Below are 144,179 nucleotides of genomic sequence, written 5' to 3' on the forward strand. Positions count from 1 at the left end.
CTTTAAGTTGGTACTCACTATTTTCAGTGAAAATTTAGTCATGAGTGCATTCACAGGGGGCCGACAAAAAATTAAGAAAAAATTGTTCTGATCAACCCTGTTGAGAAAATAACCAACTATTGAGCATCATTGACTATAAAAAACTGAAAATGAGTTAGGTTGAAAAGGTGTTTGGTTGGCCGAGTTGTTCGGAAAATTGATGTTTGGATAAATAAGGTTCTACTGTATACGTATACTTGTGTAACTTTAAAAAATGCTGTACTAACTTTGTGAATTATTTTGTGATAATAGCATGTATATTCACGAAAATATAAGTAATATAAATATAAAAAATACCAATTCTTATTGACATGTGACATACTGCATAGAAATGTGAAAACAAATTATTTCTCAATGAGGTATAAATTTTTTAATAAATGGTTAATAATTGCACATACGTAAAAAATATAATTTTAATTTTTCATAATTTGAGATTGCCAGATATGTAATTTAACTTAAATGAAAATTCCAGCTGAATCATAAAAATTCAGAAAGATATTGTGAAACGTTGAGCAGTAATTTTGAAATTTGCTAAAAGTAACTGAATGATAAAGGATTTTCCACAAATTTGTATTGCAATTATTTTCTGTTAAAATATTCCATTGGTGACTTCAGTTTGTTCATTTTGCGATCATACACGTGTGTTATACTAAAAACACATCTTTTACATAGCATATCAGAGACATGTCTTCGCTCATTTGCATATTGCTGTGGACTTATTCTTGAAGTAAATGACAGAAAATAATCATACATCAATTTGTGTAAAAATCCCTTATCATTCAGTTACTTTCAGCAAGTTTCGAAATTACTGCTTATTGTATTACCAATATTTTTCGGAATTTCCATGATATTCAGCTGGAATTCTCATTTAAGTTGCATTATATATCTGGCAATCAAATTATGAAAAAATAAATTTTATATATCTTACGCATGTGCAATTAATAACCATTTACTAAAAATATTTATATCTCATTGAATAATGATTTGTCTCATTTTTAAATTTCTACGCAGTATGTCTCATGTATAACGTCATATTACCTGGGAATTTCTTAAAAATTGATAGAAAACTCTGCATGTTGTAAGCAAAAAACATACAATGAAAATTGGAATTTTTATAGAAAACACTTAAATCTTCATGAATATACATTCTATCTCATGCACAGATGTATTGCATGAAAGTTAGTACAATATATATTTTTTAGTTACAAGTCATTTGCAGCTCTTTCTGAAATGGTTGAGCGAAAAATTTGTTTCTTACTTAATATTTTTTGGTTCCCTAAATGCACTCGTGACTAAATTTTCACTGCAAATAGTGAGTTCCAACATAGGTTATACGTGACCAAAATTTCAGAGCAATTCATTGTTTTTTTAGAAATTCAAGAAAATTCCTAAACTCCTAGGTGGACACAGACTTTTGGCTATATAGTATATCACAATCAGCTACATCAGGGATGGCCAACTTTTCTCTGTCCAAGGGCCAACATAATGGTCAGACACAGTGTCGCACCAGGAACAAAACTAGTATATAAGCTGCACCCAGTTTTTTTTAGTTGCTATGACATAGCGGGCCACAAACATTTTGAAGTTGTTTATTCACTAATTAACTTAAATAATTATTAACTGAACTCTTCATTGTTTGGAAAATAGTATTCATATGTTCTCTCATAGACAGTGAAATCAGTTCAGAAGGAAACTGCATAAAAAAGCTGTAGCTAGGACTCGGAGTTTAAGCTATGGTCACATTTTTTGCAAAATGTGAAAGAAAATCTTAGAATAGGAAAGAAGTAGTAGCCACTTTTGCAAAAATGCATACAGGAGGTACGAAACAAGAAGATATCCAACGATAAATCATTAGCATTGTAGCATTTTGCTAAAGCTTTTCCCCCATTTTTGCTTTTTTGCTAAAGAAATTTTTTATCTAGCTTGAACCCTGCTGGGACTACAACTTCCCAGCAGTAGATCCTTTATGTGCGGTCTTAGAACAATTTCTATTCATGACTGGATTTTGGACTTAGCTTTCTTCATGGTTGCGAAAAGTTTCTCAAGCACTTTGTGATAGAAATGTGGTGTTGGTGTGTGTTTTCTCAGAGTTTTCAAATATGGTGAACTTAATCTTCTCGAGATTTTTCTGGAATTTTAGCCCTCAAGTTAATGTCAGTTGCTTGCATCTCGGCCAAATATTTTTTTTTTTGTGCCTTGCATATTTTTTTTTTACTTACTTAAAAGGAACATTTTTGAGGGAAATATTGTTCATTGAGATTACCATCACTGACCTCTGATGATTGCGCAAGAAAATCTACTACTTTTACTTCCATAACTCTTGCAGTAGATGTTTGAAATCTATTTTGTACCCTGCATGTTTAAACAGGTTTTGTGTTCCTGTGTTGAAAATACAAATTGTTTTTGTCAAATCGGAAATAATTTTTTTTCTACATTAACTGCAATTTTGTCAATTGAGACTAATTCAAAAATATAATAGTTTTCCATCTTGTCATGGGCCAGCAGTTGGCCATTCCTGAGCTACATCAACTAGCTCATTTTCATCATCAGGGTCACTATCATTGGAAAATTGTGAGTAATTGAGTAGTTTATTAATATCTATAATACTATACATGTATAAGAACCCCCAACTATACTTTTAAGACCTAATTTTTGGCAAAAAAAAGATTCTTTATGCGTGTTAAAATACTAAAAATTAAATTTAGTTGACTACACTAAATTACTTAACCAATGTAAACGAGTCCTTAGAGACATTTTTTATTGACAGCCTACTATGAACTTTTTGTGTGACAATATGATAGATGCCTGGGAAAAATTGCTTGTTCAAACCTTTTTTCCTTTTTGACAAATAAGACTTCAAATCATCTTTTTTTTAATAGATTGTATCATGTGTATTAAGCATCTGCTATTGTGGCTGAATCACCATAAATCAAGTATAGAAATTTAGCAATCACACATTGAAAATTTTTGGTGCTAGTTCTAATTTTTTCATCGTCAGTGCAGTTTAAGGTTTGTCAAGCCGTTTTATAAATTTGGAAAAAAGTAAAAAAATACATAAAATATAATCATCTTGCCTGAGGCTGCCATTCAATGAATTATGCACGGTTTTTGGGTTGTTTGCCTATGGTCTAAGAAGTTCAATTTCTGACGTTTCGTCCACATCTGTGGTAGACATCTTCAGAGGTTAAACACGTGTGTGTCTCTGTGACAAGCTTCAGATGTCTTTATAAAGAACAATTTGACAGGAGTAGATGTATGACATCTTTCTCGCTTGTCATACAGACCCATGTGTGTTTAACTTCTGAAGATATCTGCTGCATATGTGAGCAAATCGTCAAAAAAGTAAAAATCTTAGACCATGGTATAACAACCCAGAAACAATGTGTAATTCGTAATTGAGGTCATTCTCTTCCTGGTAATTTTATTTTCCTATGCTAATAATTTCGTTCAGAGAGAGTCATAGTCGAGTTTAAATTTTTATTATAAATGTATTTTTCACATATTGCCATGAATGTTTGAAATATAATTAAAAGAAATGGTTTTCAATCTTTATCATACTTACAATTAACAAATTAAAAACTTAGCGATATTTGTGTTTGAATAACATTTTAGTCTATGGGGTTATTTTCTAATACAACATCAAGATAAAAGTCAATTGTTGTAATGATTGCAAGTCTGTTGCACATATTTTACATTGAGTCAAATTTTTTCACAATTTTTGCCCATGTTTTTACAAGTTTATGCTGCTGTTCTGGCAAAATGATCATCCCTGATTAGATGTTATCTTATTATCTATTAAAAAATAAGTTGGCTTTGTAACAAAGCAAAATACAGGAAAAGAAATGGCAATTACAATCACAGGGCATGACAAAACCCAGGCGCCAGGTCGCCACGGTAACTAAAAAATTGATATTGCCACGTAAAGTTTTCCTCTGGCTCCGTTTACATAGGAAACAAAATATCCTGGGAAGTTAACGGTAAGACATTTAGTTTCTGCAGGTATTACTCCCCCCCCCCCTGGAAATTGTCACTTATCATGTGGGTTGAATGAAAGGGGTGAACTCAAGATGGCTGGCGAAGAAGCTAATGATAGTTTTTACGCCATTAACGATTATGAAAGAGCAGGTCAGAGTCGCCCACCATTCCTCCCCCAAAAAAGATGGGCTTCTTTTGAGGGATCTTCATCCCTCTTTTTTCTCCCTAAGAGGTATGTCTTGCAGGTAATAATCACCAAAGCCACCAATCTTGCATATGCAAACAGGGCTTATGTGTGATTACTAGCTCGGGCAAAAGAAATACGCTTGGCTTTTAAAATGATTGGTGCCTAAATTTTTTTGAGTTTATCAAGTCCTACAAAATCATAGAAAATTTTATGGAATCAACATGAGGAACAAATGCAGCATAACTTATCACAAATATGGCTTTTTTACATGTACATTTCCATTAAAAACACTTTTTCTACTTATTTTGTACCAAGAGCTGAGCAAGAAAAATGATAGAAAAATGCACTTTCCACTTACAGGGTAAGGGTCGAAAGGTGTCATTCTCAAAAATTTATGAAAAAATTCATTATTTTTTATAGTAAAAGTACATTCATTTCACCCAGAAACGCATAAAAATAAAAATAAAATTAGTTTCTGAGTTCAGTTATTAAAGTCACAAAAGATTATAAAAATTTACAACAGTTTTCTGTTTACCACCACTCGAGCTTCTTGGCAATATCTATAAAATTTTCTTTTCACTCTGTAATTCCCCTTTTTGTTTTCTGTTGAATACTAAGCGAGGAGAAGAAAAAACAAAAAAGAAGGGAGAAATAACAAAGCAATGCGAGGAAAAATGATAATTTTCTTAAACTTAGTGCTTTTGTACACGTGTTTCCTTCTTCCCCTTCCAGCTTCTCTTCTACAAGTAGAAACCAGTTACAGTCTGTATTCGCGGGGGTTACGTTCCAGGGGTGACCGCGAATACGGGAAATCCGCGAATAACCGAAACCATAGTTTTTTCTTGTATATCTCGTTTATTGAACAGCATGAGAAGAGCAGGGTAACGCAGAGGTATAAGGGAATGTAAAAGAGGGTGCAGAAATTGTTGGCGATGTTTTCTGAAAGAACATAGTGATTTCTATAGGTCGTTTCTTCTTCATATCATCAAGTATATGATATGATGACAAGGCTTCCTCTGCCAATTTTTCTACATGTGAAGAGCGTACTATACAGGGATCTATGCCATGAAAACAATCTATTGCTGATTTGAGCGTGCGAAGCCCTTCCGCTATGTTACTCATGGTGAACTTATCTTCCACTTTTTCAACTTGATCTTCTTCATCTGGTACCATTTCAGGAGCAGTCAACTGCATTAATTGCTCTTCGATCAATACCTCTAAACTGCTATTAATTAGCTTTTCGACTTCTATATCTATATCATTGAACCATTCTCCACCCACTTTTTTCGCTAACGTGACAATGTCTCTTCAGTTGTCTCTGTAGAATTGGTTGTCCTTTAGCGCACATTGTGGCCAAAGGAGTTAATCCAACCTGAGGTGACCGTTTCTCTCTTGGGAGTTGCCACGGCTCTAGTGATGACAATAATGCCATTAGCGAGCCATTCTAAACATGCACAACTCAAGTTTTGCAAACAAAACACATCAATGATGATTTCTGAGTGTTGCAAAAAAAATTTCCATGAAGGAGAAAAAACCGTGAATATGGAAACCGTGAATACGGGGGCCGACTGTATTTCTCTTTTTTTGTGTATGCTGTGCCTGATCGTGTGTTGTTTGAATGACGTCACTAACACTCTAGGGTTGCAAAATTTTTTATCATCCTTTGCCTCTAATGGCGTTCAAAATATTAATACCTACAACTTTTTTTTTGAGTGACCCATAATAATTCAGCTGGATATTTTTATATTTTCGTGTATATTTTAACGAGTAGAATTAGTAAAAAAATTTTCGAAGCTTTGTGAGGATGAAAAAAAAAAAACCCCTTTTCGACCCTTTCCTTGTTAGTTATTTACATTGTAGCCTATTTGAAAATTCTAGGCTGAAAATAAGTATTTACTTGATATTTTCCACACATTAAAACAGCATCCACACATCTGGTTTTTCTTTTATTAACCATTTTGTGTACAAGTTTTTGGCAAGAAATTTGGATTATTTCTATTTGATGAATCAGCAATAAATCTGGTAACCTTTCCTAACCTAACTGCATGCTAGAAAAAAGGAAGGGGGAAATGAAAAAGTGTGATAGATAAGAGTGTTTTTAGAGTCCTCGTTTCACTTTCACCCTACGTGTTCTTTTTAGCTGTTACATGTATAGACAGCTACATTATATGTGTGGGAAAAAATCCTTAACAGGAGTATGGAAAGAAAGAAGGGAAAGAAAAAGCAACTTGCCAATCAACTTCAACTAGATAGGGTTACTATAAAGCTTGGCGGTGGTGAAGAGAGCGAAAAAAGAAAACACAGATAACTTGTTTGAATTCATTCCACTGGTGTTTATTACGCCCATGATAGTAAAGAGATTAGACCTTTTTTGATTGGTGTGAGCCAGGCTTCCACTGTACAATATTACTCAACAAACCCCCTACGTCAAATAACTCTGTCGATTGCACGAGCAGTAGTGCGTTTAAGCCATGATTGGAGTAAGAGTATAGGAGTGTGACAGAACCTTATGTGTGCCTAGCACCATTTGATGGTGACAAAGAAACTAGTATGGTTGTATGGTTTGGGAAAAATCAGTGTTTTTTGGGCTAGCCTACAGAGCGCTTAATAGACCAAATATTAAAATATTTTTTGATTCAAGTGATATATTTCCACCTATTAATTATAACAATGTTACAAATTTATTTAATTATTTGGATTTTAACATCCGAAGTCATTCCCACCTGTCCCTACTACTGGGAACCAAAAAGAAAGCATAAAATATGTTCATCTATTCACACACACACACACAAAGAGGGGTCTTATCAAGACCAGCAGCTAGTATTAAATCTTACAGATTAATAAAGTGGGAAGGAAAGGCTGGAGATTTTTTTTTTATCCTTATCTTGTGTCAATTTACAGATCTGATTGTATTTTATTTTTGGTATATTTGGACATATTATATTTGGTATTATTGGACAGGACAGGTAGGAAAAACTGTCTAAAAGTGTCTGAAACTGTCCAAAACCTCCAAGTTTCAAAATGTTATGTGGAAACCTTTGGTTTTTTTTCCATGATACTAACATATTAAAAAATAATACTAGCAGAAAATAAAACTAAATCAAAAATATTTCAAAAAGGTGTCATTTGGTTTTTTTTCTAAGTTAATTGTTTCACCAAATTTATGATTTTAGGCTGGAAATCTGATAGTAAATTAATATCACTCATATAACTGTTTAAATAAACTGTTTTAAATTTTTTTAGTTTGTTGTAAATGTTATTTCTACTTCACATCTTATTTTTCATGTATGATTATGAAGCAGGTACTGTATTTAGGACAGTGCTTGTCCAAAACCCTGCCAAATCTGTCCAAACATTTATCTTTAAAAAATACATTATATTGAAGGTACCAAATACGCATAGCCACAGTTAAATAATCATTGCATTATTGTGAAACTAAACATAAATATTATATTTTATTACATACCAATATAATGACGTGAATAAATATCAATGGTGTAGTGTTTATTTAATGCAAATTGTTCTATTTTGACTTTTCAAACTTTTTTCTTTAAATTTTCAAGTGAACTTTTTATTTGACATTCTAAATTTTCAAAAAGTAATTATAAATACAGGAAAATATCCGAATAAAATGAGGTCACTATGTAGCACCTACACATGACTAACAGAACACAATTTCACAAACACTGATTACACCTACACGATGATAAAAGACTTCAAGACCCAAAATTCTTGTTAAATTTCTATAGTGTTTCTATAAATCTAATATTTAACTTCAAAACAGTTCAGTTTTCAATTGTTTGATAACCTGATATCAGTCATATAACCCTTTGCACATACTGTTTTGAATTTCGAAATTTTATTATATTTAATGTAATTTTAATAATATAATATAATTTATATAATATAAAGTTTATTATTAGATTATAGAAGTTACCTCTTCATCAAATTGCAAAGTTTTTCACTTATAGTTATAAATAGGAGGTTTTGGACCCTGGTTTGTAAGAACTACTAGCAATTACTAGAGCCCGGAAGTTCAGGAAAAATGACATGCATTTTTTTGCATGTTTTCAAGCTTTTCTGCAAAAATGCCTTTTTTGATTTTTTTTTTAAACGCCTATTTTAACGTAGTTTTAAGTTTATTGGTGCACTTTAGAGGCCATAATATGCAAAGCTTGGATGTATTGAGAACGAAAGAAATGCTTTTTCAAAAAATTTTCAAACTCTGTATAGTTTATCAAAAATTTCCTCCTTCCGGCCCCATTTAAACACTCGAATAAGTGATCTGAGAAAATAGAGGGAACTTGGTGTTAAAATGCGTTAACTTTGCTTTGACCCCGGATGGTGTTAGACGTTTTGTTTGAGACAAATGCAGAAGCAGAGGGAAATTAGAAATTTATTTCTCCACATGCTTGCCATTATATTTCTTGCTCAGGCATTGGACTATTGCATATGTATAGCTGACTGATGACTGTCTCAAGAGGGTCATCAGTTGATGTCATGGCTCACACAAGGTGGGGTGGGAGAAGACTGGATTCTGGGGTCTCTGTTGTTTTTTGTTTTTTTACACAATAAATGTACTGCAAAAAACTATGGCTATTTACACAGGGTGATTATAATTAAAGTTTATAAGGGGACGTCGCGTTGAAGGTGCGTCTCTTTTCCGTGAGGTGGCGGAATATCCCCAAGCTCTTGATATTGGAGGGGGTGTCCAATTTATACACGAAACTACGGAACTTAACGAAGAAGCCTTTATTTTGAAGCACACTCAAAACAGACAACCGTACAGAAAGGAAGCCACATTCCAACTCACGTTCTCTTCTCTTGGAAGATAGATTTTCTCTTCCCACCTTCTTTTAGCAACGCATAAACAAACAAAGCATATTATGTGCTGTAAGGCCACAGAGTTAGTAAAAATATCCATACTGGGAAAATAGATTCGTTACAAGTTTGTTTTTGATAAAGCTGTAAAAAAAGAACCATCGGTCAGCATGACCTAATATTTTACCTGAATATACATGCAGCAATGGGATTTTGTCTGGCAAAAGAAAAACGAATAGTTCAAAAATTGACAGATAGATGGCGCTATACTCGTCATAAGATGCAAATTAAAAGACATGACCATAAGATAAACCATAGAAAAGCAAACAGTGATGAAACCATCAGGAAAAGGATATGGTAAATTAGCTGTTACTTAAGAAATGTTCAATATGCTGTCCACCGTTTTCTCCTATGAGCCAAAAGCAGCTAAGTTCACAGTCAGACCACTGTACACAACATTTTTTAGATGACCTACAGCCAGAAGTCAAAGGGGTCAGGTGATCTTGGTGACTAAACTGTTCAAAAATGGCAACTGATAACTCTGTCATTTCCAAAATGGAGATTCAACAGTTGCTTCACTGGTGTTGCAATGTGTGGAGGAGTGCCATCGTGCATGAATATTGTGCCATCCACACATCCGTGCTGTTGCAGTGCTGGAATGAGCTGGTTGCGCAAAAGAGATTCATACCGTATCTCATTAATGGTACAAGTTACAGGACCTGAAGGACCTATCTCCTCGGAAAAGAAAGACCCAATGATAAACGCTGCCATAAATCCGCACCACACAGTGACCTTTGGAGAATGAAGAGGCAATGGTTGCATTTGGAACGGATTCTCTCTTGCCCATATCCTGCAATTTTGTGTATTGACAGAACCTTGGAGATGAAAATGGGTTTTGTCTGTCCACAAAAATGTTCCTTGGCCATGCATGGTCCACTTCCATCCAAGCAAAAAATTGCAGGGCGAAATGTTTTCATATTGGCAGGTCCGCGGGAAACAACTCTTGAACATGCATAATTTCGTATGGATAGCATTGCAGGATGTTTCGTAAAATTTGACGAACCATGCTGACAGGCATATCTAAAGTTCGGTCAATTCCTTTCCTACAATGCTGTAGCCACTTGCTCCACTAACGTCGAAGCAATGGCTTTCCTTCCTCTGCCACATTACACATCAAACAAACCCATCTCTTTGAATTTAGCAATCATCTTCTTTAGACCATTTGCAGACATCTGACCAGAGCCGCTTCTAATACCCTTTAATGTCCGGAATTCTTTTAATGCAGATTCCACACAGTCCGATCCTTCAGTAACAGCATCATGACAACCTTCTCGAATGCAGAGAATAACAGTTACTGCATCTTCCCCACCTTTTATCACAATTACAATGTGCGGTGTGCATGTCATGTCTTTTAATTCGCATCTTATGATGAGTACAACGGCATCTATCGGTCAATTTTTGAACTATTTTTTATTTCGCCGGACAAAATCCCATTGCTTCATGTATATTCAGGTGAAATATCGGGTAATTCTGACCAGCGGCTCTTTTTTTACTGCATTTTCAAAAACGAACTTTAATTATAATCACCCTGTATTTTACATACATATTTTTTGGTATTTGATTAAGTTGACCAGTGTTGCCCTCAGGTGTGTGCGACAGATGCTGCCACACAGGGCCAGTGCTTGGAGGAGTACAGTATATGTGGGAATATAAAAAAATTAATTTTTTTTTTACAACAATAGAACAAAGTAGCTATTTTTCAACTATAGAAATTATAATTATTCCAAACAATACATCAAATAAACAAGAATTATTGGCAACTCGAAGGAGCCCACAGATCATTTTCTCTTCGAGCTCCGCGTGTGATAAGGCTGCGGTCCCTCAGGTCTATTCCCTGGAATGGACCTGTGACCTGAGGGACCTCAAATACTTTATTTTGGACTTGAAATCAATTGCTTGACTTGGATAATAATGCAGTTATAAAAAACTCCAATTGAAACAGTAGCATGGGCGGAGATACAGGGGCGTGGGGTCAAAGGTAGAGTTGACAGATCTAATGTATATGCGTATACATGAATTGACATCATCATCAACGTGCCCCCCCAACAATAATGACAGTGCCCCTAGACTTCCAAGTCTATCTCTGCCTATGAACAGTAGACGGATTAAGTGCAATTTTTTCATCTAGTTTTTGGACCCTTAGTACCTTTGTTTTTAGTTATATCTCCTTCCATAAATTATAAATGCCTTTTTTAGTGTCTATTTTAGGTATTTTACCTGCCTTTTTCGAACATTTTTGGTGCCTAAACGTCCGGGCTCTAGTAATATTTGTACTTAATACCATCTGTTTTGTCTATGAATCAAAACTGCATAATGTTTTTTGTTTCATTTACAATCAGTCAATCTGTCATAAAATTTTGAAGGTCAAATCAATTATTTTTAAAATGTTTAGCTTCTGTGTTTATCCGATTTTGCTCTGTTTTTGGCTTTTTCACTTTCAGGTTCTTCTGTTGGTTCTGCATAGTTATTACAACCCTTTTCCACAGTCATAGCTACCATCCAATCAAAGCAGAATATGCATATGGTAAGTATTTCAAGGTAAAAAAAAAGATATGGTGCTGGTGTAATGGAACTTCCATATCTGAAGCAAATACTGGGACCCAAGAAGTGTTTTCGTCCTGTGGGATGTTCAGCCTGTGGGTGTTATGCTGGGCTGGAAGAGATCTCGGCAATAGGATAAGTCGGGCGACAGAGTTCTCTCTCTCTCTGTCTGGTGTTCATTCATTCATCGTGGGCTTTTGGATTGAACTTTATGTAGGCAATTTAAATTTCTGAATAATTTCTGGGGATGTTGACCACCTACTACAAAGTACCGTAGGTATTCAAGCACTTTTATTTCCTACAACACTTATTGTAAAATTTGTTTAGAGCTGATAAGGGCTTTGCATCTATGCTTGCACAAAACCCCTTACATTAGGAAATGGGAACTTGACAATTATTTCAACATCTGTCCATTTTTGTGCAATAGGTCGATGCATCTAAAAATATAAAGCTGCCACTTTTCTTAGAAATGTTTTTTTATTTAAAAAAAATTCCACTTCTGGCAAATTTATAGTAACCATTATGTACAGGGTGGTCATAAAATAAGGTTGCCAATATATAAGCATTTAGCAGCTGCATTTTTGCAGCTGCTAAAGGTGAATGTAATTGGAGTCACAGGTTTTTCAGAGTAAGGGTCTTTTTTTCTCTACATTCTTGAGCACAATCTATACAAAGTATAATTGACTGGACACCAAGCAAAGATAATTCTGGAAAGAAAAGTGACCTTTCTCTGTGGGGAATCTCAAACCACTAACACCTCACTATTGGGGTAGTTTTTCTTTCTACAATTATGTTCGCTTGTATCTGGTTAGTTGTACGTCGTATAACTAGTGGGGAGGATCATTGTTTTGTTGTAAGATCCTAGCTCTCTCATAATTACGGTCACAGTAACAAAATTTCAAAAAATTCAAATTGCAACATTCATTTTTAAGCACTTCTAAGTGATCAGCGCAGTGAAAAACCATAAATGGTATTAGAATGGTACCTGTAACACCATAAACGCAGGACACTCGTAAAGAAAGATCTCGCCAAGGGATTGGTTTGCTAACCCCTCAGTGTGGGGGCTTCCTGTCGCAGTAATGTGATCTACATTTGTTGTTTCCATCTGTTTCTTTGTCTTCTAGCATTTCCAATGCTATATGTACTGTTTCAATGCCATTTATGTTTTTCTATTACAGAAATTATTTTGCAATGCATAAAAGGGAGTGTTGCCATTTGAATTGTTTGAAATTTTGTTGTTGTAACTGTGAGAGCTAGGTTTTTGTTTCTGTCTGTTTTGTTCTGTTTCAGAGCGCATACTCTGAAACACCTAAAATTTCATTTGTATTTGTTTATTTTCGCCGCCACTAAGGGCTTGTATATGGGCAAGGTTATTTCATGCTCACCATGTATTTCTCATGAAATCTCCAAATCCTATTTTTATTCTCGTAGCACACCGAAAGGGCGTTAGCCTGACTGGTACTGCCTTTTCAAACTAATCTTTGAATAAAATGCGAATACAAAAAACTATTTTGATTGTTCTAGATATGGAAGGTTTCATTGTATTTTCTACACCCATTTAATAAGATGATGAGTTATTTTCATTCATGTGTCTGTTATTGCTACATTATTGAATATGTAAATAAAAATGTCTAGTTGAATGATTCTTAGTGGATTTTTTTCAGCAGTGTATTGTAATTAATGATATTGTGTTAGAACTTTATTTACGTGCATTTGGAATGCCTATTATTAATTTGCATATGTGCCAGCTATAGTGTGATCATGCCCCCCACAAGGGTAAGAAGAGGGTTACACGAACACTAGCCGATGGCCTTATTAATCTTATATCAATTAATTTTATTGCATTACAGATTTGTGAAGGAGATTTAAATAAGGGGCCCCTTCAAAACTATTGGCCAGATGGACCATTCAAGAATGAAGGGTGCCCATGAGTTGTGATAGTTTCTGAAAACCAAGTGCTTGCTATGAAATTAATTTTATTCAAATTATTTTTGATTTTTCACTCTTGATGTGAAATAAAAAAAAATGCTAATCACAAACTTTGAAAATGAACCTTTAAAGCACTTGAATGCTCTTAAATTTCAATTTTTTCCCATTTAAATACATTCCATCATATTCACAATGGTAAGACAAGTAATTTTTTTTAAACTTGTGGCCTTTTGAACAGTGAACTTGAGTGATCATGTGTAAATGTCGATAGAGCTGGAATATAAGTGTTTTGGTGTTTTGTGTAGGATGGTAGAATTTTCTCATTGCAGAAACATACCGGTTGCAGGAACTTTAAATTTTAGTATTATAAACTTTTTCCTCTGCAAAAAATTTTTAATGATGTATGTGTATTTTAATGGGGGGGGGGGGGAGAGTGAGAAAAGTGTGTTTTTTTTTTTATGTATGCATATGTGGTCACAACAGTACTGACGGGGAATTACCCACCTCTGACTTGGATGGCTTCTCGATTGACAACAAACCACCGGGCAAATTAAAATGTGTGTTAATAAATGCCAGGAGCTTGGGTAACAAGAAAGATTTTTTAGAAACTATGATAGTTGTGGAGGACTTGGATCTTATAGCCATTACAGAATCTTGGGCAAACGATGGGGATGAATCTTTCTTACACATCTCCGGATACGATACTTTTTTGAGAAATAGATCTGATAGGAAAGGGGGTGGAGTGTTGATATACGTGAAATCATGTTTGAAGGCTAGAGAGTGTAACGTGCAGAGAAGTGATATTGAAACCATATGGGTTGAACTTGAGAACAAAAGACGTCATAAGCTTATTGTTGGGGTTTGTTACAATCCACCGAATAGGGATCAAAACTATATCGCCAAAATGCATGATGAAATTTCCTACATGTGTAAGCGAAAGAGGGTTCTCATACTAGGGGATTTCAATTACCCGGGTATTGATTGGGAGAACCTTTCATCTGGAAATCAGTATGAAAGAGACTTTCTTAAGTTGGTGCTCGAAAATTTTTTGTATCAGCATGTATCAGAAGCCACTAGGGGTACTGCTATTTTGGATTTAGTTCTTACTAGTTCTGAGGATCTAGTTGAACATGTTTCGGTGGGGGAAGAGTTTTCTTCCAGTGATCATCGTATCGTCAGATTTCACTGTAACTTTTCCTCGGGTAAGGTTGATAACAAAAGACTGGTTCCTTGTTTTCGGAGAACTAACTTTGATGTTTTGCGAAGAAGGTTAGCGGAAGTTTTCAAAGACCGGTTGGAATCAGTAGGGGTGGTAAGTCAATGGGAAGAATTTAGTACGAAGCTGTCCTCTGTTTTGCACGACGTCATACCCTTTGTTCGAAAAAAGCGTGTTTGTACATCACACCCTCTATGGTTCACGGATAGCGTGCGGAACCTTTATCTTGAAAAGAAAAGAGCATTCAGAGAGTATAAAAGTGGACGAGGTGACCTATCATTGTTTACTGATAAAAGAAGACTGTTGAAGAAAGCGATAAGGGATAGTAAAAAGCAAGTTGAATCTAGGTTGGCAGATAACATTGGCTCTGACCCAAAATCATTTTTTCGATACGTCAATAATGGATGTAAGGGGACAGTTGGCCCCCTCTCGATAGGAGGCTCAAAAGTAGAGAGCAATGTAGGCATGTGTAGTGCTTTCAATGACTTTTTCGCGTCGGTTTTTAATGGAGATAATGATATTCGATATACGAGTGTTGCATGGGGTAATAAAACGCTCAACGATATTCAAGTGGAAGACGTGGAGGTCCTAAATCTTCTAAGAAATGTATGTGCAAGCAAAGCACCAGGAGCAGATGATATCTATCCCAGGGTTCTCAGGGAAGGTGCTAATGAATTGTTGGGGCCAGTCGCACAGATATACAGGAGTAGTGTTGCTGAGGGTATCGTCCCGAGAGATTGGAAACTGGCTAACGTTGTTCCGATATTTAAGAAGGGTAGTAGAGAAGTGGTGTCTAATTATCGTCCAGTGAGTTTGACGAGCTCCCTCTCGAAAATTTTGGAAATTATCATCAAAAGGCAGTTTGTGAAGTGGATAGACGAGAATAATGTATTGTCGGATAATCAGCATGGGTTCAGGAAGGGGAAGTCATGTGTAACTAACCTCCTTTGCTTCTATGATTACGTGACTAAGGCTTTGGGTAAGAGCAAATATGTCGACGTTGTTTACCTTGATTTCCAGAAGGCATTCGATCGGGTCCAACATGGCAAACTCTTGAAGCGTTTACACGAGATTGGAATAGGGGGCAACTTGCTGAATTGGATAGAATCGTGGTTAAGAGATAGGTCGCAACGAGTTATGGTGAACGGGGAATTCTCTGGTTGGACAGACGTCACAAGTGGAGTTCCTCAGGGAAGTGTCCTTGGCCCCATACTTTTTTCACTTTTTATCGACAAACTCGATCAGGGTATCGATGGAATTACTAGCAAATTCGCAGATGATGTGAAGCTAATGGGGGTAATCGGAAATGAAAGCGATAGGGAGTTGCTCCAGACCAACTTAAACAAGATTGCAGCATGGGCAAATGAATGGAGCTTGACGTTTAGCGTAGATAAGTGCATGGTCGCTCATTTTGGTTCGAACAACCCACGGTTCTCTTACGAGTTGAATGGTGTCACTATCCCGGATGCAACTAGAGTCACCGATTTGGGAATTCTCATTGACGAGCGACTTAAGTTTTCTGAACATTGTTCAGCGGTTGTCAAAAAAGCGAATAGAATGCTTGGTCTCATTTTCAAAAAGGTCTCTTCGCGTTCTCCTAAAGTCATTCTTCCGCTTTTTCGAGGCTTAGTTCGTCCTGGACTGGAGTATGCTGTAAGGTTTTGGAGACCATACCTACAGAGGGACATAGACTTGGTTGAAGGGGTGCAGAGAAGAGCTACGCGTGTCCTTATTGGCACACAGGGCTTGAGTTATGAAGAAAGACTTCATTTTTTGAATATGTTTACATTGGATAAACGCAGGTGTCGAGGAGATATGATCGAAGTGTTCAAAATTTTCAATGGGATGGATAGGATGGACCATGAACTTTTAGTACACCGCCAATCGACTGCTTTTACAAGGGGACACCAGTATCGATTGGTGAGGGACAATGCAAGGTTATGGTGTCGCAGGGAATTTTTCTCCAATAGGGTTGTTAATAAATGGAATAGCTTACCCCCGGAGGTAGTAAATTGTAACACAATTGACACGTTTAAAAAGAAATACGATAAACATGTTGGGGTAAATCGAGAAGCTATCCATTCTTAGAATAAGACAACCATAAGTATTCTTTATGGGCATTGTATAATATTTTATCATGTGTATATATTGTTTGTAATTTGTGTTAATTGCATTTTTAATTGGGTTGCTGTATTTTTGAAACATATGACAACCATATTTTTATGGGCATCTTTTTATCAGCCACCTCGTTGGGCATTTTGCCTGTTGTGGCGTTGTATTTGTATTTGTATATAGAAGAGCCGTTTTCCAGGTTAATTACGACCAAATTTTGTGGCCACATCAGTTATAGGAATAAATAAGCTTTGCATGGTGTTCAGAGAGGACTGACACCAGAGTTGTGCTTGTTCACTGTCCAACGACATGATACTTGTAAAACACCAAAAATGAGGTATATGTCACTTTTACTTCTGATTAAGGAACATAGATGGCAGCACTTCATGAACACATGGTGGCCTCTCCTCCCCCCCCCCCTTAACATCATAAATGTCTTCAAGGATTCTCCATCATCTATGAAAGCTGAAATCCCAATGGTTCCCTCTCTTTTGCTGATGATGTAAAAAAAATGTTTGGTTGTTTGGTTGTGATTAACCTGGGCCATACGCGCACACACATGGCTTTCTGGTCCCAAATTCTCTAACCTTGTCACCGGTCGTGAAAGCTTATAAAATTCTTCTATGGATGCATATCGTCCAGAAATTGATATTTGAGTAATATGTATGCTTTATAAACTGAGTAAGATTATCGTTCAACTATTCAAATCTTCAGAAGACAATTTGAAGTATAATATATATAGGTTTAAATTTTTTAGACGAACCTCATAATTAATTTATTTGAACTGTTGTGGAGAAAGAGGACAAGGAAAAAGTTCCAGTTTCGTATCTAATTTTTTTTTTCTCCAGGGATTCCCAAACATTTTATATTCCAGATATTCTCGCCCATCCCGATGTATTTCGGTGACCATGGTCACCAAGTGGAGACCACGTGGCTCAAGCCACGTGGGACGGTGTCAGCAGTAAGCTAAAATGCATTTGAGAACTCTGAATAGAGACTCACACGCACACCTTTTAGAATTCACTGTTTTATCTCATTAATTTATTAGAATTGAATATTGTGAAAATCCTGATCTTGGGGCTACACCATGTCTCAATAATATTATAGTATGGTGTTACTCGTGAGGCAAAGCAGTACACGGGGGGGGGGGGGGGGGAAACGCAAGATGACAAAAAAAAAAGTATTTCTAAATGTCTGCTTTGTAAAACGATTGAAACATCCAAGGGAAATTTATTTTTTTGCTGTTGAATCAACTTCTGTTAACACAATTATTTTTGCAGGTTGGTAACTCAGAGAATTCACTGGAAGAAATTTATTGTGTGTCCCCCTCTCGTCCAAACCTTGTGTCCCCTCCGAAGAGCAATCCTGTGTATGCCGCTGTCGGCAAAGGATCCCTTAAGAAGGCCATGGTCCAAGGGGAACTGTTTCTTGCACAGGCAAATGAGGCATGTGCCTAGTGCCCCGCAAATTTTCAGGGCACCAAAATTGGCTGCCTTTTCTATGTTCGCCCAGCCCCTCATCCGGGCAATGGCTAAAATTAACAATGGTCGATAGAGCCTGGGCGGTGCACGGAATAAAATGAAATGCCCTTTCTATGTAATTTAGGGTCAGTCATTATGCCCACTTCCCCCTGCGTGCATCTTTGCCTCAAAGACGGCATATAGCAGGCCCCCAAAAATCATATTTGTCCAAATTAATACAAGGGTGGGATTGGCCAAGATGGCAACTAGGAGGAAGCATTCGGATCTGGTTTCGTGGGCACTGGACCAGAGGGGGCGCCGAATTTGTCCTTTATAAGTGCTATTTACTCGCCGCAAGGACTAGTACCATTTTAGCATCGCCTTTCCAGAAATTTTGAATGGAAAAAAGAGCATATCCAGCGCCCTGTCTTTCCCTAGTTGTAGCCCGGGGGTCCGAGACGATTCTGATCATCACTTGTCTTTTCACATTAAACTTACGAGGTGAGTGTCCATGAAGATCCTAGCCTACGGGCCCTGCTGAATAGGCTGACCATATTTCCTTTAGAAAAATACGGGCCATAGAGATACGGCCATTGTCAATTGTGCCGAAATTGCAAAAACTTTCCAACTATTGCTGAAATCACTGAAAAGTCACTGATGTTTGAAAATTAAGTACTGCTGCAAATTGCAGTGAATTAAAATGGATTCTACGAAATGAAGCGTTAAAAAAAACATGACATGTGAGATGAATATTCTTATTTATATTCGTAATTATCGTAACGTAATTTAAGAGTTCGTAAAATATATTTTAATTCTTGATTTCAATGAGGAATAAAAATTCAAGTTGGCTTTGTTGAAGAAATGGGACATTTTTGCAAAAAAAAATTGGGATGACCCCCACATCCTGGAACAGGGTCGCCAGACAGATTTTTCAATGGCCCTTCTATAGTCGATTTATAGCACAAGAAGAAAAAAAAATAATTGTCCTGGGCCTCCACCAGTGCCATCTTACCGCATAGCACGGGTCTCACGATAGTCGAATCCCGTTATAACGAACTCCCAAGAAACTGGAGAAATCACTTCGAAATAACGAGATTTCGTTACAAAGGAATTCCAGATTTTTACATTGTTTTTACCTAAACGTATCTGGGAGATTAAAAAGTTTTCGTTAAAACGAGATTTTCGCCATAACAGTATTCGTTAAAACTTGAATCGACTATAAGTTCTGGTTAAAAGCATGTAAATTGCTAAGCAAGGGCACTTTAGTCAGCTAAAGAGGGGGCTTCAGAAAAAATATATTTGCCCTTGGCCCTATAAAGCTCTTAATACGGTCCTCAGCCAGGGCCGTCTTAAGAGCATCATGGGCCCCCGGGCCAAGTCATCTTTCTGAGGCCCTACCAGGCAAATTCTCGTAAATTTCAACCGGATCCCATTTTTGTGAGGCCCCTTTTCTCTTGAAGCCCCCGGGCCGTGCCTTAAGACGGCACTGTCCTCAGCTTCAGGGGGGGGGGGAGAAAGAGGGTTGCCATGTGCCCAAAATTGTGCCAATGCCTCCCAAAAAACGAGACGTATAGCCACAATGAGAGAAGCATGTATTTTAGGCAGCCCTGGTTTATTTTTATTTGGCGATGAAGCCAGACTTTACTTGCCGGGTTTTCCTAGGAGCAGGTTTCCTGTGCCGCGCGCAACATAATTCGCCCAGCGCGACACGCCGCCCACTCATAAATAAGAAAAGCAGCATGACTGTTTTCCTACAGAGCGCAATAAGGCTCACGACAGCGCTATACGTCGGGCGTGATTGGCCGACTGCTTTTGGAGGAGTCAAATGCGTCGTGCACCGCCTGTTTTGCCGATGTTCTCTTCGCTCGTGTTTTCTTTCCCTTCAAACCGGAGCATGCAGACGACCACAAGCGTTCCTTATAGCTCAGTGCAGACGACAGAGTAGCTGATGCCAAGGCCATATATAGCCACCCTGATCTGATGCGCCACAATCCCGTCATTTAGCGGGGGGGGGGCATGCTCCCCCTAAATGACGGGATTGGGGCAACGCCCCTCCCCCCTGGCTTTTGAAAATACAGTAAAAATGGTGCCGCGCGCAACATAATTCGCCCAGCGCGACACGCCGCCCACTCATAAATAAGAAAAGCAGCATGACTGTTTTCCTACAGAGCGCAATAAGGCTCACGACAGCGCTATACGCTATATATACATACATTGAGCACATGTGCCTTGCACCCCCCCTGGAAAAAGTTGTAATGACGGTCCTGAGATGCGCCACGCTAGGGAAACACAAACACGTAGCGTGATTATGTAACACGTTTCTGCCGGCGTGAAATGGTCTGATTCGGTTCACGCGGCGCAAAAAACGTATTCCTAGGAAAACCCGGCATAGCACAGTTTTTTTTTTGCGCCGCGTAAAACCGAATAGGACTATTTCGCTTCGGTAGAAACGTGTAAGTTAATCACGCTATATAGCGTGTTATATATTGTAATATAGTTAATCACGCTATATAGCGTGATATATGCGTTTGTTTTCCTAGCGTGGCCCCCTGGTATCCGCCGTCGTCTGCGTGCTCCAGCAAGGGAAAGAAAACAAAAATGAGAACGGCGAAACGCACTGTGCAAGACGCATTTGACTCCTCCAGAACATGGAGGTATTATCTAGATCAGTGTTTCCGAAAGTGGGCGATGGGACTATTCAAGGGGGCGATACCAGCTACAGACGCGATTGGGGGGCTACGAATGGGCATAAGGGGGCGATGGGAGGACGAGAGGAAAAAATAAGTTTTCGAAGACTGGGACCCTTTTCCGAAGAAAGCCTTCGTAAATATCCGTGCCTATGGGCGGAAAAAAAAAAACTAAGAATATTTGCACACAGTAGTTTTACTCATTTTATCTGTTAAGGAAGCAGAGCTAAAGTGTTCCCCCCCCCCCCCCCCGCGAATATGCGCTGTACATTCCAGTTGTATTGTAACTGTAATTGATCGATAAAGCCTTCTGTCGCAGATTTCAACACCATCTGGGAATGACTGGTTTTGCTAATGACTATTCATTATTGGAGCTATCGTCCCCCAAAAAAGTGCAGCTGGTTTCAGGGCCCCGAGACTATTCTCGTCATTTCTTTTTTCACCTCATACATTCAATACAGATTGTGGCACGAAAAGAGCCTAGCCTCGGGACCCTGAGGCAGGATGCGGGTGGGGGCATAATTTTAGCATTACTGTTCATTCACCTACAGCTATGGCCTTTTTGCATGCTGGGTTTTTTTAATAAACGAACCGCTTGGGAACAGACACGAACATCAATGGTCAACAGCTCGTCACGACACCACTAGGAACCCCGACGCTCACTTTGAGGAACTTTGTAATAGAAAATTTTTGTAATGTATTCGTTCAAATTCGTGAATTACTTAAACCCAAAGATAACGTGTGTGGAAGTACCAAAATATGAATTACAGACGAGCAGTCTTGAACTTTCGTGTAAAAAAGTCACATATCTTAAGTGTTTGTTACACAACGGATGGACCCATTTCATGGTCCAAACATGCATATCAGCTTCAGCCACCTCGTTGGGCGATTTGCCTCTTGAGGCCTTTGTGTTTGTATTTGTAATTTCGATGGTGTCCGAAAAGAAATTAATGTAATGCGGAAGAAGAGTTTGTTGAATCCACGCCGTAAGTACGATAATGTTTTTTTTTTCATCAAAATTTTGATATTACTAAATCCTCTTATATTGACCGATTTTCGTGACTTAAGTCAGCCCCACTTGGGCAGTACTATCTATCAGAGGCGCCGACATGAAAAAAATATTGTGGGGGGGGGGGGGAAAGGAAGGCATAAAGTTGCTTGTCGTCCCGCATACACGAGACTCAAGCGTGTACGCAGGACAAAGAAAACGTGAATTTAATTTTTAGAAATTAATTGGGTGGGGGCTAAGTATTCCCTTAAAAATTGTATTGGGGAGAGGGGCTCAAAGGGCCTCAGCTTTCTAGGTTTCCGTGCCTATGCTATCTATTAATGCTTATCAAGAGCGCTATCCGTAACCGAGCTGATTATGACAATAAGGATAAAAGGGAAATTTTGGTACTATCTCCGAAAACAAGCATCGTTTCTCCTTCGAATATTGCGAAGAATATACGGGGGGGGGGGGGGAATACACGCTCCTTCCTTCAGCATCGGATGATAGAAATTTCTTCTCGCGATGGTGTCGGTTTAGTAGAAAAAATTTATTAGACTTTATTTTTTTAACTTGAATTTTTTTTTTTTTACGGTGACTTATGTAGTGTTTTTCCTTGAAAGAAAACGATGCATTTTCATACGACCTTTGAAGAGTGATTCTACTCAATTCGAAATTCATTCTTAATCGACTCATTCTTAAGTATAGTATTATATTAATATTATGATGGAATTACCTTTTTAGCAATGTAGAACGCAAAAAACCAACGATATTCGTTAAAAATACACGGAAATAAACGCCAATGAATTTCCGGGTATTTTTAGTGAACATCGTTGGTTTTTTGCATTCTATATTAATGGTATTACTCAATTATATAATCAATCATCTCTCTGAATGGATTTTTTTATTGTATTTTTACGTTTAATTAGCGTGGTTTCATCCGAATTTTTTTCATTTTAATATGTTTGAGCTAAAAGGGTTGAATTTCATTACAATCGTTAACGAGATTTCAGATATGTTCATAAAACAATGGTAAATATTTAGAATGATTATGTCATTCGGAATTATATGTAGAAGAAAACAAAGAGAGAGAGTCAATTGCAATCCCACCGATGCTTGCCAGTTTTAATCAAGAAAGAAGTGAGAGACCTGCACTTGAAATAATGTAAAATTACATTTTCTTAAAATATGGACCTATATAATATCGCAGTAACTCTGGTGATTTGAAAAATAAATGGCAGCTAACCGGAGCCCGACTTAGACACGAACAGGTCCTGGGCAAGGCAGGAATTGGGGCTTCTGTGACTTGAGTCCAAATATTTTGTTTACCCAGTGATCGAGTTCGTTTCAGAATTTACTTGGTTAACCAAACCAAAAACACCAATGAATGTCTCACGAGCTCCCAAGTTCGATAATTTCAAAAATGAATTTATTTTAACGATTAAATTTTGAATTTTTTTTACAAACTTTATTGTTTATTTTTATTAGTTATTGCTCATCGAAATGAATAATTATGTATCACATTTTATTAAGTGACCAATTTTGCTTATATGAGCAAAGTAGGCCGTGGGCAGAATGACCACGCGATGGACTCACTTGATTCTGACCATAGTTTCTGACTTGAATTGATGTATTTTTCCCGATGTGCTTATAATTTGGTAATCAACCCAAGTGGGATACCCGGTCTGCGTTGATAGTGGTTGTATTCATCCTTTGACGACGGCACCCGTAGTGTAACGAAATGCTTTGAGAATTCATAGCGTTTTCCTCCCTATTTGCCTTTATCGTAGGTTCTTTCTTTAATTTATGAGGGAAAGGATTATTACAATTCTAAATTGTAAATGTATTTAATTGCAAATGTACAAGATTAGTAAATATCCAATCTACAATTCAAAGACAAAACTAGAATAATAGTTAATAATAATAAGTTAAATGTAGTTTAAATTGTTTAAAGAATGTGTAAGGTGCATTTGACAATAGCGAGAGGGGGCGTGTGGAGAGAGATTAAAATAATATTTATTTTTTATGTAACGTGATCACGTATTCCCAAGAGATCCTTACAATCTGCAATGAAATAAATAATCTGTACTGAATGAAATAACAATTTTCGATACTTTTCTTTTCGATCTCCAAGAATAACACAATTATCACATTTACAAGAAAAATTTACAGAAATAGCATTAAAAGACGGTCTGACGTTCAAATTTGAATATGGCTATTAATTTTTCTGGCTGAAAAAACAAATACTGTACCTGGAATTTATGGGGATATACAGTGGAATCTTCCATAACGGACACTCCCCGTTTTTAGTGAGCACCTCCAGTTACCAAACAAACGGGACTCCGGACTCCCGTTGAGACTGATTATTTTACTATCCATTAACGGACACTCCTCGTTAGCGGCGAAAATTCTCGGTCCCGTGAGTCAGTGCCGTCTTAACGCATGGGCTCCTGAAGAAAAGAGGGGGGGGGCCCAGAAAAAAAGAGTAGTAGTTTAATCATTTGAGAAGTTTCCATGTAGGGCCTCAGAAAAATCACTTGGCGGGGGGTCCATGATGCTCTTAAGACGGCCCTATCGTGAGTGTCCGTTATTGAGAGGTACTAATGTAGCTGAACATTTTTCATGTGCGAGACGTTTCAATGCAGTCACAAATCTTTCGACAAAAATCGAAATCACCTACAGATATTCAATTGTGAGGGTTTGAGAACTCTGCTTAGTAAAACCAAGCAACAATCATCACACTTGGAAAACATCTATTAATAATGAAATTATTTTTATTAAAACTAAGTAACAATTGTAGTTTTGCGTCTGTATTTTTTAATAATTTTAACATTTATGAATATTTTTTGTGTGATGCGAATATCACTTTGACCACAATAAATGCAACTAAATGCATGTTTTGTGTTATATGCATGTTATAATTTTATGATTCACAAATTTAATTTTTTTTGTTTTGCAATGAAGTTTACTGTAATTTTCTAAATTGTAATTATTTTAGAACTTTTAACCCTTTTTATATTATGTTTGCATAGTATATGCAAAAAAATCGAAAATTCGTCGCTGCCTCGTTCAACTTTTTAATGTGGGTTTTTAACATCTCTTCCAGGGGGGCGATGAGAAATTTTGTTTTTGAAAAGGGGGCGATGGGCTGAATAAGTTTGGGAAACACTGATCTAGACTTATATATCTAAACAAATCTCTCTCTCTTGACAATAACTTGAGCAGTTTAGCTAATACGCCTCGTATATACACCATATAGCCAAAAGTTAGCAGATGTTTTTGGTTTTAAACTTTGTCTAATTTCTTGAAAAGAACTTTACAAATAATATATATTACCATAATACCTCCATGCTCCAGAAGCAGTCGGCTAATCACGCCCTACGTGAAGCGCTGTCGTGAGGCGTATTGCGCTCTATAGGGAAACAGTCGTACTGCTTTTCTGAATGGACAGCCTGTCACTCTAGGAGATTCACGTTTCACGCGGCATAGAAAACCTCCTCCTAGGAAAACCCGGCTTCATATAATATTTTACAAACACGATTAAATTTCAAAAATGAGAACTAGGGGTCATTCAAGTATTACGGCAGCATAGAGGGGGGGGGGAGGGGGGTTTCGGATTTGCTGACTTTTGATGACAAGGTGGGGGGGGGGGGTTGAAGGTTGCTTATATACGTCATCAACCACCCCTTTTTGAAGATATGAAATATTCTAAGCTGCTGCGGAAATTTTGCTGGGGGGGGGGGGTCAAAAATGACTGAAAATCTGCTTACGTAATACTTGAATGGCCCCTTCTTTCAATTCATTTTTTCGAAAATGTAATACGCAATTCTTGGTCTGAATAACTAGCGACATCTATCATTTTAATTGTGAAACAAGGACTGCACTGCGGAAGGCGTTCAGCCGCTTCAAAGGCGTTTTGTTTACATCTTTCCCATCGGAAAACGATGGTGGACTTATTGTGATGGAGTTTATTTATTAGTAAATACTTGCTGCCATGAATAGGACTCGCCATTAATAAGCCATGTTGTCATCGGGTTTCCGTTTTACACGTTCCTCTCGCTGCTTGTGGCACATCAATCGCTGGTAAGTTGGTGTAATAATTCCCCCGTGGATTCGACTCAAAATTAACGCGTTTTTCCATTTCTTGCCGGGTCAATTCCCAATACACGGTATACCGCGGTATGGTGACTTTTTTTTTTATCGCCAAACTTTGGCCCGAGGGTTATTGCCCCGATACCAAAAAACGATTGTTAATAATTGTTATTTTTGATCAATACACACCTGCAGGCCATACTTCGTACGGCACGCTCCTGAGGCACAAATGGCTTCGCCACCCGCGTTCGCGCTCGGACGCTCCTCGCGTTGATTGGGAGGGCCTGCCGCCCAGACCCGAAAATATCGACTTCGGACCACTACAAACGCTATTGTGCTAGGGTTACTGCCCGAACACAGGCCCTACCTTCATACAAAAGTCGGTAACGCTTCTCAGTCCTTCGAATTGTAGCCGATGCAGATACATTAAATCTACACTATCAACCATAATGCCAAAAAAAACAGGAAACAGCGTGAAAAAATGGCACGGAAAAAGCAAAACGAAATGGCAACAATAAGCTTTGCGCAGTGGAGTCATCTATGTTTTAGGACTTGGAAGAATTATGTTGGTGACATATCACTGTTTTAGCACATACGGAAATTTGGCGACAAAACGGTATACTGTATATTGGGAATTGGCTTCTTGCCAAGCTAATCTACGCAAATTTCACCAGAGTTTTGTGTGGAATTACCATAGTATAATTCGCAGTTTGAGACTATCCATCACATCCACGATTAGGGGCCCCCTATATTAGCGAATGCGAGCCAGTCTCCCCATTAAACACTATGATATGCCGCTAAGACTATTTTTTGGTTACTCATATGCTTACACTCATTCTAGGTCATTCTTCCGCTTGGTCACACTTTCTGTGCCACCCTTATGCTCACACTTTATAGGTCACTTGTTCATTCATGTGCTTGCACCTGTTCAGGATCACTCTCTTTGGTCTCCCATTGGCCTGGTCCCTTGCTCTCTAGGCAGGGTTGGGGTTTTGGATGTTCAAAACCTTTGGACAGGACACATGGGGAAAACTGTCTAAAACTGTCCAAAATGTCAAGTTTCAAAATGTTATGTGGAAAAATTAATATGACTCATATAACTGTTTAAATAAACAGTTTTCAATTTTTTAGTTTGTTGTAAATGTTATTTTCTACTTCATCTTATTTTTCATGAATGATTATGAAGCCGGTACTGTATTTAGGACAGTGCTTGTCCAAAACCCTGCCGAATCTGTCCAAACATTTATCTTTAAAAAATACATTATATTGAAGGTACCAAATACGCATAGCCACAGTTAAATAATCATTGCATTATTGTGAAACTAAACATAAATATTATTTTTTATTACATACCAATATAATGACGTGAATAAATATCAATGGTGTAGTGTTTATTTAATGCAAATTGTTCTATTTTGACTTTTCAAACTTTTTTCTTTAAATTTTCAAGTGAACTTTTTATTTGACATTCTAAATTTTCAAAAAGTAATTATAAATACAGGAAAATATCCGAATAAAATGAGGTCACTATGTAGCACCTACACATGACTAACAGAACACAATTTCACAAACACTGATTACACCTACACGATGATAAAAGACTTCAAGACCCAAAATTTTTGTTAAATTTAAATTGTTGCTCTTATGAAGCTAGAAGCTAATATTTCTCCGAATAAATTCAAGCTATATTCACTATTACCACTCATCAATCAATTTAACTAACTCAGGGGTTCTCAGACTTTTGTGGTCCATGGCTCCCCTCTCTCAATTCATGATTCATTCGTGGCTTGCCAGAATAGCTTAGTAGACATTTTCACTAATAAGAGAACCTCTTCGAAGCATTAATAGCGACATAAATCATCCCCAGTTAGCAGCAATGCATACTTTGAGAAACAACTAACCACTATCACCTGTGAAGGAGTATGGCTTTTTAATACTGGCAAGCCCCACTGAACAAGGTGATGAATCCCATGATTTGCACATAAATCAAAAACCTTTAAAGAGAACCGACTCTGATTGATCTCAGTCGTAAATAATGATGTAGTTCTAGGAAAGAAAGGGAATAAGGTCTGACACAAATATAACAAATGCTGTTACACATATTTAGTGGCTTCATTAATCTTTTTAGATTCTAAAAAAACCAGAAGAATTGAAACTCTGGATCATAATTGAGAGGTACCTGGCAAAACGAGTTGCATACATGAAAAAGTCAGAAGAAAAATACTATTACTTTCATTTCTATACCTCTGTGGCCGGGAACAGAGAAAATCGTCTTATAACTACAGTCGCCCCCCCCCCCCCCGTATTCGCGGATTTTTTTTCCTTTATAGAAATTTTTTTTGCAACTCTCAGAAATCGTCATTGATGTGTTTTGTTTGCAAAACTTGAGTTGTGCATGTTCAGAATGGCTCACTAATGGCATTACTATCATCACTAGAGCCGTGGCAACTCCGACGAGAGAAACGGTCACCTCGGGGTGGATTAACCCCTTTGGCCCCAATGTGCGCTAAAGGACACAACCAATTCTACAGAGACAACTGAAGAGACATTGTCATGTTAGTGAAACAAGTGGGTGGAGAATGGTCAATGATATAGGGCCGTATTCGCCGACGTAGTTTAAACTGTAGTCACAATTTTTGGATGATAGATCAACATAGATAGAGAGAGATCAACTGCTCCTGAAACTGAAGCGGTACCAGATAAAGAAGATCAAGTTGAAAAAGTAGAAGACAAGTTCACCATGAGTAACATAGCGGAAGGACTTCGCACGCTCAAGTCAGCAATATATTGTTTTCATGGCATAGATGCGTACCCTCTATGGTACGCTCTTCACATGTAGAAAAATTGGTAGAGGAAGCCTTGTCATCATATGCCAACATACTTGATGATATGAAGAAGAAATGGCCTATAGAAATCACAATGTTCTTTCAGAAAACATCACCAACAATTTATGCACTCTCTTTTACATTCCCTTATACCACTGCGTTACCCTGCTCTTTTCATGCTGTTCAATAAACGAGATATACAAGAAAAAACTATGGTTTCAGTTATTCGCGGTCACCCCTGGAACGTAACCCTCGCGAATACGGGGGGGGGGGGGCGACTGTACTACTACTTAACCTTAAATGCACCTCATACACATTCCTCAACATAATTTCTAATGAATCAGCACATGTTGGAGGGAATGCGTGTTCTGAGTGTATGTGCGGCTCTAACGTATTTATGTTATGGAGCTGTGTTTATTTTGTGTTTATGCTGCCATCTGTCTTCCATTTTCTAAAGTAAAGATGGAAATGTATATTATGACTGAGGGAAACTTCTTTCAAGTTCCAAGAAATGTTAAAAAAACAATTTTTTTAGTGTTTGAATTAATTTTTTTAAAAAAGAAAAGAAAAAATTTCCTAATTAACATGCCATAAATCAGAGGCCGTCTTTTTTCCTGTCGCAAGCACTGTCTGTACCCGTCATCAAAAGAAGAGCATCCTTATGGCAAGTTTAATATAAAATGCATGAAATCAGGATGATTTCAATCCCTAAATGTAATTTTTACAATGTGTTTTAATTGGAATGTTGACCAAGTGCTCGTGCGAGCACAAAATCGAATATGACCATCGAGCACTACAGGAAGCACAGCAATGCTCGCAAGCAGTGGGTTGAAGATGCCTGCTGCCATAAAGGGTATTAGATTTTTTGTAAAAGAACTTACAAAAATTGATTAATGTGGAATTAATAATTAATATAATAAATTACAAATTTTTTTATACAAATAGAAGATGCATTAATTGGGGGGGGGGTGGAAAGGAATAAGTCATGCACACTGAGGATGAGGGATTGAAAAATAAGGTTATAAGAACCACTGTTCTAACATTATATGGGTTCCCCTCATGGGTGGCATGTAGTTTTTGAATGAGTTGAGTGTCTATTCCATGAAATACAAAAGCTTCATGTTGCTCATGTTACTTTATTCAACAGCTTCTCGAAAAAGTCAAGCGAGAATGACTCACTGCAAGATGATAAGAAGCAGCTACTGAAAAAAAAGTTATTGTCCATGTTATCAGATGTTAAGGTAAGAAAAACAACATGGATCTTTCACGTTTCTTTCATTCCCGGTTTCATAAATTTGGATGTATAAAAAGTTATTGAGTTATTGATTATAAAAAGTTATTGAGTTATTGATTATAAAAAGTTATTGAGTTATTGATTATAAAAAGTTATTGAGTTATTGATTATAAAAAGTTATTGAGTTATTGATTATAAAAAGTTATTGAGTTATTGATTATAAAAGTTAATCATTTTCTATCAAACAAATCTTTGTGCTTATTTTAAGCAGTCGAAGGCAGGGTTGTCAAATTTGCTCCCCAGGTAGATACTCATTTTCACCCCAGGCTGGATTTTTTGAAGAAAATGCATTGCTTTCAGGTTAAAATTTTATTTTAAGGTTAATTTATGTATTCCAAAAATTGCTGCATAATGCAGTGGTTAGAATATATATATTTTTGAAGTATTTTTAAAAGTTTTTGTGGGAGCAAAAATGTGATAAATAATTTCTTGGAATCGCAGACAGACGTTTCTATAATTCTTCTATCTTTTTTATGTAAGCATTTATGTACGAGGTTAACATATTAAAATGTTACAACAAACTGAAAACAGAAAATATAGGCTAACCATGAACTTAGATGTGTGATATATGTATTATACCTGATATATAATATCTGATAAACATATCTAAAGAAATTATTGCTTATTTATAATACACAATAATTTTTCTCACACACACAAAAATCCTTGTATAAATAAATTGAAGCCTCTGTGAAGAAGTGAATTAATGTATGTAAACTGAATTTTCATTCAAAAAATATTTACATGTTTGCATTACATTTTTATGTTTTATAGGAGTACATCAGACTTTCATAACTGAAATATCAAGAGACAAAAATAAAATTAGCTAATAATGAAAAGAAAATAACTGTGGGATTCTTGAATTGGACATTGGTAACGAACACCTTCAAGTGAAACAGAACAAAAAGTACAGTTTTTTTCTGAAAATAAGACCTAACCAGTAAATAAGCCTTAGCTTGATTTTTCAAGATGCTCATAATATAAGCCTGATCCCTAAAATTGACCTGTTAAAATCTTCAGCTAGATGAAGGCATTCTGTAGGTTTGTTGCTATACACGACAGGTTGTCTTATATTAAGTGATATTGATATACAATAATGTTATTGACATTTGTATTTCATGATACAAGTTATTCTGTAGTTTTAAGTTCCTAAAAATTTCTAATTAGGATGCGTGGAAAGCTCCTCCAGAGTAATGCATCTTCAGAATGACTTATATCTCCTCTTAATCAGATCATTTTTTAATTATTACTGCTCTTTTAAAAATATTTCAGAATTTAATTTAATGAAGTAGGGATATTCTTCAACACTGAGGAATTCAAGAAAAAGAGAAGCACGTGCCTTTAGCTCCTGAAAGTTTGGGTTCGATTTTAAAAAAAAAACACTTTATGGTTCTGGTCACATAGCTAAAGGTTTTATTTTTGATACATTTTCTGCAGGGTTTGAAAAATTTGGAGAAAAAAATTCAGGCACCATTCTGATTTGTCAGAATTTTCATTATCCAAATTCATTTATTTTACCACAAACAATTTTCTTGCTGCAGTTCTGCATACAACTCAAGGTTCAGATATAATTATACAGAAGTGGGTGTGTTTGTGTATGAAAAATTATTCCCGTATTGTATGGTCAGTTTTATTGATCAAATACATAGTTTAACATGCACCAAAAATGTATATTTAGACATTGACAACATGATGTAGGCTTACACACATGTTTGAGTTACATATTTTGAGGTTGTGGAAAAAAGATTCAATTTCCCTCTCATTTTGCCCAGAAAACCCTTCCAGGCTGTAAGTGAACAATTATTCCCTTATTTTGGTCAATTTTGTTAATCAAATACATAGTTTAATGTGCACCAAAAATATATATATTTAGACATAAGACATCTTTTTATTCAGCCACATTTCCTGATTCCTTAAAGAGAGCAACCACCACTCCGATCTACAAATCTGGAAAGAAAAATTCCCTTTTTAACTACAGATCTATATCGATTCTCCCCATTTTTTCTAGAGTTATAGAAAAAATTTTATCATCTAGAATTTTTAAATTCTTTAACCTAACAAATTTCTTTGCTGTAAATCAATATGGTTACATAAAAGGACGTGGTACTGAAAACACTCTATTAAACTTCTCTAAATTTGTTTATAACAGTATTGACAGCTGCAAATTTACCCTGGCCATATTTTTGGATATCTCAAAAGCTTATGACAATGTAAATCACTCAATTCTCATTGAGAAACTCAGTTCTGCTTGAATCAGAGGTAATACATTGAACTGGTTCACTTCATACCTAACCAATCGTAAACAAAGAGTTAAAATTAAAGTGACTATATCACTATACAGAGAGAAGTCCCCCAAGGATCAAATTTAGCCCCCTTACTTTTTATAATATTCATAAACGACTTATGTAAACTAAATATTCATGGTACTATGATTACTTACGCAGATGATTTAGTTCTGTTATATTCTTCCAAAGATCTTAATACCCTAACCCTAAATCTTTCAAAGACTAAAGCCATTCATTTCAACTTAATTTACTCTGAAATTAATTTTAATCTAAAACTCCATAGCCCAATATGTCTGATGAACCTCGACTGCTCCTGCCAAAAAATTCAGCAGGTACAAAATATCAAATATCTTGGACTTAATATTAGTAGCAATCTAAAATGGAAACTTCATGCACTGGAAATAGCGAAAAAAACTATGTTTTATTGTATATAAATTGTATTATCTGAAACAAAAGGTAACAGCAGAATTTCTGAGAGAAATTTTCTATGCCTGGTTTTATTCAATTGTCAATTATGGTATCATCATCTGGGTGGCGATTACAAGACAAATCTACAGCCTATTTGTTCTATTCAAAACAGATGTTTCAAAACTGTTTACAGTGCTCATTCTCAAATCTCAATTTATAGAAATTTAAATCCACTCCCCATAAGACATAACGCCATCTACAGAATCATACTCTACATATATCGTAATAAATCAATATACACTCAAAGAGAGTCCATATCACTGAGAAGACCAAATGAAATTTATTGCATACCCTCATTTAGAAAATAAATATTTCGCAAACATTTTTACTACCTTGCTCCTAAACTATTTAATGCTTTACCGTTAGTAGAATATATCTATGTTTGCATTATTTAAAAAATCACTTTTTGAATTCCTAATAGCAATAGACAATATTGATGTATATTTTCAATTATAGAAGCCAATTGTATTATCAATACGCCTGTAGTTGCCTCATATCAATTGTTATTATATCTAACGTTATGTGAACATGTATTTCAGTATAATTGTTACAAAAATTTATCCAAATTCATTTTATTATTTAACTTTATTTTTTATTATACGTTTTGTGTTATTTTTGTTTCTTTCATCTTTGCCTTTAATTAGTTGCTCTGTACAGGCTCAGGCCTCTAGACGACAAACATTGCGATTTGACTGTTTTATGTATTATTTAACTTTGGAAACAAATAAATAAATAATATAAGATGTACATATATGTTTAAATTACATATTTTGAGGTTGTGGAAATAGAAAATTCAATTTTCCCCAAAAAACCTGGGTTTTGTAGAAAAATCCGCCCAGGCTGGGTTTTTTTAAATAATTTTTTTCACAACCCTGGTTGAAGGTCCAATTTCGCTTTTTCCCCCCTTTTTTAAAAGTTTGAAGCTAATAAAATTTATTTTCCAGATTAAAATTTTTTATGAAAACATTGAAACTGACTTCACATCATGTTCTTAACTTCCTTTTGTAAAAAAACAAACCCAATAATTGAAATAATTACTAATTTATTAAAAAATTGAAATAATTAGACCAAAAATTGGCACAATGTTTCTATGTCATCGTTGCCAGATGACTGGTTAAAGGCATGGAAAAAAAGTGTAATGAAATATACTTTTGGGGGCTTGTCTTTAATAAAGATAGGGTGTGATTATTGTGGTAATTTCTATGTTTAACTCTAAAATCTTGATTGTTTTATCAATGATATATTCACAGGGAGGAACTTGGCAGGCTGTAGCCCAAAGTGATAAGTTTGGAGGGGGAAGGGGAGTTTGACAAATGAGTGGTCAGGAAAATTAGTAGAGTGGAGAAGAGCAGCGAGACAAAATTTGTACAGCCATGAATCCACTTCTGCCCAGAGAGCAAGAGACTATGTCAGTCAGTGACCAAAAGAGTGACCTAGAGAGTGTGAGCATGGGAGTGACCTAGACAGTGTGAGCATGGGAGTGACCTAGACAGAGTGAGCATGGGAGTGACCTAAACAGTGTGAGCATGGGAGTGGGTCAAAAGAATGATCTAGACTATGGTCCCCCAACATCATGTAGCTGAGTCCCTAGGCTGTGATCTTTAGCAGGCCCCAGTGTGGATTTTTCATGGTATAGTGTGAAAAAGAAAAGAATTGTCCTGGCCCTCAGGTTGGAGCCCTTTCAGTCCCACCCTTTGGGTACCATGATACATTTGTGAGCATGGGAGTGATTGAAAGAGTGACCTATAGATTAAGGGACAAGGATGGTTAGTGATCAACATTGTGTACAAGCATGTGAGTGATTTACAGTGTGTATACACACACACACACACACACAAAGCATGTGAATAACCAAAGACGTGACTCGGAGAGTGAGAAACTAGGTCAGCGAGTGACCTAGAAAGTCTGATCATGTGAGTGATCGAAAGAATAATTTAGAAACAGGCAGGAGCAAAGTGACCTATAGCCAAAAGGCAAGAAATTTGAGGAATGAGTGGTCATGAAAAGCAGACAAGAAATGAGGAAAGGTGGCAAAATATGTGTACCCCTTAGGTGGCAAAACATAAATCTGCCTCAGTGCTTAACATAAAAAGATTTTTTTTAGACCTTAGGAAAATAATGGGATGTTTTACGTGCTTAACAGACCATGTGATTTCAAACCTATGGCCTGTGATACGCATGCTATTAAGCTGCATGAAATAGTACAATAGATCTCTCTGGTCGCAGTGCTAGGTTCTGTGGAACCACCCACCCATAAGTCTAAGCTGCATGGCAGCATGTTACTTTCTAGCATATACAACCGATGAGATTATTGATAACATTTGCATAAGTGTTATTAATAATCTCATTAGTAGCATATGCTTAAAAGTGGCCTGTTTTTGTGCTACTTAGTAGCATGTGTGTATATACACTGGCGGAAAATGAAATTCCAATATTTATCTAGCACAACTCCTTCTTGGTATTGGGATTTTATTTCCCACCAGTGTATATACACCCACATTTTGATATTTCTCCGAGATGGAAAGTGGGGTGTGCCCAGTTTTCAAAGGTCAAAGCATGTGTATCACAGCTCTCTTTGCTTGAATAGAGTATATGAGCAAAGGTAAATTTGTGGTTTTGCTGCTTGCTGACTATGCAAATTTTGTCCTAGTCTAATTTTATTCACCACCATTTATTACAAATACAAGGCCACAACAGGCAGAATGCCCAACGAGGTGGCTGAGAAAGATGCCCATAACAAATATGGATGTCACAGGGTTCACTTTGCCTCTTGCCATTGCACCAAACCCGACAAAATATTTCATTTCGCAAATAAATAAGAGATTGAATTTGCCAAATCGTGAGTGTCCATTCGGCTTCTTGATTTTCAAATCTGCCATTTGACGTGTGTGCAAGACTCTGAAAGTGAGATTTTCGTCGGCTAATGGCGAACAATGTTCAGCTACTTTCCAGAGTTTGCTACTTTCAGCTGCGGTTCCAGAAGTAGGTAAAGGTTGATCAACCACAACTGGTTGACTGCACCCCCAAGAGCCTACATGCAAAAAACAACCTATTGTTTGAAACCTTTACACGACGATAGTTCTTCCCTCAGTATCATGAACCTCATTAAAACACCATTGTGGAACAGAATAAATGTGAAAAATATAAATAACAGTATTTCTTTTTTAATTAATGGTCCAGGGTGGCAAAAATTCAATTTCAAAAATGCTTTTGGGTTGTGGGCAGAAAAACAATCTTTGCGTATTCTTGGGAATTAAAATATTTTTGTACTTTAATTTACATTTATATTATAAATACAAATCCACAACAGGCAAAATGCCCAACAAGGTGGCTGGAAAAGATGCCAATAACAAATATAGATGGCATATATTTCAAAAATACAACCAATTAAAAGTGTAATATTAAACAGTTTTTATTTATACATGATTTGCATTTTGATTTACTTTTCTATCTTGAACTTGATATAAGTTGTTTTGGAATCTTCATTTCATATGACATGCCAATTTGGCTAAGGTTCTCTCTCTCATTTGGTTACAACTCTTTCCGTCTAATTAGCCAAATTGCTAAAATTGCTAGAAAATCCGGGGGGGGGGGGACACATCCTGAGATGTCATATTTCTAAAATACAGCAACCCAATTAAAATTAATTTGCCAAGTATCTCAATTTTAGGGGCCATAGCCTGTGCTCAGACTACAATACATATAGGACGACTCTTCTCCCCCCCCCCTCATCTCCCACTGTAAATAAATGGCAGCTAACCGGAGCCCGACTTAGACACGAACAGGTCCTGGGCAAGGCAGGAATTGGGGCTTCTGTGACTTGAGTCCAAATATTTTGTTTACCCAGTGATCGAGTTCGTTTCAGAATTTACTTGGTTAACCAAACCAAAAACACCAATGAATGTCTCACGAGCTCCCAAGTTCGATAATTTCAAAAATGAATTTATTTTAACGATTAAATTTTGAATTTTTTTTACAAACTTTATTGTTTATTTTTATTAGTTATTGCTCATCGAAATGAATAATTATGTATCACATTTTATTAAGTGACCAATTTTGCTTATATGAGCAAAGTAGGCCGTGGGCAGAATGACCACGCGATGGACTCACTTGATTCTGACCATAGTTTCTGACTTGAATTGATGTATTTTTCCCGATGTGCTTATAATTTGGTAATCAACCCAAGTGGGATACCCGGTCTGCGTTGATAGTGGTTGTATTCATCCTTTGACGACGGCACCCGTAGTGTAACGAAATGCTTTGAGAATTCATAGCGTTTTCCTCCCTATTTGCCTTTATCGTAGGTTCTTTCTTTAATTTATGAGGGAAAGGATTATTACAATTCTAAATTGTAAATGTATTTAATTGCAAATGTACAAGATTAGTAAATATCCAATCTACAATTCAAAGACAAAACTAGAATAATAGTTAATAATAATAAGTTAAATGTAGTTTAAATTGTTTAAAGAATGTGTAAGGTGCATTTGACAATAGCGAGAGGGGGCGTGTGGAGAGAGATTAAAATAATATTTATTTTTTATGTAACGTGATCACGTATTCCCAAGAGATCCTTACAATCTGCAATGAAATAAATAATCTGTACTGAATGAAATAACAATTTTCGATACTTTTCTTTTCGATCTCCAAGAATAACACAATTATCACATTTACAAGAAAAATTTACAGAAATAGCATTAAAAGACGGTCTGACGTTCAAATTTGAATATGGCTATTAATTTTTCTGGCTGAAAAAACAAATACTGTACCTGGAATTTATGGGGATATACAGTGGAATCTTCCATAACGGACACTCCCCGTTTTTAGTGAGCACCTCCAGTTACCAAACAAACGGGACTCCGGACTCCCGTTGAGACTGATTATTTTACTATCCATTAACGGACACTCCTCGTTAGCGGCGAAAATTCTCGGTCCCGTGAGTCAGTGCCGTCTTAACGCATGGGCTCCTGAAGAAAAGAGGGGGGGGGCCCAGAAAAAAAGAGTAGTAGTTTAATCATTTGAGAAGTTTCCATGTAGGGCCTCAGAAAAATCACTTGGCGGGGGGTCCATGATGCTCTTAAGACGGCCCTATCGTGAGTGTCCGTTATTGAGAGGTACTAATGTAGCTGAACATTTTTCATGTGCGAGACGTTTCAATGCAGTCACAAATCTTTCGACAAAAATCGAAATCACCTACAGATATTCAATTGTGAGGGTTTGAGAACTCTGCTTAGTAAAACCAAGCAACAATCATCACACTTGGAAAACATCTATTAATAATGAAATTATTTTTATTAAAACTAAGTAACAATTGTAGTTTTGCGTCTGTATTTTTTAATAATTTTAACATTTATGAATATTTTTTGTGTGATGCGAATATCACTTTGACCACAATAAATGCAACTAAATGCATGTTTTGTGTTATATGCATGTTATAATTTTATGATTCACAAATTTAATTTTTTTTGTTTTGCAATGAAGTTTACTGTAATTTTCTAAATTGTAATTATTTTAGAACTTTTAACCCTTTTTATATTATGTTTGCATAGTATATGCAAAAAAATCGAAAATTCGTCGCTGCCTCGTTCAACTTTTTAATGTGGGTTTTTAACATCTCTTCCAGGGGGGCGATGAGAAATTTTGTTTTTGAAAAGGGGGCGATGGGCTGAATAAGTTTGGGAAACACTGATCTAGACTTATATATCTAAACAAATCTCTCTCTCTTGACAATAACTTGAGCAGTTTAGCTAATACGCCTCGTATATACACCATATAGCCAAAAGTTAGCAGATGTTTTTGGTTTTAAACTTTGTCTAATTTCTTGAAAAGAACTTTACAAATAATATATATTACCATAATACCTCCATGCTCCAGAAGCAGTCGGCTAATCACGCCCTACGTGAAGCGCTGTCGTGAGGCGTATTGCGCTCTATAGGGAAACAGTCGTACTGCTTTTCTGAATGGACAGCCTGTCACTCTAGGAGATTCACGTTTCACGCGGCATAGAAAACCTCCTCCTAGGAAAACCCGGCTTCATATAATATTTTACAAACACGATTAAATTTCAAAAATGAGAACTAGGGGTCATTCAAGTATTACGGCAGCATAGAGGGGGGGGGGAGGGGGGTTTCGGATTTGCTGACTTTTGATGACAAGGTGGGGGGGGGGGGGTTGAAGGTTGCTTATATACGTCATCAACCACCCCTTTTTGAAGATATGAAATATTCTAAGCTGCTGCGGAAATTTTGCTGGGGGGGGGGGGTCAAAAATGACTGAAAATCTGCTTACGTAATACTTGAATGGCCCCTTCTTTCAATTCATTTTTTCGAAAATGTAATACGCAATTCTTGGTCTGAATAACTAGCGACATCTATCATTTTAATTGTGAAACAAGGACTGCACTGCGGAAGGCGTTCAGCCGCTTCAAAGGCGTTTTGTTTACATCTTTCCCATCGGAAAACGATGGTGGACTTATTGTGATGGAGTTTATTTATTAGTAAATACTTGCTGCCATGAATAGGACTCGCCATTAATAAGCCATGTTGTCATCGGGTTTCCGTTTTACACGTTCCTCTCGCTGCTTGTGGCACATCAATCGCTGGTAAGTTGGTGTAATAATTCCCCCGTGGATTCGACTCAAAATTAACGCGTTTTTCCATTTCTTGCCGGGTCAATTCCCAATACACGGTATACCGCGGTATGGTGACTTTTTTTTTTATCGCCAAACTTTGGCCCGAGGGTTATTGCCCCGATACCAAAAAACGATTGTTAATAATTGTTATTTTTGATCAATACACACCTGCAGGCCATACTTCGTACGGCACGCTCCTGAGGCACAAATGGCTTCGCCACCCGCGTTCGCGCTCGGACGCTCCTCGCGTTGATTGGGAGGGCCTGCCGCCCAGACCCGAAAATATCGACTTCGGACCACTACAAACGCTATTGTGCTAGGGTTACTGCCCGAACACAGGCCCTACCTTCATACAAAAGTCGGTAACGCTTCTCAGTCCTTCGAATTGTAGCCGATGCAGATACATTAAATCTACACTATCAACCATAATGCCAAAAAAAACAGGAAACAGCGTGAAAAAATGGCACGGAAAAAGCAAAACGAAATGGCAACAATAAGCTTTGCGCAGTGGAGTCATCTATGTTTTAGGACTTGGAAGAATTATGTTGGTGACATATCACTGTTTTAGCACATACGGAAATTTGGCGACAAAACGGTATACTGTATATTGGGAATTGGCTTCTTGCCAAGCTAATCTACGCAAATTTCACCAGAGTTTTGTGTGGAATTACCATAGTATAATTCGCAGTTTGAGACTATCCATCACATCCACGATTAGGGGCCCCCTATATTAGCGAATGCGAGCCAGTCTCCCCATTAAACACTATGATATGCCGCTAAGACTATTTTTTGGTTACTCATATGCTTACACTCATTCTAGGTCATTCTTCCGCTTGGTCACACTTTCTGTGCCACCCTTATGCTCACACTTTATAGGTCACTTGTTCATTCATGTGCTTGCACCTGTTCAGGATCACTCTCTTTGGTCTCCCATTGGCCTGGTCCCTTGCTCTCTAGGCAGGGTTGGGGTTTTGGATGTTCAAAACCTTTGGACAGGACACATGGGGAAAACTGTCTAAAACTGTCCAAAATGTCAAGTTTCAAAATGTTATGTGGAAAAATTAATATGACTCATATAACTGTTTAAATAAACAGTTTTCAATTTTTTAGTTTGTTGTAAATGTTATTTTCTACTTCATCTTATTTTTCATGAATGATTATGAAGCCGGTACTGTATTTAGGACAGTGCTTGTCCAAAACCCTGCCGAATCTGTCCAAACATTTATCTTTAAAAAATACATTATATTGAAGGTACCAAATACGCATAGCCACAGTTAAATAATCATTGCATTATTGTGAAACTAAACATAAATATTATTTTTTATTACATACCAATATAATGACGTGAATAAATATCAATGGTGTAGTGTTTATTTAATGCAAATTGTTCTATTTTGACTTTTCAAACTTTTTTCTTTAAATTTTCAAGTGAACTTTTTATTTGACATTCTAAATTTTCAAAAAGTAATTATAAATACAGGAAAATATCCGAATAAAATGAGGTCACTATGTAGCACCTACACATGACTAACAGAACACAATTTCACAAACACTGATTACACCTACACGATGATAAAAGACTTCAAGACCCAAAATTTTTGTTAAATTTAAATTGTTGCTCTTATGAAGCTAGAAGCTAATATTTCTCCGAATAAATTCAAGCTATATTCACTATTACCACTCATCAATCAATTTAACTAACTCAGGGGTTCTCAGACTTTTGTGGTCCATGGCTCCCCTCTCTCAATTCATGATTCATTCGTGGCTTGCCAGAATAGCTTAGTAGACATTTTCACTAATAAGAGAACCTCTTCGAAGCATTAATAGCGACATAAATCATCCCCAGTTAGCAGCAATGCATACTTTGAGAAACAACTAACCACTATCACCTGTGAAGGAGTATGGCTTTTTAATACTGGCAAGCCCCACTGAACAAGGTGATGAATCCCATGATTTGCACATAAATCAAAAACCTTTAAAGAGAACCGACTCTGATTGATCTCAGTCGTAAATAATGATGTAGTTCTAGGAAAGAAAGGGAATAAGGTCTGACACAAATATAACAAATGCTGTTACACATATTTAGTGGCTTCATTAATCTTTTTAGATTCTAAAAAAACCAGAAGAATTGAAACTCTGGATCATAATTGAGAGGTACCTGGCAAAACGAGTTGCATACATGAAAAAGTCAGAAGAAAAATACTATTACTTTCATTTCTATACCTCTGTGGCCGGGAACAGAGAAAATCGTCTTATAACTACAGTCGCCCCCCCCCCCCGTATTCGCGGATTTTTTTTCCTTTATAGAAATTTTTTTTGCAACTCTCAGAAATCGTCATTGATGTGTTTTGTTTGCAAAACTTGAGTTGTGCATGTTCAGAATGGCTCACTAATGGCATTACTATCATCACTAGAGCCGTGGCAACTCCGACGAGAGAAACGGTCACCTCGGGGTGGATTAACCCCTTTGGCCCCAATGTGCGCTAAAGGACACAACCAATTCTACAGAGACAACTGAAGAGACATTGTCATGTTAGTGAAACAAGTGGGTGGAGAATGGTCAATGATATAGGGCCGTATTCGCCGACGTAGTTTAAACTGTAGTCACAATTTTTGGATGATAGATCAACATAGATAGAGAGAGATCAACTGCTCCTGAAACTGAAGCGGTACCAGATAAAGAAGATCAAGTTGAAAAAGTAGAAGACAAGTTCACCATGAGTAACATAGCGGAAGGACTTCGCACGCTCAAGTCAGCAATATATTGTTTTCATGGCATAGATGCGTACCCTCTATGGTACGCTCTTCACATGTAGAAAAATTGGTAGAGGAAGCCTTGTCATCATATGCCAACATACTTGATGATATGAAGAAGAAATGGCCTATAGAAATCACAATGTTCTTTCAGAAAACATCACCAACAATTTATGCACTCTCTTTTACATTCCCTTATACCACTGCGTTACCCTGCTCTTTTCATGCTGTTCAATAAACGAGATATACAAGAAAAAACTATGGTTTCAGTTATTCGCGGTCACCCCTGGAACGTAACCCTCGCGAATACGGGGGGGGGGGGGCGACTGTACTACTACTTAACCTTAAATGCACCTCATACACATTCCTCAACATAATTTCTAATGAATCAGCACATGTTGGAGGGAATGCGTGTTCTGAGTGTATGTGCGGCTCTAACGTATTTATGTTATGGAGCTGTGTTTATTTTGTGTTTATGCTGCCATCTGTCTTCCATTTTCTAAAGTAAAGATGGAAATGTATATTATGACTGAGGGAAACTTCTTTCAAGTTCCAAGAAATGTTAAAAAAACAATTTTTTTAGTGTTTGAATTAATTTTTTTAAAAAAGAAAAGAAAAAATTTCCTAATTAACATGCCATAAATCAGAGGCCGTCTTTTTTCCTGTCGCAAGCACTGTCTGTACCCGTCATCAAAAGAAGAGCATCCTTATGGCAAGTTTAATATAAAATGCATGAAATCAGGATGATTTCAATCCCTAAATGTAATTTTTACAATGTGTTTTAATTGGAATGTTGACCAAGTGCTCGTGCGAGCACAAAATCGAATATGACCATCGAGCACTACAGGAAGCACAGCAATGCTCGCAAGCAGTGGGTTGAAGATGCCTGCTGCCATAAAGGGTATTAGATTTTTTGTAAAAGAACTTACAAAAATTGATTAATGTGGAATTAATAATTAATATAATAAATTACAAATTTTTTTATACAAATAGAAGATGCATTAATTGGGGGGGGGGTGGAAAGGAATAAGTCATGCACACTGAGGATGAGGGATTGAAAAATAAGGTTATAAGAACCACTGTTCTAACATTATATGGGTTCCCCTCATGGGTGGCATGTAGTTTTTGAATGAGTTGAGTGTCTATTCCATGAAATACAAAAGCTTCATGTTGCTCATGTTACTTTATTCAACAGCTTCTCGAAAAAGTCAAGCGAGAATGACTCACTGCAAGATGATAAGAAGCAGCTACTGAAAAAAAAGTTATTGTCCATGTTATCAGATGTTAAGGTAAGAAAAACAACATGGATCTTTCACGTTTCTTTCATTCCCGGTTTCATAAATTTGGATGTATAAAAAGTTATTGAGTTATTGATTATAAAAAGTTATTGAGTTATTGATTATAAAAAGTTATTGAGTTATTGATTATAAAAAGTTATTGAGTTATTGATTATAAAAAGTTATTGAGTTATTGATTATAAAAAGTTATTGAGTTATTGATTATAAAAGTTAATCATTTTCTATCAAACAAATCTTTGTGCTTATTTTAAGCAGTCGAAGGCAGGGTTGTCAAATTTGCTCCCCAGGTAGATACTCATTTTCACCCCAGGCTGGATTTTTTGAAGAAAATGCATTGCTTTCAGGTTAAAATTTTATTTTAAGGTTAATTTATGTATTCCAAAAATTGCTGCATAATGCAGTGGTTAGAATATATATATTTTTGAAGTATTTTTAAAAGTTTTTGTGGGAGCAAAAATGTGATAAATAATTTCTTGGAATCGCAGACAGACGTTTCTATAATTCTTCTATCTTTTTTATGTAAGCATTTATGTACGAGGTTAACATATTAAAATGTTACAACAAACTGAAAACAGAAAATATAGGCTAACCATGAACTTAGATGTGTGATATATGTATTATACCTGATATATAATATCTGATAAACATATCTAAAGAAATTATTGCTTATTTATAATACACAATAATTTTTCTCACACACACAAAAATCCTTGTATAAATAAATTGAAGCCTCTGTGAAGAAGTGAATTAATGTATGTAAACTGAATTTTCATTCAAAAAATATTTACATGTTTGCATTACATTTTTATGTTTTATAGGAGTACATCAGACTTTCATAACTGAAATATCAAGAGACAAAAATAAAATTAGCTAATAATGAAAAGAAAATAACTGTGGGATTCTTGAATTGGACATTGGTAACGAACACCTTCAAGTGAAACAGAACAAAAAGTACAGTTTTTTTCTGAAAATAAGACCTAACCAGTAAATAAGCCTTAGCTTGATTTTTCAAGATGCTCATAATATAAGCCTGATCCCTAAAATTGACCTGTTAAAATCTTCAGCTAGATGAAGGCATTCTGTAGGTTTGTTGCTATACACGACAGGTTGTCTTATATTAAGTGATATTGATATACAATAATGTTATTGACATTTGTATTTCATGATACAAGTTATTCTGTAGTTTTAAGTTCCTAAAAATTTCTAATTAGGATGCGTGGAAAGCTCCTCCAGAGTAATGCATCTTCAGAATGACTTATATCTCCTCTTAATCAGATCATTTTTTAATTATTACTGCTCTTTTAAAAATATTTCAGAATTTAATTTAATGAAGTAGGGATATTCTTCAACACTGAGGAATTCAAGAAAAAGAGAAGCACGTGCCTTTAGCTCCTGAAAGTTTGGGTTCGATTTTAAAAAAAAAACACTTTATGGTTCTGGTCACATAGCTAAAGGTTTTATTTTTGATACATTTTCTGCAGGGTTTGAAAAATTTGGAGAAAAAAATTCAGGCACCATTCTGATTTGTCAGAATTTTCATTATCCAAATTCATTTATTTTACCACAAACAATTTTCTTGCTGCAGTTCTGCATACAACTCAAGGTTCAGATATAATTATACAGAAGTGGGTGTGTTTGTGTATGAAAAATTATTCCCGTATTGTATGGTCAGTTTTATTGATCAAATACATAGTTTAACATGCACCAAAAATGTATATTTAGACATTGACAACATGATGTAGGCTTACACACATGTTTGAGTTACATATTTTGAGGTTGTGGAAAAAAGATTCAATTTCCCTCTCATTTTGCCCAGAAAACCCTTCCAGGCTGTAAGTGAACAATTATTCCCTTATTTTGGTCAATTTTGTTAATCAAATACATAGTTTAATGTGCACCAAAAATATATATATTTAGACATAAGACATCTTTTTATTCAGCCACATTTCCTGATTCCTTAAAGAGAGCAACCACCACTCCGATCTACAAATCTGGAAAGAAAAATTCCCTTTTTAACTACAGATCTATATCGATTCTCCCCATTTTTTCTAGAGTTATAGAAAAAATTTTATCATCTAGAATTTTTAAATTCTTTAACCTAACAAATTTCTTTGCTGTAAATCAATATGGTTACATAAAAGGACGTGGTACTGAAAACACTCTATTAAACTTCTCTAAATTTGTTTATAACAGTATTGACAGCTGCAAATTTACCCTGGCCATATTTTTGGATATCTCAAAAGCTTATGACAATGTAAATCACTCAATTCTCATTGAGAAACTCAGTTCTGCTTGAATCAGAGGTAATACATTGAACTGGTTCACTTCATACCTAACCAATCGTAAACAAAGAGTTAAAATTAAAGTGACTATATCACTATACAGAGAGAAGTCCCCCAAGGATCAAATTTAGCCCCCTTACTTTTTATAATATTCATAAACGACTTATGTAAACTAAATATTCATGGTACTATGATTACTTACGCAGATGATTTAGTTCTGTTATATTCTTCCAAAGATCTTAATACCCTAACCCTAAATCTTTCAAAGACTAAAGCCATTCATTTCAACTTAATTTACTCTGAAATTAATTTTAATCTAAAACTCCATAGCCCAATATGTCTGATGAACCTCGACTGCTCCTGCCAAAAAATTCAGCAGGTACAAAATATCAAATATCTTGGACTTAATATTAGTAGCAATCTAAAATGGAAACTTCATGCACTGGAAATAGCGAAAAAAACTATGTTTTATTGTATATAAATTGTATTATCTGAAACAAAAGGTAACAGCAGAATTTCTGAGAGAAATTTTCTATGCCTGGTTTTATTCAATTGTCAATTATGGTATCATCATCTGGGTGGCGATTACAAGACAAATCTACAGCCTATTTGTTCTATTCAAAACAGATGTTTCAAAACTGTTTACAGTGCTCATTCTCAAATCTCAATTTATAGAAATTTAAATCCACTCCCCATAAGACATAACGCCATCTACAGAATCATACTCTACATATATCGTAATAAATCAATATACACTCAAAGAGAGTCCATATCACTGAGAAGACCAAATGAAATTTATTGCATACCCTCATTTAGAAAATAAATATTTCGCAAACATTTTTACTACCTTGCTCCTAAACTATTTAATGCTTTACCGTTAGTAGAATATATCTATGTTTGCATTATTTAAAAAATCACTTTTTGAATTCCTAATAGCAATAGACAATATTGATGTATATTTTCAATTATAGAAGCCAATTGTATTATCAATACGCCTGTAGTTGCCTCATATCAATTGTTATTATATCTAACGTTATGTGAACATGTATTTCAGTATAATTGTTACAAAAATTTATCCAAATTCATTTTATTATTTAACTTTATTTTTTATTATACGTTTTGTGTTATTTTTGTTTCTTTCATCTTTGCCTTTAATTAGTTGCTCTGTACAGGCTCAGGCCTCTAGACGACAAACATTGCGATTTGACTGTTTTATGTATTATTTAACTTTGGAAACAAATAAATAAATAATATAAGATGTACATATATGTTTAAATTACATATTTTGAGGTTGTGGAAATAGAAAATTCAATTTTCCCCAAAAAACCTGGGTTTTGTAGAAAAATCCGCCCAGGCTGGGTTTTTTTAAATAATTTTTTTCACAACCCTGGTTGAAGGTCCAATTTCGCTTTTTCCCCCCTTTTTTAAAAGTTTGAAGCTAATAAAATTTATTTTCCAGATTAAAATTTTTTATGAAAACATTGAAACTGACTTCACATCATGTTCTTAACTTCCTTTTGTAAAAAAACAAACCCAATAATTGAAATAATTACTAATTTATTAAAAAATTGAAATAATTAGACCAAAAATTGGCACAATGTTTCTATGTCATCGTTGCCAGATGACTGGTTAAAGGCATGGAAAAAAAGTGTAATGAAATATACTTTTGGGGGCTTGTCTTTAATAAAGATAGGGTGTGATTATTGTGGTAATTTCTATGTTTAACTCTAAAATCTTGATTGTTTTATCAATGATATATTCACAGGGAGGAACTTGGCAGGCTGTAGCCCAAAGTGATAAGTTTGGAGGGGGAAGGGGAGTTTGACAAATGAGTGGTCAGGAAAATTAGTAGAGTGGAGAAGAGCAGCGAGACAAAATTTGTACAGCCATGAATCCACTTCTGCCCAGAGAGCAAGAGACTATGTCAGTCAGTGACCAAAAGAGTGACCTAGAGAGTGTGAGCATGGGAGTGACCTAGACAGTGTGAGCATGGGAGTGACCTAGACAGAGTGAGCATGGGAGTGACCTAAACAGTGTGAGCATGGGAGTGGGTCAAAAGAATGATCTAGACTATGGTCCCCCAACATCATGTAGCTGAGTCCCTAGGCTGTGATCTTTAGCAGGCCCCAGTGTGGATTTTTCATGGTATAGTGTGAAAAAGAAAAGAATTGTCCTGGCCCTCAGGTTGGAGCCCTTTCAGTCCCACCCTTTGGGTACCATGATACATTTGTGAGCATGGGAGTGATTGAAAGAGTGACCTATAGATTAAGGGACAAGGATGGTTAGTGATCAACATTGTGTACAAGCATGTGAGTGATTTACAGTGTGTATACACACACACACACACACACAAAGCATGTGAATAACCAAAGACGTGACTCGGAGAGTGAGAAACTAGGTCAGCGAGTGACCTAGAAAGTCTGATCATGTGAGTGATCGAAAGAATAATTTAGAAACAGGCAGGAGCAAAGTGACCTATAGCCAAAAGGCAAGAAATTTGAGGAATGAGTGGTCATGAAAAGCAGACAAGAAATGAGGAAAGGTGGCAAAATATGTGTACCCCTTAGGTGGCAAAACATAAATCTGCCTCAGTGCTTAACATAAAAAGATTTTTTTTAGACCTTAGGAAAATAATGGGATGTTTTACGTGCTTAACAGACCATGTGATTTCAAACCTATGGCCTGTGATACGCATGCTATTAAGCTGCATGAAATAGTACAATAGATCTCTCTGGTCGCAGTGCTAGGTTCTGTGGAACCACCCACCCATAAGTCTAAGCTGCATGGCAGCATGTTACTTTCTAGCATATACAACCGATGAGATTATTGATAACATTTGCATAAGTGTTATTAATAATCTCATTAGTAGCATATGCTTAAAAGTGGCCTGTTTTTGTGCTACTTAGTAGCATGTGTGTATATACACTGGCGGAAAATGAAATTCCAATATTTATCTAGCACAACTCCTTCTTGGTATTGGGATTTTATTTCCCACCAGTGTATATACACCCACATTTTGATATTTCTCCGAGATGGAAAGTGGGGTGTGCCCAGTTTTCAAAGGTCAAAGCATGTGTATCACAGCTCTCTTTGCTTGAATAGAGTATATGAGCAAAGGTAAATTTGTGGTTTTGCTGCTTGCTGACTATGCAAATTTTGTCCTAGTCTAATTTTATTCACCACCATTTATTACAAATACAAGGCCACAACAGGCAGAATGCCCAACGAGGTGGCTGAGAAAGATGCCCATAACAAATATGGATGTCACAGGGTTCACTTTGCCTCTTGCCATTGCACCAAACCCGACAAAATATTTCATTTCGCAAATAAATAAGAGATTGAATTTGCCAAATCGTGAGTGTCCATTCGGCTTCTTGATTTTCAAATCTGCCATTTGACGTGTGTGCAAGACTCTGAAAGTGAGATTTTCGTCGGCTAATGGCGAACAATGTTCAGCTACTTTCCAGAGTTTGCTACTTTCAGCTGCGGTTCCAGAAGTAGGTAAAGGTTGATCAACCACAACTGGTTGACTGCACCCCCAAGAGCCTACATGCAAAAAACAACCTATTGTTTGAAACCTTTACACGACGATAGTTCTTCCCTCAGTATCATGAACCTCATTAAAACACCATTGTGGAACAGAATAAATGTGAAAAATATAAATAACAGTATTTCTTTTTTAATTAATGGTCCAGGGTGGCAAAAATTCAATTTCAAAAATGCTTTTGGGTTGTGGGCAGAAAAACAATCTTTGCGTATTCTTGGGAATTAAAATATTTTTGTACTTTAATTTACATTTATATTATAAATACAAATCCACAACAGGCAAAATGCCCAACAAGGTGGCTGGAAAAGATGCCAATAACAAATATAGATGGCATATATTTCAAAAATACAACCAATTAAAAGTGTAATATTAAACAGTTTTTATTTATACATGATTTGCATTTTGATTTACTTTTCTATCTTGAACTTGATATAAGTTGTTTTGGAATCTTCATTTCATATGACATGCCAATTTGGCTAAGGTTCTCTCTCTCATTTGGTTACAACTCTTTCCGTCTAATTAGCCAAATTGCTAAAATTGCTAGAAAATCCGGGGGGGGGGGGACACATCCTGAGATGTCATATTTCTAAAATACAGCAACCCAATTAAAATTAATTTGCCAAGTATCTCAATTTTAGGGGCCATAGCCTGTGCTCAGACTACAATACATATAGGACGACTCTTCTCCCCCCCCCCTCATCTCCCACTGTAGATATGCTTCAGTGTATGAGTGAATATCATTCATTACTCCTGTTCTAACATCTTAGGACAATTTACTGTACTTCACTGGAGGATGTTTGATTGTAGCTTAGTTCAAAGTATGTTTCATTCTTAATAGGAAGTAGAGCAGTCAAGTGGAAAAAAACTTGATTTTGAACCATCCGCCAGTCCATCAGAAATCAAAAGCTCAGAGGTCAAAGAGTCTGTTTCAGCTGCAAATATTGAACCAAGGTATTCATGCTCTTTGTGTATTATGATTTGTTTCAATGATATTTTTTGTAAAAGAAAGGATATAGAGTCGAGCCCAGATATAATGAAGTCTCACAGGAACATGGAAAATATTTGCAATACCTGATATTTCTTATAACTGATACAAGATAAATACTCAAGTCTAATGAGAGGAATCCCCATGGAGATATTTTAACCTGTGGTTTGTGGAATAGAGTTGGCCAATGTAGTTATACTAATACTAAACCACACTACCAACTTCTAATGAATTGGTACATGTTGGAATGTGTGTGTATGTGTGGTGAACCTCACGTGAAGTTTGTTTCTATGTAATGCTTGTTATGTGTAGTGCTGTCATCTGCCACCAATTTTTCTCACTATGAATGAATAATTTTATCGTTGTAGGCCTGTTGCACTCTGCGGCAAGACTGTGTAAATAGTATAGGAGGTCCTCAGACACACACACACTTGAAAATTTAATTATAATTAAAATTATTTTCACATTAGAGGTGTACACAGAAAGGTGCTAAGGACAGGGGCCCATGTCCCCCCCCCCCCCCAAGCCAACCAAAAATTAGAGAAAAAGAAATTGATATTTAAGTGGAAAAATTAAAATTTCAAAAGGAAATACCCTTTATTTCATATATCAGCTATATCAACGGTTCTCAACCTTTTCTGACTTGTGGAGCTTTTTTCAGTGTATAATTTGTATGGCGAAGCCCTGTTTAAATCGAGGAGCTCTTTTTAGTATATTATTTATATACAAATATAAATACAAGGCAGCAACAGGCAAAATGTACCAACAAGTGAGGTAGCTGAGAAAAAGATGCCCATAACAAGTATGGATGTCATATTATGGTACCATATAGTACGGTATTTATATGGCGGTACACCTTTAGGCCTCTTTTTTTTGTTTGTTTATCAAATTTATTGATATATTTTATTATAATCCAGTGGCTGCGGAGCCTCTGGGAAGTGCACATGGAGCACCGGTTGAGAACTGCTGTGCTACATTAATAAATTTATGTTAATTTAAATGTTTTTTAAAGGGTCATAACTCAAAATTTCTCAGGAAGAAAATTTTTGTGTCTCCTCTGAAGCTCAATCCTGCATACACTCCTGATTCGCAAACGTCAATGATATTTACATAGACTTAGAAATGTAAAATTCTCGAGAATAATCTTTAGGAGAACATTCTTGAGATATTTGCATAGACTTAGAGATGTAAAATTCTTGAGAATAATCTTTAGGAGGATATTTTCGAGATATTCACAAAGAGATGTAAAATTCTCGAGAATATTCTCTGGAAGGACTATTATAAATAACTTGAGGATATTCTTATTATTCTTGATGAGAATATTCTCTTGTTATTTATACTATAAATATATATATGATATCCTCTCAAAAATATTCTCTGGAGAGACTACTTTTACAAATTACTGGGGAATAGTCTTATCAAAAATAATAAGAATTATTCTCGTTATTTATAATAGTCCTTCCACAGAATATTCTCCTCGATGAGAATAGTCTTCAGTTATTTATAATAGTTAGTAGTCCTTCCAGAGGATATTCTCAAAAATATTTGTAACTAGCTATAATACCCGGCACTGCCCGGGTTTTCTTTAATTTGCGGGAGAATTGAAAAAGTGACAAACCATTATAACGGCATAAAATATTGTACATAATACTGACAGCATTGAAGATGTGACAAACCATTGTAAAGGCATATACATGCCCTAAACTCATTTTTAAGGAAACCACGGTAACCAAAATAAACATTCCGAAAGTGATTGTTGAGGCCCAGAAACCATTGTTCCGAGGCAGTTTACAGTTTTTTACCCATTTTGGGCATTTGCCCAGCTCTGACAAACTTTTGAAGTAGCCTATCAATCAAGTCGGGTCCCGTTTGGTATATATGCAAAATTTGGATACAATAGATCTAAATTGCTTGTTCGGGTTCGAAGACCGTCGTCCATTTGAGTTAGTTCTCAACGTTTCCCCAACACTAGTTCTTGGTATCATCAGGAGAATTGATAAAACTGGATCAAAAGTTTTCTGGAATCTCAGGTTGTATTTACATGCATGAGTGGCTTGACATACACTATTGTTTTGCGATTGGTCAGTTGATCCTATGGCTGGAAAAATTTCTGTGACTCCGTGCTGTAAGGATGTGCGAGGCAAGTGCTCCTGAGCTGTGGTAAATAAACTACGATCGTGTCATCGAGTGAGAAAAATACTATTTCTTGTTCCCAGCAGCTTAGAGCGTTGTTAGTATGTAAGTCTTTTCTAGTGGTAATCTACTATCTTTCGGCGGCCTCTGCGATATGCAGCTTTTAGCTGTTGTTGCGTGACAGCGTTTTTCGAAGCTGAGGGTGGATCGACTCGACCGGGCTGTCTTCACGAGACAATGTCGTCGACTCTTGGATACACAGGGTGTCTAGCGACGAACGCATACTTGATGGGGTACAGGGGTAAGTCATATTCTCTTGGCCGTTTCTCTGTTATTTCCGTCGGTTGTGTTCAGTGGTGAATATGGGTGGTGAAAATAAACAAAAAATATTGCTATTTTCATAGTCAGTATAATGATAGTGACAGCAGCTTTGCTGAAGATCTCGCAAAAATTAGTGATATCATTGTTAGCATAGACCTTAATAATAGGATAGAAATATGTAATGTTATCAGTGACATACTACCGAGAATTCCTTCTGCTCCTTATGAGGCAGAAATTCAGGAATGGTTATTTATGGGGCTGCATTGTTGATAATATATTTAGACGTGTTCATCAAATCATTGTTGATAGTATTGAAGGTGGTACATCTGTTGAACAGGTCACAGATGGCTATGTGAATATCTTTCAAGAGCTTAAAAACCTTATAGGTATGGAATATGACATATGCACATACTTCAAAGAAAAAGAGTCTGGAAAATATAGTATTAAGATGAGAAGTAGGAAAAGTAAGAAAAAGAAAGGTATTTCCATTACTAGTGAAAATATCAGTGTTGAAAAATATGTCAAGATAACACATGAATCTTCTGTAGGGGTTCCCCACTCAGATAATAGTCAGAGTCAATCAAGTGACTATAATGAAGGGAGTGACCCGAAATCAGAAATTATATTGCAAAATAAATTTTCTTGCTTGGATAATTCTCATTTAATTGAGAATAGGACGGATGAAATATTGTCAATTGATCAAAATTTTGATAATTCTATAACATCTAAGAATCAAACGAATATTGTAATAGAAAATATCAGTGTATTTGTTTATATATATTTGTATATATATAAAAATAAAGTCTGTGGTGACCCAAAACAAGGCCAACATTTTTGAAAAATGCCATGCTGAGCCAGGGGTGACCCGAATTGTTGCTGAAAAAACTGTGTTGACTCAAAATATTGACAAACTAAATGATGCATGCAATTGTAAGGCAGGGGTGACCCACAATTGTGTAAACAAAAGTGTGGTGACACAAAACAAAGACAAACATGCGAAAAATTGTAATAACAAGACAGGAGTGACCCTGAATGAAGGCAGTAATAAGGTGTTGACTCAATATAAAGATAAATCTGTGAATAATGACTCATGTAAAGCAGGAGTGACCCAAAATGTTGGCAAAAAATCTATGATAAACCATACTATGGATAATGCATCAAATATTGAGATACAAAATGCTGAAAATAAGGATAATAATGAAAATATAGACATAGATAACCCTGAGCCATCAGGTTCTAATGAATGGCAGCAGGTGAGTAGAAAGAGGAAGGTTAGAATTCCTCCGTTGACAATTACTAAATACAGCAATTGGAAATCCTTGGACTCTAAGCTTAGTACTACCAATTATGATGCCAAAAAATTGGGGAATAATTTAGTTCATGTTTCCTCTGAAGATGACCATAGAGCGGTCACAAAAATGTTTGAACAAGAGTTCATTCAAACTTATTTCTATTGTAAAAATAAGACTTCCAGAATGCCTGCAATTCATGGACCTAATGGATTGGTCTATACAGATAAAGATAAAGCTGAAGTGTTCGCTAATACCTCTGAGCTGCAATTTTCGCCTAATAATAATACATCTAATCTTAGGGTTGAACACGTTCTGCGCACAATAAATAGGTATTTCAGCAATCCACCTTTAGATAATACTGAATCACTCTACCCCACAGATTCTGATGAATTAAAAACAATCATCAAGCATGTAAAAACTAAAAAGGCAGCAGGGCATGATCTAATTACCAACAAAGCACTCAAGCATCTTCCTGAGAACTTTTTAGAATATCTTGTCAAGATTTTTAACAAACTCATGGAATTAAAATATTTTCCAATTAATTGGAAACATGCAATTGTTAAATTCATACCAAAGCTCAGACAAGATCTACATTTTCCCAATAATTGGAGGCCAATATCTCTTTTAAGTACTCTGGGGAAACTGTTTAAAAGAATAATTGCGGCAAGAATTAATAAATTTGTTACTGAAAATTCCATTCTGGGTCCTGAACAGCATGGATTCAGAGAAGAACACTCGACTTCTACTCAACTACTAAGAGTTATTAAAACCCTCCAACAGGCTAGAATCTATAAAGATACTGCAGCTGTTGCCTTCCTGGATTTAAAGAAAAGCTTTGATAAGGTGTGGCATAAGGGACTTATCTACAAATTAATTCGGAAAAATTTTCCTTATGGCGTCATAAAATTTGTGCTTCACTATCTTCATTCTAGAACATTTTCTGTTAAAATCAACAATTGTGTATCCTCTACAAAAATAATCAGATCTTCAATCACCCAATGAAGTGTACTTGGGCCCCATTTACACATGATGGACTTTCTTGTGGGTATCACAGCATTATATGCGGATGATGCCATGATTATTTCTACCAATAAAAAAACCTGCTAAAGCACTCAGCAATTTACAAGAGCTTTTTCATTTAGTGGAAGAATTGTGTGAAAACAGTAGAGTTGAACTAAATGCTAATAAAACAGTATTTATGTGGATAACTTCCAAAAGAATTCTTCCCACGCTGGCTTACATCGAAGTTGATGGGAATTTGATAGCACCTAGAACTCACAATCATTATCTTGGTGTTACTATTGACAAAATGCTTCTTCTTCTTCTAGCCGAGCACAACTCAGGTCTATCGCCATGGGCAATTTACTACCTAGTGAGTTGTGCTGGAAGTGTAAGTATGCGTACCTAACAGTCTGAGAGCATATCTAGTGTTGTGTATGATTTTTAGTGCTGCCATCTATATCTCGTGAGTGAAGTGTAATGACTGAATATTTGTAAAATTATTTGTGACAAAACGCTATGCTTCAAAAAACATTGCAAAGAAGTCATAGTTAAAGCAGATATCGCCAAGCAGATGATAAGGAAGTTGTGTACAAGAAGATCGGCTTTAACTGTTAAGAACAGACCTGTACAAAAGGGCTATAAGATCTATCTTCAAATATGCTGCACCAATGTGGCTATATGCTAATACTGAAAATTTAGTGCGTCTTGAAAGATATCAGAACAAAACTTTGCGACACTTACTTAATGCAAGTTGATTTGTACGAAATAAGCACATAAGAATGGATGTAAAAATTCCTACCGTACATAAATTCATTCAGAAGATATCAAGGAAATTCTTTGAACAATTAGACAACTCGGAATTTGAGCATCTAAGAAACATTTCAAATTATCCGGAGGATCAGTTCTTACGACTCAAAAGGCCGAAGAACTTCCTAAGAATGGATAGACCTCAACTGGACAGTTCCATTCAAATTCCTCACAATTTCTGAATTTAAAGATTTTAGATAAAAGGGAACAAAAATCCTGTTTTGAAACAATTAAAAAAATGCACCATTTATATTTTGAAACCTGTTATGTGGGAGAGAAACAGTCGTCTCCTTATACCAAATGGGTCATTGTGCTTTCAACTGGGATTTTTCGGATATACAGGGTTTTTGGTTTAAACCAAGTAGTTTTTTTAAAAAAACAATTTTTTTTTCAAAAAATCAAAAACGTTGTCTAAATACCATTTTTTCCTTGAAAAATATCATATTGGTTCATTATTCGCCAAAGTTTTTCATTTTTACCACATTTTGTATTCTTGGGGTACATTTTGATGGTATATCTTTAAATGGCATAAGATGGTATAAGTGTTTTTTTTTCTCAAAGTCTCATAAAAGTGGCCTGAATATATATATTTTTTTTTCATATGAGGTATCTTAGTTACCGTATATACTCGTGTATAAGCCGACTCCCCCACTTCAGGACCACCAAAACCGCAATAAATTGAAAACCCGTGTATAAGCCGATCCTCCAAAAAATCCGTTCATTTCAGAGAAACAAAATTCTTATATTTTTATGCAAAATCAACAGCTTACGGAAATTTACAATAGAAAATGATTCAAACTTTTTCATCTGTTTCTGCCGTCTCCAAGCTCATCGTAATCCATCAGATAGATCATCATAGGGTGCGGCATCTTCGTTTTTATCCTCATCTGGCCTGTCATCGCCACTTTCAAAGAGGATAGATATCATCTTGAGTTCCGTCCATCGCATTGCTGATGCAACACTTTTTGAAGGATCGGCGGAAACAGAATTCCACGCTTCATGTACCCATCAGCACACTAGGCCAATGCCAGGTGTCTTCAAGGCACCACTTTTTGTAGTTTGTTTATCATTTGAACTCATCCATTTGATCCACAAATTCCTCAAATAGTCTTTGAGAGGCGTGTCGATGCTCACATCTAAAGGCTGTACGATCAACATTAGGCCACCACCAGCCAATGATGTTTTCGATTTCTTTGCCTCGACTTTGACATTATCAGTTCTGTGGGGTTTGAACATATCCCATACGAATAATGCTGGTTTCTCGAACACTGCTGCAAAAATGACTACTGATTGTGGGGGTCGATGTTTTCTCATCAAAAACTGACCCGAGTATAAGTCGACCCCCCCCCACCCACTTGAGGAACAAATTTTTCCACAAAAAAACTCGGCTTATATACGGTATTTAAAGTTATATACAGAAGCCAAAATTCCTCATTCTTACCACATTTTTTAACCTTTGGCTACATTCTAATGCTCTATTGCTCTATTCTAAAGCAAATTCATGAATAAGGATTGCATCACATATCTAAATGTAGTGGTGGTCTCCTTTTTCCCCATCTCTCAGGGTTTCTTTTTCCCTTCACAAAGAAGCAGCAACAGTAGTGATACCATCATGCTAGGAGCACACAGGTCGTCTTATAAATAATAAAGACACCAGCTGTCCCTAAAGGACAAAGACTAGTGTACTAGTTGTTACATTTTCAAGCAGACATTTTCATTTTCTCTCCCATAAGAAGTAGCACATCTCCTACTGTATATCTCATCTCCCACTCTTAATACAGACGAATCCCGTTATAATGAACTCCAAGAGACCGGAGAAATCACTTTGTTATAACGTAATTTTGTTACAAAGGAATTCCAGGTTTTTGCATTGTTCCTATGCAGGGGCGAAGCCAGAAATTTTGTTTGGGGGCGGGGGACCAAAGAGAAAGAACAATAGATTTGGCTATCTTTTTCCCCTTTTTCGATCATTTTCTCACATTTCAGGGGGGGGGGGGGGGCAAACCCCCAAGTTCCTCCCTCGCTATTCCCTTGTTCCTATGTAAACTTATCTGAGGGGATTAGAAAAAGTGTTCATTAAAACAAGATTTTCGCTATAACGGTATTCGTTAAAACAGGATTCGACTGTATTCAATAGTTGTTTTTTTTATACTTTCACTGTTAGGCCCAGTTAATCAAGGGTTCTGCATAGTAGTAGTAACAGTAACAGGTTTATGAAAAATAATCAGCTATATACAGGGTGATTATAATTTAAGTTTTGATTCCAAAATTATACAATACGTACTGGTCAGAATGACTTGAAAATTTGCATGGATATTCCTGAAGCAATGGAAATTTCTTTCACAAAATAAAAAAAGTGCAAGTAGATGATGCTGTACTTGGCCTGCAGTATAATCTATTTTGTGTAACCACATCATTTCGCACTTCCACAGCATTAGTGTGTGGATAGAACAACTTCTATCAAGATGCACATTGCAACGCCAGCAAAGCAGCTGCTGAAGACCCATTTTGACAATAACAGGATGGCACGACACCTGGCCAGCCGTCAGTTCACTTGACCTTAACTCTTGCACCTTCTGGGGATGGGGGGGGGGAGCGACCACCTCAAAATGTTACGAATAGTGGTCGGATTGCAAACTGGTGAATTGCAAGTTTCAGCACATCTCCTATATGTTAGCAGTTCCTCAGGAATATTAATTGGGGGGGGGGGTGGAGTTGCTTCAATAAAGGTGAATTGCAAGCGCATCTACATCATAACCATGGCATACTCTGATCTGTTGCTGAACAAGAACTTTTGTGCTTTCACCTCATAGCCAGAATACGGTGGACAACATATTTAAAAATGTTTGAGTAAGTTATAGTTATTTGTTCCATTACTTCACTTTTTTGAGATGTTTCCATGAATTATGAAATCATGTAATGCTATAATCGAGTTATTTTTCCATGACTGGCTATTGTTTCCATTCTGTGAGCAAATTTCCCATGTGTTGGATGATGTCATTAATTTTGTATTTTTTTTCCCCTTAATAAAATTCCAGTTCCTCAGGAATATTTGTCAATTTTCAAGTCATTCTGACAATTGTTCTTCTTTTTACAGTGTTTTAAAATCAGAACCTTGGTTATAATCACCATGTACATCGTAAATCATCGCTAATTAATCTGCATTATTTATGCGTCATTAAATACATTATATTCACCTAATTTTATTATAGTTTTTGCAAAATAGCTTCCTAATTAAGCATACTGAAAGTAACTGGAGAAAAACCTTTATATATTATATGATTAATAATAACATTAAAAGAATTTCCAAACACACAGTAATCCATTGAGTTAAGCAAAAAATAATTAAATTGCAAAAGTTGGTTTTTGTTAAAATTTAAGAAATATTTATTGATTAATTAATATGGGAATAGTATTAATAACATTAATAAACATTTTATTTTAATTAATTATTAAAAGTTTGAATGGTTTTTCAGAAATTTTATTGTTTTTAATTTTAATACTATTTAAAACAAAAAAACCGGTTTAAACCAAAAAAACATTTTTTTACCAACCCTGGTTATCAATCAGTTATTGTTATCAGAAACCCTGAATCCAGATGAGATCACATTTAAACAGTGTGCACTGCATTTGTATTTTCTTTCATGCAACTTCTGAATGTCATATTAGCTCAAAAATATTCAAGAGTTTCATTTTTTTAATTTCAAGTCAAAGTGTTCCATTGAACCTGGAAAAAGCACCGGTTGATGCAGCTGAAACTGTCTCTAATGATGCAGAGGTTGTTCATTCAGAGTTGACTAAAAAGTTACACAGTATTGCTGACCAAGTGAGACCTTTGGACAGAACTATTCAAGAAAGTATGAGGTAAGTTTATTCACATTTATCTTGAATTTATTTATTTTACATTTTCTTAGCAACAATACAGCTTAAAACTTCTAACCAATGTAATGAAGGATTGCAGAAAGCGATATAGCATTGTTTTCTGCGTGATTGGTGGTGAATCAGGTTGTGTTATAAAAGATGGTGTTATTGGGTGGGGCGTTGAAGAAACAATGCATTAGTGATAGATTTTATCATTTCAGGTACAAATGGCATTATAATATGAATTAATGCAATTCTTCTGCTCTCTGTAACAATCTTTTACGCCATTTCAGTATCCACTGTGTTTGGTATGGACAAAAAGCAGTGTTCAATACAGGTCTAAAGGAACAAGTGCTAAACCTACAGAGTTCTTTGCCCCCAAGTTAGGAAGGCAGGTGGCAATACTTCTTAAACTACCAGGGCAGGCACTCCTCCCTCACAAAAACAAACTTCATCTTAGCTACATTTGTGGCACATTCCAACATTCACCAATGTGCTAGAAGTTCCTTAGAGGAATATTTATAAGGTGGATGCACAGTTTAGTAGTAGAGTAAAACTTTTATTAACCGTCACTGTCTGGACCATGGCTGTGATGGATGACCGAATAGATGGATAACAGAAATCTCTTAATACATATGTACAGTAACATGATTTCACTGTAGCCTTGGGATGAAAATAAAATATTTTAAAAGTGAATAATGCATACATATTCTATTTAATTATACAAAACAATCAATATAAACTTCAATATCAGGTCAGCCTAGGCAGTGGCGACATTGAAAATACAGTCCTTTATGTTGTATCTCTCTTCCAAAATTCTCTGACAGTCATGGCGTCATCATATAAAACAAGCCCTCAATAAAAGCTTTTCTGTAACATCGTTTCATATTTCCAATTATGCCCTGGTCCATAGCTTGGATAAGTGGAGTTGTATTTGCTGGGAGAAAGAGGCATGTTATATATATTTTGCCATCATCACTTTTGAGTTCACAAGAGGGGTTTGTTGGAGCACTGTCCATTAACAGCAGTGCTTCCTTGCAGCAACTGTTTTTTGGCCATATGAACTCTAACTTGAGGTGCGAAAGTGTTGTGGAACAATTCTGGAAAAAATTGTTTGGTCCATTCAAATACTTTTTTTGGGCATAATGGTTCACAGGTGATGCATTCGTTCATACTTGTTTTGAAAGTACTTGGTTTTTTGGATTTACCAATTACAAGTAGGGGTAATCTGATTGCCAGTGGCATTTGCACAGACCATAGCAGTGATCCGATCTTTTTGGACCTTAAAACCTGGGGCTGTTTTTTCCGTATATTCTTTTTTTATATTATGGTGGATAACAGAAGCTGAAGGTTAAACAAGTGACGGTTAATTGAAGTTTTACTGTAGTAGTAACAAGTGCTCGTTGAATTCTATAGCTGAAACACTTTGATTTTTTAGTTCACTTTAAGAAAAACATTAAATATTCATAGTATCAAATTTTCTATTATTTTTACCCAGGAATCTTCTCACTGGAGCTGTTATTGAAAGAAAAGAGAGTTTCAAGGAGGATTTTTTCACATCTTTTGATAGGAAAAAAATGCCAGAAAAGGAGAGGTATGCATGGAAATGTGGTCTTTTTAGTTTTGCACAGCGGGAAACTAATTTTGACTTACAATATATTCAGCCAAAGTAAATGTGATAAATCAGTAATTATGTATAATAATCTCAGTAAGTTTGATAAATTTTCCTACATTTATCAATTTTACCAGTGATTATACGAAATTCCCGTTCGAAGTTGGTAATTATGATGAATATGGAAGAAATTGTGTGGAAATATGACTTAAATTCAACCACTTATCAGTCTCTCCCATATGTGATGGGTGCACTACACATATTTTGCCATAAGAATTAAATTAAAAATGAGTGTTATAAGGGTAAAAAATGTATAAAATGTATTATCAGTCTTGTAATGTGTGTTTCCTTCACATTTATCAACATTTTTAAACATAATCAACATCGCCAATCAAATCCCATAATTCTAGACTGAAGTTTGAGCAAAATGTCTGGTAAATTTAAGAAATTCATTGACAACTTATTATATTCATCAATATGAGTTGGGGATGACGGACTCGCATCGCAGGGATCCGGGTTCGAACCCCACCGTCACCACAGTGGTGGTCGGCTGAAGTTGGTTTCCTGTGGTTCCCAACTTCGAGGTGCAAATGCGAGCCGATTTCCCCATCAAAAAGTCTCGCCACAGAGAGCAACAGACCAACAAACAGCACAAATATAATTCAATCATTACACATCACTCACTTCCCTTCTGAAATATAGATGGCAGCACTGAAAAATCAAACACAACACTACATATGCATTCAGATTGTTAGGTACACACACAGTTATACCTCCGGCACAACTCACTAGGTAGTAAAATCACCCATAAATGGTGGTAGACCTGAGTTGTGTTCGCTTTGAAAGAAAAAAAAGTATGAGTTGGGGGATCATACATAATCACTGGGTAAATGTGATAAATTCACAAAATTTCATCAAACTTGTGCCCAAAAAATTTGATAAATTAGGTGGATCATTGTTATCCCCTGGTACCTATCATCCCTCTTATAGGGGTTCTATAGGATTCTAAAAGTATTCTCACTTTTCCTTTCCACCCCAAATTACTTAAATACTTTGCATCTATGTTGTTTTCCACAGGATCTCTGTGGCTCCCCCTTTACTTGATTTTCATCCAACGTCTATTTAAAATATCCCACAGTCCCCCTCCCCCGGGAGGAGCATATCTAATTGATGTCACTGGTAAATCTGAAATATGAGATTCATTAGTGCTTGTAATCGAGTGTATACATTGAACATTGAAGAGCCGGACACACCCCACTTCCCATCTCAGAGAGATATCGAAGCGTTCCTGGAGGATGGGTGTATTCGGAAATTTATTAATTTATGTGAAAATTACAAACAATGATATTTCATATATACATATCTGCAATAAGGAATCTGAAATAAGTATTGTAATCATAACATCTCTTCCACAGTTGATCAGTCAGTACTTGTAAAATGTCTATAAGATGGGTCTTCTGAGCATGAATGCCATTCAGTTTTTTTACAGCTGACGTCTTATTGTAGAGTAGATATAAGTTACAATCCAGGAAATGAATCAACTTCTGTGCAAACGTTGAAAGTTCAGAAGGCTATTTAAAATTCTTATCTTCCAAGCCAGTATTCTGGACTCAAGCAGTTGGCCAAAGTGGAAGTCTTTCGTCTGGGGCACGTGGTAATGTAAGGAACCAGTTGAACCGCAGATGCTTACATTGCTACTAGAGCATTTAAAATGCAGAAGATACACCAGTAAAGTGCTATACTCATTGATAGCGATTGTTTTCTTTCTAGGCCATTTGTTTAAATGCCAATGAACTTGGCATTGTATCATCCTTTGCTGCACTTGTATTTCAGTTGGTCCGCCCCACCTGCAACACATTCTCTCCAATCACTTGATGGGCCAAGTTCCTTGGCCAAAGGTGGTCGTCTTGAGTCGGGAGTTTTGTGGCCTCCCTGGCAAGTTTTCCGGTCATTTCATTGCCAAATATGCCTATATGGACTTTAACCCAGGCCAATATGACTCTTGCATTGGCGCATAAAATTTTGAGAATATCCCATACATTATGATGCATAGAACATGGGTTTTTGATTGGTCAATGACCTGAAGTGCTGTCTGTGAGAATAAACACTGGTTTTGATAAGGCATGGACCCTTGTAACAACATTCAGAATTGCATATGCTTCAGCTTGAAAAACACTGCTGCCTGCTCCGTCCTTCCTTGATGGATCCTCCTTTTATAGCTACATAAGCGCATCTAGTACCGTCGGAAGACTTTGAGCCATCGATAGAGTATATACAGGGTGTTTGTAAATTATAGCCAGGGTTTCATTGCTCCATGACTTTTGAGAAAAAATGATTAATGAATCAAAGTATATGACTCAAAAAGTTGTATCTGGCATTACTGCAATCGTGTTGTGGCTTCTTTCTTTCAAACCGAGCACAACTCAGGTCTCTCACCATTTATGGGCGATTTACTACCTAATGAGTTGTGCCGGAGGTGTAACTGTGCGTGTGTGTACCTAACAGTCTGAGTGCATATATAGTGTTGTGTTCAATTTTTCAGTGCTGCCATCTATATATCAGAAGTGAAGTGAGTGATGTGTTATGATTGAATTATTTATTATTTTTTTTGCTGTTTGTAGGTCTGTTGCTCTCTGTGGCGAGACTTTTTAACGGGGAGATCAGGCTCGCATTCACGCCTCGAAGTTGGGAACCACAGAAAACCAACTTCAGCTGACCACCACTATGGCGACAGTGGGGTTCGAACCCGGGTCCTCGCGATGCGAGTCCGTCACTATGACCACTCGACCACCATAGCGGCCGTGTTGTGGCTGCATTGGGGGAGAGTATGACATTAAAAGTAAGAGCAGTGATTTCCTCAGGAGAATACGGAACTTATATTAGAAGTCGATTCCATGGCCTTCAAGATCAGCAGATATTATACCCCTTGACTTATTATCATGTAAGAGTACGTCCATGGCATTGTCTAAAAGACCGCTGTGCCCTCACTTGAGGAACTGAACCTCAGAATTGTGATTCAAACTGTTGGAAAACACCTGAAAGGAAATTCAATTTGGTTTTGATGAGTTATTTGCCACAAAAAGCAGCCATGTAGAAACTGTTTAACTTTATTTATCTGATTATTGCAATTTTTTGAGTTGTTCTTCACAATTCTGTGATATTTTCTTTCATCATGTTATTTATTTGAAAGTTATGGGACAATGAAACCCAATAATAATTTATACAGGCCTGCATTTCAAATTTACTCTTAGTTTTGCATCAGAGAAGTTGAATTTGTAATTATTCTTTCAACGAGAATGCTAGATTTTCCAAATGTTTACCACTTTGAAATGCAATGAAATTGAGTTCCATTAATGGAACTGAATTTCTCACATAACTCAAATCCAATAAAATCAAAATGTCAACTCAAATTCCTCACATTTAGCATTAATTATGGCAACGGAAAATGGTTGTGTAATAGTGTAAAGTATGGGGGCAATTTGTTCCTCCCCACCTCCATGATGGTGGCCCCTATTGAAACACCAAAAAATGAACTTGCCATACATCATAGAGTGAAGGGTCTGTCCAAATTTTTCACATTAGTATCTAAAATTATGGTACTCTAAAATTACCTAGTTTGAGCTTAAGATTTTAAAGATTTTCCAATTCGAGCATAAAAATGTGTCTTGACAAGCTTACCAAGGCAACCCAAAATACTATACCGGCACCCCAAAGACTATTATGGTGGACATTCTTGTAATTTCACTGTTGAACCTGAATTTCGATTGAACCTAATGCATAACTGCCTCTGGCTCTTTTGTTGTTCTTCGGCTTTTGCTGCCAAAGAATGCTGAAAAATTCTTTGGGATTTGTGTGTGTCTATGTTTTAGTATATAATTTGAGTGTTTTATTTTTTATCACGTTAGACAGAGTTCATCTTCTTAATACATCATTTTTGGTTTTTGTTGAATACTTAGTTATTAAATTAAACTATTCGTCTCTTCATAAATAGGCCAAAGGCTTTTACAGAACTAGACCTGTTTGCATCAGATCCTTTGAACATATTTACAGAAGTCGCAGATATGACAGTGGATGGTAAGTTATACATTCAATGTTTTTCCTTAATTTTTTGTAGAGACTCATTGGACTCAACATTTTGTTCTACCTAGAAGAACTGATATCGGTCAAAATGGGATGTTGATTTTCGTGAGTTTTTTTAATGTAGCTATGAGCATAGGTTAGCAATAGAATATAAAAACAAAGTTTTTCAAACAAATTCTATTAAATTTTATTTTTAATCTCTTCACTCCAGAGGCACAAATATATGTACCTATTTTTTAAATGGTTTTGATTACTTTTTTCAAGTTAAGACACTTTTTAAGTTGAGTATGGGTGGATAAGGGTACCCAATTAATTATTTTCCTCCATTTCTTTTCCTTTTTAACCTTAGAATAAAAACTGCATGTTAACTGCCTATATGGGTATGTTTCTAGGACGTAAAGTTAGTATTCTAAGATTAGCTGCTATTTTTTGACATACAACAAACAAATCAATCAAAAAAAAAAATTAATGGTCATAATGGTCAATTTTGGCTCATGTTTGAAGAGGACAATACCTACCTAAAACTTCCTTGTTGCGTAACTGATAAAAAGAGTATATTCTAAACATTATAATTGCAATTGTATTCACAAATTTCACTTTTTACAATTTGCAATACTTTCGTTGCAACACATTTTCTGCACACAGATTTTTTATGCATTGAAAATTTATCACTTGTTTTGTTATTGAATAGTGAGACCTGACATTGTTGTCTTTTTCCTGTCTTGATACAGTAGTCGTTGTTGTGAGCAAAATTCTGATTCATGAACAAATAAGGGTCTTTAAGCTTTTTAACTAATTTCAAAAAGTGCAAAATTACCTTTCCCAGGTTTTTCTTCTACAAATCAACCAAGCATTTCTTGAGGCTACGTCAGATCTTCTGGAAAACACACACTGGCAAATGAACGATATGCGCACGAATGCTTCCAAGCTATCTGATCAACACTAATCTACATTTCATTGTAAAACTTGACAGCTTCAGAATTTTTTTCTTACTCTGAGAGTATGTATGTCAATACATTGAAAATGGAAGAGTATTTTCTTTTTCTTACCCAGAAAACACAATGTAATGGCGTCAACACATAAACGTGTTTCATATAAAGGGTGTCCCTCATGAATGTCGCATGAAATTTCTTTCAAAATCTTTTATTGTTATACCTAAAAAGGTAGTAGTATTCTTCAGTATTTCAGCAAGAATTGAAGAAAAACAATCACATGCTCAAATTTCTACTAGCTTTCAGAAAAGATTCAGTGATTTGCATCACAACATTTTTGGCCATATAAGTATTTTTATTTTTTAATTCATCAATCATTAAAGATGCTTTCAACTATTTGCTGCGCTGGATATGAAAGTCCTATAATGTTACCGGTCAAAATGACTGGTGATGGTCCTTCTAAGTATAACTAAAAATATCTTGCCTGATTTTTAAAAAAAATTGAATTATAGTCGGACAGTATAATATTTAAACAGTTTTAGAAAAATTCATAAAATTTCAGTGTTCTAAACAATCTGATTCACCATGAAAATTGAACAAGATGATTGAGATTGGTTAAAATGAGTTCTTCTAGTGTTAAATAAACTGCTATACACACATGCATACATACAGCAGAATGCTTTCGAAGAACAGCATTTTTAACTTAACTTGTCTATTTTAAGGAATGAAAGAACCTCAATCAAGTATCTGGAAACGGCTGGAAGACAAAGAATTGAAAGAGACTCTATATTTCGCTCCAAGTAATCCTTTTGAAGAGATGATTATGTGGACAGAACAGGGCTGTCACTGGAAGTTTCCAATTAACAATGAAATAGGTACTTTTTCCCCTTTCAAAAAAATTTATCTATTGAAATGTATGATACACAAAATATGATCAGAATGAAATTTCTATAACTTTTTGTAAAACTGTAATGCCTTTTGCTGCAATGTCACAATTAGAAAGTTTTTCCAGCTGGTATTATATGATTCATGAATTTTTATTTAATATCACTTACTCAATGTCTTAATTTTTATATTTTTTTTATGTATATGACACCTTAGGAAATTTAACTTTTTATAGAGTCCCTGCGTGCTGAAACTTCCAATTAGTGAAATGAAAATGCTGAGAAGTCATTCACAAGAAATTACATATTTTGAAAAGCAATATTAATAGAGATATTTGACTGAAGTTTTCAGTGCTTATTGCCAATAATTGTGGGCGTGTTCACAAATTGCAGAAGAAATAAACTAATGCAAAACAGTTGTAAAAATTCTGTGATTGCCAAGAATGTAATTATTGTGAACAGAAAAATATTTGCTTAGTCTGCAAAAATTCCAACTTTTGAGCCAATAAAAACCTATTGAACAAGCGTAAAAACAGTGATTTTGTATATTTAACATTTTGATAGATATTGCATGTAAAAATATGAAATATTTGCAAATGACTTTTCACAGCATGCTCTACATTTCACTAATTGCAAGTTTCAGCATACTGAGACGGTATAAAATTGAATTTATTTTTTTATGTATACACCCCTCAAATTTTGAGATTTTAAGTGAACGCACGTCATTTGATAACTTTTTGTGCTTTTAAAGTGTGCAGTTAGAGATATATATCTGCTAAATAAACAATTTGTAACAGCCTATATCAGTGTTTCCCAAAGTGGGCAATGGAATGGTTCGGGGGGGGGGGTAGAACCTAAGTGTATAGCATAAGATTCTATGGGTTGGTTTGAGTCGGGTAATGAGAGAGAAAAATTTCTGATAAATGGGGTGATGGAACAAAAAGTTTGGGAAACTATGGCACTTATGGATGACAATTCTCAAAACTCACACTTCATTCTTTAGGCACAACTCAGTCAATAGTGAATTACTTATGGCGATAGACCAGAGTTTTTCTAAGTTTGAAAAAAACCATAAATGGTTTGAACTAAGAAATTTTCAAATGATGAAATAATTTTCAGCGAGCAAAGCACTGACACAGAGCCAGTGAAGAGTTACACTTATGAAGAGAGTCATAGAACAGTTCAAATAACGAAAATTCTGGATAAGTTTGTGCATTTTGAATTAAAAAAAAATAGTGTGCCTAAATAATATAGCTGAAATGAAAATTGGAGCCTTATTCAAGACCACATACATTTTTTCAGAGTCTAAATTTTAAAAAGTGCACAACTGGGTTGAACATAAATTTCCCAGATGGTATAAAAACATAGTTTCTTTGAATCAGCTTTAAACTGAAGGCTCAAAGTTAAGTTAATCCCTATATGCACAGGCCTGCCAACTCTCCAGATTTTTCATCCTTCCTTTTGCTCTCCGGATTTGTTAAAATTTCTCTTGATTTTGGCAGAAAATTAGATTTTACACTAGCTTTCACGTTGTCGTGAAGTCAATGACTGCCGTCGTCATTAGGGAAAACACCCACAGAGGGCAGTTGTGGTCATTTCCATCAAGCAGCCGTAAAAAAGTCTTGGTGACCGCATTTAAGCAACTGGCAAAGACATGACTTTGCTTACATAGTGTTCATTGGCAATCATTTATCAGGGGCATGACCTTGGTTGCCAAAATTCCTGTATAATTGTTATTGTATTCCATGAACAGCCGTGCGGTAAACACAAGTTTTTTCGTCAGCAGCTTTGTATTTTGTTTTCTCAGATAATGTCTTCAGAAAGAAAATATAAAACTTTAAGTATCAAGCTTTTAAAGAATTCATATACCCAAGATTATCAATCACTGATAGTGTCCACAAAAAGACACACTTATGAACAGTATGTAGAAGTGATTTCTCTATTCTGCATGTAATTATATGGACTGATATGGAATTATATTCTGCTCAGGGACAATGCAGAACTGGCCTTGGGGGGGAAGGGAAAGGAATGGAACTTTGTCTTGATTTAAAAAAAAAAATTGTGAATTTTTTTTTTGACCGAGTCTATGAGTGCTGGGGGTACCCCCCTCAGGAGAATCTCCAGATTCCAAAAGTTGGCACGTCTGTATGCATAAAATAGTCATAGTACACAGAATTCAATTTTATTTTTTGCAGAATGTTTATATTGTATTTCATTATATGACAATATTTTAACTCTATTTCCAGATATGCCATCTGAAGATAATGAAAGCTTTCACAGACATGTGTTTTTGGAAGAACACCTGCAAGGCTTTCCAGAGAAGGGTCCTATTCGTCATTTCATGGAACTGGTTGTTGTTGGTTTATCAAAGAACCCATATATCACTGTTGATAGAAAGATAGAGAACATTGAATGGTTTCGAAACTATTTTCAGGAGAAACGAGATGTTTTGGAAGAATGTGGAGTTTTGAACGAGAAGTAAATAAGAGATTTCCTGATTTGTGTGTAAAATAAATTATACGTGGTTGCCTACACTCATGAACTTTGTTGTTCATTATAATTTACTATTGTTATTACAAGTTTTATAAAATCAAACATGAAGACAGCATTTAAAGATGCACAAGTGCAAAAATAAATATTTTATACTGCATATTATAATAGCTATTTTTAATGGATGTTGACTAGTGAGGCTTTTTCAAAAGGCCATGTATATTGATTGGGAGGAAATGATAAATGTATTTTTATCTGTATTTGACCACTCGTAACTCTCTTGTTATAATTATATCAGTTAGCAAATATCTATACATCATATAAACCAGCACCAATTCCATGAAGTGCCCACAATAACACATATATGTAGTCTGATCAATATGGCATGAAGATTTTCTTACAATGAAATGGCAAACTCCTTATCAGAAGATACAAAAAGGCACGTTTGAGGTGATCTGTGACTCTGTAGAGGAGCACGATGCTGAACCATGTCAAACAAGACCTTACCGGAATTGCAGCAAAGAAAGGAAACTGCAAACACGGCCGATCCATGCCGTTTTGTTTTTTGTTGTCGTGTACCATTACAGTGCTGCTGTATTTTTTGGTGGATAGAAAGTGGTTACATTTTTATTGATTCTATTATCAGCCTCTTAATTTTTTTTTAAGAGAGAGTCTTTATTTGATTAATCTCCTCGTAGAAGTGGAGGGCATTACCTTTGGTATAATATACCAGTGGAGCAGGATTACATCAATTGATATGTGTCCTCAGTCTTGGAATGAATTAGTACTTAACTGTACATGCACCTTGTACACATTCCTCTACAGAATTTCTAAAGAATGCTGGAATGTGTGTTCTGAAGGCATGTGTGACCATAACATATTTATGTTTAGTTCAGCTTGTTTTGTGTTCCCATATGTCTTCCATTTTTTGAAATAAAGATTGAATTTTCACATTATGTGAATATTGTGTTGTAGGTCTGCCTGCTCTGTGCAGAGAGACTTTTTAAAATGGGAGACTGGCTAGCAATCCCAACTCGAAGCTAGAAAACATAACTTCAGTCGACCACCACTATGCTGTCAATGGGGTTTGAACCTGGATCCTCAGGGAACAAATTACCAAAATAAGTCAGAACAATATGTATATAGAACACAACCAGGTTCTGTTGCTACAGTGATGTAAGCTCATTTCTCAAACGGGATGTGGTCATGTCGGATCTCACCAGAGAACGAGATAATCTCATTGGAGGCACATTTCAAAGCAGCATGTACTTTTTGTAATGCACATCAGGTGTGGGAGGGGGGGGGGGAACTGCACAGAATATCAGAATATATATACAATATAATTATCGTTGTAAACAGTAGAACCCTGTTAATATTCCATAAAATCAGACATATTGCAGGCACAATCATGACCCGTCATTTTACTGCATCATGAAAGCCCACAAAAATTGCAAAACAATGTATAGGGCGATTATAATTAAAGTTCCTACACTCCGAGTAGTTTTTTTGAAAAAAATGTTTATCCAAATACACCCAAATTTTCAGGATATCTTAATGAGACCATGGGAAAAAAAGTTCTATTTTCGACACCCCAGGTAGGAAAAGACACTTTTTTATTGAATTTTTTTTTCCCTTGCCAGACCCATGTAGCATATATACCAAGTTTCAATCGAGTAAGTTTTCCAGAATGGGTATTACATAGGTCGGAGCAGTGTCAGTATACTGAAACTACTCAGACCTATGTAACGCTGGTTCAGGTAGCATATTCCGTTGAAACTTAGTATATACGTTATATGGATCATAGGAAAATGTAAAATACAATAAAAAGCACCACTTTTTCACCTGGTGGTCGAAAATTAATTTATTTTTTCTTATTTCACAAATCTTTCTCCCATGTTCTCTAATACATCCTAAAAATTTGGCTGTATTCAGATAAGAAGTTTTTGAAAAAACTACTCAGAGTATGGGAACTTTAATTATAATCACCCTGTAGGATGATGCAATAAATAATAAATTGCTTCTGAAGAATCTTCCTAAACAAATGAGCATCCACTTATTGTAGGCTATTTCCAGAAGTCATCGTCCATTTTGGAAAAGTTTTAACTGACTGTTAGAGAGCAAGAATAGACGTTGAAATATATTTTAATAAAACATTTGAATGGGGGAACCCATAAAAACAATTCACACAACATACTTTTTAATTGTTTTGTCTTCACTCACACAATATTCATTATAAATCAGTTTTGCTAGAAACAGGTGAAATATTGTAATCAAAAAGGCAACCGAAACCCAAAATATCGCAGGAAGACCTCCAAGTTGATGTCCGTGACGATGCAATGCAATAATATGATGTCCATGAGCAGGTGCTGAAATTAAATAAACAGAAACATTAAAGTTGTTAACACTACTATGAAGATAGGGGAAAAATATATATTTAGCGAGAATGGAAAAGTTCAAGTGGGCAATGCTAACAGTGAAGTAAGTTTGATATGCAAGAAATTGCCGAAGCAAAGCAAGAAATCACTACTCTGGCTAAGAATAATATATACACATTTCTTCACCTCATAATATATGGTGTATATGTACATAAAGAGCCCTCTGATTTTTTGGGTTTAAAATTTAGAAAGTTTTCATTAAAGTTTTTTTTTTAAATACATAGAAACCATCAAATTCCTCATCAGTCATGTGTATGTCTACATTCAATGTCATTTTTTTAAGGTAACTCTAAATTTCACTGGAAGAGATTCCCCCTCTCTCCAATCCACAAATGTCCCCTAGAAATCGTGTTCAACTACATACAAACCTGACTGTTGCCATAATTATTTGTTATCTATCAAGCAAATAGTGTCAAAAGCTTACCTTCAACAACCCCCTTTACATGAATGGTATGCTTTAGTTCTTGAATATGGCTTTTATCTGGTGTTATGTACAATAGTGATGTCAGAGGATCCGTCATTTTCACTGGAAAGCGAACTGGCTCTGATCTGATGAGGGTGGGAAAAAAAGTTATAAAATAGTGAATTTAAATGGAAAGAAAATAAGCTTTATCCCTCACACATCCACATGAACAAAAATCAAAAGTGCCAGCTGAACATAAAACAAAATAATTCTAAGTTTTCGTGCAAACATTTTATTAATATGGTCAAAAAATGTTTGTACTGTCTATAATTAGTAAAACGATATATTTTCCAAGTTTAGGAGCTGAAAAAAATTCTCAATTAGCTTTGCTTGAAGAATATTTGCGTACTCACCCAAGTATCACTGGCGGATCGAGGCAACCACCATCGCATCCATAAAATTCACTTTCACTTTTGTCCAATGAAGCATACATTATTGCTCTGTTGTCCGCTTGAATTGTGACACTAATATTAATGAACGTTGTATTGCCATACATTATCCTACGGAAATAATAATCTCTGTGCAAGTCCTTTGGATCACAGTCAAACTCTAGATGATGATTGCTGAATTTGAATCCACCAAAACTGAGCATCATGGCTTGCATAACTCCCCTGGCACCTAAAAAATAACATCACATTGCTTAAAAATATAGTCTGAATATTGTGTACAAGAAATTTGTTCTAAAAATCTCTTTATATGTTAGTGCCTCATAATTCGATAATTGAACTTTTCTGAACTGCACATGAACGAAATCGCCAGACAGACATTCAGTCGAATCCCATTATAATGAACTCTAAGAGACCTGAGAAATCACTTCGTAATAACAAAATTTCGTTATTAAGGAATTCCAGATTTTTACATCTGGGGAAAGTCCTAGACACATTTTAAAAAAGTAAATCGACATAAAAAAATGCATTTTGCTCTGAAATACTTATCATAAAAATAGACATTTTTTCGATAAATTAAAAAATAGTCCAAAATTTCACTCACAGATGACGCTGCATCACCAGAAACTCTACATAACACATGGTAATGTAACACAAGCAGTGCATAATTGATGTTTATGAGAGTTTGCAATACATGAAACAACATTTCAACATGAGCACTCTTTGTAGCTCAGGCTATATCTAAACGGGTGTAAGGGTGCTCATGTTGAAATACCATAGCTTTAAGTAACACCAATTGCCATAAATATTAATTATGCACTTATTGCTGCATTCTATGTTTTATTTCAAGTTTTTGTGACACACCACCATCTGTGAACAAAACTTTGAACTATTTTTAAATGTATAAGAAAAACTCTAGGCCATGATAAGTACTTTTTTTTCAGTTTCAAGTCCCCAATTTGAGTTTTAAATATTTCTTTCAGTTTACATGACTTAAAAGCACACGATAACAATTGCATTAGATTAAACAGCAAATTTTGAAAAAAATTAAATTTCTTACCAGCTTTGATCAAATTCTGACATCCTTGCTTGCTCAATGTCAGCAACCATAATGAAACAACGTTGTTCACCTCATCGACTGATGCAAGATCTGACCATAGTGTTGATGCTTGCCTGAAAGTACAATAATTGAATATAATTGATTGAAAAGCACTATGTATGACAATTTTTTTTTATTTAAATGAAATTTATGATTACTTTCAAGGTGAAATTAACTATGTTAACTATTTTTTTGATAAACATAAGAGTACTGTATTTACTTGCATATAGGATAAGATGAATTTAAAGTTCAAAATAAGGAAAACCACATAAATTTATTAACGCAATTCTTTATTTTGTTTATTCACAGATAATAGCATAAAATGCACGTATTGAGGCAAACAACCAAGTTTTCTCAACACCACTGTCTTTCATTTACTCAGCGCCTTCCCCCCCCCCTCCAAAGTTTCCCTAAATCTCTCCTCTTTTCCACTCTTTCTACAACAAAGCATTGTCCTCAGACCCCTTGACTGGATTTTAAATGCAGCATTTCCTTAATGACCTTGATATCAGCTCTAGAGGTATATTCTTCCATGCAGCTGACAATCACGTAGCAAGCTTTGAAGCATTAGCTCATTTCATGCCACCAGTTGGGTCTTCATGGTCTTCACCAGCAAGCCTCTCATCGTAAGGATCCAGGATCGAACCCCATTGGTGGCACAGTAGTGGTTACGTGAAGTAGACACGAATGTGGGCCGTTGTTCCATTTAAAAAAGTGTCTTTGTAGACAGCGGGCAGATCTTCAACATATGAAAATTCAAGCATTTACAATCTTTATAAATACCTCAGAGCCATGCATACACACACAACACATTCCTTAATGTAACCAATACATTAGAAATTCCAGAGAGGAATGTGTATGGCGTACAGGTAAAAAGAAATTGGTTGGCTGAAGTTGGTTTTCTGTGGTTCTCAACTTTGAGGTGCAAATGCAAGCTGATCTCCCCGTTAAAAAGTCTCGCCACAGAAAGCAACATGCCTACAAACAGTATAAATATTTAGTCGTTACACTTACTTCTGAAATACAGATGGCAGCACTGAAAAATCATACAAAACACTAGATACGCGCTCAGACTGTTAGGTACATACACTTACAACACTTCCGGCATAACTTACTAGGTAGTAAATTGCCCATGGCGATAGACCTAAGTTGTGCTCAGTTTGAAAGTTAAGAAGTAAGCCAGTCTATGTACAGTTTTCTCACGTGATCTTCAAATGACTTGTTGATGCATATGTCTAAGAGTTGACCCATCTCTAAAAATTGGCCCAGAGTTAAGCTATAATTGCAGCGGAACTATAAACGGATTGGTTAAACACTACAAAAATTATGGTACAACATTCAAGTATGAACTAATTAAACAGTACTTCAACTGTTTGATTGATTCTGAACATTAGGAAGCATTTAATAGCCATTATTTGTTGGCCTGCTGTGTTGGATGATTCAATTATTTTAGGTAACATAACTGTATATCAAGAAGTGCTCATCAGCGACCAAGCTTTAACATTTGGCTTCTTCTACAAAAGAATAAGCCGATGTAACATGGCATGTTGGAGACTAGTCTGCTTTCATGCTTGGAGGATATCATTTACTAGTCACAAACTGCCGTACTTATTGTGTTCAGTTAATCAACACTTTTTGGGGGGAAATGCCTTTCACACAGCTGTCTTCATGCACGGACTCATCTGAGCAATGATCGGTCTTGATACATGATGGGTCTTAGATGATCTTGCATAGCAATTATTATCAATTGTGTCAACATGTAGGGGGCCTCAGTACATTACTGCATTACTCTGCCTGGGACCCTACGATGTTGCAACCTTGTTTCTGCAAGTTGGATGAAACCAACTTTAAGGGCCCAAAATTAAAGCACTCTTGTTATAGGGAACAGAGACGTTGGTAAAATTATAGTTGAATTTTTTTCTCTTCCAAAATTGACCTGTATATAAGCCAATCCCTCAATATATGAACAAATTAAAAAAAAAAAAAACTTTTTTTTTAAATATATGAGTAAAAATGGTAATTTTATGTTGATGTTTTTTTAACAACTGCAGTGAATGGGCTAAGAAATAGGGTAATAATAAAATAGATTTGATTCTACTATGAATAGTGATCATTTCCATGTATGAACAAATGATTTATACGGTGAAACACATTAAAGCTTATAATTGAAGACTTGCTTCATGTATGATCAACAAAAAAAAGAACGAGATAATCACTGCTAGATGCACAACTTACAATGTATGATGACCACTGTAACACTTATCGGGCATATACAAGAACTGCTGAGCAGACAACAAAAGATGCGATGAAACGTTAGCTTCAGTAAAATATTCCCTCATATTTGAGAGTACATAGTAAAGGGTGGCGTTGATCTTGTCTCCATTCAGAGCATTTTTTGCCCTGGAAACACTGATGCTGAAACCACTGTTCCACAACTGGAAATAAAAGCAGATTACTATACAAAGTGGTGATATTTAAAGAATATAAAAAAAAAATCAATGAATATGTCGGATTGAATCGCTAAGATAAATTAGTTTTAAGCATTACTAAGAACATCACCAACATCAGATATTTTATCATTTTCATGGTTTCGCTATTTTATTATTTTCATGATCATGTGAAGCATTTAATTGACTCAAAGTTTGTAATTAGGATACTTGTTGAAAAATCAATCATTAAAATGAACTGAAATTCAAAACTGAGCAAACTCACCTGCTCCCAAACACCCACATGTTGACTTTTCAGGGAGAAGGTAGACATTTTTAATGCTTGAAATAAATCCTATTGTGAGACATATAGAGAAAAAGAGAAAAATGTGTTGTATGATACGCTACAGCAAATATTAAGTAGATACTAAAATACAGAAAACTTTCATTAAAAAATTTTGGGGAAAAATAAATCTAATTGATTCACAAAATTGCTAAGAATCATGATTAATTCAAGGATAATCCAAATGAATAATCCAAAAACTGTAACATTTTGAAAGATTATTCAGGAGATTGAAATGATGAAAAAAATCAATTTTTTTAAAAATATGAATCACACCGACATTTTGATACCCTTTTTTTGGTTTTTGCTCCCAGAAATGTGTCACATGAAATTCGAATATTCTCAGTTTAAAGGGATTCAGAGGACACAATGACCATCTCTTATATGCAGTTACCAGATATTTTTGCAAAAATTTATTTTTCAATTAGTCATATTAGATTTATTTCTATCTTAATTCTATCAATGATGATAATTTAATAAGAATAATGATTTTATTGGAAGGAGAGAAAGCGTACACCTTACAATTAGAATGCATTGGGGAAGGAATTCGAAATTTATGACATTGCTGGTGTGTGTGTCCAGTTGAAACCATTTTAAAAACTAGTGAAGACAGCTTGGAAAACATCTACCATTCGCTACCAGGACCTGTTTCCTCACATGGGCACATAAATTTTTGGTGACCCCGAAATCTGCATTTTCTTCCTATATTTTGCCGCTGTGGTGGTCGAGTGGTTATAGTGACGGACTCGCGATGCGAGGATCCGGATTCGAACCCCACAATGGTGGTCGGCTGAAGTTGGTTTTCTGTGGTTCCCAACTTCAAGGCGCAAATGCGAGCCGATCTCCCCGTTAAAAAGTCTCGCCACAGAGAGCAACAGTCCTATAACGATAAATCATTCAATCATAACACTTCACTCATAGTTAGAAAAACTGGTGGCAGATGGCAGCACTACACATAACAAGCATTACAGAGAAACAAAAAACTTCATGTCAGGTTTCACTACACGTACACGCACGTTCCGCGGAGGGGGGGGGGGGGTGTGCATGTGTGGTGTAGCAGTAGTAGGGTAGGGCCTCCAAAAAATGGCTCGGGGATCCATGATGTTCTTAAGTCAGCCACCTCGTTGGGCAATTTGCCTGTTGTGGCGTTGTATTTGATATTTTAAAGAAATACATTGAAGTTTTGATTGTCTTGGGGAGGGGGAAAGGAAGGAAGGGCCCTTTATTGCTCCCTCTCCTGTGTATGCCTTTGCCTCAAAGAACGCTATATATATATATATATATATATATATAGCGCCTTTGACCTTTGAAGACCGACTGGACACACCCATATATACACTGCTGGCCACCCAAATTGCAACACCAAGAAAGACAAGAGATAACGCAACAATATTTATTTTGTAGATAACATGTTGACCAAGCATCAAATGATTAAATTTATAGACTTCTGTGAAGTGTGGTTCCTGCCAAAATCAGTAGCCAGAGTAGCCGCCATTGTTGGAGATCACCGCTGCCACACGCCTCGGCATTGATTCAAAGAGACTTTGGATGTGTTCTTGGGGTACAGCAGACCAAGCAGCTTCCACGCGTTGCCAAAGTTGAACTGGTGTGGCAGCTGGGGATGTAATCTGGGTCAATCGTTGAGCAACCATGGACCACATGTTTTCTATCGGCGAAAGATCCGGAGAGCGAGCTGGCCAGAACTCTATCTGGCCACAATTCTTGTTCAATCTGGCGATTGACAAAGAACCTTTGGACAATGCGTGCCACGTGTGGTCGCGCATTGTGGTCTCGCTTTTAAAGTATCATGTGTGGTCTCGGCTTTTTAAAGTACCGGCAATGCATACTAGAGGAGTGCAAGAGTGATATCCAATACCTCCCTATACCATAATACCCGGTGCAGGACCAGTGTGGCGGTGCATAACGCAGCTGTTCAGCATCCTCTCTCCACAGTGTCTCCAGACTCGAATCCGACCATCGTGGTGTTGCAGACAGAAGCGTGACTCGTCAGTAAAGACAATTTCATTCCATTGCGCCGTCCACGTCCTTCTTTCATCACACCATTGGCGGCGGAGACGTCTGTGGTTCTGCGTCAAGGGTAGACGAAGCAATGGACGTCTTGCGGACAGACCACTCTGCTGTAAACGGCGTCGAATGGTACGTGCAGACACTGGATGATGCGGTACAGACTGAATGTGCTGTGCTATGGTTCGTGATGTGGCTGAGCGATCAGTCACTGCCATATGCACAATACGCCTGTCATCACGTGAAGTGGTGCACTGAGGTGGATGCGATCGAACACGTCGGTCCGTCGTACCGTCCTGCATCCAACGATCACATATCCGCATTACAGTTGTTTGGTTTCGTCCAACACGACTACCGATTTCCCTGAAAGATAATCCACAATCTCGGTAGGCCACTATCCTTCCTCTGTCGAACTCGGATACTTGATCAAAAGATGATCGCTGTTTTCTACGAGGCATAATTGATCGCTTTTTTGAAAAAACCACAAGAAAAACACAATTGCCGTACTTCAAATCGTCAAAGTCTCCAAGCCTTAAATAGCACTTTGAAGTGGCGCCACAGGCGCGCGTGATGTGCGTCTGCTCTGAAATTCTAATCATTTGCATATCTCACCTCCGCTAATGCATGTTGTAAATTTCATATTATTTGCATGCTTCCTTCAGGGTGTTGCATTTACGGTGGCCAGCAGTTTATATATAAGCAGCATCCAAAAAGTTATTTTCAGGGCCCAAACTTATGAGGAACAGGCACTGTTTGCTACTATCAACCTTTGTCAAATGGGGTTTTCATTACATTTGCTCATGAAAGTAACAAAGAACCAGAGATAGCTTGAATGCAAGTGATGATATTCAGGTGACCTTTCAAAAAAAGAACCTCAATTTCAAAATATTATGGATAATTAATTAACAAATTAATTACTAAAAAGCACATGAGCATGTAATGTGTGCAATTAAACATGCTAATTTAATTTTGTTGCTTTGAAATAACTAATATTTTTTCTTCAAAAAATTGATAAAGCAATAAAATTTTAAAAGTTTGAAGTTTCATATCAACTAATTTGTGGATAATTAATGTAATTAATTAAAAAAAATTCAACAAATAGGTTACTAATTCTTCAAGGGGGTGTAGGAAGATAAATATAATTGCACTGGGGTTAACGGATGGAAAAAAAGTTAAGAACCACTGCACTAGATTGATTCTATTTTTTTGTAATACAGTCGTTACTTGTTATAATGACCCCCACCATCGTGTTGTCAGAAACAGATGTTATATTGGGTGGTTGTTATATCAAAAGGTGTACATATAGCATATTTCTTATATGAAAGCATTTGAGACCTATCCTACTGGTAGGATAGGAGCACTGGCAGGGTCATTATAATCGAGAGTCGACTGTATACCGTTGATACTCATTAGAACAAACTTGAACAGACTGAACAATTAGTTCTTAACGGAGAAAGACACTAACAAAAATGTTATATTGTTTGGGACCAAAGGTTACATTTCAGTTTGTAAATTGAAGGTCCATAGAATTGATTGGCTGTATCACGAAATGTTAATGGCTTGAAACTGTGTTAAAGCGATATAACTAATGTGTAATCGAGGTTTGATATATGTGTGAGCTTAGTTTAGTTTGATAATTGATTACACCAAAATTACTTGATCATAAAAATGGGTGCAATGTTCCCACCCAGACACCTATCACTTAGTTAAGGGAAGCTACTATGTCCATACTAAGTGTATCATTTTACTGTGTGCATTATAAGGAAAGAAATACAGTAGAACATGAATAATTCAAACTTTTACGAACTCCCCATTGAGTCTTCTAATTTAATGTTAGAATTTCTCATTTAATTCAAATTTTTTGGATAATTCGAAGTTGGGGGAAAAATCATAATTTTTGTATGAGCAAGTTTATTTCGGAAAAATTCTACAAGTCATCAGATTTTTCTCGATCAAATTATTAAACAAATAAAAGTCTGAAAAATTTGTTTTTCTCTAAAATAATTTAATGCCCATTTTAACATTGTTCAGCTAGAGTGCATCGAGAATGCGTACCGTTTAATCTGAATCTTCTCGTTGTCATTAGGATTATGGAAAGTATAGGAAAAAATTCAGATCACTAGATACATTAATGAAAGTATATTTCCTTGATAGCATAAGGAATGATCAACAAAATTTGGGATACAGTTTCGTAACAGATGATCATGAATTTTGTTTCCATAAATTAGTCTTTGAGCACTGTCAAGAAATTGTGCATTTATGCAGATTCCAGAACAGCGAAATAATATACCAGCTAAGATCAATTATTATAACTATAAATTATTAAAATTTGGGAAAAAGTTTCGTAACTGATAAAATTTTAATAATTGATAATTTTTATCACATTATATGAAATGTTGATGATTACGCTACGATTTGTAGTTATTTTATATTCAGGATAGATTAATTGGATAATTCATATTTTTTCCAGTGACTTTCGACTTTGAATGTGTAGATGTGTTCAGACACTGTAGTTGTGTCTCTGTGGTTAGGATCCTGGCGGAGACGACAAACTTTTCTTTCTAAAGTTCACGTCAGTATTAATATCCAGAAAATCTTTCTTTGATGTGCCAAATCAATAATATTTTTTGTGTTCTTAGTTTATTGTCCCAACTTTATATAACAACATGACAAATGCTTGCCATATCTGACTCTCCTTCATGCATTGTTTTCTGCGTGTTACCACTACCGTGCATCGACTGAATTAGAAAACTAGACGATAAAACAACAACATTTCACACCAAACCAAACACAAATAGAAATGGAAGGAATATATTTGAATGAAATAATCAAACCTTCTTTGTTGATTCTTCAAGATCAATCTTCAATGATTCGTGTTCTGAACCCACAACTGGATCGGAATAATGAATGACGGTTTTGATCACCAATGTCTTTGATCTAAAAAAATAGCACAAGAGTGAAGAAAATTAAAGTTTAAAGTTGTACAAAATTGGAATTTGCCAAAAATGTTTAAAATTTTACCTAGGTTATATGAGGCTCAGTTCAAGATTAAGGGCCGATCACGTATAAGAAATGAATGGCAATACCGATTGGTTCGCGCATGCGTAGTAACATTACTTGGTCTGTTGGGAACGTAACCGCCATATTGGAGTCATTTGATTGTTGTCTGTCTTCGCAAGACAGTGTGTTAAAATGAGTGTGGTAGTAATAAATCTCGCCTGTTCTGAAATTTGATCAGCGATTAGATTTGTAAACACAAGAGAATATAATGCTGCTCAAATTCACCATCAATTGTGCGAAACATATGGGCCTCCCGCAATGAGTGAAGGAAAAGTGAAGCAATGGTGTCTTGAGTTTAAGGAAGGCTGTTCAAATGTTCACAATGAGCAGAGGAGTGGCAGACTTAGTGTTGGACAGATGATCTTGATGAGCGTGTGAATGCAAAAGTGAAAAAAAGCATTGCTTTACGATAAGCAATCTTTCTCTAGAATTTCCAGAAGTTACTAGGACAACATTGTTGAGAATGGTGTCCAATGGTGAACTAAGTTATTGGAAACTGTGCATGATGGGTAGGCCTACTGAAAATGCTCACAAAGATCACAGAATGGCACATGCTCGAGAATTGTTCTCCTTCACGATAATGCACGTCCGCACACACTACAGAAACAATTCAAAAATTCGGATGGTAGATTTTTGATCATCCCCTTATAGTCCTGATTTCGCCCCCAGTGACTACCATCTCTTCCGACATCTTAAAAACTGGCTTGGGTCTACATGTTTTGAAGAAAGTGAGGAATTGTAAATCTCAGTGCAAAACTAGCTGAAATCCCAGGTGACGGAATTTTATGCAGAAGGTTTGAAGAAGCTTGTTTCATGATATCAACAGAAGACAGGGTGACTGTAGAAAAATAAAGTAATCATGTAAATTTTTAAAACCATTAATAAATTTGTAATTTTTTCAATTGTTTTCATTTCATTACTGATCACCCCATTAATTTTGAATTGCGCCTCATATAATATGAAAAAGCTTGCAATCATCATTAAATATTTTTCATACAAATGATTATCTTTGTATTTATATTAAACACCCCTTCAAGGCATATTTCATCATTAGTAGCTATGGACCACGTTGGTAAGTTATAAAGAGCTATACAATGAAACCTCGATAGTACAATATTCGGCGGACCAAGAAAAAAATATTGTAGTAGAGGGATTATTGTTATATCGAGAGGCAACAACATCATCATCATCATGTGCCATCAAATTTATGCAACTGTTAGCATTTTTTCTAAATCAGCAATGTGTGCTGCACCAAAAAATTCGTTTTTGAGCATTTATTCACCACAAAAATAATTCATCATAAATAAACTTCAGTTAGATGTGTGTGTATTGCCCCTGTAAAGAGGTTTATCGCAATACACTTTGGTGTATCACACATAAAGTAGTGATATTGAAAGCTTCACCAATTCTTTTGGTTGATCAAGTGGTACTAAATACTGATATTATTACATGTCCTCAAAAGAAATAAAATATGTGGCAAGTTCAAAAATATACTGAACAATACTTTTTGAGTGAAATATAAAAAAATTGTTCTAACAGTTTCAAAATCTACTCAAAAAATATATTTATAGAAGGATTTATCAGGGTAAAGGATACAAATACAAATACAACGCCACAACAGACAAAATGCCCAACGAGATGGCTGATAAAAAGATGCCCATAAAAATATGGATGTCATATATTTCAAAAATACAGCAACCCGATTAAAAATGCAATTAACAAATTATAAACAATATATACACCTGATAAAATATTATACAACGCCCATAAAGAATACTTATGGTTGTCTTATTCTAAGAATGGATAGCTTCTCGATTTACGATAAACATGTTTGGGCATTTCTTTTTAAACGTGTCAATTGTGTTACAATTTACTACCTCCAGGGGTAAGCTATTCCATTTATTAACAACCCTATTACAGAAAAATTCCCTGTGACACCATAATCTTGCATTGTCCCACACCAATCGATACTGGTGTCCCCTTGTAAAAGAAGTCGATTGGCGGTGTACTAAAAGTTCATGGTCCATCCTATCCATCCCATTGAAAATTTTGAACACTTCGATCATATCTCCTCAACACCTGCGTTCATCCAATGTAAACATATTCAAAAAATGAAGTCTCTCTTCATAACTCAAGCCCTGTGTGCCAATAAGGACACGCGTAGCTCTTCTCTGCACCCCTTCAACCAAGTCTATGTCCCTCTGTAGGTATGGTCTCCAAAACCTTACAGCATACTCCAGTCCGGGACGAACTAAGCCTCGAAAAAGCGGAAGAATGACTTTAGGAGAACGCGAAGAGACCTTTTTGAAAATGAGACCACAAGCATTCTATTTGCTTTTTTGACCACCGCTGAACAATGTTCAGAAAACCTAAGTCGCTCGTCAATGAAATATTGAGAGTAGATATCGTAGTATTGAGAGGAGTTTAACATTAGTCTATAGACAATTCCAAACAAGATTTTAAAAAATATCGTTGCAGTGGGATTCATCATTATATCAAGTATCATTGTAGGGAGTTTTCACTGTATATCAATATTTTTTTTGGCAAATCCAATAAAAATATCCACACACACAAAAATTCCACAAATTATTCAGCATACACAACCAAAAGAACAGGAAAATGTTACAAAGTGGATGTGAATTAGTTCAATTAGTGTAACTTAGCAAAAAGAATGGTTTATTATGTGCAGTGATACAACTAAACATGAGAGTACACATGGTTATAAGATAGTGAAACACACCAAGTTTACCTGTTGACAACTGTTGGATGTAGCTGCTTACTCTACGAATATCACATTTCTAAATCAGTTCTCATATGTTTGTGAGCATGTTCACATTGATCAAACCAAGTGTAGAGGTGGTCAGTGATTTTATTTCAGGAGTTGATGTCAGAAGCAACAGACTGTAAACCTGGTCTGCAATAAAATCCCATCTGGAGGTATTATTCCTTGGCCACCATGATCACTAGACTTTTTTATCGCTAGATTCAAGTGTCTGGGTGATATGAACATGTTAAAAAATATATGGCAAGAACTGATTTACTGATGGAACATTTGTAGATGAAAATTGCGCTTCTTTGTGACAAAAGAAGGGCAGTCACATTGAAAACTTCTGAAATATGTAAATTTTGTGTGTGTTCTACCTTATTTTATAATGATGCATACTCTCATGTTTGGTTGTATAAATACGAATAATAAACCTTTCTTTTTCTGCCCAACCAATTTATATCCACCCTGTATATTCTCATCACTTCAAATATTTTTTCAGTGAAAAACATGAGGGAGAAATGAATACATAATTTTTTCTAATAACTTGTTGCTTACTTCTTTGGTTGCACAGAAATTACACCAGGAACAGCCATTGACAAAGCACTTATCCTGATTTGCGTATTTGTTTCAGGAACTTGTACATATTTGCTTAATTTATGATACTGTATCCTTTTTGATTCACTACTTCTAAAAAGAAAAAAAAGAAACCTTTTCGACAAATTCACTTGGTGTGTTTTTTACTCATTTCATGTTTTGAAATATGAATATTACAGAAAAAAAACATTATTATTCGAAGAAACTTACAAGCAAACAGTGAAAACTATGAACATTGTTTTTTCTCACCACAAATGGCATGATTATTACCAATATATAGGAAGTGTGGAGATGTTGTAATAGTTGGGCAATATGGGATACAGTGTTTTCTCTGCTTTCAAGTATGGTCGCCCAGAGGAACAGTGATAAACTACTTCCAAATGCCTCCCATGAGGCTCTACAGTGACTGTTGCTCAATTGTTGCCATCACTGCATCTATCTGATATAGGAGATTAGTTTTTCCAGTTCCAGAAATTTACTTGCGCTAGTTTTGAAAAGTGTTACTTAATTATTGGAAGAGAGTCTAATAATCTGGAACTAAGCAAAATGCACATCGCAAGAATCACATTTTATTGTGCTGTGCTAATTTTTTAGCCAGCTCTGTTCTAGATCCATTCCGGTTAGATGAAATGCTATATTTTCAAATGTGATGTGTCGGGTATTATGGAATACTACAAGTATTGTTTGAGTTGGGCTAGAACAGTGTTACATCCAAAAAAAATAACAATTTTAACCCTTTAAGCTCCAGTGACAAGGTATCTTGCCTCCATAAAAGCCTCGTGATTTTGACATTGACAAGCCCAGATATTTTGTAAAGTTATTTTTTCAATGGAAACTTTTCCCATACCCCTTAGCTTACACCTGCTGAAATTTGGAGAAGAAAGCTTACTCCAAAGCTTACTCCATTCCCCCCTCCAAAATGCCAAGATATGGCATTTTGGAGGGGGGTTCAGTGATTCAGTAATTTCTCACTCCTCTCCAAAATTTTAAGGGTATTTTTTTTATGAAAAATAGAGAAATAACTCTATTAAAAATAACCTAAAACTTAGAGTATTTTGACTCCTAACTTGGAAGAGTAAAATTAGAAATTGATGAGAGAATCACACATCTAGATGTGTATTGGAGAATACTGCGCAAAAATATATCTTTAAGATGAAAAGTTATGGAAGGTAGAAGAGGAAAGGTATGGGAATAATGTGTGCCCTGTTCTTTGTGGGTCTACCTTGACTGTTCTGGGGCACAGAAGAAAGATTGCGTCTGTGGCTTTTGTAAATAGACTATGACATAATCAACCATTAACTATTAAATCAAACCATGAAATTTTCAGTTTTCATTGTAATAGTCATTAAATCGTGGTTTTCTTCATTTTGAACCCCATTTTATATTACCCTCAATATCATTTTTTTACAAGTACAGTCACACGTCCATACTTGGGTCAATTTTGAACTTTGTACTGAAAAATCAATTCCTCCATAAAATGTTAAAATTAAAAAAAAAAAAATTCTGAAGGGTGTCTAGGCTCTTCGTACTAATAATTTGAAAATTATAGGTGTACATTTAGTACTTAAAAAATAATAAAATGGCTTTTGCCCCAAGTTAGATGCGGGTATCCTAACTTAAGACAGTATAGCTTTTGTGTGTTGTCTCATGTTTAAGTGCCTTAGTTTAAACTTGGGATAATACCAGAATGAAAACAGGTTCAGAAATCATTTTACTCATCGAAAATAACGTCACAACCTTTACAATAAAATCATAGAGTAAATCCTCTGGTAAGAAAATATACATCATTGCACAAACTTAAAAAGAAACAAATGAACTTGGGAAGTGGGAAAACTTGAAAAAATTGGAAAAACCCAAGCTAGAAAGACTCGAAAAATGCTAATGTGTATAGCAGTTTCGGCTAACACACACGAACAAAACATTGAAATGTTTAAATAGCTAGAGGACAACAGTGTAGCAATCTCTGCAGATGTTAAAAGGTTTTACTATTATTTTTATCTCATTTATTGAAACTTCATCAATGTCATCAACATCTAGAAATGAGAACACATGTGTTACAGCTGCCTATTTGAACTAGCAAAAAAATGTTGTTTATATCAAAGAACTGGATTCTACATGACGTACCACTTGTAAACATTCAAAAGTATAACAATGATAATGCATTTTCTAACTTGGGACAACAGTACCTAACATGAGATAGTGTCCCAAGTTTAGACAAACTTGCTTTTTTATAGATTCAAGCTGGGCAGCACTTAATAATGGTGATAAAAACATTGAACAGGTATTCTATAGGGAAGACCTCACCTGACATTGCCTTAAATTAGAGAACCCCCCATGTCCAAACCTAACTGTGGTGCAATCCTTAGTGTAGTTCACTACAGCAACTTACAGATTTTTGGAGAAGCACATGAAAAACTTTTCCTTAACAAAAACACATATACACCACTGAAACTATCATGAAATGTAACAATAAACAAATGTAATGACCTTCCTTAAATGTAACCTGCAACAACTGTCAGGGCTACCAACTTATTAAAACAAAAAGGCCCAAATTGTCCTGAATAAGGCCGCTGTCCCAGGTATGGACACTTGACTACTACGAAACCAGACATGCACCTCATCCATATTTTTCTGCAGAACTTCTAACGAATTGGTACATACAAAGGTTTTTTAACAACTGGCTGTTGCGAAGATATATTTTGGAAAGAGAGAAAATTCAACTGCCCCTGCGGGGAATCGAACCCACGTCCCTTCACTTTCCGGCTGAACGTCCTAAACCACTAGACTACAAAGACACAGAATCTCTCAATCTTTCCTTGGAACTCGTGTACACTGAAAGGGACTGTACATGGACGGCCAGACCAGACCCAGGCCAAGCTCACAACTGCTGATGTTGTCACCAGATGGCGACTTATACAAGGATGTGACGTCACTCTCCGCTACCATATGAAGGTTTTTTAACAACTGGCTGTTGCGAAAATATATTTTGGTATATCACATGTCATGTGTATGTATTTTGAACCTGACATGAAGTTTGTTTCTGTGTAATGCTCAGTCCGGGGTTGTGAGCGGTTCTATCTATCTATCTGTGTAATGCTGCCATCTGCCACCAATTTTTCTCACTATGACTGAAAGAGAGATTGGCTTGCATTCGCGCCTTACAAATACAAATACAAATACAACGCCACAACAGGCAAATTGCCCAACGAGGTGGCTGACTTAAGAACATCATGGATCCCCGAGCCATTCTTTGGAGGCCCTACCTACTACTGCTACACCACAAATGCAACCCCCCCCGCGGAACCCCCCAATGAATCGGTACATGTGGGAATGTGCGTGTACGTGTAGTGCAACCTGACGTAAAGTTTGTTTCCGTGTAATGTTTGTTATGTGTAGTGCTGCCATCTGCCACCAGTTTTTTTTTCTAACTATGAGTGAAGTGTTATGATTGAATGATTTATCGTTGTAGGACTGTTGCTCTCTGTGGCGAGACTTTTTAACGGGGAGATCGGCTCGCATTAGCGCCTTGAAGTTGGGAACCACAGAAAACCAACTTCAGCCGACCACCACTGTGGGGTTCGAACCCGGATCCTCGCATCGCGAGTCCGTCACTATAACCACTCGACCACCACAGCGGCCTTGAAGTTGAGAACTACAGAAAACCAACTTCAGCTGGTTTCTACCATCACTGTGGCGACGGTGGGGTTCGAATCCAGATGCGAGTCCATTACTAAGACCCCTCAACCATCACAGCGGCTGGACACTTGACTATGACAAATATTTTTGGACGTGATATTAATATTTAAATATCCCACATTTGGTTGCAACAACAAGAATACAAATTTTGTATTAACAAGTGGAGAGCGACATCATGTCATAAATATAAATTTTATAAGAATACAGGTTTCAGGATCCTATCACTTTTAAATTGGAGTGATAAAAACAAATATAAATGGTATTCTATAATACCTGCACATCCTATAACTACGAATTTAGTTTTTAATAAATTTTTGTTTTTACCCTGCCTTCAGCGTATGAAGATCAGTGTCGGGAATGTTTCGATTCAAAGCAAGTGTAACATGATCATCCTATAAAAAAAAGTTTTACAAAGAAAATTAACAAAAAAAAAAAAAAAAAAAAAAAAAAAATGCACACAGAATAAATATTATTTAATTCTCATTACTGTCAAAACTGTTTTTTTACAGAACAATTGCACTAAACAAAATACAGTTGATGCTTCAATATAATGACACAACCTTACGTTATAACGACCATTCCATTACAACAACTGGTAGGATAAGTCCCAAATTTTTTCATATAGAGACTATCATATATGTTTTTCTTTCAATATAATGATCACCTGATATAACATCCATTTTTGACAGGACGAGTGGGGTCGCTATAAAGAGGGTCGACTATATTTTTATCAAACTACCTAACACGGGCGGCTTGAGACAAAATTTTTTACATGGGTGAGATACTGTCTTGGTGCCTTTCTGTATAAGTACATCAGTAAAACTACCCCAAAAATTTTGCAGATGCATTTCCAGCTCGATGATATGTATAAAAAACTACAGTTTTCTCTGAAAATCATTCCATTCTATGTTTGATTTTTACAGACTTGAAATTTTTCCAAATTTCACTTAAAAATATTTTTTTTCCTTGCCATTAACTTGGCAAACCTCTCTTATAGCTATCCAAAGTCAGACTATGAATACAGACTGTGGAAAAAAAACAAACTTTATGCCTCATTAGAAAAACATAAATAATGAAACATTAGATTTTCATAGTTTTCAAATTGCACTAAGGATGTAAGCATCTCAGGCTGATGACTGAAAGATACACAGACCACATCATCATACGGCAATATTGGCTCATACCAAATGGTCATAACAAATGAGCAGTAAAACTTGATGTTCTGCTCAAATGAACGACAAGCATCTTCATGAGAAAACGGTTAGGAATGAGCAAAGATGAGGACAATACAAAGCTGCCTGGCATAATGTGCAAAGCCACTTGCACCACATTGCTGAGATTAGTTGATAATGCTCAAATTATTTGATTGGTTGTTTTGATTCTGGTCCAGACAGGGTGAAATTTTTGTACTTCTTAGAACTGGAAACAAACCCTGTTTTAACTTCCACTCTTTTCTTTTATTGAAATAATGCTTGCCCTTATGAATTTCAATTCTCATTCTGAATAGTCGGGGGGGGGGGGCGGTAATGGTTTTTACTCAAGGATAAAATAAGTTCAACAACAAATTCAATTAAGTTCAATAAAATTAATATCGTTGAATAACACCATATGCAAGGAATAGATCACTGGATACAATGCAGAGAGGATTTTTTTGGAAAGAAAATTCTACAGACCTCTGTAGAAAATCAATACCATCCTTGAGATCCGAGCAAATGCCCTAGATCACTGAGCATCCTTCCCTTCCATGGAGCGTATGTATGCCAAACAATATAGTGCAATGAACAGTCTGACTGGACTTGGCTAATAGCTCATAACATTGACAACCAGTATCATCTGCTGGCACAGCGCTGCTTTCTCCCGTCCTTGAAATTTTTTTTTAAGGTTAACTGTTTACAATTTTTTTTTGAGAAACTTGCATCTATGTTTATAAATACATATATAAATTATATTTTGTGAAATTGAATGGTCTTACCGAAAGATTTGTTACTTCCATTATTTGAACCAGAAGAGACGGAAAAACTCGGTGAGCAAGATATTCATTAGTTACTACTACGGTACCTTCTCTCTGCAATCAAAACAACACTATTAAATAAGAATTTTAAAGAAATGAAAATTTCAAATATATTTGCAAAGATATTTTACTCCATTTGTGACATGATTTAGGTGCAACTGCATGCATATTCTGACAATCAGTTTTTAAAATGGCCCTCAAAGAATCTGCCAGTCTTTGTGATCACTCATGACTTAAATCCAGTGATGAGTTCGCTGAAATAAAATTACTGGAAAAGATTTTACAGTAATTTTTATTTGCATTGGTTACACATACCATTGCCAAAAGTGACAGCACAAGTCAGGCATTCATTAATGAAACAGGAAGCATTAAATACAAAATTAAATACGAATTCCCCCTCAAGTTTTCTATTCCATTTACTGTAAAAATTTCTTGTTCAATTCGAACTATTTTTAAATTTTTTTGGATGATTTGAAGTTGGGAGGGGGGGGGGGAGAATCATAATTTTTGTACGAGAAAATTTAGTTTGGAGAAATTCTACAAGAAGCCAGAATTTGTTTTCCCAAGTTGCTAAACAACAAATTTTTAAAGACTAATAAAAGTTTAAAGATCCTGTTTTTCTCTATTTTTTTTGATCATTTAATGCCCATTTTAACATTGTTCAGCAGAAGTGCATAGAGACTATGTATCACTTAACACTGATCACGTTTTTCTAACCTTTAGATACAGGTGTAACATTCAAAATCTGAATCTTTTTGTCGTCATTGAGAGTACAGAAAGTATCGGAAAGTTGAGATTGTGTGCAATATGTCAGAGAAAGTATATTTCCTTGAAGCATAAGAACGATAAACAAAATTTGTGAAACAGTTTCATAACAAATGATCATGAACTGTTTCCATAAATCAGACTTTGAGCAAGGTCAGAACAGTGCAACAATGTAGCAGCTAAGATCAATTATTATAATTATAAATTATTAAAATTTATGAAACAGTTTCGTAACATAAAATTTTAATAATTTACAATTATTATCCTATGTGAATGTTGATATTAAGTTGCAATTTGTAGTTTACAGATACAGGAGAGATTAATTGGATAATTCAAACTTATATTTCAGTGACTTTGGACACCAAATTAACCAAGTTCGACTGCATATAAATATGAGAGGGCACATACATAAGTTCCGGATTTAAAATAAAACAATTATTGATTGCTTCATTGCAACAAGATATAAAACAATTTTGATATAAATATAAGGACTGAAAATCATGACGGTGATGAAAAACATTTGTTCGTGACCTGTCATATAATTCAAAGAGATCTCTAAATTTTTTAATGTCAGACATAAACCGATAGATTATAGAAATGTTATGTTTCGTAATATTTAAGGAATTTAGAAGTTTATTGATACGTCAAGTTTTTGTCAAGTTATTTTATTCTCTAAATCCTTTATACCATGGAACAAAAAATTTAAAGCATTAATTAGCTGATACTAGCAATGATGCTTTTGGCAGGATGTGCTCTCGAGATTAGCCCACAGTCAGTAGTGTAAAGAGTTGTGGTCAGAACTGCTGGAAGGTCAGAAGCCAGAAAGATAAAGCCAAACACATTTGTTTGAAGCTATTCCTATATTTTCTTGACTTTATGGGTGGTATGGGCCAAATGATGCTAGAAGCTTCATGTATGGATTTCGAAACACATGCTGCTCAAATCGTTCACTATGGATTCCAGCACAATACTTTTCACAGACTATAGTGGATGGTTTTTTTTTTACTGTTTTATGGAAAAACTGAAATTGCAGCGTTTAGAACCAGCCCACAAAGTCAAGAACAGATATATTTGTGCAACTTTCTGGACATAATTGCAAAAGTGAACTAGAAAGAAAAGTTTGATATTCTTCAAAGAGAATGTAAGCCCCAGTCTTCTTGCAATTTGAACAAGTATGCTAGGAGATATGATTTTAATATTCCTCGTAACAAGCAACAACCTGATTTTGTTTTTCATTTTCAAAGACAAAATGTTTTTCTTTTCCCAAAGAGAACTGTGCTTCTCAAAATTTAAATTTCATTGAAGCAGGAAAAAGTACATTTCTTGATTTTATAAAAAAAAAAAGAAGAAAGTTTATTATGTTAAGAAAAAAATTACCCCCAACTTTACTCTCACCACCTGGAGACCATTTGCTAGAGAAAAGGGGAGACTTCAGCATGTCACACTATTGTGCCTATTATTATAATAAAGTAAAGTCATGTCTCCTAAGATGCATTGATAAGCGTACTTTCCTGGATTGCAAGAGAGCCAGAGTTCGATTCCCAGGGAAGATCAGCTAACTTTTTCTTTCCAAATTCAGGTCACAGCAATAATATCAAAAAAGTCTCTTTCCTTGTCGAAATACTTTCAACATTATAATTGATAATAATTCATCTATTATGTGTGTTTCGTTTCATTTGAAAAGAAACAAAGCAAGTATTTGAGTTTTAATTTGGTCAAAAACCATGGAAAAACAAACCAGCTCATACCAAGATAAGGGCTTATTAAAAAAAAAACTGTATCAAACTGCATAATCTGTAAACTGTCCAAAAGCAGCACAATTCAACTGATGCAGAAGATTCAAGGTTGTTGAAAGTGGAATTCTATTCTATTACGTTGAGGGGACCAGAAAAGGGAGAAAGAATTAGTGACATGAAAATACAGTAAAACCTTGTTAAGTTGTCTTTTTTCTTCACTACCGTCCAGCTTCCATAGATAATAATGTTCATAAACCCTTGTTTATTGTTTACTCGCTGATAATTTCCGTTAACTTGCCATTATGGAAAAGTGGTCTTTTCCCTTTAAATAAAGAGCTTGATAACAGCTTTGGTGTATGTTCAAAAGTGACCATAAAAGCTTTATGTACCGAAACGAAACAGCTCAAGTAATGAAAGTTTATTTGTTGGCTAAAAACAAAAGTTCTTGAAATGTTTGGGACTATTCAAGCTGAGCTTGATGTCTGCATGGGTCCCACTAATTTGGGACTTTAAACAAAAATATTTGTGTTGAAAAACCAGAAACTATTTTCCAAATTTAGACCTTCTAATGTCTGCTTACCCTACCCAGAGTAAAGTCAAAAGTGGGCCCTGTGTTCAACATTACTTGATTGCTGTGTATCATGAACTACTAATAAAAAATTCAAAGCCATAAAATAGAAAAAAAAATGTCATGTATATGTAAAGTTAATGTGTAATAATTCTGTTGTAGAGAAAAGCTGGCTATATTCTAACAGTTGCTCTGATTAGTCTAAATTAAATATATTAGATTTTAATCATAAGTGTGTACCAGTGTATTGTACCACAATAAGTTAAATACCAAAGCTCAAAAAAGGTAAAAATTTCATTTATTTTCCTTTTGTAATCTATAAGTTTACTAATATTGCATTTTTAATTCATTCTTCAATAAATGTTATATTACTTTATATTTATATGATTTACAATATTGAACATTGAAACTGACAACACTTCGCTTAAGTCGTCACTCTGCTTAAGCCATCATAATTTTTTGATAGTGTGAGAGATGACTTATCAAGGTTTTTACTGTGTTTCGCCTCTGCTAAAATCGCTATAGTGCTATACTAATAATGATAATATTGCAGCGAAATTTTGTTGTGTGCGAAGTGTTAAAATGTTTTATCTGCAAAAAATGTATCACGATATAAACTGAAGAGCCAAAAAACTGGTACAGGCATGCGTATGCAAATAAAGAGATATGGAACCAATCAGAGTACGGCGCTGCAGTCGGCAATGCCTATATAACACAACAAGTGTCTGGCATAGTTGTTAGATCGGTTACTGCTGCTACAATGGCAGGTTATCGAGATTTAAGTGAGTTTGAATGTGGTGTTATAGCCGGCGCACGAGAGATGGGACATAGCATCTCTGAGGCAGCGATGAAATTTGGATTTTCATGTACGACCATTTCACGAGTGTACCATGAATATCTGGAATCCGGTAAAAAATTAAATCTACGACATCGCTGCGGCCGGAAAAAGATCATGCGAGAACGGGACCAATGACGACTGACGAGAATCATTAAACTTGACAGACGTGCAACCCTTCCGCAAATTGCTGCAGATTTCAATGCTGGGCCATCAACAAGTGTCAGCGTGCGAACCATTCAACGAAACATCATCGATATGGGCTTTCGGAGCCGAAGGCCCACTCGTGTACCCACGATGACTGCATGACACAAAGTTTTACGCCTCGCCTGGGCCCGACAACACAGACATTGGACTGTTGAGGACTGGAAAGAAACACGTTGCCTGGTCTGACGAGTCTCGGTTCTAATTGCTTCGAGCTGATGGACGTGTACGGGTATGGAAACAACCTCATGAATCCGTGGACCCTACATGTCAACAGGGGACAGTTCAAGCTGGTGGAGGCTCTGTGTGTGCAGTTGGCGTGATATGGGACCCCTGATACGTCTAGATACGACTCTGACAGGTGACAGGTACGTAAGCATCCTCTCTGATCACCTGCACCCATTCATGTCCATTGTGCATTCCGACGGACTTGGACAATTCCAGCAGGGCAATGCGACACCCCACACATCCAGAATTGCTACAAAGTGGCTCCAGGAACACTCTTCTGACTGTAGACACTTCCGCTGGCCACCTAAATCCCCAGACATGAACATTATTGAACATATCTGGGATGCCTTGCAACGTGCTGTTCAGAAGAGATCTCCCCCCCCCCCTACTCCTATGGATTTATGGACAGCCCTGCAGGATTCATGGTGTCAATTACCTCCAGCACTACTTCAGACATTAGTCGAGTCCATGCCACGTCGTGTTGCGGCACATGCTCGGGGGGGGGGGGACCTACACGATATTACGCAGGAGTACCAGTTTTTTTGGCTCTTCAGTGTACATATATAATTGAATCTTTTCTTGCGAAATTGGAATTCCATGCACTCTATTTATTTCATCAATACTTGTATACATACTCTAGTAAAACATTGCACTTTGTAACCCAGTCCTTGTTTGAAATGAACAGCTTCAGCTTCTAAAAAAAAAAAGAAATCAATAGAAAATTGTATCACAAAAATTATACAAAATGCATGTGGGCATATGATGCTTTATAGGTATAGCTTTCTGAGCCACCTCATTGGGCATTTTGCCTGTTGTGGCCTTGTATTTGTATAGAAAATTTCTGAAAAAGTGAGCAAAAAATATGCAGGTATACACAAATGGTGAAAAAATATGAACACCCTTATTTTTTTATAAAGTAAACTTGAACTATTCCTGACATACACACATTTAAAGGATCACACCTGCTTTGCTTATTATTGAATAAGCTCAGACAATAAGCTCTTTATTGAATAGATCTCACATTTTCCTACATAACAGAATAACAACTAACATCTGAGTTTAATAAGTAGCACTATTGCTAGATTGCACATGCACCTCTTGAGTATTTTTCAGAGGAATTTCTCATGAATTGGTACATGCCAAAAGTGCCATGTGCATATATGTCTACAACATATTTATGAATGTCTGAGAGGTGTGTGTTATGTTTTCTAAATGTTATATTTGTTAACACATCAATTAATTAATAATTAATAAGATTATCACACTTACTAAGTATTAAATTGTTTAGTGCTAGACCATGACCACGGCTGCGATAATGATAATCAGTTATCTATACGACTTTGGTTAGGATGAGTGTGTCATATGAGTTACCATTTTATACTGCCAATACTAATAAGATTTCACATTTAAAAAAAAGAGAGAAATTAATGTCACACTGGTTTGAACTCTCTGATTGACTAATATGTTCGCTACTTTTTTTGATTGATTGGGGGGAAAACTAATAATTTCGAATTTTCTTATTTATTTTCTTATTATTAAAAAATATATGTTAATATGAATGAAGGCATTAAACTTTTTCAAATTATTAGTAAACAACACAATGCTTTTTATCGTGTGACTGCTATTATCATTTCTCTTCACTCATTAAACTAAACTATATGTTGAAAAAAATTACCTTCCCTCTCCGCTCCCGAAAAATCAACATTTACTACAGGGCTATAGTCAAATGGGAGGGATAGAGACCTGCCATGACGAATATAAACAGCACCACCATTCAATGCAAATCCAAACCTTCCATTGCCTAAAATAGGACAAATACAATAAAATAAAATAAATAAAATAAAATATACAATACAATAAAATTGCAGCAGAGTCAAAACTTCTGCTGCAATTAAAAATTCTAGAAATATGCATCCTGCGTCGTGACTACTTGAAAAAAAAAAATTGTTTTTATACAGTAGACTCTGAACTATCCAGCGTAATGTGGCAGAAATGCTGGTTGAGTAACAGAAAAGCTGGATAGGCCAGACTTCTATAAATACTTACTTCCTACCCCCTCCACATACCACCAAACCATCATTTTTATATATACCACAAAACCTTCTCTAACTCATATTTTCTGACCTCTAAGTACAGGCGGGTACTTAATAAATGTATGTTATATACTCTTTTGAACTGTCCTGTTTTAAAAAAATTTCACAGAAAAAGGAAGTCCAAGAATAAAAATATTGTACACATTTCAAAGATAAATGTTATATCTAACTTAATAGAAGGAAACATAAAATCATTTGCACTGTACAGCACAGTGTTTTTCAACGTACCCCTGTGGGTCCATGAGTTCCTTGTAAGGGGTCTGTGGGATCATTTTCATTTAGTATTATTGCATGAAGGATAGATTTAGTGTTGTGAAACTATAATTAATTATGTCAATTATTTATGATATGCAAAATATAAAAAACAACACATTTTGGATTTCATGGGGAGGCAGCATGGAAACTGACCTTCGCTACAAAGAATCTGCAGTGCTTTGATTTTCACTGGGGGAGGGGGGGGGGTGTCCACTACTGACTACTGCTGTACAGCTATATAAATATAAACACATACACTTCAAAATGAACTAAATATAAATGCAGAAAACGTAGGCTAAGTTATTACAAAAATTATTCAAACCCATTTTACTGTTCATTAATAAATGATTACACAAATATGACAAGGCAATATCGTAATTCATCAATATATTACTGTTTTTAAACTAGGTCGGACAGTTGGGACCTGGTTAGTTGAGAGTGCACAGTAACTGGAAAATTTATACGTACATACAGTAGAACTGCGTTATAATGGACTAATAGGGGTAGAACATTGTACATTATGAGAGTCTGGTTTATAACAAACAATTTTTATGATAACATTAATAGATGTGTAATGCCATAATGCTACATGGTATATATCAATGAAAGTACAGTAGTTAGTTGTAAAGAATATTTATTATACATCAAATAAAAAACAGTTTTCAACATAGGTTGAGTTCAAAAAGATGTGTGCATATACACTGTATTAATCCTAATTTTTCTAGCTAGTGAGTGGTATGAGTGATGCAGTGCATCTATGTTTACGCAAACCAAAACAATGATCAATGTTTAACTGCTCGCTTGGAAATGCTTTTTAAAGGAGTCAACACTTTTCAAAATTTTTGAACTCGTCAGATAAAAATTTCACAATTTTTGAAATTTTTTGTTTTAGTTGTCCATCATAATGAGGTTCTACTGTACACAAGATAGGAAAAACCACCAAGGCGGACTATGGTTCCAAGAAGGAAGAAAACTTAAAATGTTACTAAATTTTAAAGAAGAAATACTGAATTATTTGACTAAGTGAAACAAATTTTATCTTTAATACTCCTATACCACCTATAGCTTCAGATAACTCTAAAGACAAGAATAAATGTCTCGATAGCACAAAAGAAAAAAAAAAATCTCACCGATATATGGGATGAACCTCTTCTTTTCACTCTCATAACTCTTTATCACAGTGAATTCATAATCATCCTCACCCAAATACTTTCTCGTGTAACTTTCTACACAATCGGCAGCAGAACCTGCAGAAGAACAACTAAAAATTAAAAACAAACGTGAAATTTAAGGGGGGAGAACAACAAAGGAAATAGAATCCAAGGTGTTCTTCAACAGTTTTTCTTTTACATATTTTTTTGCTCACAAGGGCTAACAAAAGTTCGAAAATTACAGAATAGCTATGAATTATAATGAAGAAGAAGAGCAGAGGTACACAGCCTCTGGCCTCCCAAAGAATTTAATCTCACTTGTGAGAAATTATCTGGAATAAAAGTATCCACACAAGGACAAATGCAACTAAATGGTCTGACCATATTTTTCTAGGAAAAATACGAAAGTTGGGATCCCTACAAGAAAATACAGGGCGTCACTAATTACCACCAAATGATTACCAAATACAATGATTACCAATACAATTACCAAAAAATAGCTAAAGTTAAATATCAGTAGAAGGAAATAAAGCACCAGGGTATGAAAAAAATTATTTAAAAAAATCAATTTTTTTGATTAAAATTAACTGGCTGCTTATTAATTAAAACACATCTTAATCATTAAGAATGCATATTTTAATATCATCTAACTGCTTTTTTCCTTTTAACTGCATAAATTAAATAAAACAAATTCTATGACATGAATGTCGCTCTCCACTTGTTAATACAAGATATACAGAAGACTGGATGTTGTGAAGATATTTATTATTTTAGATGTTAATTTTTTTAAGGAAGGAAAAAACTCATCTCTGCCTCTACCGGGAGTCGAACCCGGGTCCCTCGATTGCCGGACGAGTGCTCTGACCACTAAGCTACAGAGGAGATAGTGTACCGTTCGGCACATATACGCTCTAGCAAAGGAAAATCTCTATCTCCTCTGTAGCTTAGTGGTCAGAGCACTCGTCCGGCAATCGAGGGACCCGGGTTCGACTCCCGGTAGAGGCAGAGATGAGTTTTTTCCTTCCTTAAAAAATTAACATCTAAAATAATAAATATCTTCACAACATCCAGTCTTCTGTATAACTTGTATAAAACAAATTCTATTGACAACATTGTTTCTTGCACAATTGGTGGATGTATTTCCGACTTGCATGATGTTGCTTAATAGTTTACACATTTTTATTCTTTCACAGATTTAATGAGTTTTAGTAAAAAAACAAGCAAACTCAAAATTTTAATACGAAAAATAAAGCCAAAAAGCCCAATGATATTTATGTTGGTACATCTATTATTATTTTGAATTAACAATTGGGGCAAGGCTTTATACAAAAAATTATTCCTGTTTTTTGATCCGGGAACCCTAGTGGCACATTGCAATGTATTGTGAAAATACTTAGAGCAGTTTAGTTAAGCGCTAAGTTCAACTCCCTGTATTTTCTGCATTTTTTTCCATGCACAAAATCGTAAGAGCAGCTTTCTTTCTGCACTGTATTTAGGAATTAAGTTCAAGTCTATATTTACCCCAAAGATCTTCTATACATCTTTTAATCGAAAACTTTACCACATATCAGTAACATGCAAACCATACCAGGTTACTTTTACTTCAATATCATTCAAGTTACATAAAAAAAAAACAAATTTAAAATTTTTTTATTTAAATCAATGATTTTAAAAAAATCAAGTGATTTGAATCAAGCTGATTTAAAGTGGCATACTCTGTACAGCACTACTGCAAATTTCCGGGGAGTGAAATTTTATTCCCAAAAATACTTTTAGTTTAACAAGTATGCACAATTAATATTTATATAACTATAATTACAATTATAGTCATAATAACAATAATTTATAAGTCATAAAGGTAATCTTAATCCTTGCTTTCTGTATAGAATAACAATTTAAGTTCACTAAAAAAAACAAGACATCTTTAAAAGATAGGTGGCATGACCAAAATTACGAAAAAATATGAAATGTTCTTTAACATGTGTCACCCAATATTTCTGAGATTCTGGCCTGCAAGTTGTAATGGTATCATATATCCAACTTGAGACCGAAAAGGTTGTGCACTCTGCAGAAGACGATATTATGATGAATAAAATTTTTTTGGACTACTAGACAGTCTTAGATGGTAGTTGGCATTCAATCTACGATGGTCTTGTAGCTCAAAAATCTTTTATTCATAGGATAACAGACTTAAAAATCTGATCAGAAAGAATGTTATATCAGATGATTGTGAAGCAAGATGTAATTCTAGGAGAATGAATAGAATTTCTTCCGGAATTTATATTTTGAAATGTCGCTTGCATTACCTGATGAACCGGTAATTCTACTTGTTTTCCTAATGAACCAATGGAGAATATTCGGGCCAATATAGAGTAGCAATCCCAATGCAATGATGAGGAAAAGCAAAGATTTCTTTGACCTGCAAAATAAAAAAGACGTGGATTACATTGAAATTTAAACTTAATTTTCTTTCTTTATATATCTACTTACACAAAGCGTTCATAAACTAGTTAGAGATAAAAGCAGAGGGGAGATAGTACTCATTAAGACAAACCATATTTACAATGGAACCCCCTGTTGAAATCAACCCAGAGTGTCAGAAAGGTTTAAAGTAAACTGCCTACACTTAAAAAAAAAAAAAGACACAACAAAATCATGAGTTGCACAATTCCATGCAAATCAGAATATTTCCTACATGCACCTCTATTTCTCTTTCTGAAAGTTTTTGAGCCCTTTAATGTAAAATGAAAGATTCAGCTAAAATACAAAATGTATTGCAAAAAAAAGGGGGAGCTTATGTTTTCAGAGCACAAATTCTTTCAGTACAAGACATTTTAGCATCAAACTGAATGATTTGAATATTTTAGGAGCTTATCTTCTCCATGTATCAGACATAGAAATGAGCTGACCAAATCCCAATTGGATGGGGACACCAACAAACTCGAGTGCAGTTGTGCCAACAACAACTTTAATAGACAAACTATGTAACAGTTTACATAGTGAGATATAGATGGCTTTTTTCTCAGCCAGTGATATCAAGGAAACAGTTATTTTCCGGATATTATGCTGAGGTGAGCTCGGAAAGAAAAGTCATCACGTCTCCGCCGGGACTCGAACCCAGGCCCTCTTGCATACCGGGCAAGCATGCTTTCCTGAAGTTAAGAGAGGCTACTAATGCCTCTACTTCAGCGCCTCACGACACAGTGCGTGAAATTAGGAAGGCAGATTCATGTGTCTCCAGTGGTGTAGATGGTAGCATGCTTGCCCGGTATGCAAGAGGGCCTGGGTTCGAGTCCCGGCGGAGACGTGATGACTTTTCTTTCCGAGCTCACCTCAGCATAATATCCGGAAAATAACTGTTTCCTTGAGTTTACATAGTGTTAAATAAAAAAATAACTTCAGAATCTTGTCTCATTTACCTAATTTTGAAACTGTCCATTTTAGCTTTTGGTCTGTTTTTGCTTTTTTTTATAGCACTTTTTGACGTTTTAAAAAATGTAGGCCTATCTTTAAATTCCAGGCAGTATCCGAAACAAATTAAACAATTTTTCATGGAAACCGATGGGAAATCATGTTGTAGATGTTGTGGCTAACAAACCTGATTTTGGAACAAATGACGTTCATTAGCTGAGGTATCACTGATGAACACATGAACAGTATTTCCACTTCAATCTCAATTTAATAATTAAATGATGTAGAATTTTTTCATCTTATTAGCTGAATTGCTAAATTTTATAAAAAACCAGTGGCAACCCTGTATAAGGTTATGCAGTTTTATAACAGTGGATTTTAACTTGCAGGATCTCTTGGCTGTTTCAGCCACCTAGTTTAATCGAAACTAAACTTACGTGAAGATTCCACTTGACCCTCTTTTTGTAGTGCAACAAGGCTCTTGAAACTCGCAATGCATTTTCCTGCAGAATAAAATTTGATGAGAACAAAAGTTACAAAAGAAAGTTAAGAACAAAATTATAGAAGATGAAATACCTAGACTATCATTTATTCAAGTGAGACAATTAGAATATTATTCGAAAGAGTTTTCCCCGAGTGCTGAGATGTGTGTGAACTTGCTTTTTTTTGCTTATGGTAAGCTTATACAAAAAGCAAGTTGGTGTCTCCCACAGTGGAATGGTTAGCACACTTGCTCAGATTGCGAGAAGACTGGAGTTTGATTCCCAGAGGAGATTAGAAGACTTTTATTTCAGAGTTCACCTCAGCATTATACCCAGAAAAGTCTTTCCTTGACGTATATGAAGGTATATTACAAACAACTGTATTTTGGCAATATAATGAGATGAGATAAGTTACAGAAAATATGTGTATCTTTATGGTGCCTGAGTGGTGCAGTAATAAGATGCTCGTCTTCCACTATGAAGGTTGCCGTCAAGGACCATGGGGTCGAATCCAGAAAAAAAAACCCATCAGAAGCAAGTTCTTTATCATCCGAGCTTGGATTGCACCTTCATTTCCCACCCAACTCCACTGGTTGAACATTTCCGTATGGCGATATATGACTGGAATTGGTATGTGGTAAAGAAGTGTATATTTATCGGTCATGTGATGAATTTTACATTTTATTATACCACTGATGATTATAATTTTCCAGAAGAATTGAAAAAAATAATTGCTGCAACAAATTATTGGCATTGCAAATGGAATTAAATTTACTTAACTGAAGCGATGGGAAATTTCCCAGACCAAAGAGCAATATTCTTATATACAAGATTACATTGGCGTATGCAGGGGGAATTGGGGGTATATCCCCCATTGAGCTGAGATTAGTGTTATTTTACAGGAAAAACGTATCCCCTTTTCCCTTCAGAAGAAAAAAGAATTTGACCCCCCCCCCCTCCCAAGAAAATCCTGCATACACATGTATACAAGATTATCGTTATAGGTGGTATCATTACACATTGGAGTTTCACCCCAAAATATCTGCACCAGAGAAATGCAATTATTTTACACGACAGCCAGAAAACATGTATTTTCTAGCATAGAGTTCAAGGCACATTAAAAGAACCCAATAAAACTTTTAAATTTCAATCTCTTTTGTAAAAAAGCAGAATGTTCCACAACATTTTACAATGAGTCCACTACTACTAAACCGTACATGTGACTCGTACACACTCTACAGATTTTTTAACAAATTAGTATGTGTTGAATGTGCCTGCACCTAATGTGAAGTTTGTTTCTGTGTATTGCGTGTTATGTGTAGTGCTGCCATCGGTTATCACTTTTTCTAACTATTAGTGAAGTGTAACAATTGAATAATTGTACCACTGTAGGCCTGCTCTATGTGTGAGAATTTTAAATAGGGAGATCAGCTTGTATTTACATATCAAAGTTGAGAACCACAGAAAACAACTTCAGCCGACCACCACAGTCGTTATTAATATTTATGAAGTGCTATTAAAATATTCAAGCATATTACGACTTTTGAATTCCGCATCCCAATAACCAGAGGCGGGGAATGGCTATAGCCCAGGACAACAAATTTGAGAAATGAGTGGTCAAGAAAATTAGATTGGAATGGGAAAAGGGCTGAAAAAACATAAATTTGTCTCTTCCTAGAGAGTGAGGGACATGCCAGTGAGAGACCTGAAGAATGCGGATGGGTGTGATCCAGAGGATAAGAAATCACATAAGTGAGCGACTAAAAGGTTGATCTGGAGCAGTGATTCCCAATGTGGGCGTTCATGCCCCCTGGGAGCAATGGATGCAACACCCACGTTGGCAATCACTGATCTAGAGCATAGTTTCCCAACTTTTTTTGTCCAGCCACCCCCTTCTTCAGAAATGTTTCTCTCCCATCGCCCCAATGCAATCTAACCCACAGAATCCTATGTTATATCCGCCATAGCTTCTACTGCCTCTGAACATTCCATCGCCCCCAAGGGGGCGTTCATGCCCCCTGGGAGCAATGGATGCAACACCCACGTTGGGAATTACTGATCTAGAGCATAGTTTCCCAACCTTTTTGTCCCATCGCCCCCTTCTTCAGAAAATGTTTTTCTCCCATTGCAATCTAACCCATAGGATCTTATGTTATACCCGTAGTTTCTACAGCTCCCAGAACTTTCCATCGCCTCCAAGGGGGTGTTAACGCCCATATTAGGAATCACTGATCTAGAGCAAGAGTTCGACCTTTTAGGCCCACTCATTGGTTCGGAAATGCATCGTGTGCCACTTTATGTATGTAGAAATATGACTTGAGCCACTCAGGTGATCTGAAAGTGTGCAGTGGGCTGGTCAACTGATTTAGATATCTGGTTGGGGTAGCTTAAATGATTTGGATATGCACTGTTGGCAGTTTAAATAATTTACAAATGTGCTACGGGCCACTCAAGTGATTTAATAATTCTCTGTGGATCATATTTGACACGCAGGTTCAGCATGTATGACCTCGAGAGTATGTGCAAGCACGTGAATGACCAATAAATTGTGAAAGCTGTGAGTGGCCAAAAGAGCTAAAGAGCAAACATGCTAGGTCAGTGAGTGGCCAAAAGAGCTAAAGAGCAAACATGCTAGGTCAGTGAGTGATTGAGAGTGTGAGGAGCCATGTAGTGAGTGCTAAAACAGTGACCTTGAGAGTGTGTGAGCATGGAAGCAACCGAAAGAGAGACGTAGTGAGTGAGGGACGAAAAGAGTGACCTAGAGCAAGATCCCAAGAGTAATGTAGAGATCGAGGCACATTTATGGAAGGGTTTGGGGCATATAGCCAGCACCTCCTAGAGATAGAAGACCTTCGCACGCTGCTAGCAACAACAGCAAGTAGTATATTTTCCCTCAGAATATTCAGGGGGAGGAAAAAAATTCCCTGCTCGTGCCAGTACCATTGTTATGCAGAAATGATTGGGTTCAAAATTGATGATTTCTATGCCCCACATCCAATCACCATGCAGTATTTGTGAGCCAACCAGGAAGATTCTACACAAAAATAAGAAGAAACGAAATAGGATGCTGTGGTTCGAAATGAGACAAACTTGATAGGTAGTCTTAACGACGTTACAGATAAACTTGGCAACCTGTGTGAAAGCCTTCTATCTCTACGAGGTGCTGGTATATTCCAATCCCGAATGGTGTGATGGTAAGATTCTTATTTACCACAGTGAAGTTGTCATCAGGTCCCAGATTAGAACCGGGGAGTAATATTGATAAGATTGTACCTGTGCAACATTGTACATTGAGCTTGAGGCGATCCCAATAGATGGTGCCTTCATTTCCATCTCGACTCGTTAATGGCAGTAAACTGCAGTATGGTGATATGGCCAGAGTTGGTGTGTGGTGAAGTAGTAGGGTATAGCCCAAGGTGGTTAGTTTGAGAAATGAGCGGTCAAGAAAACTTGTTTTCATTGAGTAAAGGTGCGGCAGTATTTGTACAGGCCCCCCCCCCCACTTCTAAAATTGCCTCCGCACGCAACTGAAAGTTAAGTTTGTGTGTAAACAAATGATGACTCACTAAACAATTTCATGTTGAAAGGGAGTTACGTGTAAAATAAATAAATAATGAAAATGGATACCATATCAACTGATTTCAACTTGGCCGGTAGATGCGAGCGCTTTCCATGTCCAACGGATAAATTGAGCTGAAATTTAAATGCAATTTAATTGCGAGTAAAATCGAGGGATTCGGCGCGAACAATCAACGCAAATAATCATATGTTTACGAAATATTTCGCCTCCCTCTGATTAAATGTTTACACTAGTAGCCAGTGTTGCCATGTGAATCACTTTTAATTCCGACTTTTTTGGCAGATCTGGCTTCACGCAAAAGGATGGTCTTTCAGCCGTCGGAGTTTTTACAGATTATTTGGACATCCTGTAGTTTTGAGAAAAATTTATTTTACTTCTGTTATTCATAGAAAACTGCCGAACAATAAACTATGAAAGACTTAGGAAAACAATTTGTGAAGAAGACTTGGAACTGTCAATACCATACTTCCATTTTAAAACGGGACTGTCTTAGAGGAGAAATAAGCACTTATATTTCTTCTCAATGGGCACTGTCTTATTTTTTTTATTAACTATAACTTTAATGATCGATCCATTATGAATTATTATTCATTATCTAATACACAACTTTAAATGACTATAAATATTATAGATTTATGCAGCCATCTGTTGATTAGAAAGTCGACTTCCCAAAAGAGATCATCAATACGGAACTTGTGCTGTCATCTAGTGATGAGTGGGGAGACTAAAGTTTTCTCATATTGTGGTGGCAGCACAGGCATTGCCTAGAAAAGTTACGCGCCAGTTTCAAACCGCGGAAATCCTTAAATACTGCATTAACTGATCGAATTTTTGCACTGATTATACGCATTGGCGTACGGGGGGGGGGGGGCATTAACATTATTATCTCAAGCCGAGATTATAATATTATTTTACAGGAAAAAACGTAACCTCCCCTTGAGAGGGGAAAAAAATTGAACCCCCCCCCCCCTTTCAGAAAATTCTGCGTACGCCTATGACTGTACGCATAGACTCGGGATAAAATATTTGCGCAAATAATATTTATGTAAGAGCTTTAACCGTTTACCGGCCGAATTAAGAAATTTGAATTGATTTTCTGATTTTTTTCCGGTAAAATTATTCCCTTCTGATCTTCTACTTTATAGATGTCAACCAAAAAATTCATGAAAAAAAATTTTCCTGCATGTTTTCTCGATTTGCCCTCGTCCATATAGAAACAGCATTTAAAATTTGAAAAAAAATATTCTTCCTTAAAAATAGATCAATTAAAAAAGTTAAATTCATGATATAGGCTATATAAGTACTGAAATGAGAGAAATTTTTGTTTTGTAAATTAGGTGTGGAATCAGTGCCGTCTTAACGCATGAGCCCACCCAGGCGCCGAGAAGAGGGGCCTCACCAAAGTTAGGTCCAATTGAAATTTTCTAGAATTTACCAGGTAGGGCCTCAGAAAAACCACTTGGCCCGGTGGCCCATGATGCTCTTAAGACGGCTCTGTGTGAAATCTCACACGTTCAGGGGGGAACCAAGTTCATTTATGTAAGAAAAATATTTTTTTCTAATTATATTAATAAATCCGATTTTAGAAAATTGGCCGCTAAAAGATTGTTTATTTTTGGAAAACACGTGGCTCAATACAGTGGAACTTGGTTTATTCGAATTTTTTTACGAGCTGCCCTTGAGTTTTCTGTCCAATTTATGTCAAATTTTCTTGTTTACTTCGAATTTTTTGGGTAATTCGTAGTTGGGGGGGGGGGAAATCATGATTTTTGTTGAAGTAAATTAAGTTTGAGGAAATTCTACAAGAAGCCAGACTTTGCTTTTCTCTCGATATCGATATGTTAAACAACAAATTTTTAAAGACAAATACAAATTTGAAAAAAATATTCTGTTTTTCTCCATTATTTTTGATAATTTAATGCCCATTTTAAGATTGTTCAGCTGGAGTGCATCAAGAATGTGTACAACTTGATACCGATTATGTTTTTTCAACCTTTAGATCAAGGTGTAACATTCAAAAACTGAATCATTTTGTCGTCATTAAGAGTATAAAAGGTTTCGGAAAAATTTTCACATTGTAATACGCAGAGCCATCTTAAGAGCATCACAGGGACCCCCCGAGCTAAGTGATTTTTCTGATGTCTTACCTACTTCACTAAACACCAACTCTGGCCGTATCGCTATACCACGATTTACTGCCATTAATGAGTTGGGTTGGAAATGAAGGCACCATCTATCGGTGGTCGCCTCATGCTTGTTAGGGAAAACATCCATATTCTTTCCCGGGTTTAAACCTGGGACCGTGACGGCAACTTTCACGGTGGTAGACGAGCATCTTATCATCACGTCACTCGGGCGCTTGAAGTCCTCCTACCTAACAAATTCTGGAAAATTTCAATCGGCTCTCATTTTTGTGTGGCCTCCCTTCTCTTGAGGGTCCCCGAGTAGGCCCATACGTTAAGAAGGCACTGGTAATACATTAATGAAAGTATATTTCCTTGATCACTGCCGTCTTAACGTATGTACCCACCTGAGCACGGCCGGGGGCCTCAAGACAAGAGGGGAGCCTTACAAAAATGAGAACCAATTGAAATTGCCAAGAATTTTTCGGATAGGGCCTCAGAAAAATAACTTCACCCATGATCCTCTTAACGCTTTCAGTGGCAATCCCGAGATATCTCGTCAAACTTGATCTGCTTTATTTCTGTCACCCCGAGATATTGCGTCTTCTGAAAATACAATGCTCGCAATAGGAAAAAAAAATTCTCCTTGAAAATAGATGGCAATTTGTGAAGGTTTCGCAATTTCAAACGTGGCACTTGTAACGCGAATCAAGAAAATGTAAAAAAACCGCTTAAAGGGTTAAGACGGCCTAGTCCTTGACACCATAAGAAGAACAAGCAAAATTTAAGAAACAGTTTCATAACGGATGATTATGAACTGTTTCATGGCTTTGAGCATGGTCAGGAAATTCTGCAAAGATGCTGATTCCAGAAGACTGGAATAATGTAGCAGCGAAGATCAATTACTATAACTATAAATTATTAAAATTTAGGAAACAGTTTCGTAAGTGATGATAAAATTTTAATAAAAAATTTAGGATCATTATCATATGTGAATGATGATGGTTAAGTCGCAATTTGTAGTCATTTTACAGATCCGGAATGGATTAATTGGATAATTAAGTTCGACTGCATAACCCAGTCAAAAAAACAACAATTTTGCATCAAGAAGAACCAGTAGGATTCAGATGAAACCTGGCATATAATGTGCACGTGTGATTGTCATACCCGTGATTCCCAACGTGGGGCCCACGCTGCACGGGGCAATATGATTTTCAATGGGAGCAGTCAGGATTTATAAAAATCCATGCTTGATGGAAAAATGATTTCTCAGAATTAATATGAAAACTTCACATTCAATGGTAAAACAATTTCAGAATTATGAAAATTATTATTTGTTAAATATAATAAATTACAAAAAAATAATTTAGGAACTAATGAAAGTTCATATTTAATATTTAATGCAAGAAAAGTTTCGAATTAATTAAATTCATATCCAATGAAAAAAAATAATTCCCAAATTAATGAAAATTCATATTTAATGGAAAAAAATAACTTCAGAATCGATGAAAATTCCTATTTAATGAAAAAACAATTTCAGAATTGTTGAAAAAGATCTCAGAATAAATAAAAATTCTCTAGAATATAGGGTTCCCTCGGAGCCCTGCTGGACCCTATTGAGTCGAACTGTTAAGACGCCAGTGTGTGAATCGAGGTACCACAGTGTGACTTATTGGTTATAGGTCTTCATGGAAATTCTTTTTTCTGGCCAAACGCCGGCATGAATAAGTGACCGAAAGAGTGACTTAGACACACAGGCTTATTAACGGTGGTGGGATGGGGGGGGGGGGAGCGAGCATTTTTCCAGGGCGGCTAATTTGGAGGAATGGTTAGTCAAGAAAACTAGGCTAGGAAGGGTGAAGGGCTGCAAAATTTGTATAGCTTGCAGGCGATGTATGAATCCACCACCAGAGAGGGCTTCCCGGGCAAAGCCCTCAACGAAGGGCCCTAAAATTGTGGAGGAGGCTTGTCAATTGCTCCAATTTCCGCGTGGAAAAATTGAGACATTTGCCCAAGTGGCACTTGCTATTTATCATAGTCTATGATCCCACTATCGTGGATTGCCCCTGTGCACCAGGGAAGGTTTTCCGGGCCGTGCTTGGCGGGTTCTAGCGTTAAGAATGCCCCTGGAGTAGTCTATCAAAGAATCAGGCAATATCTTCCTCTTTCAGTTAAGAAACAAACAAAATGAGTGAAACAGCACTTAATGCCTGATAATTAATAAATAATCTCCGTTGTGGAAAGCGCTGGAGCTGCGGTTCTGTTTTGGTTGGGAAACAATTGCTGTTCATTGTTGGTGTAGTGGTGCCATCTCTTGTAAACATATGTAATTAACATAGTCTTCGTGCGTGCGCATTCATCCTGATGTCCCAGTTTCGAAGTTTAGGTATTTCTGGTAACCTACTTCAACGCTTTCTTTTGCATATGGAGTACGTAAATAACAAATAATACCGCATTGGGACCCCTGCTGCAATCTATGAAAAATACCAAACATCAGCCTGCTTAAAAAATCCTGCCGAGCTGAAAAATGTTTGTTATTTTGGTGGTACCAAACTCTGTGTACACAGAAGCATTCTCAGCAGTGTTCGCCAATACGCATCTAGATGCGAGATTCAGGAATCAAAATTCAATTTTATTCCTCAAAATTTTGTTTAGGAGTGAAAATATCCCTTAAAATTTTGAGTATTTTTTTTATTAGAGTTATTTTTCTCTGTTTTTTATTTAAAAAAATACCCCCCTTTTCACAAAATTACTCTTTAAATCTTTGGAGAGGAGTGAAATTACTTTTATACTCTCAGTATCATTCTCGGACTCTAAACGTCAATATTCTTTGTATAAACACCATGAAAAAATCGAGACTTACTTACTTTGTCTATAACCGATAAACGGTAAAAATAAAAATTTATCAGCCAAAATATGTCTTCTAGATAATAACTATACAGTACAGTATGCATTCTATTGAGAAACATCATTAAACTGGAACCTTTTCTGCCACCTATCAAATAAAAAACACAACTGTGTTATGATCCTTCGATTGGAGTTGGTGATCGGTTTTTGATTAATGTGCCTAATGAAAAAAAAATATATAGTAAGTGATATTAGTAAATATTTTATAAGCAATAATATTAGTTAAATCATTAATTTAAATTTCTTCGAAATTTTAACGGTTGCTGTTAATTCGTTGTAAAATAACATTAGTAAATACAAATCCCACGCCACAGCAGGCAAATTTCTCAACGAAGTGGCTGACTTAAGAACATCATGGGTCCCCGAGCCATTTTTTTGGAGGTCCTACCTACTGCTACACCACACCCTCCCCCACGGAACCCCCAACGAACCGGTACATGCGGGAATGTACGTGTAGTGATTCCTGACGTGAAGTTTTTTGTTTCTCTGTAATGCTGCCATCTGCCACCAGTTTTTCTAACTATGAGTGAAGTGTTATGATTGAATGATTTATCGTTGTAGGACTGTTGCTCTCTGTGGCGAGACTTTTTAACGGGGAGATCGGCTCGCATTTGCGCCTTGAAGTTGGGAACCACAGAAAGCCAACCACCACTGTGGAGTCCGTCACCATAACCACTCGACCACCACAGCGGCCGCCTTAGCTTCCTGTAATTATTAAGCATATAAAAGGGTTCATATGCGTTGCAGTTGCCGGCTATACGCTATGTTACCGTTATAAAGTTTTACATGCGAGTATTTTACTGATGTTATTTTACAACAAACAAACAGCAACTGTTAAAGTTTTGAAGCAAACTTTATAGTTTAACTAATATTATTGCTTATAAAATATTTATTAATATCACACTGCATTATTTTTATTCATTTGACCCACTAATCAAAAACGGGTCACCAATACGAATCGAAGAATCATGTAACAGTTGCGTTTTTTATTTGATAGATGGCAGAAAAGGTTCCAGTTAAATGATGTTTCTCAATACTATGTATAATACATACTGTACTATAGAGTTTTCTAAAAAGGCGTATTTTGGCTCATAAAATTTTATTTTTATCCGTTTTTTGTTTATAGACAAAATAAACTAAGAAATTCACGGTTTCTCATGGTATTTACAAGATGTGGACGTTTTAAGCCCGAGAATGACTGAGAATCAGTGAGATCTGGAAAAAAAAAAAATGTGATCCCTCAAAAGTTTTGAGGAGAAATCAAAGGTTATGAGGGATAAAAGTAAAGGTTATGAGGGGTAAAAGATTTAGTAAAAAGAGAGGTATTTCGATTCAGATGCTTGAAACAGCATTTGAAGAAGTTTTTTTTCCACATATTCCAAGTTTTTTACATTTTTGTTATTCAATTTTCGATCATCTTGGGGTGGGGGTGTATCAGGATTTTGCAAGATGCCAGGCAAGGCATGGCTTAAAAAAAGCTTGGGAATTCCGGTTAGATACATGAATGATCACAGTATCACAACGAAATGATCATTTATTGTGGAGAAAAGTAAGGTCATCACGAGGAACCCCAGGTCGAGCACTGCATCGAAGTCCTTCAAAAGTCCGACACAATTGATGTTAATTGTTATGTAAGAACTTCTGAGGCGATTTAAGCATCAATAACCCCTCGGGTAGTGCCCGGTGAGCCCGTGTCTTAACGCATTGGAAGAGAGCACAATAACCACATTGATACTTTGTTGGACTTTTTCTAAGATAGCATAGAAGAAAAATAGACTGGAATTATATATGAGGCAAGCAAATTCTGTGTATGCGTTACCTTGATTTTCCATCTCTTCTATCGAATCTAATTGTGTAAAAAATGGACTAGGCACATTTGCCTAAGCTGACCACGGTACATTTCCGCATCATATCCCGCGGTGCATGATCAGATCACTTAAGCGGCCTCCGGCACATTTACAGACTCACGGCATATTTACAGGTCACTCAAGTGACCCGTGGCACATTTGCATATCACTAAGCAACCCGCGGCGCATTTCCAAATCACTTAAGCACTCCGTGGCACATTTGCAGATCACTTAAGTAGTGAGGGATATGTTTTCAAGCCAATGAAGTGACCCGCACTCTACTTAAGGTTGAGCACTCTTGGCATTAGGAGGTAGTACGCTAGACATCCAGTATGCTTATTGAATAGAAGAAAAAAAAGTGAAGTAAAATTACAGTTTTTTAAAAACAATAAGGTGGGGGGGGGGAAAAGGAGTTTGTCCGCTTTACAAAGTTTCAGTGATAATAAGATCACATTATCTGACAGCGACATCGTGTCAAATGTCTCCAGCTCGCCCAAGTGTGACTCTGGACTTTCCTCAACACTTTCCTGTCCACAATTTGTAAATTGATAGAGTGAAGAAAGTACTAAGTAAAAAAATATCAACAATATCCAATTGGTGGTTGGAATACCTTCGCGGGCCACATTTGCCTCGTAGGATGGGAATTTCTGCACCCCTGCAGTAGAGCAACAAATGTGAATGAAATTATTTCAGAAATGATAATATAATTGAATACACACTGAAGTGCCAGAAAAACTGGTGCACCCACCTAATATCGTGTAGGTCCCCCCCCCCCCCGCGAGCACTCAGAACTGTTGAAACACGACGTGTGAGAGACTCGTCTAATATGTGAAAGTATTTTGAAGGCAATTCACACCATGGTTCTATATAAACGATAACTATAGAGCAGTGGCACCCAAACGGTGGGTGTACCGTACACCTCGTGATACAAAGCACCAAAATATCCTCATTATTTCATTTCAATCCAATCCAGAATCATTTCGTCGCCTGTGGGCTACACCCGACACGAATCTTTCCGCCCTCCTGCCATTCTATTAGTTTGATTTTCATTTCATATTCGTTTTAGTTTGATTTTCGTAACCACTCATTCTTTGAATTCGCCTCCGCGTACTATAACCTGCTTGACACCCCCCCCCCCCAGTTCTATAAATACGCCTGTGTCTCTAAGTCACTCTTTTGGTCACTACCATGCTTACACACTCTCTAGGTAACTCGTCTGGATATTCACATACTTGCACACTTTTTTGAGCAATCACATGCTGGCATACGCTCTAGGTCACTCTCTTGTCATTCAATGTTTGCACATGCTCTAGGTCACTCTCTTGTCATTCAATGTTTGCACATGTTCTAGGTCACTCTCTTGTCATTCAATGTTTGCACATGCTCTAGGTCACTCTCTTGTCATTCAATGTTTGTACATGCTATAGGTCACTCCTTTGGTAATTCACAAACTTGCACATGCTATAGGTCACTCCTTTGGTCATTCACAAACTTGCACATGCTCTAGGTCACTCCTTTGGTCATTCACAAACTTGCACATGCTCTAGGTCACTTTTGGTCACTCAATGTTTGCACATGCTCTAGGTCACTTTTGGTCACTCAATGTTTGCACATGCTCTAGGTCACTCCTTTGGTCATTCACAAACTTGCACATGCTCTAGGTCACTTTTGGTCACTCAATGCCCACACATTCTCTAGGTCACTCTTTTGGTCATTCACATGTTTGCTCAAGCTCTATGTCACTCTTCTGATCATTAACATGCTTGCACACATTCTATGTCACTCGTTTGGTCATTCACATGCTCACACACTCTCCAGATTACCCTTTTGGTCACTCAAAGCTTACACACTATCCAGGTCACCCTTTTGGTTACTCAAAGCTCACACACTCTCTAGATCACTCTTTTGATCTCTCACTGCCCTGGTCCCTCGCTCTTTATATCACACTTTAACAGATTCTCGTACTTGCAAACGCTCTAGGTCGCTCTTTTGGTCACTCGCGTGCTTGTAAACTCTGTGAGTCACTCGTTTGGTCAGTCATTGACCAGTAGCCCCTCACTCTCTTGGCAGAGGCGGATTTATGTGGATACACCTGTGGATATTACACATTTACTTACGACCACTTATTCCTCAAATTGGCCGGCCTGGGCCCGCTAAGCCTCTTTAGTAAAATACGCCACTGTTTCAATCTGACATTGAAATTAAATTAGCCGTTGATCATTCAATGCCAACAAGTAAAGTACAGTCTACGCCGCTTATTAGAATCACGAATAATGTCCTCATTCGGGTATTGTTATCACATTTGCAAAAAACGGAACAGACCAATATCATAACATGGGATAAAAATTCGTTTACAGTTATAAGGACTTCGGGTAATGTTATCTGTTTTTTTCCCATTCGTTTTTTGCGCATTCTGAAGGTTTAATCAAATTTATTTTTTCACCCTGTAAAGTTATCATTATCAGACTGCAAGACTATGCAGAAGGCTAGAAGCTGTTATAGCTTCCTTCCTCCCCTTCCTTGTTGACAAACATTTCGGCACTTGATGTCATAATCAGTCCGTAGTATTTGCTGTGATCCATGCACGCGTGGACGCGCTTTTGCATTGGCCTTCTTATACTTAAGAAAAATGACCGAGACAAGAAAAAAAGCCCTTTCTTACAGTTGACCAGATTCAAATCTATTTTTCCGGGAGAAAAATAGATTTTAATTTCGCGGCCAACTCGTATCTTTATTTTTTAATCCATTATATTATTTCACGATCTCTGCGTGTTTGGTGCCATTCGAAAGAGGAATAATGTTGCTTTGTACGATCATAACTATTATACTATTTTCATTTATCAAATTCCATTGTGAGTTTTAATAATACGAAATTATAATATCGGAAAGAAATCCGATTTTTATTGGGAAAAACCAATTTTACCGAAGAAAATATTATATAAATTTTAGGTAATACAAGCGATACTACAGTGAAACCCTCGATATAACGATATTCTGCGGACCAAGAAAAAATATCGTTATAGAGGGATTATCGAGAGGCAACACGATCCTTACGTGAGATCAAATTTATTTGCTGTTGTTTTCATCTTTTCTTACGTTGGCATTGTTTATACCACCAGAAAATGTGCTTTTATGTACTTGTTCGCTGCAAAAAATTGCAATTGCATTAATAACATTCGGTTAGATTGAATTGCCCCTGCAAAGATGTTTATTGCCTTGCACAGTCGTGTCTTACACAGAAAGTAGCAACACTAATAACTTTTTTAGCGCTAACGGCGATCCTTTAGTGCAAAGTAACGGTGTTATTAGACGCCTTCAGAACAACGAAAACAAGTGACGACGTCAAAATTAAATTCAAAACGATTTTGAGCAAAATATGAGTTACTTACCCCGAGCCGGTGAATGTGATTCGCCATACGGGGGTTCCCCGGAGGGAGCATTTATTTTCTCAATTTAAAAAAAAAAAAAAACCACATATGTAAGGCTAAATATATATATAAATATATGTGCATTCTATCCCCAGGAGCACCATTTGCCCCGAGGTTAACAATTCACCTTACAAAACGATTTACATTGCATTGCAATTAAAATAACAGAATAAAAGATTACTACTACTACTATTACAGCTTAGGGGTCATTCAAGTATTACGTTAGCATCGAGAGGGGGAGGGGGTTTCGGATTTGCTGACTTTTGATGACGGGGGGGGGACGGGGGGGTTTGAAGGTTGCTTACGTCATCAACCACCCCTTTTTGAAGATATGAAATATTCTAAGCTGCAGACGAAATTTTGCTGACGGGAGGGAGGGAGGGTAAGTGGTTTGGTAACAAGGGGGGGAGGGGGAGGGGTCAAAAATTTCTGAAAATCTGCTTACGTATTCCTTGAATGGCCCTTTACATTATAACTCGGGCAGCACCATTAATATCACGCGAGCAGGAATTTGATGTTTCCCGAGGTTAAGACGTCATTAATTTCTTAAATAAATATTCATATTAATATACATGCATTTTGTCAGTCTCCCAAATGTTGAATATGTGATCCATTCATATTATGTAACATCGATTGGAACATACTGACGCAAACCAGTTCGAAATAATATAAATTTATTTAAGTAATATGACATGAATAAATAATATTCCTATAGTGACATGAATACATTCAAAAATGAAAATGAACAAAATTTTAACATGTTTTTTGTCACTATTCACACACTTGCTATATGCACATTGTTATATGTATATATTGCTATATACTGATAATATTATACGTTATCCTGGGTGATATATATATATATATATATATATTTGAGCGAAATATAAAAAAAAAGTTGTTGCAGCGCAACTTTTGTTCAAGTGCATTGCATTGGCATGGATGTACATTATTGTATTCTTCATATGTTGATTAATGTTCTCATATCACATAAGCGTCACAGCACCTTCAACCACGTTACATGTTTATTATTCACACCAATTGTATATATCTTGCCACAACTTATTGTTTGTTAAATTCAATTACTTTCTCTGTTTCCTTTCTCTTATTTACTTTTGTTTTCTGTTCTTTATTTTTCACTTACCTTTATAATACATATTTTTACTTTTGTTTCATTAGTTATAATTTTTCTATCTATTAGTCAAGAATTCTAACTCATTGTAGAAATATTAACATACACAAACATTTCGATTGTAACAACCAGTATGGGACTAATGCCTCCTTGGTTGCTTTGTATATGAATGCTGCTTTATTTTTTTTGTAATATTAATTTGAAGTAAAAAAAAAGTCTAGCTGTTTGGAAATATCCGAAAAAAAAAATATCGTTATAGATTGAGATTTATCGTTGTATCGAGTATCGTCGTAGCGAGGTTTCGCTGTATGTAATATTATAAACAAGAAGTTATTTCACAACCGTTAAAAATTTCAAATTAAATTAAAACGGTTAGTTTAAAATTTATAGTTTTTTGTACTAAACATCTGCGAAAACAGGCAAAATTTCATTTAAATCTCCTCCGACCTGCGAGATGGGATTCATTTAAATCTCCTCCGGACTCGGAGGGTTAAAGGGAGGGAGGAATGGTCCCGTTTTGGGGAGGGGGAAAATGGCACGATAGAACATTTACCGATCAATATAATGTGGGAAAGAAAAACAGAATACTCCCGTTTAAAGTGTACCACACGTCCCGCTCGACAAAACGGGATGTATGGCCATCGCACTTGCAAACGGGACTTTTTCGGATATAGTTATCATTATGTTATTGTAATAAGAAAACCCGAGTCCCTATGTGATCACATTAAGCGGCGCGGACTGTAATATCACTGAAATCACCACCATTGTTCCATGATGCGAATTTTTCACCACGTAGTTTTCTTATAAAAACACTTTTTTTTTTCAACGATGAAACTGTTCTTCAATGTCTCCTAAATAGTCTCAAAGAAGGTTTTTCTTAACAATTTCTGTCTTTTTTTTCCTTTCAAAGTTAATAAACCATTGTCTTTAAAAAAAAAGAGGGGGGACTCCATTAAATTAGAAGGAAATCAAGAGAAAAGTAAAGCCATTATTATTATAGAAAAATAGGCATCTGTCGCTCCCTCGTGCGAATCAACAGAGTAATTTGCGGTATAAGTGGCCATCGATATGCGTTCTGGAAAGACGCAGATATTATTCTCTTGTATTTAATACTAGCAGTTATTATGTTATTGCAAAATGCAAAATTATTTATGAGAAAATCTCGTACGTTACTAAATGTAATCTCGATTTCCTCAAATCAAGACTGTTTTTTGGTAGAAATAACATTGTTTCGGGTGTACGGGAAAATTTCTCGCCCAGCAATTCACCACCTCAAAATTCCCCGAAAAGAAAATTAACCACTGGAAAAATTCACCACCAAGCAATTCACCGAAACGGAAATTCACCGGCACGTAATTCATCGAAATGAAAATTCACTGTCACGGCAATTCATCGAAAATAAAATAAACCACTGGAAAAATTCACCACCAAGCAATTCACCGAAACGGAAATTCACCGGCACGTAATTCATCGAAATGAAAATTCACTGTCACGGCAATTCATCGAAAATAAAATAAACCGCTGGTAAAATTCACCTGGTAAAAGTCAAAGACTGACATGGTGAGTGAGAGAGAGTAAGCAAGCCTATGAGTGATTGATCAAGTGAGTCAAGGAGTTATTGAAAGAGCAGATGATTAAATAAGCGAGTGAATGAGTCACTCATACGTCAGGCACTCGGTAACTCAGATACTCACTAGCTTATCCGATAGCTCATTCACCAACCATTATTCGGTCACACATTCGCTCATTTGCTCAATCACTCTGCCACTCGCTCACTGGTGACAAACGTGTTATCTGTGAATTGTTTGTTGGTGAATTTTGTCAGCGATGATTTTTCCGTCGGCAAATTTTTCATCGGTGAATTTTCCAAGCGATTAATATTTTTATCGGTGAATTTCGTGGTGGGGGGTGAATTGTTTTCGGGTGTATTTTTCACCTGCGAATTGTTGTCGGTGGATTTGTTTATCAGTGAATTTTCCGAGCGGTGTATTTTTCTGTTGAATTGTGCGTCATCGAATTGTGATCATCACATATTCCCAAGAGATCTTCACGATCTGTCCAGGGAAAAGTTGGCAGTGAATTTTTCTATTGATAAAATGCATGGCGGTGAATTGTTGTCGGTGAATTTTCCGTAAATATTTCCACATCAGTTAATCACTATTTTTGACGATATCACTTTGCTTCCTGTTCCACAGCTGCCCCTTTTACACATAATAAAATTTGAGTGTTTCGTTGATGTGAATGTACGCGTTCAACCGATTAATATTTAAAGACTTTTTTCCCATTTGTAATAATTTAATCATCATCAAAGCCTTTTAATCGCCGATTACTTTGCTTCCTGATACTACCACGATTTGAATGCTGTATACCGACAGATTTTCCTCGGATGATGAGTAGAGATGCGTAAATTTCGTTCAAAAATAAATGCGAAAAATGTAAAATTTTGCCGAAATAAATGAGAAAATTTGTTTTTTTCAATACTTTTCCGCGAAATTTAAATCGTTTACACTTTTTGAAACGAAAAAGTCGTAAGTTTACTCAGCACTTTGTGAGCGTGCTTGAAAGAAAAACCACACAGGCATCTCTTCTTTCCCCTCTTAATCCCTTCACTATCACGGACGAAATATTTCGTCCAAACACCTGTGGAAGAAATTCAGTCCAGTTCCCTGTGTTTTGTTTTCCCCTTCTCCTTATCATCGCGAAGCTTTATTTTAACCCCATGAACCAACGTTGTTTTCCCCCCTCCGTATTTTCTGTAACCCTTTTAGTGTTCCCCCAGACATGTAATGTACCTTTCTATTATATACATGTAAGAGCGAAAGAGAGCACATGGGGTGAGAGTGAAAAGAAATCTACTGTATGCATCTCTTATCTACTTATCCATCGCACTGTTTTCCTTATTTATTTTTTTTACTTTCCTTTTCTACTTTTTTCGTTCCTTTTCTACTTTTTTCTTTATTCCTTTTCTTCGGTTTTTCTTTATCCCTTTTTTCATCCTTTTCTAACGTGAAAGTTATGTGAGGACAAGGTTACCAGATTTACCACCGATTCGTGAAATATAGATCAGCCGACGTTTTCGCCAAAAGCTTGTAAGTGAAGGGGGTTAATGAAGGTGGTTTAGGGAAGACTCGTAGAACCTGCTTAGAAAATGGGTGGGAAAATTTACATCCTCGTATTTGGTGGTTTTCATGCCCTTTTCCTAATCCAGGGGTAGCCAACACTGGCTCGCGGTTTACGTAAACATACTGTGCATGTAAATAAAATTTGTGATAATTATTTGAGCTATTCGCGTTCCAACAGCAGAGACTTTCTAATTAAGTAGAAACACGTCATTCTCCCGCGTTAATACAACAGATACGGAAAACTGGTTGAATGAAGGGATATTGGTGTTTTAGTGAAGGAAAATTCATCTCTGCAATCATCATTTCTCTTTTCAATTTCTAACATGCGAACAAGAAAACCAGTTTTTGAGATTAATCGCTGATTCTCCAAATACAGATCATCTAAATCTGCTGCCAAAAGCCAGCACGTGAGGCGGGGGGGGGGGGGCTAATACAGTAGACCCCTTGTTAACGGACACCCCTCAGATGAGGCCACCCCTCTTTTACGGACGAATTACTTTGTCCTACCGGTGTCCGCAAAAGATACGTTTTATTGTAATAAAATTATGGGAAATTATTTTAATCTTTTTATTGTTTTTGTTTATTGTTTTCGCGGAAAAAAGAAAGAAATCACTTCAATTTGAACGATAAGATTCACCGATTGACCCTCCGCAATAACAATAACAGTAAAACGAGAAATGGCGCATCAAATATCGATGTCTTTTTTATGATCAAATCAAATGACAGGGTTTTTTTTTCTTCTTCTCATTTTCGACAGGAAAAAACATTTATAGACCCTTTTTTATGAATTATGTGTGTGTATATTTTTTCCTTCTCTCTCTTCATAAGGTATTTTCTTTTCTTTTCCTTTTTGGTTTGTCTCATGGCCGAAATTAGAGAGAGCGGGAGGATGAGCACGTGACACAACCTGATTTCTCCACCGATAATGTGAAAAGACGAAGCTTGCCAGATTGGTTTCATGTGCATGTGTTTTTTCCCCTTGGTATTTATTGTGAGAGAGATTCTGCCTTTTCTTCTTTTATATTCCAGCAATGAGTCTTTACACAAAGACTGTATCCTTCCAGACCCGAGCAGACCGTAAACAGACAATATAGTATAATTAGAAACAGACACTGCTCGTCCACACGCATTCGTCTTCCCTCACCAAGTCCACATGGCAGAGCAGGAGAACCCCTTTGCACTCGAGGTGCGAAATCTAATCTTGCTGAATACTTCGACCGGAGGGGACACGTTCGAGTCGTATTTGGTTCAATTGCCGAAGCGCGACCCATTGTCGTCAGTCATACCCATCACCGTGCTGTACATAGTCATATTTTTCACGGGGATGATCGGTAACGTCTGCACGTGCGTCGTTATCGTCCACAGGAAGTACATGCACACATCCACGAACTGTTACCTGTTCAGCCTGGCGGTGTCCGACCTGTTGCTGTTGATCATCGGCGTGCCCCAAGAGATCTACCAGCTGTGGATCCGGTACCCCTACGCGTTCGGAGAGGCTTTCTGCGTATTCCGGGGACTGGCTTCGGAGACGTCGACGAACGCGTCCATTCTGACCATCATGTGCTTCACGATCGAGAGATACCTGGCGGTGAGTCAGCCGCTTCGATCGCAGATGACTTCGAGCGTTTCCAGGGCCATCAAGGCTATAGTGCTGGTGTGGATCGCCGGCACGTTGTGCGCGGCTCCTCTGGCGTTCCAGTTTGGAGTGGTCAAGATGAATTACGACGGACTGATCCTCGAAGGATCGGACGAGTGCATCATCAAGAGAAGTCTGCCTCACGCGTTCGAGATCTCGACCTTCTTCTTCTTCGTGCTTCCGATATGCGCTATATCGGTGCTGTACGCCCTGATCAGCGTCAAACTGTTCAAAACTGACGGCACGCTGTCGAACGGCGAATCGAAGATATTCAGGACTAACGAGGAATCGAGCGTGATCTTTTTGAGTCGCAACTCGACTAGGAGCAACATCACGGGATACAAAGGAAATTCTTCCAGGACAACTGCCGTCAAAATCTTGTGTAAGTATTCGTTTTCTTCTTATGCGCCATCAATTGAAAATTATGTTTTTAACAGTTTTCACAGTACGAACCGGTGTTCTTCAACTTTTTTACAACCGTGGACTAGCGAAAGTAGTTTAACGATTTCGCGGACTGCACATGAATGAACGCCAGAACTCTGCCATCGGACTTATCCCATTGCCAAGATCTCTTCCAGCCCAGCTTCATGGCAGAAAAAATGCAGCTTCCCATGCCGGGAAACATAGTAGATTCCTATTTTGTGAGTGCGATCGAATCCATGACTGTTTGAGCAAATCTTTTCAGTGTTTGCGGATCTCCCTTTCCCCCCTTTTGAACAGAACAAGGCCATCAAGGTAATAACAAGGCCCAGGCTCTATCACCGATCTGCATTTTCAGCCATTGTTCCGGAGAGGGACGAGCATATCAGACTTTTATTCATTCAAATGAGGTAGTTTACATGCATAATAATCGCATATATGGAATCTCAATAATCAATTATGCCATAAAATCGTTAATAAAATTGAAAAAATATCTAATAAAATAATTAATAAATAAGAATTAAAAAAAACCAATATAAATTCCCTAATAGAACTGGAAATGCACTGTTTGCGGACCGGCAGAAAACGGAGAAATGATCTGCTGACACGCAAAAAATAAACAGGAGGAGAAAGAAATGCAGAAGTTGTAATAATTTGCAGACCGCAAAAAGCAAATGAGTGGGAGAAAAAAGGAATTTACTTTCATTGCAACGAGTGACAAACTTTCTACTATGAAATTACAATTTATTGAATTTTTATTATATGCAAATTAGAAAAAAAATACATTTGCATTTTACGGGAGAGTGGTGTTGGAATTGGCCTTCTGACGCTACGCGGAGTCGGCGGAGCTTTGATCTCTACTACGAGGGGTCCGTGTTTCATTTGCTTTCCTTACAGGAGGTTCGCGATATCAAAAAAGGTTGGGAAACACTGCTCTAAATCAGTGTTTATTAACCTTTGTTAGCCCACATGTCCCCCTTTGGGTTATGTTTTCTTCTCATGGTCCCCACTTGTCTTAACCAGGTCCCCGGGACGATCGAGAGAACCCCTTTTTACTAAATTGAATTTAGTTAAAAATGAATTTATAGGAACCAGAAATTTCATAAATAAGGTCGACCAAGTGAGGATCCGGGAGGGGGGGGGGAGAAATAGAAGCAATTACTCCCCTCTCTTCAAAGAATATACTACCGCATTATATGGGAAATTGGTCTCAGCCGGAAAGATCCAATGAATCTATATGGTAAATTGTCCCACCCTATATATTCCCCACGATTCGCGCCTTCAGTTTCTAGTTCTGGTTCTATGCAGAACCATCTCAACACGTTCATCCCCGGATGAATCCTTTCATCATTTCACGTTCATCCCGGGGATCAACATATCCTTAAAAAGTGATGTTCTGAAGCCTCATACATAGCTGGAAGTAACAACTTATTTGCATGCTTACTCTCGGAAATGATAATACCAGATCTCTCGTCATGTAGGCTTCCATTGGGCATGAGACCCCACGGATGGTCCCATGCGTTAAGCTCTATGGGCTCTGAAAGTAGTCACATTCCCCTCCCCCTCTTATATTTCGCTTAAAAGCTTCATTTCTCCATACCTAAATTTTTTTTTCGCTCTCTGTGGCCTCCTGAACCCCCTGCCATGGTTTCCCTCACACTTCATTTTCTCCCGTGGCTCCCCTTAAAATATCCTAGTACCACAGGGGAAACTATATGGACCCCGTTTTTTTGTTTTTTAACGATTTTGTTAACGATCCTTTTGTACAATTAGGCCTTTATGAGTAGATTCGACTTTTCTTCGAAAAAGTGGTAACAGTATATCATAAGAGGTTGTGTCGGGAGTTTAATTCATTATTTGTAAAATTTTTTTTAGAGAAAAATTGAATCAGGTTGAGTATAGATAGATTTGATAGATAAACTCGCTTTATCCGAATGCTTATTCTCAGTCCAATCTTCACACACGCAATGTATATGAGTAACACTTACCTAAATAGACACCGAATTTTTCCATTCATGTTCTTTTCCCATTTGCTTGTACAAAACATGTAAAAATTGTTTTTCTGGAATTGATTTGCACGTAAAGAAAGCTATTCTACCATAATTTTCTAATTCGGTGCATAATAAATCAATTTATTCTGGCAATTCAATTGTATTTAGCGTGAGTGGATAAACCTCTTTAATGGATATCTTGCTTTCGGAGCCCTAACGGTGACACTCAGAGGCGTACGCAGGGGAGGGAAGTGCTCAGGGAGCCTCCCCCCCTCAAGCAGAGCAAAAAATATTTCGGTGAAAAAATTGAAGTATCGAAAGAAAATGCTCTTTATGTGCTATGTTAACCAATTTCTTTTAATTTAAATGCGTTTTGAAGAGAATAACTCAATATTTCACAGGAAGAAAATTTTTATTTCCCCCCACTCTTTTGTGCCCCCTCCAAAGGCCAACCCTGCGTACGCTCCTGGTGTCACCTTACAGACTCCGAGACCGTCCATCCCTTTGGGAAACAGCGCAAATCATCCCATGCTTGGGACCAGTAATTTTGTCCGCTACCGGGAAGTGACCGTAAATTGGTAGTAAAATACATTGAAGCCCGACATAATTCCAAAAACGTTTCCGTTAACGGGAGTTATCCCCTAACGGGGGAGTCCGACGATGATGTCACTCTCCGGTATCCATACGAAGGTTTTTAACAACTGGCTGATGCGAAGATTTATTTAGGAAAGAGAAAATTCAACTGCTTTTTTGCGGTGAATCGAACCCACGTCCTTTCACTTTCCAGGTGAATGCACTAGACTGCAAAGGCAACGAATATCTCACTCTTTCGCTGGAGCTCGTGTGTGCTGAACAGTACAGTCTGAGACAAGCGCGTTATTGGGTGCAACTGGTTCTAAGCACCCAAGCTTTCGTTTGTCGAATTCAGTGCTCGCGCACGGCCCGGAGGAGGGAGATGGGGCGCAAATATAGAGGAGGCCTCTTGAAATGAGATCTGGTTAAAATTTTTCAGAGTTACTCATGCAAATTGGTAGTCATGCATTTCCAGCCACGTAGCTGTTCCAGCCACGTTTGCCGCTGTGGTGGTCGAGTGGTTATAGTGCCGGACTCGTGATGCGAGGATCCGGGTTCGAACCCCACAGTGGTGGTCGGCTGAAGTTGGTTTTCTGTGGTTCCCAACTTCAAGGCGCAAATGCGAGCCGATCTCCCCGTTAAAAAGTCTCGCCACAGAGAGCAACAGTCCTACAACGGTAAATCATTCAACCATAACACTTCACTCATAGTTAGTAAAACTGGGGGCAGATGACAGTACTACACATAACAAGCATTACACAGAAACAAACTTTACGTCAGGTTGAACTACACGTACACGCACATGCCCGCATGTACCGATTCGTTGGGGGGGGGGGGGTTCCGCGGGGGGGGGGTGCATGTGTGGTGTAGCAGTAGTAGGTAGGGGCTCGGGGATCCATGATGTTCTTAAGTCAGCCACCTCGTTGGGCAATTTGCCTGTTGTGGCGTTGTATTTGTATTTGTAAGTGTAGCAGAAAAATAACTTTGCCCGGGGGACCCATGATGCCCTTAACCTCTTACCGGCGGAATTAAGATTTGGATTTGATTTTCTTAATTGTTTCCTTCAATTTTCACTTCTGATCTTTCACTTTAGAGATACTACTCATGGAATTCGTGAATTTTTTTTTCTATCATTTTTTCTGGACTTGCGCATGCGCATTGAAACAACATGAAAATTAAAAACAAAAAAAAAATTAAATTTTATTCATCCTTGAAAAACGAGTTTTAAAAACTTTAAATGGGGGGAACGAGTAAAAATCCGATGTTGTGGGAACATTGACAGTTAAAAGGTTAAGACGGTCCTGGTAGAATGAGCTTTTTCTCGTACGTTTGAAGCTTTTTCTAGTACGTTCGAAGCTTGAAAGGCGAATATTTGCTCATAAGTCGAGGCATTCGTTACTCGAAGTGTCTTTGCATTATAATCTCATTCCCAAATGCGTCATGAGAGCATTAAAAGTTTGGGAATCCCTAGAACTATAGGCCTACGTTTTTTTTTTTGCAGACGGGAGGAAATCTAGTCTGCATTTTTTTATTTATTTTTTGATGCATCAAGACACGAGCTTACTGAGTAAGCTCGAGCTTATTGTAGTGCCGAACAACTAATCGGGACAATTTATTCAAGAATTCGTGAATAGTTTAAAAATTCATGAAAACTGAACGAATTTGCACATTCGCATGCGGTTTGTGAGAAAGTTGTTGTCACGAAGGGAGATTTTATCTGTTGCGGAAAAAAGTTCATATTTTGGTCGATAGAGCACGCTGCACGAACGCATATCACTGGGAAATATGCAAAAATAAGAGTCCTATAAAGTGCAGGGTGTACGTTTAACAGCTCATTTCTGAATTTTCTTGTTACTGGTGCCTACGTGAGCTTTTCATTGTGATGTTAACATTGGTGGGTAAAGTAATGTTGGTGAAGTCACGAGTCACCGGCTGAAGCTTTACGAACGTTTCGGATGCAGAAGATATCGAAGAAAGGTTCAGGTTCAGAATTATGTGACTTGCTTTTGTGTAGCGTCCTCTATCCACAAAAATTAGAACTAATTTTTTTTCTGTACCAAAAAAAGTCACCCTTTGTGAAAATAACTTTTTTTGGAAATCGCATCCAAAAATAATCGATTCCTTCAATTTTTTTACGAATTTCAAAACTACTTACGAATTCATGTGCCACACTGTAAATAATTTTTATTGGGCTAATTTTTTTATGGGGATAACGTTATAAAGACAAATCTTGTTTAATATTATTTTAGATTCCAAACGTCCTTACTGCTTGATAGAAATCCAAACGCGGAGATAACAATAAAGAAGATCGAGAGAAACTCGAGAAGTAATGAAGCAAAATCACAGCTCATTAAATTACCTATTCGGTATTCAAAAAACGAATCATAAATGTCTGGGAAGCTGTTTTTTTTTTAATATTCCAGATCCGTCTATTTTCGAAGCAATTTAACAATGTTCACACTTACACGCGACTACTTAACTTTTAATCATGATTCTACGATACTAAGGCAGACGCTCGTGGCTGAAAATAAACAGATTTCGAACATTTGAAACGTTTCCGTATTTAATTACTAGGTTAACGAAGCACCCCCCCCCCAATACATACTCTCCTGCCGGTGACGTGGCAACTGTAATAGAATCCAAATTATGTTCTCTATGCACATTTTTAATAGGATCGGCAGATGGAAATTTTTCCTCAAGATGGTAATTACATTTCCTTGTCGACAAGAAACTGTTACTGTTTTTTTTTCTCCTCCAAAATAAAAAAAAAAATCGCTCGATAATTAAAGCGCACGTTCCGAATTCTGTTCGTTGTGAAGATGCTTATCATAATCATCGCTTCTCCTGCATCTAACTATTGTTTTTATCATTATTGCGCATATTTCACTTCTTTTTTCTTCACATAAATATGTATAGAGTGCATTGTGTGTCTCGCGATAGCATCAGTTGAAATGGAGATCTTCCTTTTATTACTTGAGGGTGATTTGCATAATAGAGGCTACCGAGCAGAGAGAACGGAGGAAAATATTGCGAATATATATTGTGGCAAAGAGAACGAGAAGCCATTTATACTCAAGCCTACACATGATTTTTGATTTTCTTTAAATTAGATTTTTTTTGGTGTCTTTTCTCTTAAAATCACACAACAGTGCATTGCTGATATGTTTAGCAATTTTAGAAGTCCACGGGCCAGATATGGGGGTACTGATACCGCTCACAGGCCGGAAATTGGCACGTATGCTATGGTAAATGTGACGAATCGGTTATATTATGTATACTTTACCAATTGTCTGGGCAAGTTTGATAAATTTATCCCTCTTAACGGTGAATATTAATACCCACACAAGCATCGTTGGTAAATTTGATAAATACTGAAAACATTACAAGATTCATTGAGAGACTGGTTATTTGTGGAAATTGAGATTACAAGGAAGAAATTCATCATTGCCTCCACGGGGACGGCAGACATGAGTTTTCTTCCATATAACCAGTCTTTCGATGAATCTTGTATATAGTTTTAGCTTTTATAATTGCAATTTTAATTGGGGGTTTCTATAATTTTGAAGTATATGACATCCATATTTGTTATAGGCATCTTTTTCGTGGCCACCTCGTTGGTCATTTTGCCTGTCGTAACTTTGCATTTATATAACCCTACCGGCGTCACAGTGGTGGTCGGGTTAAGTTGGTTTTCTGTGGTTTCTAAATTCGATGCGCGGATGCGCGAGCCGATCTCCCCGTTAAACAAGTCTCGCCACAGAGGTGAAAATATTCAATCATTACACTTCACTCATAGTTAGAAAAATAAATGGCAGATGGTGACACTATAACAAGCATTACACAGCAATATACTTCACGTTAGGTTCACAACACGTACACGCACATTCCAACATGTACCAGTTCGTTAGCAGTTTCACAGAGGAATATGGACGAGGTGCATGTGTGGTGACATCCATATTTGTTATGGGTATTTTTTTCCTCAGTCAGCTCGTTGGGCATTTTGCCTGTTGTGGCATTGTATGTTCATTTTTACTTGATTATGCATAATAATCAAGTGTCGTTGGTAAATTTGGCAAATATTTGAAATTTATCGCTTTTATCTGTGATTATACTGACACTATAGTGTAATTGGCGAGTTTGATAAATATGAAAAGTGAAACTTCCAAGTCTAGTATATATGATGAAAATAGTCGGACCTCGATATACTTATAACAAATTTTACGATCGTACCCCGGATATAACGGTGCAATACATGTATGAATTGCCATTGTATGGTATATATGATACAGTACGATTTGTCATGTTGACCAATGACGCGACGCTTGGATATTTTGCATAAATAGCGGGTAAAAGTACTAATTTTTTTTTAGTATTTATCAAGTATACCGACGCTGCTTGAGCAAACTATGCATAATCGCCGGTAAAAGTGATGAATTTAAATTTATCAAATCTACCAAAATGCTCTGTGATTATGCAAAAAAAAAACCAGATTTATCACATTTACTGTAACATATATACAGGGTGAAAACTTAAGTCAGTTTCACCTCAAATAGCTACTCGTAAACCGTTGGCTCTATAGAAACATTTTATTCAATTAGAAAAAAATATAAATAACGTGCCCAGCTTAAATGTGTCGTTTATTTTGCCAAGGACAGTATATATGCACTGAGATACAAAATTTAATTTTTCTATACGTCCCCCTCCTTTTGTTTTGGTACGGAAAAAAATTCAAATTTTTGTCGATAGAGAGCGCTGCACGGAAGCAAATCATTGGTGATTGAATCCAAAACTTTCTTCAATCTCTTCTGTGTCCGCAACGTTCGTGAAGGCGATTCGTATTAGAGGTGAAATAACTTAACCGTGTCATTATCACGATGCCATTTTATGTTTGCACCAGTAGCAGGGAAGTTCAGAAATGAGCTGTTAATCGAATACCTTGTATTATATAGGACTTCCCCCCACGAAGTGAAACTCAATTTCAAGCCACCCCTTCCCCAGATGATCAAAAATACATTTCTTCAAGTTGGCTTTATAATTTGCATATCATAAAAACTTGAAGTTATACAGTAAAATCTCTCTTAACGGACACCCTTCTTTTACGGCCAGATAATAATTTCCAGTTGTATAATAAAAGTATGTATTTCAAACCCCTAATTAAAGGTCACCCCTCTTTTACGGACGAATTTTTTCGTCCTGTCTTGGTCCGCAAAAGTGACGTTTTACTGTATATTACAATTTCATAGCACTAATGCGCCACTCGTGTTAAATGAAAATGATCTCGCGCACCCTTACGAAGTACCCACGGTACTCAAGGTTCCGCGGACCACAGGTCGAAAAACATCGGCCTAAACAAAGTTGGTTATTTACACTCGCGTTATCCTAAAAAAAACAAACAACATCTCGAATTACAAGATGTTCTGAATAGTAAACTGATATCAACCTACTTTACCATACACCAACTCTGGCCATATCGCTATGTTGCAATTAACTGCCATTAACGTTGTTTGGTTGGGAATTAATGCACCATCTATCGGTTGATTAGTATCAACTTAGCACATTGGAAATGAATTACTTTTTAATGCAATAATGCCATATCTCGATTTTTATCGAAACTGAAAAGAAAAGGGTCCGAAGGTGTCGTCCTTAAAAAATTAGGAAAAAATTTAATTACATTAATTTCACCCAGAAACAGATAAAAACAAAAAATTAGCGGCCGAATGCAATTATTAAAGCCGCACAAAATTATTAAAAATGTTAACAATTGGCTACTTATCGCCTCTTGCGCTTTTCTTAGCGAGATATCTATAAAAAAAACTTCTTTTTTTCCACTTCCTTCTTCTTTCTTTTCTCCAGCTTCGAGAAAGGAGATATTTCTGTTTCCTCGTCTGTGCTTTACTTGGTGATGTGTTGTTTGAATGACGAAACTCCAACACTCTAGGGTTGCCGGGACTTTTAAATTCATTATTGCCCTCTATTGGCATTCAAAATATTAATATACAGTAGCCACTGCTAATAAGAATCGCGTTTGGTTCAGTCATTTTGATTCTTATAAACGGTTGATTCTTACATCCGGAGATTTTTTTCTGCTTGTCCTATTTAGTTACCCCCTGGAGTGCGCAAGAAGTGCGGGGCGGGGGGGGTGGGGGTGCTTAAGCCAAGATTATGATGTTTTTGAAGTAAAAAAAAACCTTATTAATTTGTTATTGAAATCAGTTTGAATATCCACAGTATATCGTTATCCTTAGACATCGGTTCCAATGTAGACTGTACACGGTAAATATAATTACACGGTAATCGTATTACTACTGTACTATTGTCTGAGCACATAACTCAATGTTTCCACAAAGTGAGTAGTAATGGTCCGGAAAAGGGAGGGTAGGAGTTATGGGTGTCTATTTTTTTCTTCTTCTTTTTTGCCATATACCTCTTTGCTGATAATTTTATATTTATTTATTTATTTACAATAACCCCAGAAGGCATGAAATGCACTTATACTGGAAGAAAAAAAAAAATAAATAATCAGTACGGGAAGCACTTCGCATACGGAGCCAGGTCGAAATCCCCAATAGTGGAAGCAAATCTTGCGTAGGAGGCAAGTTCTGTCATCAGGATCACAACTAGGTACTTTGTCAGCTGGCACAAGGACGCATTTTGCCGCCCCCGTATAATGTACAAGGAGCAGTAAAAGAGTGAATCGGCACCCTCCTCCCCTATATTCTAGCGTCCTGAGCACTAGAAGCTCTCCCCAGCGCGACCCAACCCTCATGGGTAAAAGGCTTATATCCCGGGAGGGACAGAGCCTGGGTCGTGTCTGGTCTGTCGGAGAACCCCCCCCTTCCCAGTTGTAACCCTGTCTGTCATTCGTAGAAGCTCACTCTACTACGAAGCTGTAATTCTTACTGTTGAGGGAAGGCAGCGCTGTTTTAACGCAAGTAACGGGGGGACCTTAAGAGGAGGGGGGGGGGGCTCTCACAAAAATCAGATCTGACGTTTGGTTTTCGTTTTGCCGACTTGATTCGTATAAGCGGTTGATTCTTATAACCAGCGATTCTTATAAGCGGTAGCTACTGTATTTAATGTTTTTTTTAACGATCTACAACAAAATTTCACAGGATTTTTAAAAATATTTTTATGGAGTAGAGATCAGAGGTAGTTGTTTCGAAACTTTTTGAAGATGTCACTTTGGGACCGACCCTTACCCTGTGAGTTAAACGTCCAGGGGTGATGATTTACAGGTGATCAGACCATCTTAGAATTTGATGAGTTGCCTTATACTCCATCCCCACCTTGCGACTGTGTTTTTTTGTTTTTGTTTTTTTTTCTGGGAGAAAATAGTAACAAGGAAAATATTTAATTCCAAACTATACAATCGATTATGCATGAAAATGTATGTTCACGTAAATCCCGGCTATGCATTAACTGGAGAAACTTCATTAACTGCCTCGTTTATTGTTCGGCGAATCATCATTATCTTCAGTAACAGAAATATACTCAATACAGAAAATAATAAAACTATAATTTTTTTGTTTATAGTCGTTTCAAAATGAATTCTAGTCAAGCATTGGTTTTATTTTCGTCGCTAGAGCAGACAAGAGACGAGGAAAAATCGCTAACGTAAATACGCACTGGATGAACACGAAGTAAAAATGCCTTATCCAGACAAAAAAACTTGTGTATAATATCACTGAAAGGATTGAGAGATGGGTCCGTGATCAGTTTTGTTAATGGAAACTTAATGTAATATACGAACGGGGAAGCGAAAGGAAATTTATGAATTATAGATGGCATTATCTCCTTTGAATACATCAGAGGATCACTATATGTTAATGAAATAAACCCATCAAGGAAATAGGCTCCAAGGAAAAATGATACCGTCCACATTTAGCTTTTCATTCACCGTATTTTAACGCGTACACGTGTAAGGAACCTGCTGTTTGTTTTTATGGGTTCAAAATTTAGAAAAAAAGTTGAACAGATATACAGGCTGAATCCGACCTATTCTGCCAAGCGGAACGGGGGTGATAGACTAGCCCAAGTGGATCATGAAACACAACCACCAACCCTGTCCTATCTGCAACCGTTTTCGAGTTACGGTGGATTATGGAAAAAAAATGCGTCTAGTCTGGAGAACAGAATTTGTGAAGTCTCTGAGAGACCTATACGCAAACTTATAGCACATATTTGGAAAGAGCAGAAAAAAAAAGCGTTAAGGTGACACCAATTTCATCGAGATATATGGTTTTAATGGTGAGCTACAAGTGCTGAAAGATTGGCGAAGAGTTCAAAATCTAATTGTCGCAAAAATTTTAATTGCCAATTCTGCAAACACTCTTCTAGCTACAATCGGTCAAATTTGCCAAAAACTTGTCCGTTCCACCAGCATTCGAAAGCGCCTAGAATAAACCAAATCCAAATTGGTCATCTATTCAGGAGAAAATTAGTCTTTTGTTTGAAATATACATCACTGAAATCAGCGTTCGTCAAAGTAGATATTCGACGAAAATTCAGAATTGGAGGATACATATTTTGGCGACAATTTGATTTTGCACAAAATGTCCTATAAGGTGGCACTACCTCTATCTACAGGATATCCGTATTTAATGGCGAGCTATATAAGCGCTGAGAGATCAGTGAAGTGAAAAATTGAATTGTCATCAAAAAACCTATTAAAATTACTTCGACGAACGTTGATTTCAGTGATGTATTGCAAACAAAAGACTAAATTTATCATGAACCAGAAAACCGATATGGTTCATTGTAAGCTCTTTCGGAAGCTGGTGGAATGGACAAGTTTTTTGTTGAGCAATCGTAGCTAGAAGGGTGTTTGCAAAATTAGCAATTAAAAATTTTGGAGACAATTTGATTTTGAACTTCGCCAATCTTTCAGCGCCTGTAGTTCGCCATTAAATCCAGGTATTTCAATGAAATCGGTGTGACCTTATAGGATTTTTTTTTGCGTTCTCGAAATATGTGTTTAGTTTGCGTGTAGGTCTTTCAGGAACTTCATATATAAGTCAGGGTTTATTTCATACTTTACGCATTTTTTTTTCCATAATCGATTATCCACCGTAACTCGAAAACGGTTCAAAATAGGACAGGGTTGGTAGGTACGATCCTCTTGGGCTCGTCTATCACCCCCCCCCCCTTCGTTTGGCACAATAGGTCGGATTCATCCTGTATATGTTACGGTAAATGTGATGAGAATCGGTTATCATACATAATAACCGGGTATTATGCATACTTACCAATCGTCTTGGTAAGTTTGATAAATTTATCACTTTTGACCGGCGAATACGCACAATATTCAAGCGTCATTGGCAAATTTGATGAATACTAAAATAATTATCACTTTTACCGGAGGTTATGCGTAATAACCAGGTGTCGTTGGTCAATTTCGTAAATACTTGCAATTTATCGTCTTTATCTGTGATTATGCATAATACCCAAGGCTAATCATTGAACTTGATAAATATGAAAAAAATTACAAATGAGTCTAGTATGTGTGATAAATATACTCGGACTCCGATGTAATAACAATTTTACGATCGTACCTCAATATAATGATACAATGCATGTGTGTATGAATTATCCTGTATATATATCATATGGTACGAGTTATCATGTTTACCAACGATGCGACTCTTGGGTATTATGCATAATCACCAGTAAAAGTGATAAATTTAGGGAAATTCATCGAACTTATCAAAATGCTCGGCGATTATGCGTAATAACCGGTTATTATGTGTAATAACGGCATTGATCAATCTAACCGTACCGTATATGTAGTGGATATTATTATGTAAAGGGGTGGGGGGATCCGTGTTTTGAAGTTAATTTGGTAATGCGCTTGCATTTTTATGTTACACAAGTACCGTGCCTGCTCTCTGTGGAAAGATTTCTTCCAATGGGAGGACGGGCTCACTCTTATTCGGGCCTCGAAGTTGAAAAACCGTAGAAAGCCATATTCAGTCGACAACCATTGTGCTGCCATATTTTATCGACATTGACAATTCCCTTTGAAAATGTTGCCAATTGTCAGCGAAATCGCTATTATTTTCCCATAAACAGCACTTGGCGGTACATAAAGAGCGACAGCAAGTGTGCGGTGAACTAAAATGCATTCAGGAACCAAATTTTTGAACATTTTACACATGGGTGATGAATATTTACATTTATGCATAGTCGCATGCATTATAACTTCCAAATTATTCAAATTATCTTCGTCCCCAATTTTAAAAAGAATTATAATTAAAAATTATTACATATATATTGAATAATAAGGGAGTATGTCGTATAAATAAAAATATAAGCTTCGCTGAAAAAACAGAAAAACGGGACACATTTTGATAATACATGTTGGGAAAGGCAAAGCTACAAGGAAATACCGGAATGTCCCGTTTTACGTGTCATGTATTTTTAAGCATCCATCTTGGTAACAATAAAATAACAGACGAACATTCCGTTTCCAAACCCTGATTTCGAACATTTGCTGTAACTTTAAGAAATTTCTTGGAAGGTCCTGAGCCGCGCTTAGGGGGCTGTGCGACAAGTGGGGTCACACCGGGCCCTGCACTTACGGTGATAGAATATGGTGATATATTACGGTGATGCATATTTTTCTCAATTAAAAATATGCACGTGTGTGTGTATCAAATAAATTGTCAATTTTAGGATTTTTCGATCATTAACCTTTTATCGGCCAATTTGGGAGAACATCGGTTTTATTAATTGCAAAAAAAATTTTTCTTACATGAAAGCACTTGATCCTTTTTCCCCGAATGCACGAGATTCCAAAAACTTATTACACAAAACAAAACATTTCATTCATGTTTCAGCACTTATTCCATAAATTAAAAATTTTTAAATCAGCTATTTTTAAGGAAGAATAAAATTCAATTTTTTTTTTGTTTTGATTTTAATGTTGTTTCTATGGACATGGGAAAGTCCAGAAAACATACAAGAAATTATTTTTTTTTCATTAATTTCATGGTCGATGTTTCTAAATTAAATGATCAGGACAGGAAATAATAGAAAAAAAATTATAAAATCAACTCAAATCTTAAATTTAAATTTTCTTCAATTCTGGAATTATTTATTTCATTGGTTCTGAATTTTGATAATGCTAAATCATCTTGATCATGGCTCACGAGCTGAATCAATAAAATTTAATGTGATTTAAAATTTGAATTCTGAATTTTCATCAATTCCGGGATTTCTCTCTCATTAATTCTGAATTTCCAACCCTCTCAATTCTGGATTTTTTTCTCTCATTAATTCTGGATTTTTTTCTCTCATTAATTCTGGGTTTTTCTCTCTCTCATTAATTCTGGATTTTTTTCTCTCATTAATTCTGAAATTTCTTCAGTGATTTTCTTGAAATAAATCAGTAAAATTTTTTTTCTTAGCAATTCTGAATTTTCATCAATTCTGGAATTTTCTCTCTTATTCTAATTCTGAATTTTCAGTAATTCTGGGATTTCTCTCTCATTAATTCTGTGATTTTTTCTCTCATTAATTCTGAATTTTTTCAGTGATTTTCTTGAAATGAAACAGTAATTTTTTTTTTCTGTTAACAATTCTGAATTTTTGTCAACTCTGGAATGTTCTCTCTCAATTTAATTCTGAATTTTCAGAAATTCTGGGATTTTTTCTCGCTAATTAATTCTGAATTTCCTTCGGTAATTTTCCTCAGAATTTTCTTGAGCTAAATCAATAAAATTTGATGTTATTTTGAAATTTGAAAATTTTGAAAATTGAAAATTTTGAAATTTAAAAATTTTGAAATTTGAAAATTCTGAATTTTCAGAAATTCTAGAATATTTCTCTCTCTCATTAATTCTGAATTTTCATTGACGAGTAGATATTTTTCAGCATTACAGTATATTCTGTGATAATACATGAATCTTGGATGGCGATTCTCCAACCCCACAAAATATATAAAATCGGGGCTAAAGAGCCCGAAATTACTTTCGAACCGGGCCCCTCGCGGTTTCATAAGGGCGGTCCGGCCGATGTCGTTGCGTTTCCATTTAAAGCTCATTGTTCTCTACGGGGGAATCAGCTGGGATAATCAATTATTAACGTCGCAGTTAAAAGTATAACTGAGTTTCACTGTAAACGTAATTAGTGGATGGAAAAGTCCTGTATTTAATGTGAGAAATATTTCTATTTAAAATCTTACTTTGCTTTCTACATCTTCATGCAAATTTATCTCATATCTGCTCATTTATATCGAAAATGCAGTGTAATTCCATAAATTCCCCTTTGCCGCATTCTCTGTCTCACGGGTTGATGCTACGTAGATTCATAATTCCAGCTAGAAAAAGTATCCAAATAACGTGCGGACATTCCGGCCCGCATCCGGAAAGTGAAAAGTGTTCCGGTAAAAAAGAATCAATACACATTACACGATTAATGCCTAGGCCGACCATATTTCGTTTATGGAAATACGGGAAATAGGAACCCGATACAGGATATCGTCTATTGCCCAAAAGTTATCAAATTCAAGTAAAGTTGCCAATAACAGCAGAAACAATTACCGAGAACAATTAAAATTGTCAATTACAGCCAAAAAATGGTAGAAGGCTCGTACAGTTGTCAATTACAACAAAAGAATACTTTCAAAGGCTAGTATAGTTGTCAAATGCCGCTAAAATTGATAAAAGAAATCGGTAATGGCGAGAAATAGAAGGCTCCTGCTAGTAAATATGTATATGTGATAACTATGTAAGATGAATTTACATATTTTTAGGAACTTTACACATATACAAGTTTCTTGCCCGCGAGTGGCAGAAATACCGTATATCTGGCCCGCGAACTGAAAAGGTTGTGCAATGTGTATCCTTGCTCTAGGACCAACGGTGCGCTTGTAAAATGCGGCACCTGCAACGATAAAATCTTCAATAATTACACTTCACTCCTGGTTGGAAAAGTCGATGTCAGATCGTAGCACTACATATAACAAGCATTACTTAGAAACAAAAAACATTACATTAGGTTCGCATGGACGAGGTGCATGCCTGGTTTGGTGGTAGTAAAATGCGGCAAGGACAATTATGTAATCACCCTGTATATATCATGTAATATATAATCAGTGAAGGTCTTAATGAATGAAAATTTATTTTCTCCTCCACTGAGCTTGACACAAGGACAAGATCATTATGGCGAATATTAGCTTTGTTTCTAAACTACTTGCAACATTTCTAAGAACAGTTCACACGTGTTACAAGATGTACTTGCAACGAAGAACCACAGAATCAAGATCGAAGAGATCTGGACGTTTCTCTCCGTCTCTCTCTCGGAGGTTATCTTTTGAATTTTGAAATTTGTTCACAGCAGGAGGAAATGAATTTACGTAAAAAGGATGTGTATTTCGTGGATTTAATATAACTGGAGTGTAATGACTCCCAAGTTTGACTGCTATAAATAGTTTGCCGTTTCCATCGAAATTTCTTTTTTTGTGTGTAGCAAATTTTCTCAATTTTTTGCTTATACAGTAAAACCTCCCAACAACGGCCACTAACGGGATCGTGAAAACGTGGCCGCTATTGGGGGAATAGCCGTTTTTATTCTCAAGAAAAAAAAATTAACTAAAATTTTTGCTATCTATGTAACATGTAAAATAATAATTGTTCAGTAAAACATTATAATATTTATACGATTGATTAGAGTAATGATTATATTGATGATATTATAATAATATTGTATGCATAATGCTATTTTGAATCCTAAAATTCAGGCTTGCAATGCTGAGATGGAACACAGCAGAAACGACTGCGAAAAAAAAAATTGATATGGACCGAGACAGTGTCGTACCAGCAACTCCAACTAGTTCAGTGTTTTCTAAAGTGGGCAATATCGCCCCCCCCCTTGTGGGTGATGGAACGGTCCGGGGGGGGGCGATAGAAGCTACGAGTGTAACAATCCTATGGGTTCGTTTGAATTAGGGGGGTGATGAGAAAAAAATATTTCTGAAGAAGGGGGTGATGGAGCAAAAAGTTTGGGAAACTATGGTCTAGTTGATTGTGGGTGGGAACAAAGAACTTATAATGCGCGGGCCAAATGTGTCCCTCGGAGTCATCTGATGTGGATTGTGATCTAACTGCCTTCAATAAACCCGTCTAGCATTCGTACCCAGAAAAAAAAAGCATACATAATATTCCCCCCGATGATGCGTGATGAACCTAAGTATGAAGGCATAAGTTTTATTTGAACCCATACGGGTAATATACTAATATCAATTACAACGGATGAATAATTTTATCAAGTCTTTCAACGGACCACCTAGGCCATCGTCACAGACCATAGGTTGAGAAACGCCGGTCTATTGACCAAAGAGCCAGTGACTTGGGACAATACGAGTATGCCCTTTCGTTAATGTCATATCGATGAACTTACAAGGTTAGGCGTAAAACTTGCGAAAACGAAAGATCAGACACCTTCAAACAATACGAAGGTGAAACTTCATTGAACTGAGTTTTCCTCAATCGTATAATATGCTTAATAACATTGTAATATTGGTAGAGAAAAGAAGGAAAAATATAAAGAAGGGAGAATCTCCGCGCGAACAACTGTTTTTACGATTCGCAAAAGTCATTTCCTCAATACGTTTTACAATTGTTAGTTTGTTAGGGTAATTTTTAAACGTTGATTGATATCACATGTACTTTGGTACTGAATCCATGAAACCGATGCCATTAGGCAATAACGCGGCTCCAATCATACGAAACCGAGGATAAAAAAATGCCGTATGATTTGGAATAATTGCCTTATAATGAGAAGAGAAAATGTCTGATAGTACGTGTAATAATAATTTCAACATTGTATGTCGCATCAAAATATCTAAATATACAGTCGAGTCACATTATCGTGACCACCTGCCATTAGTGACATATACTGCGTGTGTAGCGCCGATCGACACACTGTAGTTGAGCAATTTCACTGTGCAAATGAATCGGGGAGCAGCACATTTGTTTATTACAGCGTCTTAACCTTTCCGAACCGCGAGGACTATGACCAATTGTGTCCCGTATTACGGGGCATTCCAGTAATTTTGGTTTTCCGCAGAGGAATATGGACGAGGTGGAATGCGGTGTGTGTGGTTTGGTTTAGTAGTAATTTTGGTTGTTCCAATTTTTTTTGTTTACATTTGTCCCGTTTTTTCAACGATGATTTGATTGGAATTTACAATATTTACTAAAGTCGTGAATACATAGCATAATACAGTATATAAATTATCTTATGGTAATTATGGCAAAAAAATATGGATATTCATTTCGCATATTTGTCAGTTTCTAAGTTTTTTCCGCAGTTTTTCAGCAATTTGGATGAAATTTAGTGGTTATGCCTACTTCCGCCAACATTTCCGATGACGATTGGTTATGTCCCGTTTTTTATCTATTTAAAATTACACTTTACCGTGTGAAATACGGTCATCTGAACATTCGAACATTCTTTTCGTGAAATACATTATGTTTAATGTGGTTCGTAGCAGCCCTTTATTTTCCCATCATTCAGCGACTTTAGAAATAGTTAGAAAATTGCATTTAAAGGAATAAGTTGCATTTTTTGGAAAAATTTAGCGATATCCCGTCTCGTATTTACGATCGAAATTTTCGTCGACGTATGAAGGTATGTTTTTAATTGAACCCATGTGAATATTACTAATATCAATTACAACGGGAGAATAATTTTTCACTCAATGAGAATCAAATTATCGGGTCTACCTGCGGACCCCTCATGCCGTCGTCGAGGACCACCTCTGGTCCGCTGATCATAGGATGAGAAACACTGGTCTCCATGGTAAAGAAGTTGCTTCGTTTTGAATGATTTCAATTTCTAAGGTGTTATCGAAATTGGACCTCTTCTGAGATAGGCAAAGGGTTGCCTTCTTGGAGGAGTCACAATCTATTCTACCTGAAATAGATGACTGCTGTCGTATCACTAGTATACGACGTAAAATAATATTCTGGTGCTTCGCAAGTTAAACTAGAAACTCACTTCATTTGCAAGTCTGTGGTTCTGCAGCCATGCAAATTTAGGCTTTTTGCTAAACTATTTTATTTCCAGAATGCCCCCCCCCCCCCCCCGCCACAAATCTGAATAACATACGGAGTATGTGATTAGTCTTGTGGAGGAAGAACTTGATCCTTGGCTTCGCCAGGACCTTTCAAGTGAATGTTGGCCCGCGGTTTCTTCTCTGGCGACGGTAAAACCGAGCGCGCGAATTAGACAGAAATCGTATTTCGATCTATCTATTCAATGTACAAGTAATTCAGAGTTCCTGAATTGAATATGCTTTTCCGACCTGATGTCAAGGTCTGACGAACTAGTCACATTAGCTAATCTCCAATCAGGAGGGTTGATGTCATCATGACTAATGAGATGCAGATGCACCCTGAGCAATTTCATATTTGTCAAGAGTGCTTTTATATTCACCGAGAGTAATCGAAAATTTGTCAAGAGTAATTTCAGAAATTTTAAAAGAAATAATTCATGAAAAAAATTAAGAAATTTTGAAAGAAATGATATCATATTTGATGAAAATTTAAAATTAATAAAAAAATAATTTCAGAATATTCGGGGACAAATTTCGGATTTAATAAAAGAAATGATTGGTTAAAAAGAGTTAATTAATTAATTAATAAAGGAAGAGTCGTTTAAAAATGAATAAAAGTTCAAATTTAATGAAATAAATAAATTCAGAACAAATAAAAGTGTTAAAAAAATTTGTAGAACCCTGTTTAATAACCAGGAACACCACGGTATGACTTAGTGGTCCGCGGGCTTCATGGAAAGTTTTATTTGGCCCACAGTGAGTCTGAAATGCTGAAGACCCCGGCTCAGAACGCCCCCTTGCTTTTATCATAGAAAATTTCAACACTAGAATTCTGTTGAGAAATCGCGATTATATGGTATTGTTCTTCCTCGAAAAGTATATGTATAGTAGCCTACTCGAATACAATGCATGTCTTCTATCAGGTTCTGACATTTATAACTCTCTCGTCTCGATCGCTCGCAATTTAGCAATTTAGCGATGCTTATCTTATTACGATTTCTCTCAAAACTGAGCAATTTTTCTCATCTCGTTATCACTCAGGCCAGAACGAGGTGTCGTTATTTTTCAGGAAATAATTTCTTTGATGTTCGACTCCTTACGTCAAATGGTGGTCATTTTCTTCGTGGAATTTTCAGCACTTATTCTACTTCCAGCAAAACATATAATGAATGGATATATTACAGTGTCTTTTTGTTTTTCCAACATCGAAAGTAACAATATCATTCATCGACAGATGGGAAAAACCCACAATCGTTAAACATCGGGAAATGTGCTGCCGAATTGTCATATTATCTTAATGTTTATGGACATGTTTTATGCATGTGACCTTTGGTTTTTGTTGAGGATACATCTAATAGGGTTTGTTTTGCATTTCTTTTTGTTCTTTGCAGTCGCTGTGGTCGTGGCTTTCTTCGTCTGCTGGGCCCCGTTCCACGCCCAGAGGTTGATGGCACTTCACCTCGGGCAAGATTCGACGGAGAGCGAAGTAACGGCCTACAACGTCTTGACGCACGTCTCCGGCGTGACGTACTTCGTGAGTGCCACCATCAATCCTATGCTATACAGCATTATGTCTGTCAAGTTCAGGAAAGCCTTCAGAGAAACCTTGCCGTCTTGGGTGACGTTTTGCCTTACGAAAATGCCGTTTTCTCGCATCCTGTGTTGTTGCTGCGGTTGCCGACAGCAAGAGAGGAGATTCGCCCGAAGAACAATGGACGACACCAGAGTGAACCTGCGAGGAACATGAGGAAAATTAACGAAGAAACATTTAATGTTCTCTTGTGATGTCTTCCGCGAAACATTTTCATTCATTGGTTGCATTTATACTGTTGTTACGATAAACAAAATATGCATGAAAATAAAAATATTATCATTCCTCAATTTATATTGTCACGCTGTGTGTGTACATCTCAACAAACGCAACACTTCGTTAGAAATTTATTCTACCGATAACACAGGTCTGTGATGAAAAAGCTTTCTTAAAAATAATTAATGTTTTTTATAGTTTTTTGGATGCAAATTACTGGAAAAATAATTAGGAAATTCCCTCACGTCTAGTTTTTGAGATAAAATGAAAATTAGATTCCAATAGTAATGCATAGGCAGCATACAAACCACATTGAAACTGTGCGTTCGTTACAAACAAATATAGTAAATCATTTCCAAAGATATTCCAGTAAATTTTAGCTGATTTTCGGACGCCCATTCCCCGAATCTGGCGTTGGTTTTGTCATATTGGCAGAACTTTTTTTGAGATGAAGTGAAAATCAAATTTCAATGGTAACACATAAGCGGCATACGAATCACATTGAAACTGTGGCCTATGAATAAATATAGTAAGTAACTTCAATATATATTCAGAAATATAATAGTGAACGTGCTGTAGATTCTGGGAAAAACGATCGAATAGCTTAACGTCTCTTTCATGTTCTGAATATGTATA

At 36.4% G+C, this 144,179-nt stretch overlaps 3 protein-coding genes across 5 annotated transcripts; 2 read left to right on the forward strand and 1 right to left on the reverse strand.

Moving 5' to 3' along the window:
* The first annotated feature begins 39,407 nt into the window (after positions 1 to 39,407).
* On the forward strand, positions 39,408 to 69,931 carry mRpS31 (mitochondrial ribosomal protein S31). Its single transcript, XM_089242627.1, has 8 exons — positions 39,408 to 39,577; positions 43,557 to 43,650; positions 50,327 to 50,439; positions 59,737 to 59,892; positions 61,388 to 61,483; positions 65,493 to 65,575; positions 67,236 to 67,388; positions 69,644 to 69,931. The coding sequence occupies exons 1-8, from the start codon at positions 39,516 to 39,518 to the stop codon at positions 69,877 to 69,879; spliced, it is 993 nt and encodes a 330-aa protein (XP_089098753.1). The 5' UTR covers positions 39,408 to 39,515; the 3' UTR covers positions 69,880 to 69,931.
* Positions 64,313 to 106,737, reverse strand: LOC149075285 (uncharacterized protein KIAA2013 homolog). 3 transcript variants are annotated; one of them, XM_089242624.1, is made up of 17 exons: positions 106,548 to 106,732; positions 102,876 to 102,941; positions 101,334 to 101,446; positions 99,007 to 99,123; positions 97,204 to 97,329; positions 96,164 to 96,222; positions 91,154 to 91,246; positions 89,506 to 89,573; positions 85,447 to 85,578; positions 81,899 to 82,001; positions 76,983 to 77,051; positions 76,506 to 76,705; positions 74,232 to 74,344; positions 73,139 to 73,403; positions 72,747 to 72,871; positions 72,082 to 72,253; positions 64,313 to 64,536 (listed from the first exon to the last, which is right to left on the reverse strand). In XM_089242624.1, exons 2-17 carry the CDS (start codon positions 102,935 to 102,937, stop codon positions 64,518 to 64,520), a joined length of 1,836 nt encoding a protein of 611 aa, XP_089098750.1. In that variant the 5' UTR covers positions 102,938 to 102,941; positions 106,548 to 106,732; the 3' UTR covers positions 64,313 to 64,517. The 3 variants fall into 3 exon arrangements, with proteins under 3 accessions (XP_089098750.1, XP_089098752.1, XP_089098751.1); XM_089242626.1 differs by having other exon boundaries at positions 64,399 to 64,536; positions 76,983 to 77,038; positions 81,898 to 82,001; positions 106,548 to 106,728; XM_089242625.1 differs by lacking the exon at positions 64,313 to 64,536 and having other exon boundaries at positions 72,014 to 72,253; positions 106,548 to 106,737.
* Positions 106,738 to 122,047: 15,310 nt separating this feature from the next.
* LOC149075286 (pyrokinin-1 receptor-like) lies at positions 122,048 to 143,613 on the forward strand. The gene is made up of 2 exons (XM_089245383.1): positions 122,048 to 123,077; positions 143,128 to 143,613. Exons 1-2 carry the CDS (start codon positions 122,213 to 122,215, stop codon positions 143,481 to 143,483), a joined length of 1,221 nt encoding a protein of 406 aa, XP_089101509.1. The 5' UTR covers positions 122,048 to 122,212; the 3' UTR covers positions 143,484 to 143,613.
* The last annotated feature ends 566 nt before the right edge of the window (positions 143,614 to 144,179 follow it).

This window comes from Pholcus phalangioides, unplaced genomic scaffold (assembly GCF_987345545.1).
Source record: "Pholcus phalangioides strain wild (caught in Gottingen) unplaced genomic scaffold, Ppha-v1.0 ptg000015l_1, whole genome shotgun sequence".
NCBI lineage: Eukaryota > Metazoa > Arthropoda > Arachnida > Araneae > Pholcidae > Pholcus > Pholcus phalangioides.

Excerpts from the sequence above, each read along its gene's own strand:
- mRpS31 (XM_089242627.1), top strand. The coding sequence starts at position 39,516 with ATGTTGTCATCGGGTTTCCGTTTTACACGTTCCTCTCGCTGCTTGTGG. Across the intron at positions 61,484-65,492 it reads AAAATGCCAGAAAAGGAGAG|GCCAAAGGCTTTTACAGAAC; the intron begins GTATGCATGGAA and ends CTTCATAAATAG. Across the intron at positions 65,576-67,235 it reads CGCAGATATGACAGTGGATG|GAATGAAAGAACCTCAATCA; the intron begins GTAAGTTATACA and ends GTCTATTTTAAG.
- LOC149075285 (XM_089242624.1), bottom strand. The coding sequence starts at position 102,937 with ATGCATTGCGAGTTTCAAGAGCCTTGTTGCACTACAAAAAGAGGGTCA. Across the intron at positions 85,579-89,505 it reads CTTCATACGCTGAAGGCAGG|AAGTAGTGAATCAAAAAGGA; the intron begins GTAAAAACAAAA and ends TTTTCTTTTTAG. Across the intron at positions 73,404-74,231 it reads TCAGAATTTGATCAAAGCTG|GTGCCAGGGGAGTTATGCAA; the intron begins GTAAGAAATTTA and ends GTTATTTTTTAG.
- LOC149075286 (XM_089245383.1), top strand. The coding sequence starts at position 122,213 with ATGGCAGAGCAGGAGAACCCCTTTGCACTCGAGGTGCGAAATCTAATC. Across the intron at positions 123,078-143,127 it reads AACTGCCGTCAAAATCTTGT|TCGCTGTGGTCGTGGCTTTC; the intron begins GTAAGTATTCGT and ends TGTTCTTTGCAG.